The 116236-nt window shown below is 40.7% G+C and overlaps 2 protein-coding genes across 2 annotated transcripts; one reads left to right on the plus strand and one right to left on the minus strand.

Moving 5' to 3' along the window:
* The first annotated feature begins 3274 nt into the window (after positions 1-3274).
* Positions 3275-5182, plus strand: GPHB5 (glycoprotein hormone subunit beta 5). Its single transcript, XM_077122235.1, has 2 exons — positions 3275-3478; positions 4994-5182. The coding sequence occupies exons 1-2, from the start codon at positions 3275-3277 to the stop codon at positions 5180-5182; spliced, it is 393 nt and encodes a 130-aa protein (XP_076978350.1).
* A 19486-nt stretch (positions 5183-24668) lies between these two features.
* RHOJ (ras homolog family member J) lies at positions 24669-115058 on the minus strand. The gene is made up of 5 exons (XM_077122435.1): positions 114626-115058; positions 46745-46803; positions 35534-35698; positions 33395-33490; positions 24669-25914 (listed from the first exon to the last, which is right to left on the minus strand). Exons 1-5 carry the CDS (start codon positions 114801-114803, stop codon positions 25768-25770), a joined length of 645 nt encoding a protein of 214 aa, XP_076978550.1. The 5' UTR covers positions 114804-115058; the 3' UTR covers positions 24669-25767.
* Between the last annotated feature and the right edge of the window lie 1178 nt (positions 115059-116236).

Genomic DNA, 116236 nt, shown 5'->3' on the forward strand with positions numbered 1-116236 from the left:
CCTTTTCTACCCCATGAAAAGCAGGTGGGTCCCTCACATCCGTACTGGAAATGGGTTCAGATACCTTTTTAAATTTTTTCCCACACTTTTTCTTTATTAGAGAAGTTGTGGATTTACAGGACAATCATGCATAAAATACGGAATTTCCATATGCCCACCCTATTATTAACAACTTGCAATGGTGTGGAATATCTGTTGTGATTGATGGTAGCACATCAATTACTTTTTAGTACTATTAACTTTAGTCCATGGCTTAACTTAGGGTTCACTGTGTACTGTAGTTCCATGATTTTTTTAAAAACATTTTTCTGTTACTCAGATGCTCTCTTAACCTAGTGTTCCAGGCAGCCACTTCCAATTGACTGGAGTTGAAAACATGGATGAAGCAAACCTATTAGTCATCTCCAGTATTGTCGATGGCTTTGGAGGTAGGCAGTTTACAAAATAACTCTAGATCCCATTGCTACCGATTAAAAAGGAGAAAAAAATAACCGATTTACAGAATTATTGTTAAGTTTAGAAGTGACATGTAAGGAAACAGCAGACTCCATGGTTCCTGGTGCACAGGAGATACTTATGGCTACGAATTGCCAAGATTATAAGGTTAGAATTGGTGAGGGTCAGACATGATGCCACAGGCTCGCAAGACGAGGGAGGTGGAGATGGCCAAAGAAAGGTGCTTTTGGCTCCCTTTGTTGTCTCTCTTTATCTTGTAATATTTTGGACATAAGTAGGTATGGGCACAAGTGCATATGTTTCAGGTCTAAAAGGGTTGAGCAACCCTGTGTTTCGCAGACACAGTTTGGGATGGCAGCTCATCGGACATGGGCCAGCTCTCGGCCCAGGAGGAAGTTAAGCCAGGTAAGCTGTCCGTCCTCAGAGTATTCCAGCACTGGGTATGTTGCCCAGGGTGATGGTCTGGAGAAAGTCCTCTAACTATTCCAAGCCGAGCTCAGTTGTCTGTAAAATACATACGATGACCCAACTCTAGAGCCAGGTGTGGTGTATTGATGGACTTGCTGAGAGTTGCTAAATGCTTTGAAAAATCAAGCCTTTAACAACTTTATTTCTTTGTTTAAAGAACTATTTTCTTGGCAGAAAATGGAAATCCTTTAGGTTTCTTTATTTTCACTGTTTATTTAATGTACATCTTGAATATCTCTGGCTATGCCATTATATGCTATTATATGTAAACTTCTAGGGCCAAGGATCATGTTTGTTTCATTTATTTTTTAGAGCATCCAGAAAAATGCCATGAACAAACTAGGTTTTTAATCCATTTATGTGCTATTGTTGCAGATTGGAATATAGACAATCTGCCATATTCCTAAATATAAAGAATACTATTTTGTTCTTATTTTGAACTTTTAAGAACCAGAAATCTAATGAAAACACACATTTCCATTAAAGCAACAGTGAAGGTCCTTACGTGCATCACCAATGCATGCTTCAATGGCTTATTTTGATTTAAAAATTTTTAATATTAATTCAATTCCTATTATAAAAGCCTGCCCAACCTAAAAAATGTGAAAAATGCTGAAAACTATATCGCAGAGTGAAAAATAAAAATCACCTGTACTTCTCATGCTGGAAGAGAATCGCTTTGAACATCTTGGTGTTTTTTTCCTATATGATTTCTTTTAAGGTGTTAATGATAAAACTTAACCAATTTTAAGATTTCCAAAATATTCCTTCTCACTGTGCTTTCCATCCCTTCAGTTCATGATCCCGTGTTCTTTCCAGTAAGAATTATTGTTTTGTTCTTTTTTCAGTGTATTGAAACATGTTATGAGTTAAAGGAAAGAGTTTGCCATGAACTGCTAGTGACTGACTCTTGTTTCAATGGAACTTTGTTACCACGAAGGAAAATTTAATCCATCTTGCCCCAGTGCATTCGTTCTTCTGAGAGCCAGGTGAACTACCTCTGACTTCAGTTTCCCTAGGATTATGTCACCCACCCAGGTAACTTTCTGTTTCAGTAGGTGATGTTAAGAAACAAACCAACACCCTTGAAGGTGATCAGTTTTGGAAAATAGAGGCTGGCTTTATATTCCAGAGCTTTGATGTGTTTAGTGCTTCCTGTAAGGCTCTGCCTCTCTTTTGTTTTGATCGACAAGACCTTTCCTATATATTTGAGCAATCAAGCAGCCCAGTCACGGAGGGTAGAGACACTTACCCAGAGCAAACTTCTACTATTCATTTTGACTTTCTGAAACCTTGGGTGCAAATTTCAGCTTAAAAGAGGAGTTAACTCCAAGACGATTAGGTAAGTGTTTCTCCGTATTTACAATTTCATTCCTCCTGAAGGGAAGCCCATGGAGCCCAGCTCAAAGCGACAGGCAGAAGCAGGATGGAAATGAATAACTTTGCAACCCATTTTAAGTGACAATGAATTGGAGTCTTTCCATAAAGGCAATGCCTACCCTCACTTCACCATACAGGTATGTTCTGTCTGGTGGGTCAAGCCTGAAGAGGGGATTCCGGCTCTTGGAAGAACATAGGAAATGACAAGAGCCGGAGAGGATGGACTTGACAGCTGGTAGGGATTTGCAGTTTAAACGTCTCTGATGCATGGCATCCTTCGATTTAAATTGATTCACAACTAGGTGTTCCTCATAGCTAGAACTCACAGGAGAGGCAATCTGAATGTGCTGGACATACTTTTACGAATGGCATTCTAAGTCAGGTGACCAGGCTTTGTAATACCTGCTCCAGGTCCACAGTTTGTGGTGGTTTGGGTTAGCAACAATACATACAGTGCATGCAGTTATTCATAGCTATCTTGTGTTCCCATCCATCCCCCCACATGACATCTGAAAAGATAATTTTGAGCAAACCACGTAACATGGCACCTGATTATCCCAGTGCTGAATAAAATGATTTATGTGTATTTGTGGGATATGTTAGGCTGTGCATTACTTTTGGTATTGTTCATATTTTACATTCGCTTTGGGGAGGCCATTGGAACAAGCTTCATTAACACACAAATCAAGTCCAGCAGGTGGGTCACAACAAGGAAAAGCCTGAGAATGCCCTTGGAAGGACGGGTGTCGAGAGGGCAGAGCTGGTCAATGGAATCCAGGTTGGAGCCAGTTAAAAGAAAACCTTGGGTTCCCACGTTGAAGTTAGTGGGTCTTTACAGTTGATTGGCTCATTTTTTTCTGAAATGCTAAGAGCCAAGTCCTTTGACAGCGACCCACGGCGCATTGCTGGTACCCACGGAGGGCAGCTGGGTCTGCTAATGCTCCTTTCTCTTCCTCTCTGGAAGAACAGCATGAAGACTGCATGCCTCTTCCTTGGCCCCACGGCCCTGCTCCTTCTGGCCAGCTGTGGCTGTGTCCTCAGCACCTCCAGTGAGGACCTGAGCACCTTTGTGGGCTGTGCTGTGAGGGAGTTCACTTTCCTGGCCAAGAAACCGGGCTGTAGGGCCCTTCGGATCACCACAGATGCCTGCTGGGGCCGCTGTGAGACATGGGAGGTGAGTGGACAAGGCAGGCCCCGGGGGATGCCTGCAGCGCCAGCCTGATTCGTAAGTGTTTGCTTTTCCAATGAAATGAGGTTCTGCTGGGGTGTCTGCCCCTTCCTGTGTATATATAGGTTTTAATAATAATTATTTGGCAATTTCCAATGGATATATATATATATATTAATAATAATTATTTGGCAATTTCCAAAAGTGATCTGAAAAAAAAACCACAATCCTTCCCCTTTAATGAAGCATTGACAAAATTAATAATATGATATACATGTTTGTGCATCTAGGTATCATTTCTGGGAGGGCAAGATGTACTGTTATTCTACCATTTAACATATGAGATAGAGGAATTTAAGATGTGAGTAGTTACAAAGTCATGTAGACAGCCAGTAGAAAGTTGGGAATAAATTCTTTATTCAAGTCTGTTATCAAAAATCCTTCTCTGTAGATCCCCAGCATTTGATAAAGTCAGCCAGTTACTGAGAGATGTCTTAAGCTGAGTGGCTGAGCCTCGGCCATCCTTCAGTGTATCTCCCACAGCTCTGGACCCCTTAATTCCCCAAGGATTATCACTGATGGATGCATTAAGTCCCTTCCTAATCAAATATACCCAGCTTTTTTAGAGGCACTTGCATTTTAAATGGGATTAGAAATATCAAACAAAGTTAGAATCCTATTGTGCTGACATAAGGGGTTGTCTGAGGGGCAGGCAGGGAGAGGGCTATTCAGCACTAGCTCTGACGTTGTCACACCTCAAAAACCTGAAAGATGGTTTATTACTTCGAAATCAAGAAGGAGAGGGCATAGGAAGTTCCAGGGCATGGAGGTGGGCTGTTGCAATTCAAATTGATGGTTGGGTAAGGCTTCCCTGAGAGGGTGATATTTGAATACAAACCTGCAGTTGGTGACGGACAGAACCGTATGGGAGAAGAGCATTCCAGATAGAGGGTATAGCGAGTGCATAGACGGTGGAATGCAATGATCCCTGGGGGGTGTGAGGAGCAGTCAGGCCATGTTGACCGAGTCAGCGAGGCAGGGGCGGATGGAGACGTAGCAGAAGGTAAAGGTCAAGGAAGATGACAGAGAGTCGTGAGGGTCATCATAAGGTCTTTGACTTTTACTCTGAGCGAGATGAGAAGTTACCGGAGGTTTGAGCAGAGAAGCAACATCATCTGTTTTAGTAGGACCCCTTGGTGCTTCCGTGCTGCCCATAGACAGTGGGGGCCGAGATGGAAAAGGGGAGAACAGTTAGCAGCCTTTGCAATGATCAAGATTATTCATTTGCTGAATATTGATTGAGTCTTGCTGTACACGATGGGTTCTTCTGAGAGCTCAGGGTATGGTAGTGAATAAAATCAGTTTCCTGCTTTCAGGCAGTTTGCTTTCTGCTGGGAGCAGACAGATCAACCAGTGAGAAAATGAATAAAAAGTAATTTCTGGTAGTAACAAATGGTACCAAGAAAATGAAGCAGGGTGGCATGTTCTAACGGGTTCTTTGTTTTCCATCTGTGGGGACAGAAGCCTATTCTGGAACCCCCTTACATTGACGCCTATCATCGAGTCTGTACCTACAACGAGACCAGACAGGTGACTGTCAAGCTGCCCAACTGTGCCCCGGGAGCGGACCCCTTCTACACCTACCCCGTGGCCGTCCGCTGTGATTGTGGCGCCTGCTCCACCGCCACCACGGAGTGTGAGACCATGTGAAGCCGGCGTGGCTGCAGGATACCGCTGGCAGCCTTGAGCTTCACAGACCCACCTGTGCGGCAGCACAAGCAGCTACGACCCCTGAATTCAAGAACTGTTTAATTTTGACTTTGCCTCTGGAGAAGATCACCTGTGTCCCTGAGGTTCAGCTCAGGCACGCGGCCCAGATCCCGCACGTTTATGCTAAAATGTCAAACAATGTTTTTGCCTTTACCGGAATAATATCTCTGGTTCATAATCTGCAAATTAATTCTTCTTTGCCTTGAGTCTCAGAACATCATCTAAGTATCACAATCCTCCCCCAACTTAGACTTCAGTGATTTAAATTCTTTCGGTGTAATTGGTAAATGAAGCTAGGAAGTCTTCAAATTCTCATGTCCTAGCTGACTACTGGTCTCCAGTGGATACTAAAGCAAGAGAACCAATGCTTCAGTCCTCCTGCCCCTAAGAAAACCCAACTGCAAACTTCCCTAGAGAAAATATCCCTTTCCCGTTTTAACTGAGCACAATTTATCTGCAGAAGACCTCTCAAATTAAAACGTACCTACATTTGGGTGATTCTTCTCCCCCCAAAAATGTTCTAAGTTCCTTTAAAATCCTTAATAAAGAGGCCCCTTTGTAATAAAAAAAAAAACTCAAAAAGAAAATATTATTGAGCTATTAGTTAGGATTAAATGGTGTGAAACTAAACCTGTGTTTTTAGAGTCTGAGACGCTTCCAAAGCTATTTCTAAAATGGTCTAACACAGGTATTATTCTCCATTTAGAATATTTTAAATTAAAATTGTAATTTATTCAACTCAGAAACTTTACATGTTTGTAAGGGTAAAGCTGCACTGCTGGCTCAGAGGAAAAAGTCTGTGATTTATCTAGCTCATGCCCTCTCTAAAAACTTACAGAGATTTTGTGGCTTTTTTTTTTTTTTTAACTCCATGCAAGTGTCTTTAATTCTGGAATTTGGGGGGCTGAATTTAACCTTTTCTTCCTGTTTTAATATGCCAGGAAAATCTACACTAATGCCAATAAAGCATGTTCTCTGCCTTTTGACTTCATGAAAACTTTCAAAAAAGTCTTCTTGGTCATTAATGCACTTGAAATAAGCAAGAAACACCATTTAAAATAAGGTTTTTAATTTCAGCCTGAATTTAGGATTTAATGTTTAGTAAAGCTTACGGACAGATGACTCTGGGGAGTCAGAGACAGATAACCAGATGACTGTGGTGCCAAAGGCGGGTTGGTCTGCACACACACATACCCTTGCATATCCCAGCAGGGAGTTGGGAATCCTCCTTGAATGAGAAACCAATGGAATTCCATGCACAGCAGTAAAGCAACTGTTGGCATTGATGGTCGAACTCTGGGATGCTGGGGTAAAAGTCTGGGAGCAAAGGGCATGAGAAAGGCCACGCTCAACCTTTAGCGCAGCCCTATGGGTGCGCAAGGAATTCACTCCAACACAAAGAGTGTCTCTGCTGGGGCAGTGCTCTCCAGCCCATCCCTAAGAACTTGCCTCAAGGTTTTTTGAAAGGACTGCTTCCTAAGGGGACTTAAGAAAAAGAAACAAAAGTATGGGCTTGCCAGAGTCTGAGAAAAGACCACAGCGTCAGTAAGGGTCTTGGTGTGAAATAAATGGTACATTCCAGTGGAATTTTGAGGAAAGTTCAATGAACAGCCTATTTATAAACGCGTGGGCAGGGTTAAGGAAACCAACAAGGAGTGGTGAAATGCCTCCCTAGGCTGGAGAGATAGGAGGAGGAAGTGGCTATGAGACTCCAGAGAGAATTGAAAGAGAGAGAGGCTTGACAGCAGCTGTGTCCTTTGGTGGGATGATGCGACCAGGACCAACCTGAGGCCTGAGAGGGAGGGAGGTAGAGGCGCAAATACACAAGCTCACTCTCGTCCAACTCCCTCATCTTCTGTGGTGCCGCCATTGGCTAAATCAAGTAGGAAGGCACAGAGTGAAGAAGTCCATTGAGTCAACCCATAGAGGTTGGCCTCCTGGGCACATAATAGGTTACAGAAGGATGGAGAGTGGATGTAAGAGGGCTAAATGGATAAACTCCAGCAAGTTTTCTTTTGGGAAGCTTCACCAGAATGTAGCAGGCAGTAATGCTGTCTGTGAGAAGGGCATGCTGTGGCATCCGAAGTACCCAAGGCTCCCCTATCACGACTTGGAATGAGTACAGCATGGAAGACTGTACATTGGCTAGTGCAATATTTATAACATGGTACAGAAAGATGTGGGAGTAATTATAAGTACTGTGAAGCTAGTTGGTGCAATCAAAGCACTCGGGGTGGGGTGTGGCATGAAAACCAAAAGGCAGCCAGAGGGCAGACTGTGCTGAAAATCAGGCCTAAGAAGTAATTGTGAGACTAGCTAAATTATTTAGAAAGGCTGAATTCCCAACCTTGGCAGGTCTCCTCCACTCAAGCCAAGACTCTGATAGGGAGGGGGTGGGACACAAATACCGGAGTGGGGACACCTAGATGGATGTGCCTGAGGTCCCTCACAGAAGCGTCTGCTCCTCGCGAGAGGAGAGCAGAGACCCCCAGCCTCGCTTGGAGGCCATGCAGAGGTCCTATCTAGGGAGCTTGGTTGGCGCGATGATATTTGCCTTCCTCAAATAATTCCTCCATATCTTCTTGCTGGTTCTAGGTTCATAATTAGAGTTGAGTCTTAGGATGACTCTATTGGGGAAGCATTCTTCCAGATATGGGAGGAAGGAGATTCCTCACCAAAGGAGGCTCAGAACTTGACTAATACAAAACAGCAGGAAAGAATACGCTTGGGAATGGATCTTGAGGATTTGGACTGCGATGAGAGGGAGAGGGTAGCAGAATGTAAGACTGGCTAAGAAGGGTTTATTGGTATGGTGGCATTCTCCCCTGACTCAGAATTTAACATCCTAGTGTGAACACCCAGATCTAGTCCTCATGGGCTTCTGGGATGATTTCTTAAAGCTTGGGGAAAATAATGGCCTATGTTAATGAGGGGGAGATGCCAGAACTGCCCTGGTAGAGTGTTAAGGGACAAAAGGCTCAGCGAGGTAGGTCTGCTAGAACCGATTTATTACGTGAGACCAGAGAGCTCACCAAGTGGCTGTGCTCATCAGAATGGCCCTGTGCTGGTTTGAAAGTGTTATGTACCCCAGAAAAGCCCTATTTTAATCTTGATCCAATCTTGTGGAAGCAGCCATTTCTTTTGATCCTGACTCAATACTGTAGGATGGAGACTTCTGATTAGATTATCCTCACAGAGATGTGGCATGCCCAATTGTGGGTGTGAGCTTTTTTTTTTTAAAGTACTTTTAAAAAACTTTTAAAATTTTATAGTATAACATATATACAAAGCAAAGAAATAAAAAAGTAACAGTTTTCAAAGCCCTCTTTAAAAAGTGATTACAGGACAGATCCCAGAGTTTGTCATGGGCTACCATATGATCCTCTCAGATTTTTCCTTCTAGCTACTCCAGAATATAGGAGTATATTCTATATTTTTTATATCATCAAAAGTGATGATACTTTTTTATCATCACAATTGACATTTTTTCCTTTTTTTTGTGAATAACATATATACAAAAAAGCTATAATTTCTCAAGCACAGAACCACAATTAGTTGTATAACACATTTTAGACTTTGACATGGGTTACAATTTCACAATTTTAGGTTTTTACTTCTAGCTGCTCTAACGTACTGGAGACTAAGAGAGATATCAATTTAATGATTCAGTATTCATATTCATTTGTTAAATCCTATCTTCTCTGTATAACTCCACCATCACCTTTGATCTTTCCATCCCTCTCTTTAAGGATGTTTGGACTATGGAAATTCTAAATTTTTCATATTGGAAGGGTCTGTCACTAATAGGGGGTAGGGAGATGGAACCATCTGATGTTCTGGAGAGGCTGGGCTAGGTTTCAGGACTTATCTGGACCAGGGACCCATCTGGAGGTTGTAGGTTTCTGGAAAGTTACTCTAGTGCCTGGAACCTTGTGGGATCTTATATATTGTCCTAGGTGTTCTTTAGGATTAGCTGGAATGGTCCTGGTTGGGGGTTGGTAGGTTATGATAGGTAGCAAGGTCTACCTGACGCTTGCATAAGAGCAACCTCCAGAGTAGCCTCCCGACTCTATTTGAAAACTCTCCACCAATGATACTTTATTAATTTTACTTCTTTCCCCTCATTTGGTCAGGATGGAATTGTTGATCCCATGGTGCCAGATCTGGACTCATCCCTGGGATGGAGACTTTCACCCCTGGATGTCATGTCCCATGTAGGGGGAGGACAATGATTTCACTTGCAGAGTTGGGCTTAGAGAGACTGAGGCCACATCTGAGCAACAACAGAGGTCCTCCAGAAGTAACTCTCAGGCATGACTATAGGGAGTCTAAGCGTCTATGCTACCTACATAAGCATAACAAGAGTAAGCCTCGTGATTGAGAGCATGGACTATTGATTTGGGTGCCACCAAAGTTTGATAAAGTATCAGGGGATTCCCTGATGAAGGTTTAATAGTACCATAGACTTTCTCCCCTTCCTCAGGGGATGGGTATGAACTTTTTTGTTTTAATAATTTTTTATTAATTAAAAAAAATTACAAGAAAGAAATGCAAACATCCTTAATATATGCTCATTCGGTTCTATATATATAATCAGTAATTCACAATATCATTACATAGTTGCATATCATCATCATAATCATTTCTTAGAACATTTGCATCAATTCAGAAAAAGAAATAAAAAGACAACAGAAAAATAAAACAAAAACAGAAAAAGAAAAAAGAATTTACATACCAAACCCCTTACCCCTCCCTTTCATTGATCACTAGCATTTCAAACTAAATTTATTCTAACATTTGTTCCCCCTATTATTTATTTTTATTCCATATGTCCTACTCATCTTTTTTGACAAGGTAGATAAAAGGAGCATCAGAGAAAAGGTTTTCATGATCACACAGTCACATTGTGAAAGCTGTCTCATTATACAATCATCATCAAGAAACATGGCTACTGGAACACAACTCTACATTTTCAGGCAGTTCCCTCCAGCCTCTCCGCTACATCTTGAACAACAAGGTGATATCTACTTAATGTGTAAGAATAACTTCCAGGATAACCTCTCGACTCTGTTCGGAATCTCACAGCCATTGACACTTTATCTCATTTCACTCTTCCCCCTTTTGGTCAAGAAGTTTTTCTAAATCCCTTGATGCTGAGTCTCAGCTCATTCCAGGATCTCTGTCCCATGTTGTCAGGAAGATCCACACCCCTGGGAGTCATGTCCCACGTAGAGAGGGGGAGAGTGGTGAGTTTGCTTGTTGTATTGGCTGTAGACAGAGGCCACATCTGAGCAACAAAAGAGGTTCTCTTGAGGGTGACTCTTAGGCCTAATTTTGAGTAGACTGGACCTATCCTTTGTGGGGTTAAGTTTCATGTGAACAAACCCCAAGACTAGGGGCTCAGCCTATAGCTTTGGTTGTCCACACTGCTTGTGAGAATATCAAGAATTCAACTTGAGAAGGTTGAATTTCTCCCTGTTCTCACCATTCCCCGAAGGGGGCTTTGCAAATACTTTTCCACTCACTGATCGAATCACTCTGGGATTCATCGGGGCATCACTCTGGACAAACCAACAAAATCTCACGTCCTACCCAAGGTTCCAAGTACTTATGTTGTTCAACCAACTATCTACATAAGTTATATTAGGAGATGCATTAGTCAAAATATAAATTTTGTACCAAATAAACATTTTTTTGCTTTAGTCTCACACATAAATTGAAATTTAAAAATATTAATTACCATCTATATTCAGCACCCTGCAGTAATGACATTCCTTTGTTCTTCCTCAGGCAAAAACATTTTTAAATTTGTACATTTAGTCACTATTATTATATACTCTAGGCATTCCTAGATTGTACCATCTCAATCTTTATCATCTATCTTTCTTTGTGATTTCATTTATGCCCCTAGCCCTCCTCCCTCTATCATTCTCACATTCAGCTTCATTCAGTGTTTTAACATAACTGGATTACAGTTAGGTAGTGTTGTGCTGTCCATTTCTGAGTTTTTATATTCAGTCCTGTTGCACAATCTGTATCCCTTCAGCTCCAATTACCCAATATCTTACCCTATTTCTATCTTCTGGTGGTCTCTGTTACCAACGAAATATTTCAAGTTTATTCACTAATGTCAGTTCATATCAGTGAGACCATACAGTATTAGTCCTTTTGTTTCTGGGTAATCTCACTCAGCATAATGTCCTCAAGGTCCATCCATGTTGTTACATACTTCATAACTTTATTTTATCTTACAGCTGCATAATATTCCATTGTATGTATGTACCACAGTTTTAGTCACTCGTCTGTTGATGGACATTTTGGCTGTTTCCATCTCTTTGCAAGTGTAAATAATTCTGCTATAAACATTGGTGTGCAAATGTCCGTTTGTGTCCTTGCCCTCATGTCCTCTGCGTAGATACTTAGCAATGGTATTGCCGGGTCATATGGCAATTCTATATTCAGCTTTTTGAGGAACCACCAAACTGCCTTCCACAGCGGTTGCACCATTTGACATTCCCACCAACAGTGGATAAGTGTGCCTCTTTCTCCACATCCTCTCCAGCACTTGTCATTTTCTGTTTTGTTGATAATGGCCATTCTGGTGGGTGTGAGATGATATCTCATTGTGGTTTTGATTTGCATTTCTCTAATGGTCAGGGAATTTGAGCATCTCTTTATGTGCCTTTTGGCCATTTGTATTTCCTCTTCTGAGAGGTGTCTGTTCAAGTCTTTTTCCAATTTTGTACTTGGGTTGGCTGTCTTTTTGTTGTTGATTTGAACAATCTCTTTATAAATTCTATATACTAGACCTTTATCTGATATGTCATTTCCAAATATTGTCCCCCATTGTGTAGGCTGTCTTTTACTTTCTTGATGAAATTCTTTGATGTGTAAAATTGTTTAATTTTGAGGAGTTCCCATTTCTTTCTTTCTTTCTTCAGTGCTCTTGCTTTGGGTATAAGGTCTATAAAACCACCTCCAAGTATAAGATTTATAAGATATTTCCCTACATTTTCTTCTAACTGCTTTATGGTCTTAGACCTAATGTTTAGGTCTTTGATTCATTTTGAGTTAACTTTTGTATAGGGTGTGAGATATGGGTCCTATTTCATTCTTTTGCATATGGATATCCAGTTCTCTAGGCACCATTTATTGAAGAGACTGTTCTGTCCCAAATGAGTTGGCTTGACTGCCTTATCAAAGATCAAATATCCATAGATGAGAGGGTCTATATCTGAACACTCTATTCGATTCCATTGGTCAATATATCTATCTTTATGCCAGTACCATGCTGTTTTGACCACTGTAGCTTCATAATATGCCTTAAAGTCAGGCAGCATGAGACCTCTGACTTCATTTTTTTTTCCTCAGGATACTTTTACCTATTTGGGGCACCCTACCCTTCCAGAGAAATTTGCTTATTGGTTTTTCTATTTTGAAAAGTAAGTTGTTGGGATTTTGATTGGTATTGCATTGAATCTGTAAATTAATTTAGGTAGAATTGACATCTTAACTATATTTAGTCTTCCAATCCATGAACATGGTATGTCCTTCCATCTATTTAGGTCTTCTGTGATTTCTTTTCACAGTTTCTTGTAGTTTTCTTTGTATGGGTCTTTTGTCTCTTTAGTTAAATTTATTCCTAAATATTTTATTCTTTTGGTTGCAATTGTAAATGGAATTCATTTCTTGATGTCCCCCTCAGATTGTTAATTACTAGTGTATAGAGACACTACAGATTTTTGAGTGTTGATCTTGTACCCTGCCAATTTGCTGTACTCGTTTATTAGCTCTAGTAGTTTTGCTGTGGATTTTTCAGGGTTTTCAACATATAGTATCATATCATCTGCAAACAGTGAGAGTTCTACTTCTTCCTTTCCAATTTTGATGTCTTGTATTTCTTTTTCTTGTGTAATTGCTCTGGCTAGAACTTCCAACACAATGTTGAATAACAGTGGTGACAGTGAACATCCTTGTCTTGTTCCTGATCTTAGGGGAAAGTTTTCAGTTTTTCCCCATTAAGAATGATATTAGCTGTGGGTTTTTCATATATTCCCTTTATCATTTTAAGGAAGTTCCCTTCTATTCCTATCCTTTGAAGTGTTTTCAACAGGAAAGGATGTTGAATTTTGTCAAATGCCTTTTCTGCATCAATCGAGATGATCATGTGGTTTTTCTGCTTTGATTTGTTGATATGGTATATTACATTAATTGATTTTCTTATGTTGAACCATCCTTGCATACCTGGGATGAATCCTACTTGATCATGATGTATAATTATTTTAATGTGTTGCTGGCTTTGATTTACTAGAAGTTTGTTGAGGATTTTTGCATCTATATTCATTAGCGAGATTGGTCTGTAGTTTTCTTTTTTTGTAATATCTTTGTCTGTCTTTGGTATGAGGGTCATGTTGCCTTTGTAGAATGAATTAGGTAGCTTTCCCTCCTCTTCAATTTTTTTTGAAGAGTTTGAGCAGGATTGATACTAATTCTTTCTGGAATGTTTGGTAGAATTCACATTGGAAGCCATCTGGTCCTGGACTTTTCTTTTTGGGGAGCTTCTTAATGACTGATTCAATTTCTTTACTTGTGATTGGTTTGTTGAGGTCATCTATTTCTTCTTGAGTCAAAGTTGGTTGTTCATGCCTTTCTAGGAAGTAGTCCATTTCATCTACTTTGTTGTATTTATTAGCATAAAGTTGTTCATAGTATCCTGTCATTATTTCTTTTATTTCTGTGGGGTCAGTGGTTATGTCTCCTCTTCCATTTCTGATCTTATTTATTTGTGCTCTCTTTCTTCTTCTTTTTGTCAGTCTTGCTAAGGATCCATCAATCTTATCGATTTTCTCATAGAACCAACTTCTGGTTTTATTGATTTTCTCAACCGTTTTCATGTTCTCAATTTCATTTATTTCTGCTCTAATCTTTGTTATTTCTTTCCTTTTGCTTCCTTTGGGGTTAGTTTGTTGTTCTTTCTCTAGTTCTTCCAAGTGGACAGTTAATTCCTCAATTTTTGCCCTTTCTTCTTTTCTGATATAGGCATTTAGGGCAATAAATTTCCCTCTTAGCACTGCCTTTGCTGCGTCCCATAAGTTTTGATATGTTGTGTTTTCATTTTCATTTGCCTTGAGATATTTACTGATTTCTCTTGTAATTTCTTCCTCGATCCACTTGTTGACCCAAGAGTGTGTTGTTGAGCCTCCACATATTTGTGAATTTTCTGGCACTCTGCCTATTATTGATTTCCAACTTCATTCCTTTATGATCTGAGAAAGTGTTTTGTATGATTTCAATCTTTTTAAATTTATTGAGACTTGCTTTGTGACCCAGCATATGGTCTATCCTTGAGAATGATCCATGAGCACTTGAGAAAAAGGTGTATCCTGCTGTTGTGGGATTTAATGTCCTATAAATATCTGTTAAGTCTAGCTCGTTTATTGTAATATTCAAATTCTCTATTTCTTTATTGATCCTCTGTCTAGATGTCCTGTCCATTGATAGAGTGGGGAACTGAAGTCTCCAACTATTATGGTAGATGTGTCTATTTCTCTTTTCAGTGTTTTCCATGTTTGCCACATGTATTTTGGAGCACTCTGGCTTGGTGCATAAATATTTATGATTGTTATGTTTTCGTGCTGAATTGTTCCTTTTATTAATACATAGTGCCCTTCTTTGTCTCTTTTAACTGTTTTACATTTGAAGTCTAATTTGTTGGATATTAGTACAGCCACTCCTGCTCTTTTCTGATTTTTATTTGCATGAAATATCTTTTCCCAACCTTTCACTTTCAACCTACGTTTATCCTTGGGTCTAAGATGTGTTTCCTGTAGACAGCATATAGATGGGTCCTGTTTTTAAATCCATTCTGCCAGTCTATGTCTTTTGATTGGGGAGTTTAATCCAATAACATTTAGTGTTAATACTGTATGGGTAGTACTTTCTTCTGCCATTTTGCCTTTTGGATTTTATATGTCATACCTAATTTTCCTTCTTTTACCTTTACTCATAGTCTTCCTTTCTACACTCTTCTCCACACCTCTCTCTTCTGTCTTTTCGTATCTGTCTCTAGTGCTCCCTTTAGTATTTCTTGCAGAGCTGGTTTCTTGGTCACAAATTCTCTCAGTCATTTTTTGCCTGAGAATGTTTTAATTTCTCCCTCATTTTTGAAGGACAATTTTGCTGGATATAGAATTCTTGGTTGACAGTTTTTCTCTTTTAATAATTTAAATATATCATCCTACTGTCTTCTTGCCTCCATGGTTTCTGCTGAGAAATCTACGCAGAGTCTTATTGGGTTTCCCTTGTATGTGATGGATTGCTTTTCTCTTGCTGCTTTCAAGATTCTCTCTTTCTCTTTGACCTCTGACATTCTGATTAGTAAGTCTTGGAGTATATCTATTTTGATCTATTCTCTTTGGGGTATGCTGTACTTCTTGGATCTGTAATTTTAAGTCTTTCATAAGAGTTTGGAAATTTTCAGTGATAATTTCCTCCATTAGTTTTTCTCCTCCTTTTCCCTTCTCTTCTCTTTCTGGGACACCCACAACATGCATATTTGTGTGCTTCATATTGTCATACAATTCCCTGAGTCCCTGCTCATATTTTTCCATTTTTTTCTATAACTTCTGTTTCTTGTCAAATTTTAGATGTTCCATCCTCCAGTTCACTAATCTTATCTTCTGCCTCTCGAAATCTACCATTGTAGATTTCCATTGTTTTTTTCATCTCTTCTACCGTGCCTTTCATTCCCATAAGTTCTGTGATTTGTTTTTTCAGACTTTCAGTTTCTTCTTTTTGTTCATTCCTTGCCTTCTTTATATCCTTCCTCAATTCACTGATTTGGTTTTTGATGAGGTTCTCCATGTCTGTTCATATATTCTGAATTAATTGTTTCAGCTCCTGTATCTCATTTGAATTGTTGGTTTGTTCCTTTGATTGGGCCATATCTTCAATTTTCCTGGTGTGATTTGTTATTTTTTGCTGGCATCTAGACATTTAATTACCTTAACTAGTTTATTCTGGAGATTGCTTTCACTTCCTTTATCAAGGGTTTTCTTGCTGGATGAATTTGTTGTCTGTCTGTCCTTTGACATTCAGTTCAGCTTTATCTGGACCTCTAGCTTAGGTTTTGTTTAACAGAGGAGAATTTTTCAGTTCTTGCTTTCTTGTTTCTTGCCCTGCTTGTGTGGTGCCTTTCCCTCTCCCTTAGGAGGGTCTGCTTAGATATTATAGACCCCAGCAGATTTCCCCAGACCAAACTGGCCTCCTATCAGGAGGAAAGAGTCACCTGTGTCAGTTTTCCCTGAGGGTGAGACCCAGCAGGTTAAAAGACTTTCCTGTTAAGTCTCTGGGCTGTTTTTCTTATCCTGCCCAGTATGTGGTTCTTGTTTGCCTGCAGGTCCCACCAGCATAAGATGATGCAGTACCTTTAACTTTGGCAGACTCTCCCTGCTGGGGGTGTGGTGGAGACAGAGGAGAGGTTGTAGGCTGGTTTTAATGGCTTCAAATTACCAAGCCCTGGGGTCTGAATTCCTTGATGGAGGGATTCCACCTGAGTTGGGCTTCACCCCTCCCCTGGGGAAGGCACAGGTTCCAGACAAGCCCTCAAATGAGCTTCTTTCTGCCTATGCCTGGGGCAGTTGCAGCCTGAGAAGTCCTGACACTGAATCCAAAGGCAGTCAAGCCTTTGTAGAAACACAGCCACTAAAACCTCTGTTTCTTTTTCTTTTTTTTTCTTTTTCTGTGAGCTCTGCCCCCTTGGTGCCAGGGCAAAAATGAGCTACCTCTGCTTTGACCAGGTTCACCTGAGCTGGGGGCTTGTTTTTAGCAATCAAAATTTGTTAATTAATGCCACAATTGGTGTTTAGTTGCACTCAGCGCCTGCTGCTGTTGAACTCTCTTTCCTTTCCCCTCTGGGAAGCAGCCTGTGGGGAAGGGGTGCCAGCCACTGTGGCTTGGGGAACTCACAGTTTTGGGGAGGCTCGCAGCCAGTCCAGCTGGTCCAGACTGGGGTACGCTGTGTGTCCGGTCACTGACGTGGCCCCAGGAGCTGTTCTTTATTGTTTCTGGTTATTTAGTAGTTGTTCTGGAGGACGAACTAAAATGCGTGCATTGCTAAGCTGCCATCTTGGCCCGGAACCTCTTTGCATCAGCCTTTCTTGAGTGAAGGTAACCTCTTGTTGGTGCCTTAGCTTGGACATTCTCTCAGCACTGTAAACTTGTAACTTACTAAATTTCCTTTCCAATAGCCATTCTGTTTTTGGCATATTGCATTCCAGTTGTATTAACAAACTAATGCACAATGTCTGAATGAAATTGGTCACAAATTACAAGTATTAACAAAATCCGAGCCAACTTCAGGACAAAGCCAAAAGGAATCAATGTACCATATATTCACTCATGCCAATCTCTACGTGGTAAGCTGCAGACAAGTTGAGGGGAGAAGTGAGTAGGCTCTGATAAGGGGATTTCTTTTATTCAGCATTTAATTATTTCAATGTGCTTATTTCAGTAGAAAAGTTTTATTCAAATGAAGAGAGGTTTTGAGACATCTTAGACTGGGATGCTTTTCTTTTACGGTGATGGAGAAAGAGACTGGGAATTAAACATTTTAAAATTAGAAAAATAATGGTTCTTGAAGGGAAATTGATTGTCAACACTAGTTTCTTATGGAGAGTATAAAATAGACTGCATTTTGTGACCTGGGGAAGGAAGCAAATGGGTGGGTGTGATGGCAGATTGTGGAATCTTGACAACAGAGTAAGAAGCACTTTTTGGAAGTTTGCTACAGGGGTCACAAAAAATATCAGGGATACATTTGCAATCATTAAAATAGTCTCTGGTAAGATTTCATTTGCAGATTTACTCAAACTCTTCCAAAAATGTCAGCCACTTTTGTAGCCAAGCAGCTCCCAGAAGTAAAAGTCATCCCGCTTTACGAGCTTTTCAGTTTAGGGTCCTTTTGGACACAGGTGGGTTCCTGCAGCCGAGCGTGGGAAAGAGGACACCGAGTCTCTCGTCTAGAGCACCTAAGCCTGCTCAGTCAGAGCTGGGCCGTTAGTGTAAAGGGAGGTTTGCTGCAGGAAGCAGATGAGCCTTCAAAGAGGAGGTGCCCCCTTACTGACCACACCCGCACAATGATAGGAGGTTCTTATTCTAGGACGGAGGCCAGAGAACCAAGTAGGCCCTTTGCAGGTACAAAGGAAGGGACAATCCTTGTCGCCTTGATTGATTTGTTTGAAGGTAGGTGCAGTTTGCCTTTAGAACTTCTTTGGTAACAGTAGGATTTCAATGAGGAAATAATAGGCTTTTTCCCTCTCTTTCTCTCTCCTCCCTTTCTCTCTGTGTGTTTGTGTGCAGTTCTTTTTTTTCAAATGGCTCTTTTTCACAAGGTGTGGAGTGAGCATAGGGAACAAAGCGTGTTCCCCAGTGATGTTTAGTAAAAATACACTGAATAAGTGAACAAGTTGAATAAGTACATAAAACTTTGATCTGTGCTTAAGACACTAGAGATATGAGTCCATGGAACGTCCTGTTTAGAAGACAGGGTTTTGTCGCCAATTCTTATTCTGTCATCTAAACTATGTCTTAAGCAATGAAGACAGAAACCTCACCAAAAAAGTTATGCCTCAGAATTTTTTTTTTTTTTGTGATATGAATTTATTTTGTTTCTTCATGGAAACTAATTTTGGGAGGGCTTTTTTTCTCAAACTTTCAGGACATAAGTACTTTAGATTTAGCAGCTCTTCGAAACCAGCTACTATTTTTTTGCTTTTGATTCCAAAATATGCTTATTCCTTTACTGCAGCTGGACTGCACATGATAAGAAAAAGGAAGTTCTACTGACAGCCCTGTTACTTACCTGATAAATGTGAGCTGAAATCTTAGTCTAAGGAACACCTGAAAGTAGCATCACAGAGACAGGTTAAGTTGACGGTTTCTTCCTCACCTGTTTGTGTCAGGCAGCTGTACATTTCAGATGCAAAGAATGATGATCAGCGTGTTTGTCCCATAGGTCAATACTTTCCAAATTTTAGTGTATGCAGGAGTCACACGGAGCCCTTGTTGAGATGGAGATTCTGACTCAGGACATCTGGGAGGAGGCTGAGATTCTGTAGTTTTCACCAGCTCCCACGTCCTGCCAAAGCTCCTGAGCTATGGACCACGCTGTGGGTTGCAGGAATTTCTCACTCTGACAGAGGCCTGTGGAAGGAGGTTTCCTTGAATGGCAGATGGAGATACCTCACATGACCCAGAGATTAGAGTAGGACACAGATTACTTAATGACTTAAAAATCAGAACACGGTGCAGGGTAAATTGCAAGGGTAGAGAGTACTTGAAATAATATGCCATTAATTATAACAATTGTACGCAGAATAGCCGTTTCATAAGGTACAGATTGTGAGAAAGCTAACCTGAGAGCAGCCCCATGTCCCTTGTCTCTCATTTCCTCTGTAGAGATTATATTGGAAGGAATAGGAACTGTTTCGGTTGGGATAAAATTCTGCTAAAATGTACTTAAATCCTAATTACTATTTATTCAGAGCAAAAAGCAATTTAAACCAGGTGATGAGAGGAATACAGAATTCATTAACTTCTCTGCTCATGGCTCCTCTAGGAGGAAAAAAATCTGATGAAAAAAATTGATTTAAAAAATGGCAGGTGGCGATAATTTCAGGTGTGTTTTACAAAGCTGCCCATACATAGTGTCCTACTTTGGAAATGTTTCGTTTTTTCCTTCAATGAAGTAAGTCAAGTAAGTGAAGTGAAGTTTACTAACGTAAACTCCAAAGACTGACTTGTACGAGCTCATCAGGAAGCCGTGTGCCGAGGTTTCTCATAGCTGAGACTCACATCTGGGTCTTGGGAACCTTTCCCTCTGAGGCCCCAGACAGTACGTCCTCTCAACACGGATCAAATCCTGTTCAGCAAAGGTAACTGTAGGTACTGGCTCGGAGGTTTGGAAGACTCGGCCAGAAACCCAACAAGATCATTCCAGTTACAGTATCATAACACATCGAAGTCACTGCAGAATTCACAGGAGAGAATTAAATTGCCAGGGTAGAATGCGTTTAAAACACACACACACAACAAAACAATTTTAAAGAAAGTTATCTTTTAAGAGAGAATGAAAAATAGACTGTCACCAAGATTAATCACATGGCTTTTACTCTAATTTCCTGCAGCGGAACTTAAAAGCCAATCACTGTTGTTGAACTTGTACCTCGCTAATTCACAGATGAGCCAAAGTCTCCGTGCCTTTTTCCCCAGATTTCCACAGTACGTCTCAAGCCTCTGGTGCCTGGAGTGCCTCGGAGTAGAGCCCGTCACTTTCATTTCCTTTCTTGTCTTTGCTGATCATTAAAGCACCAGGAACTGGCGCTTTATTTCATGATTTTTCATTCTGTTATTGCTGTGTACATTTAAAATACAATCTGACTAGGGTTATTCCACGGAAGAAGAGTAAATATCATTTGTACAAATAACTGTCTTTCTAAAGTCATTGTTTTCAGGTTTTATATCATTCTTGTGTGCAATTAAACCTTCAAAATCATTTATTCCCTTATATTTCTCAATAGGCTTCCCTTGACTGCTTGTTCCATGTAAGCAGAGAAGGTGAAAGGTGGAGAGCACAGGCTATTAAAGATAAAGGGTCCTGATGACGCCAAAGAACATTGTCCAAGATTTAAATCTTCTTCTGTTTCTATGAGGGTAGGGTTTGGGATTTCTTTCATTTTTAACCAGTTGTGAGGGGGAGTTGTCTAGGGTTCTCATATGATTAATAACCAACAAGGTTTGCTGACCCTGTACTGTTCTGCTCAGATATCCTGAAACCCAGCCATAATTCAGGATGACAACAATCCCTCTTTTCTCCCCACACCTCTAGAGACTCAAGAGAAATGAGCAACTTTGTTGGAGAATTATCAGGTATGTTTTTTTTGCCTTGGATTTAGTTTTAGCTTCCTCTCCATTCTCTAAATGCTTCCTTTAAAAAAGTAACTAACTTCCTTTCTAAGAAAATTGGCTTCCCTGATGTTTTCTCTTCCTTTCTGTTTCTAATGGTCCTTGAAATGAAAATATTGTGTTGAGTGTCCTTGTTTGCATTTGGGCAGCCTACTAAATGACTCTTAGGAGAACATGGTGACTGGAACTCTCTCTGCTGAGAGAGATGCACGTTTTACATATTGGCATCCAAACATGGGGATGGGCTTAGAAAGCAAGAGGTAACTGGTTAGATAACAACCTCCAGTACGGTGTCAAACATTCTTTTAAAGCAAAACCTCCATTTCTACCCTGCCATGACTTTGGTTTCACAAATAAGTTTGACTTTATGAAAGTAATTCTGCTACTTTGAAGGCTTACCAGAAGTCACATATTTCTTACTGAGGTCTCTGGTTTACTGACCACCCGCGTGTCATGGTCGAACGTATTGTCATATGATATGACATCAGCCCCCGTCCTGTCATAGGTGTATGACTTAGGTTTTATTTCCCAGTTTAGGGCTTCTTGGCTTAGGGATGTTGTCTCCAGTAATTGTTCTCTGAGTATAAATTTTCTTGGTGGAAATCAGTCCTGATTTCCTACTGTGGATGTTGTTTTGACCTGTATCATTTTTTTTTTATATGTTGTATGGTGGGAGTCACATTTCATTATTTTTCCATGTGAATATCCCACTATTGCAGCACCATTTGGTGATTTTTTTTTTTTTTCTGTAGGTGCATGGGCTGGGAATTGAACCTGGGTCTCCTGCATGGCAGGTGAGAATTCTACCACTGAACTGCCCATGCACCCCTATTCACCTGTATCTTAGTCATTTTGTGCTTCCAGATTAGCCAGACAACCAACTATCTGAGTGAAAAATCTTAATTGAGTCATGAGATTGGGATTATATCTCTGTATACTGTGGATTTCAGGCATATTAGGACACAGATCAAATTCTTGCCTCTGGGTTATCACTAGTTTGATGATTTCCTTATTTATAGTGGCCCAACTGCATGGAGTCATGTGTTTGAAATGTGGCTGGAATCAACAAAATGAACATATGCCACTCCAATAATATCTCTGCAAGCTTCCAACTTAATATGTGTGATGATGAATAGATTATAGTATGGAATTGAAGGGCAGTGGATGGGAAGCCAGAAAAATTGAGATCTGCCAGAACACACCTCTCTTAACCCATCTGGACTCGAGTTGCCCACCTGTAAAATGAGAAGGCTGGACTATCGTGTTTGAGGTCTTTTCCAGCTTGGAAAAGCTGAAGATTTTGCCCTCAAATAGAGCACAGGTGCCCCTTCTTGACTTTGGAAGATGCTGCGGTCCATTTCAAAGGACCTTCTTCTGGTTTCCATGTCTATTCTTATCTTTGGTTTCAGAAAATAGCCTTATTCAATCGCGTGGCAGAAAACACATTTGAGTGAAATGTACCAGATCTTGCCATGAAATGGGGAATAAGTGATTAATTTGGTGGAATAACATTAACTCATTTGGGTTTTTTTGTTCTTCATTGTTTTATTCAGTAATGAGCTCCTAAGATCTCTAGGAGCTTCGCTCAGATACCAACAGAGTCTGTGCAGGCTCTGGTTCCAGGGAGGAGAGTGGTTTTCCCTCTGTGAGCAAGTTCGTGTTTGCAGCCCACAGAGAGGGGATGACCTGGGGATTCATTTGTCTGTCGAGTGCACACATCTGGAAAGTTCTTTCTGGTGGAACAACATTCTGTACTCAATTTTTCATCTACATCAATGTAGAGTGAGGAGTGGCCATTTAGCAAGACATAACTGTGCAATAATGTAATAAAGCTGGTCAGCAGCCCTTGTTTATTATGGGACTATACGCTCATTACTCTTTGTGAAGGGTAAATTCTGTTGAGTTCATACGCAGTTGATTTCTATTTACGGAGGCAGAAAGTTCTTGTTTTCTCTCAATGCCAAACTTAGACTTACAAAACTTCCATTTGCTTTTAGGTTGTGGTGTGTGTGTGTGTATAGAAGAGAATGGCTGGAAATTAGATGGGAGGGAAGAGAAATAAAACTGGAAATGGGGCAGAAGGAAAAACACATTTCAGAAATTCTAAACAAACAAAAATAAAAATGGGGGAGTGTCATAGGTCTTGATAGAAAAAACAACAATACCATTAGCTTCTTTGCTTTATGTACCTTATCCAGGAGAGAAAGGGCCAGAAAGACTGGCTTTTTCTAACAGAAGGAGTTTGAATCAGGAAGGTCTTAAACTAAAATTGCTGTAATTTCTCCTGTAAAACAGTGCTTTTCTTATACAACTGAAGTAAAAAATTAAGTATCTACCTGGGTATTACCAGGACAGTTATAAGCAAATAACACTAATTAAAATCACCCACAGCCTCTAATGAAAAGCAAGGAGGTAACTCTATGATACATTCATTCCTGGCTCTTTGGAAGATTTGGATGGAAATGGCACATGATTCCTTACTGGAAGCTTTTTGCTTCTCCAAGGCCAAAGTTCCTCTTCTACGTATCACATTTTTCTGGAAGGCGGGGGGATAAATGGGCCCAGAGGTTGGTACCCACAGATCCAGCCCCTAAAAAGACAATCAGGACAAACAGTATAGGAAATTGGAGAGGCAATATTTTAGTGCTAACTGTACCTGAAAAGTGTCATTTAAATGGAATGGAAGCTCATGCATTGTAACCGAGAAGTTAGGATTAGGGGATGACTATGATTATTGGATCGTTATACCGATGTTCCTTGTTTACTTTCTGGTACATTAGGGTGGACAGAGGATAGTACCTGATACGTCTGAACTGTAATCCAGCTGTGTTGGTCTCTGATAATGATGGCACCGCCTTTATCTTGTGCCCTTGTGACTGTAAAAACCTTGTGACTAGCCCTCATTTGTACCCATTTTCTCTGATTTTTCAACTTTAGAATCTTGTGATCACTAATGTTTATTACTGAAGGGCCTTGAGTCAGCCAAGAACTAACACACCCCAATTCCAAAGTTCTCTTGATAAAGGAAGCTCAATCTAACCGAAATGGGTCTGTCTGACATGCACAGTAGCTTAGACTTTAAGTGACCCATATCTCGTTATTATACTAAAAATCAGGACCATCATCATTCGAAGGCTGCCGTTTTCTTACATAGATTCTGTGACTAGGCATGTAATCAATCTGCATATGCTTAATAATTAGATCACCTCTAATTACATCATCTAGAGCCATTATGCTCATTATCCTAAAACCTGCCTAGCTTTTGATATTATAAAACAATCAGAATTACTGCAGTTTGGAGAGACAGATTTTTAGGCCCATAGCCCATCTGATCTCCTGCTTCACACCTAGGAATAAACTCTGTCTTTGAAACTTTGGTGTCTCAGGAATGAATCATTTGTGCACATTGAGCAGAGAACCCACTACTTTTTGTTCCGTATCAACTTGACAACTTGAGAAACACTTTCAATTGAAGCAAGTGAAAAAAATTGAGACACTTTATTTGATCTTTGGAGATTTTTAAGCATTTGCTTCTCCATGTCCATCGGTCAGATCCTTCTTTTAGATCTGGTTGTGACTGAGGAAAGCCATGGGATCCAGGCATGGACAAAAGGTGAACTGAAAAAAGGAGAAGGGCATGCAAGGGGGAAGGTAGGGGTCAGGGAAGTTTACAGTGCCAAATGAATAATTTAAACGATGGCCGCACTCTTCCCCCCAATCAGTTTGAATGAAAGGCTGAAATACTGCTTTCTTAAAGACAGTTCATTTCTAATTTACCATGGCAAGATAATATAGCAAAAATCAGGCAACCCAACTTAAGCATTTCTAGGGTGGTCTTTTGCAGAAATGTGAACCTGCAAAGATTCAGCTGGCGCTTTCTTTCATTCAGGTTCAGACATCCTGGGTATTTCCGCAAGGTTGAAAGCGTCCTGGTCTCTTCTTGTAGTCAGGTATTCAGAGGTAAATGTTGGTTCTAACAGCTTTGGTACAAACACTGAATATAGAAATGAATATAAAAATCTTGTCTTTAGGCTAATTTGGTATGGATTTTAAGGCCTGAGAAAACTGGAAATTAGAAAATTTCTTGAAATAATACAAATGAGCGTAAGACCTAGGTAAAATAGCAGATTCAGAAAAAAAGCTTACGTATCATATTCCCATGTTTTTAAGAGGCATCAAATAAGGCCACCAATATGGAAACCGAGTTTCCTCTTTTGGTTTTCCTGCGATTGATTTCCAACCAGCTTCATGTTCAAGGAGGAGGAGATGTAAAATGCAAGACGGCCTTTGACTTTGATTCCAACAGGGTCAGCAGCCCTGTCTGAAACCCAGGCTCAGCATTCTCATAAAGTGTGCAATGCGATGCTTTTGGCTGGGATGGAGGACATGGCAGTTGGCTGAGCAGGAGGCTGTGCTTGGGAAGACTCACGGTGTGGAGGAGCAAGCCTCTGCGTGCAGTGAGTTCCTTTCTGCTCAGGCCCCCCTTTATGGCTTGAGCTTGGACGCAGAGACGGGCTGCCATTCTCACCCCTCCATGGGGTAGAGTTGGGTCTCCAGCAACCTCAGATAACTGAACAGCAGCTGTGGCACTCAGAGCAGCGTTTCTTCTTTTTCTTAGGGTGGAAAATGGTGAGGATCGCTTCATCAAAAACCGCTTTGAGACCTTTCTGAGTCAGTGCCGAGCATTCCAAGTAGCATTGTGCTCCAATCTTAAACACAGAAAAGAAAGGCATGAGATTCTACTGCAGTGTATGGAGAGAAAGGTACACTGCCGTCCGCCCTCTGCCCAGCCACATATGAGTCCAGGGGACTTACGGTTCGGGTCTTGTTTTATCTTTTGCATTGCAATTTAAACCTGTTCTCCTAATTTTTCATATATTTTATATTTTTTATTAGCAATAAATGAGTGTAAGCAACAGATTCCAAAAATGATCCATAATCATTTATTCCTAATATAAGAATATAAAATATGCAAAAATATAAAAAATTAAAAGCGGATTCAAAACCAATGACATGATATTTTGTGAACAATGGGGCTACATGAAGCTGTTTTTGATATTCTCTCATTTGCACGCAGAATGTGCAAATCAAGTGCAAGAGAAGTGTATTTCCTCCTGTGCCTGGAAAGGTAAGGTATCACCTTGGTTGACAAGGCATCGAGAAGGAGCAGATGATGTGGTTTTCTAGGTTCTACTTGATTAAAATGTGTTTCTGATAAGGTATTTATCAGCAAAGTAATATCTGGTTGTTACTATTACTGATTTGCAACATAGTTTAAAAGGCATATTTTAAAACACTTTTAAAAAAACAAAATGATAAAAATAAAAATAATAAAAAGCTTTCCCGACAGAGGTATGTTATTTGTCAGTATATAGTCTAAGTGTATTTAAATGATAAAATACCACATAGTTGCTTAGGGTCTTATTTTGAAGCCTTTAATGATTTCACACCACGATGTATTTGAAACTACAAAATTCTGTGAGCAATATGGTAATTTAGGCCAGAACTATAGAGTCTCATTTAAAAATCATAGGCCAGAACACACTATACTTGGCAGTTTCATGTGAAAGAGACCTGGGGATTTTAATTGCTCACAAGCCCAGTATGAGCCAATGATTTAATGCATGCCTTCGAACATTCAGAACATCTGGAGAAATGCTTCTATTTTATGCTTCACATTATAAGAATAATTTTGAAAAGTTGAAGTAGATCCAGAAGAGGGTGGCTGGATGGTAAATTCCTGGAAATTGGGACAGTGAAATGGTTCTAGTCTGGCAGCACACCCGTAAGCCTACCGGGGCCAGTAGCTCAAGGCACGAGTGAAGCAGGGCTGGTGTAAGACAACAGAGAGGGGTGGGGATTGTGGCAGACTGTGAAGTCCATATTCCCTCCAGAGTGAATATTTTTGCTCTGCTTTAGGCAATTATTGCCATGTGGAAATGTTGGTTCATTGTTGTCCATCTTTTTATTTTTTCAGGAGGAACAGGAAATGTGGATTCTTATTCAGTATTTACCAAGTTCTAAAACACTTTGTGGGCCAAACAAGATACTCCTGTGAGATTACTTGGCAATAACCAGCCAGTTTGTGATGTCCAGACTAAAATGACTTGTGGGTTTATTCAGAATAGAGTGGAAACAGATGCAGAAGGTAAGGCGAATTGTTTACAGGCACCCAGCTAGAGAAGGGAAGAACTGGACCCAGATGTGTTTGTGTCCTTTACCTTGTTCCATGACAGTAGCTATGACCCTTATCACAACACTCCAGGAAGCTGCTCAAGCTGTCAGTTAGTGACGTTGCCCATTCATTTGGAAACCAGCAGAAATGGAAACAAAACATAAAGCTCTGTTCCTTGTTGTATCCAGAAAATATTTCCTAACTTTTCCAATGGACATTATTATTATTACTGTTAATGTTTGCTGTTGAGAATATAGTTACCATATGAACCAAAGAAACTACCGAAAAAAAAGACGTTTGATGGTGGAAGCATGTTTAATGGCTTTACTTCAACCACGGTTCAGCATCCAGATTAGGAAAAAATTTTTTTTTTAATAATTAAAAAATAGTTGGGGGCGGGCCACGGTGGCTCAGCAGGCAGAGTTCTCACCTGCCATGCTGGAGACCCGGGTTCATTTCCCGGTGCCTACCCGTGCAAACAAACAAAAAAACCTCAAAAAACGTTTGGATGCATGAGAACCATAAGAGGCAGAGACAGTTTTCCTAATAATGCCATGAAAAGTCACATGTCACTTTTTGCATTTTGGGTTGGTGTCCAACCCGAAATGATAAGAACACATGAGAAAAGCACAGTAATCTAATACATTGTCAGCAGAACGACTGCTTAAAATGTCAGTGACTCTTGCAGTCATCCTGAAAAAGATATCCAGAAAGTGCTACGAGGCTGTACTACGGGGAATACCTCCCCACGAGGGATCGCAGGCCTCAGACTGTTTGATTCTGGAAATTCTAGGAGAGCAGGGCTGAGCTTGGCTTCCGTGGGGTTCTGTGCCATCTGGACCTGCATGGGGGCAGGCGCGCCCTCCTTCTCTGCCCAGTGTGTCAGAGTTTGCCTTTAGATGGTTCAGGAGGGGCCCGAACTTGCCTTTCTCAAGTCAGACATTTCTGAAGATAATGAAGTGGTAGATAAAGGCATCATTGTAGTTGTGTTCGTATGGCATTATCACGTACTGATGAGCTCCAGGAAAAGCAGCAAATAGATCCTGGGTGTGATTTGGGAAAGACTTGTGAGAAACAGAACTCACTGAAGAGGTGGGTATACTGTTAACCCCTTTTTAGTGTTCTGAAAGTGAGAGAATAATTCAACTTGGATCAGGGAAAAGGCACAGCTATGCTATAGAGTTTGCTAATAAAGGATTTGTGCCTTCGAATACGGAAAATGGAAAACTTTCTCAAGAAAATACGGCAGCAACTTCATCTTCTTACAGCAGCAACTTCATCTGTCTCTTGAAGCAAATATTTAGAATCAATATATGCAAACCCAGTTTTGAGGATCCTTGTTAATACAGATTTTAGCAATCTTGAACATGGTTTACCAAATTACTTGTTTTCAAGAAAAAAAATAAAGATTGAGGAATGTAAACTGAGAGAACACTTTTTTGATAATTTTATAATAGCTAAAATTTTATTGTTCAAAAGCTGGGAGATTTATCAACAGCATATAAAAGACATCAGATTCCAAAAAGGAGAAATTAAAAAGAGTGAAAAACCACAGCCACACACGATGACTAATAAAGTGGAACCTCGTACTTCTCCGGGTTTCTCTTGTGGCAGTGAGACATAGTTTCAGAATAAGGTGAAGTCTGACTGGAAGGAATAAAGGCCAAGAGACTTTTCTAGCTGTACACGTGTCTGAGAGAGCATCTGGATTTCACAACCACATTTTATTAAGCTAGACCTTTTGCCATGTTAGCACATTTCATCTTTCCAAGAACCTTATGAGGTAAATCTGCAGTCACTCCCATTTTACAGCTCAGAAAACTGATGCCCAGAGAGGTTAAGTAATGCCTCTAAGACCACACTCCTGAGAAGATGGCAGAGACTTGAACTTGCTTATGTCTGAGCCAGGCTTTTATCCACTCTGCTGGGCTGTCTCTGGCAAATGGAAAGAAATTGTGGCTTAAGAGCAAAAATGAATAAGCAAATGGGAAAAGTTGTTATGGACACAGTGAAGGCAATGACCAAAGAAGGGACGGAAAAGTAAGACATTCCTTGTATCTGGAGAGAAGATATGGCATTGAAATAAATAGAGTAAGGTGATACCTAAGGAAACTGCAAGCACAGAGTAGGTCTTTATTTCTTATTTAAGAATTAGGAAAGGTACACAGAGGTGGCAACTAGAGAGCCAAGAAAAGGAAAAAAGAACTGAATGACTTGCGAGAAAAATCCCATCTTTGTAATTTGGCAGAATGATGAGATTGCTGAAAGAGGAAAAGCGTTTCCAGGCTGGATGGCTTTTAGTGATGTTTTGAACACTGTAAAGCAGACAGCACCAACTCAAGGGTAGATAATGCAAGGACACTTATTGGACGGAGTGGTGCGGATTGTGGCAAACTCTGGGTGGCATGTGCTGTCTGAAAGAGAGTTTAGAACTTGCAGTTGATGAAGAAATACTGGCCCCATGTTGCCAGATCTCTGATTTTTATTTTCTTAGAAGCTAGAAATGTGGCTATTTATATAATTTCCAAATTGTGAAATACTGGCCACGAATCAAAACATTTGTGGGTGAAATTTGGCCCACCACTTGCCAATATGCTCCCTATGCTTTAAAGGATACCTTCGCATGTACTGGGTTCCTTACCTGGAACTTTCGTCTCCAGTCCCCAACCGTGCCCACCCGCCAAACTTGCCCTTATCCTTTAAAATCTGGCTCCAATGTCATTTACTCCAAGAATTTCCTCTGTCAATTCAGGGAAGAATTTCCTCCCTCCTTCCCTGAATGGGTATGTCACTCCCTCCTTTCTGCTACCTTAGTACTTTGCGCTCATGCATTTATTCCGCTGGCATGTTTTTGTTTTCTTGTCTCCCTCTTCTCCAGGTCTGTGGACCTATTGTGGACAACCTTTCTCTCCCTCACTCTGTAACCCAGAACCCAGCAGCGACAGGAGCGATTTTTGGTGGTCGTTGGGGAAAGGGAAAATGGCCAGCACTCCAAACAAAGAGGCTACCCATGACTTTTACCCTCAGGAGTTGGGTATTGAAGATTCCAGTGGGTTACTGTCACTGAACACTGATTAGCAGGATTTTTGCAGCAATTTTGTTGTTTTAAATCCCACCTGAGCACATTAAAAACGCATGCTAAGCCAAAGGGTGACAACAACAGAGGGCCAAACCGGACAAATGCCCCATGTGAAGAAGATGGCAGAGGAGGGCAAAAAGAGGTCAAAGACCCCCAAAAAGGATGGTGAGGTGCCATAGCAAGAAATACCTTAAGAAGTCTGAATTTAGAAATCCAAATAGCTTATCAAATAGAATTGAGAAAGAGAATGCACAAAGACTTCTAATCTGAAAAATAAAATGTGACATGGCACTTGACACATGTTAGGTGTTTAGGCATTCGATTATTATCCAATACCTCCAGAAGCAATATGGACATATTCAAATGTGTAAAAAAATGGGAAAAATAGATGGGAGATTAAAAAAACACCAGTGAAAAGAAAAGAGAGGCAAAGAACAAGGGACAAAATGAATATTTGTGATAAACTGATACAAAATACTTGTGTATATGTGGTTGACTTTGGAGAGTCAATAACTAAATTATGAAATAAAAATGTTGCTTGCAAATAAAATAATGCCCTTGGAGAACGAAAGGAGCTGAGAGATGAAAACTGCTCTGGAAATTGAAGGGTACTGAGCAAAAGGAATCAGATATGGAACCTTTGAACTTGGAAGACATTTAAGTTGTGAGGAGAATATGCACATTAAAACAGGGATCTTCAGTGTATAAAAAGAGATACCCTAAACATCAAGGCTCCTTTTCAGATTCTATAAAGGAGGCAGGGGGTTGTGGTGGTGAAAGCACCGTTTCATATCTAGCTCTGCCGCTTTCCAACTGTGTGACCTTAACCTCTCTGAGCCTCAGTTTCCTGTCGGAAAGTGGTGATAATAATATACACACCTCATGGGGTTGCTGGAAGGACTAATTAAGACAAGGCATGTAAATAGCTTGGCGCCATGCCCAGCATGTTGTAAACACTCCATAATAAACTACTTAACGGAAAAGTCAAAGAGAAGAGAAACTTAAAGCATCTCTATAATTACATGAATTGTGATGAAACAAGTTAAAATGTTACTTGGTTTTCTTTTAAATTGGATTTTGTGAGCTAAACACGATTCTCGCTGTATCTGAGAGCAGTTGCTAGGAGAAACTGGCAAAAGGCAATAAAGTAGTGAACTCAGCCATTGTTCCTAAAATAAGTATGAAACCAGACGGGAGGCTTTGGAACACTTCTTTTCAGAGGGTGAAAAACGCTTCCCAGATGCAGAAATGGCGCTGTGGAAGCCGCCAGGACGACTGCAGGGGGTAGGTCCTGAAGCAATGGACCCAGAAACCAAGCTCCTGCTGACAGCCGGTGGTGACCTAACGGGACCTCCTGGCTGTGAGAAATGTGCAGAGGGGAATCACATAAAAACATTTACGGAGGTATGTATTTAGGTACCTTCATGAGAAGATGTGTGAGGCTGAATGCTCAAGTCGAAGGTGGAAAAACCTACAGACACGTGCTCATTTTACGGGAGGAAAAATATGTAGTCGGGGAGGAGACAGTTTGCCACCATCATCAGACGCACAGGCTCTGAAGTCCGTAGACCTGATTTTGATTTTGTTATTTTCAGCTGTGTGGATCAGACACATTAATCTCCTTAAGACACTGCTCCTCACCCATAAAATGAGACACATGCTCTCTGCTTAGAAGGGTAAACATGAGGATCAGATGAGATAGAATTTGTCAAGTGCTTAGTATCCTAAGAACTCACCGAATGTCTGGTGCTAGTATTATTGACCTCACTACTAATGCCAATAATGTAAATATTTATGCCAGCAATATATGTAGGAGTAAGTAGGAAAAGTTCAGTTCTCAAGAATTTGTGAATTCTTTGCACGTGTCATGCCCATCCAAACAACTGTATTTAATTCGTGTTTATTTGGAGTGCATCATACTTGAGCTTTGATGCCTATAAGCAAGCTTTAATAAGCTAAATGCATACATTTTTGCTAGTGAAGAATTTGTAGTTAATCTTATTCTTGACCAGCTTAAAGAAGGCGACTCCCAGCTGGAACTCTGCCTGGGGTGTGCATCTTGCAGGGCTAGTTACTTAGAAGGTAAAACAGAAATTTCTAAGACCCCTCATGCTGGGTGGATGGATTTGTGATGAAATCAATGAGGGAGTGGATCTAAGTCAAGGGACTGCGATTTCCAAGTCTCCTCTTGCTTAGAGCGCTTACATCCCATCTGCCCATCTGAGTGCTGCATTGTACACATCTTGGTGCTAATGGAGAGACAAATACTGGGTGCCCGGCAAACACTTTATGGAGTGCTTCCCTGGCAGAATCACTCTTCACGTGAAGCTCTCAAGGAGAAAGAAAGGACGTGTGAAAATAATTCCAGCTCTGGGCAAGTTGCTATTATCTGCCTGAGAGCCACTCGGATCCACCAGCTAGTTAATTCTGGTCTGTTTGGGACCCAGCCCTGCCTTTCTAAGTGGCTATTCATTATCTGGTGAGAAATATTGAACAAATAGAGCCCTGCCAGATGCTAATCTAAGTTTCTCCCAAGAAAATCACAAAATGCCTCTTATGGGGTCATTTAAATGAGTTATGCTGATAATAAGCAGTGAGATTTACAAACATACATCTAAATGACTCCCTTTATTCATACTAAATATGCAAGTGGATGTCCTAGAGGTTGCTAAATCAAATAAGTGCTTCAGCTGTTTAAATTCACCAGGTTTCTTTCGTAATGAAAAACAATGCTGGCGTACAAAAATGCTCACCAAATGGCCCCTTCTAGCCTGACTGCAGGAGAGGGCAGAATATAAAACAGAGAGAGGTTTCAAAACATGCTGCACTTTAAAGCAAACTCCTACATAGCTCACCCATCCCGAACCATTTGCCTGTCACATTATACCGAACTCTTTGGGCATGCATTTAAAATTAAATACAAAGTTAACCGTACCGCTTTTGCAAGCTTCACACCATGCTCGTAAGTGAGAGGTTTCTCTTTCATATAGAGCAAACGGGCCAAGGTTTTGGGGTCATCGCGAAGATCAATCTGGTAAAAAAAAAAACAAAACCACCACATACACGTGATAAGCGGATTTAGTTTTTCAGGCCTTACCGAATATTTTAAACTGCGACATAATAGACTTTTCCCCTTTCACATGAAACTTATTTAAGGAAGCACACCTACATGCATGAATTATGTTTTAAAAAGTAAAGTGGCTTCTTTTTAAATCAAATACACCAAGATTTCCTTAGACTTTCCCCTTCAAAGCAGTTACTTGGGGAGGCTGAGAACACAAGATTCTGTTGTTGTCTCAGATATTTTTGAAATTTCCTATTTATTTCTCATTACCTTATAGCGATTCCTCATTGATCCCAAATCACATTACCAAACTGGACATTGTTTAATAGTTTATTTCCTGGCTCTGAATGCATCTTTTTTTTTTTTCTTTTCTTTTCCAAACCAAATCACTTCTCTCGAAAGGATAAAGATTTGCCACCCTTGAAGAACAAATTTCAAATGTGTGGCAGGCTCTGAAGGCAAGTCCTCAGGAGGAGTTCCGAAGGGCTTGCTCGAGGAATAAATGTTAATCTTCTTAAAGAGAGACTTAATCTGAAGATAACACATATGTTTGGATTAGTTGATAGTTTAATTACATATTTTGATTGCTTTAAAATCTCACTGTGGATGTGAACCCATGCATTCATGAATGGGTGTGAAGGTGGGCACAGAAGGGCAAGTATATAAAGAAAAACTAATATATTTGTATATTAAGGTCCAATTTATAAGCACATGATAGATGTGTGTGTGTTTGTGTTTATGTATATATATAAATAGCCCAACTCTAATTTTTTTATAGACTTAATTGTTCAATTTAGAGCCCATCTATTATTAAAAATAAAAGGCTAAAATCACACAGAGATGTTCGAATGTCCCATCACACATTTCAGCAACTAGATCTAGTCCATCAATATGATCAAACATTGTATCTGAAATTTAAGGTAAAAGATTTCATTTAAATCCACAAACAATTATCATTTAGAACAGAAAACTTAATGGAACTGATTAATAGATGTACAAATTCTACCTTGTCTCTATTTAAGTAAACACATGTACTGTGTGTCAGAACATATTTTTTTATTTTCACATGGGCAGGCACTGGGAATCGAACCCGGGTCCTCGGGCATGGCAGGCGAGCATTCTGCCTGCTGAGCCACTGTGGCCCGCCCTGAACATATTTTTTATTTCCTTTATGTTTATTCGAAATTTCTCTGTGTCAAGCGGAAGTAAAAGCTGAGAAATGCTGGAAGAAGGATCAGATGAAAAAGACAACAAGATAACAACGAGGCCCTGTGGTCTTATTCCATTCTATGCCTTTGGAATAGCCATTTGGATTTTAAAGAAGAAAAGGACAAAATCTGCTAAACCTTGAAATGGTTGGAGTGATATTTAATATTTGTGCCACTGGCTCAGTGTTGGACATGAAAACTATCGAACTTCATTAGCTTTCAAAACACTTTTACGACTTTCACAATCTCAGGTTTGTTACCTACTATGCCTGTTTTAACTTCTTTTCTAAGATCTGGAAGACAGAGGGGCTTAGAGGGCACAGAGAGCACTGGATTTCTGTCTTCCTTGTCCAGGAGTGTTTTGAAGGAGCTCGCGTCTTGGTGCCGATTCTGATCACTGGAGTCATTTTGACATTCGCACCTATTTTGCAACTTTAGAACAACGGTGGATCTCAGATATAAAATACACTGGGCAAGGGGTGCAATCGATACCCTCACCCCGTTCCCGGGGCTGAGAGCTGGGGTGGAGCTCAGGGCTGGACAAGGGTGTCCGCTTGAAAAACTGCTCTGTTATTCAAACAACAACCGAGAGCTTCATTTCTAAAGCCTGCCCCAAAGCTTCCTGCCTCACGTGAAATGGCTCTGCTTCTCTTCCACGGTGGGCGCAGGAACCACGCAGGAACCACGCCAGACCCTCAGCGCTGCGGCCCGCGGATGCGCCCGCGACCTTCCCGGTTGGGCAGCGCGCGGAGCCCCCGTGGCGCGCCCCGTGCCCGGCCTCCCCGCCCGCCCGCGTCCGCACCTGGGTGCCCACGAGCACGTAGGGCACGTGGGGCCTGCAGTCGCGCAGCTCCGGCACCCACTCCTCCCGCACGTTGTGGAAGGAGGCGGGATTGACGACGGAGAAGCAGATGAGAAACACGTCCGTGTTCGGGTAGGACAGCGGCCTCAGCTGGTTGTAGTCCTCCTGCGGGAAGAGCAGACACGAGGTTGCTCTTGGGGGGTTGGGGGGGGTCCCTTGGGGTCCCGGGAGTAACACGGGTGAGACCCCACCCCATGCACCATGGCCCATGGCCCATGGCCCAGTTCCTGCCCACCCCCATCACGTGGCTTCCCGGACGGCTGCAAACCCAGGAGCCACCGGTCAGGAGAAGGTCTCTTGTTGTGAGTAGAGATTGTTGTTAATTGCCACCTTTTTACATGAACCTATTTAAAAAAATATTTTAAGAGCTTTATTAAGCTATCATTTACATACCATACAGTTTGCCCATTTCGAGTAAATAGTTCAACCGGGGTTATTGCAATTCTCTTGTTACTTTGGACTTGGGTTTTATTCGATATGGATTTAAATGAGTGGGTCACTGGCTGAGGCACAGGCATCCTCTCCTTATACAATTTTTAAAAATTGTGTTTGAATTTAATTTCAAATAGGCTGACTAAAATGCAGAATGAAGAGTGGTTGCCAAATGAGACTCCACACTATTTGAAGAAATGTGTTGGGTGAGGGTTTAGAGACAAGACTTTGGAATTTGTTCTAACTTTACTCCAGATAAGTAAAAAAACCACATTAATGACTTTTGCCCCAAAGACTTTTCAGACCAGATGTGGTCTTACTGAAGAGTGCCTGATTATACAAGGTGTTGATGGATCTGCTGTTTCAGTGGGAGATGGTAGAGACAAAGTTGAACATTGTCTATATCATCTCAACATTGGGAAAAATGTCAGCAAGTATCTTTTATTGCACATAGGCTAATCCAGGGTAAAATCTACTATTTCAATAGATAGCTTTATATATTTTCCTAGAATTTGGTACACATAAGCAGAAGAAATTTCAAGCATGCATGTGAGCATGTATTTCTATATATAATGTTGAGAATTGAATTGTGTTCACCAAAAAGAAATTGTTCAAGCCCAAATTCCCAGTTCTGTAAATGTGACCTTGTTTGGAAATGGGGTCTTTGAAGCTGTAATTAGTTCATCAGCTTATGACTGATGTCCTTATGAAAAGAAGGGAGTTTGGGCCCAGAGACGTATCCACAGAGGAGAAGGCCACGTGAAGGTGAGGTAGAGATTGGAGGGATGAATCTATAAGCCAAAGAATGCCAAGGGTTTCCAGAGAACCCCACGGCTAGAAGAGGCAAGATCTCTAGGTTCTCTACTACAGGTTTCAGAGGGTGCATCCTCCTGCTGACACCTCGGTGGTATGAAGCCACCAGACTTGTGGGGCTTTGTTACACAACCCTAGGAGATGAATACCCACACTCATAAACAATGTATACGTGTGTACAACAGGCTCTCATCACTACATATACGCATACATGCACTCACATGTGCCACACAGCACACACGCATACATACCACACGTGTGTACATGCTATACATGCACGGGAACAACCAAACTGGTGTGTTCACACTTATTGCATACACGCGTGCGTGGAAAGACGACATACCAACTCGTTTCTTAGAGCCCTGACTATTCTTCCTAACATCTGAAACAATTATAAAACTCATATTTGTTCACTGGAAATTCAAACCGAAGTACATAGAAGTGAAAGTCTGTTTTCAGCCCCTGGATGAACTCTCATAGTTTCTCCTCTCTTCCCAGAGGGAACTCCTGCTTAACATCGGAATCACTCCAAACATTTTATATTTATTTTCATATATAATGCACACATTCTTAGCTTAACAAATATGAAGTTATTTTATAGCTCATATTGTCATGTCATTTGCTTTATCTTTTTTTTTTTATGCTGTATGGGGGGTCACATTTCATTATTTTTCCATGTGAGTATCCTGTGATTGCAGCACCATGCGTTGAACTTTTGTTTGTTTGTTTTTGGGGAAGTGTGTGGACCGGGAATTGAACCCGGGTCTCCCGCATGGCCGGTGAGAATTCTATCACTGAACTGTCCTTGCATTCCCTGTCATTTGCCTTTCAAAATGTAGTATATCGTGGGCATCTTTCCACATCCACCTCGGTATCCTTCTGTTACTGACTCTGATGACTGCTGTGTGTAAAGAGAACCCACATGTCTACACATCTGCGTCCGCACATGACCAGACGAGCCTTAGAAGGCGTGGGCTTCTCCCGGGCTGGTGGGCATGTACTGAGCGATCACTTAGCTACTCCGAGGACCAGCTCTTAGGGGCTCGGTCGGCAGGGCTGCTGCTCATACTGCAGCTGCTACTGTGACAGCCTAAGCCAAGTTTTAGCTACTTAAGAAAAACTGCAATGCAAGATGCCATGGGTGCTGAAAAGTAGGAACCCAGAAGATAAATTTACAAAATTAAAATGATTATCCGTTATTGTAGCTCACTTACCACCTTTCTATGAGAGCAAACAATTGGGAGTTGGGTGGGCTGCTGAATAAACACTGGCCGGACTGGGCAGCTGGGGCAGACCTACCGGTTGTGTCGCAGCCCTGCCCACGTGTGGTCGTGGAAAGTGGGGGCGCCTTGCTGGTCCTGAAAACCATCCGAGAGAGGATGGCCTCTCTGCTCTCTCCTTTCTCTCTGGGGCTTTCCTTCAAAGAGCAGCCATGAGTCCCACAAGGAAGAACTCTCCTTCCCAGCCCACAATCGGCCACTGGCCATGACAGCACCATTCTTTGCCACTTCATTATTTCACCTGACGTGTCGTCTATGGAGCAGGGACCAGGCTGGTTTTTTACTCATTCCCCATTCGTGCTGTGACACAGCATGTATTCCACAAATGGTTTCGAATGACTGGAATAAACAGGGGTCTGTAGTGGCCTGTAAGTGAATGCATGGCTTTTCTGGGGTATGGACCATTTGCTGCAGTGGCTTTCATTTGAATTAGCTGGGAGCTTTCAAAATAGCCCCACTAACCTCCCCCACCCCCACCCAAGGCCAAGTCAATCAAAATCTCTGGACTGGGAGCCTGGGCATCTGGGGATTCTGATTTAATTGGGGGATCAGGTGTAGCAGGCCTGGAATTGAGAGCAGCTGGTTTACATCCTCATCTCGTCTTCACACCTGGAATTGAGAGCAGCTGGTTTACATCCTCATCTCGTCTTCACATCGCCATCACCTTCACCCCTCACTGGGGGATGTAACCTCACTAGTGAGGCCAGGCTTTGCTCCAAGCGCTTTCATGCTTTAGCTCATTAAATCCCCACCACAGCACTGGAAAGAGGGTGCCCCAACAGGACCATTTTATGGATGAGAAAGTTAAGGTTTAAAAAGGTTAGTAATTGGGGTGCATGGGTGGTTCAGTGGTAGAATGCTCACCTTTCATGCGGAAGACCCGGGTTCAATTCCCGGACCATGCACCCCCCCCCCCCCAAAAAAGGTTAATAACTGGCTAATGTCACAGAGCTAATAAATATGAAGGTGGGTGTTTAGCCTGACTGCAATCTTTCCTCCTCATTGTGACTACACTACCTGATGCAGCTGAGAATTAAGCATTTTCTTGAAAATCCAGTTATCTGAATCTTAAAATATAGAATCAAAATCTTAATATGCAGCGTTTTATGCTTTAGCCAGGGTTCTAAGAGAAGAAATGCTAGACCAAAGGTCTGTTACTTCCTGGCCTGCAGCTGCTCGCATCTACCACCAGATGGCAGCAGACACTACCTATTTTAGACATCAAAGGAAAAACAAAAAACGAGAGACTGGAGAAATGTCACAGTTGACAAGGTAGGAGCAAATAGCTGGTCGTCTAAAAGACTTGCGTTTATTTGACTCTTTACCCAGCAGCTATCAAAGGAATTCTTGATGCAAGCTCTGCTTGCATTAGGAAAGTTAGAAAGGCTTTGGGTTGAGCTGGGTTGACTGTAGGTGAGAAGGTGAGAGAAGTTTGCTTTTCTGATTTTTTGCTCTCTCCTGCCCCAGGTGTGTGAATTGCAGCGAGTGCCATCTCATTGCATCGGTCATTGGGTCTTACCCCACCTCTGTATTCTGGACCTATTTTCTGTGAAAACCTTGGTCCTGCTGTGTGATTCCATTTAAGAACATTTAACAATTGCCTGCTGAATGTCTCACACTGTTAAGGATGCTATATGAAATATATACGGCAAATAAAAGTCGGCACTGCCCTGGGAAAAGAAAACAAAAATCCATGGAACAGTTTGATTTACATGGACGTGAGATAGGTGAGGTTTCTATTGCTCTTTGAAGCTAATCTGAAAACGGAATACCATAGACTTCGTATCTGACTGCGTTGGAAAAATACACCTTCAAGGCTGGAAGAGGCCTTAGAGATCAATCAGTGCAGCGGTTTCCAAAGTGAGGTCCCCAGATCCGCAGCATCCACGCCACCTGGGGGCTTGGTGGAAGTACACACCTGGGGGGCCCCACCCCAACCTCCTGGGTGAGAGACTCCGGGGAGGGGCTGCGCCACAGCCCAACCAGTCTTCCAGGCGATTCTGATGAAGCTCAAGTTTGAGAACCACTAGTGTTCTTTTCTCTTTCCCTGAGCCAATTTTATAGTTTAAGAGACCAAAGTTTAGACAGGTCACGTGATTTAATTGGGATCACTGAGAAAATATACCTTTAAAGGCCCACACCTGGGCTGATGTAGGCTTCTTTTAGGCCCTCTTTGATATTGGTTGCACTTACGGAACATGGCAGGGGACTGAGATTAATAAAAGGAAGTATCTTCTTGGGGCCGTGGGTGGTGGGAGGTTGGGGGATTTGAATTTGTACCCTGGGTAACAGTTTTTGCGGTGGAGTGCCCTTTTAGCCTGGGTCTGATGTCTGCATGCTGAGATGCACGCTAAAAGGCCTCTGAGGGTAGATCAGTGGCCTGGGTGATATTTGAGCCTCCAGTTCTGAGATTGGGAATGGGAGACGGTGCTTGTGTGCTTTTTTTTCCCTTTGGCGTGGGCTGGCTCTGGGAATCGAACCCGGGTCTTTGGCACAGCAGGGGGGAACTCTGCCACTGAGCCACCATGGCCCAGCTGATTGTCTGCTTTTTTTTCTTTTTCGTATGGGCAGGCACTGGGAAACGAACCCGGATGTGTGCTTTTTGAAGAGACCTTTTTTTGTTTGTTTTTAATCTAAAAAAGTGACCTGAGCGGGCCTTTACAGAGCTAAAGTGGATGCAGAAGCTGGGAGGGGTTTGGGACAAGGTTAGCGTTTCAGTGCTTTTTGCCCAACCTCAGCTCTGAAAGCAGAAAAGTATTTGGTTTGAGGGTACATCTGGCCCTTGGAGGTAACGGTAGTGATTCATAAAACAGGCAAGTTCGGGGAAAGCATTAGCATTAGAGGGACCAAGATTTTCAGTCCCAAATCTGTTCTGGAGCAGCTGTCTTCTGAGGGTGCAGGGAGAGGAAGTGCGACTACTAGACCAGAGCTTCTCGGACACGATGTGCGCTTGAAAGGCCTTGAGTTCTGGAAATGGAGATTCAAATCCAATGGCAGGCCTGTGATAAGGCCTGAGAATTTGCATTTTTAAAAAATTTCTGTTTAATGCTGATGCTGCTGGTTCAGGGACTTCATTTTGAGTAGCGAGGGGAACTGTATTTGGCTACTTTCTCTCTCTTGCCCCATGCTTACACTGCACTGGAAACGGAATCTGCTTCCAGGTCCTTTTGGACTTAGTGACATTCATCCCAAATTTCCTAGTACAAATCTCATTTTCTTATTCTCCCCTAAGTATGCTCCCATGTTCAGGCTTGGTTTGGAAAATGCAGACACCACGTGCAGGGTGTGAAGGTGGCATATGCTTATGAGCATGTGCCCTGGTGACAGATCCTCTGGGTTTGCATCCCAGCTATGCTGGTGACTACTGTGGGTTCTTGAACAGCTTCTCTCCACTTTAGTTTACTTTTCTATAAAATGAAGTTATTAATAATACTGATGAGAACATTAATGTGTTAATATCTGTGGGTCTCTTAGAGGAGCGTCTTGAGTGTGGTCAGTGCTTTCGTGGGTCCCCATTCCCAGTTGACAACAGCTCCAGGGGCCGGCGCTGTTTCCCTACCCCCATTGGAATCCAGGGGCCGCATCTGAAATTATGTTTTTCTAAACCGAGCAGTAATGAGACTTAAGTGTTTGCAAATTTTGATTATCTCTCTGAATCAATGATCAATGTCCTTATAGCTCCCGCTTCATTATCTGGGAAGAAGTGAGGTTGTCTTAAGTTTACTTTTACCAACAACCCCTCCTGTATACAAACTTCTCCCTAATCCTCCAAATTGCATACTTCTAAAACTACATCAAGTCTCACGTGAACAAGAAAGTTTTGAGTTGCTCATAGAAGAAAAACATTTGTTTTGAGCCTTTAAGCAAAACTTTCCACAGAGTTGATGCCAGATCTCGTGCTCCAGATGGCTCCATCAGTTCAGCCAACAGCAAAGGGGAAGGCTTGTGTCCTTCCAAGTTGACCTTGAGTTGCTGTAATGAACCCCAGCTGTGCTTGCCTCCCAGCCTGTTTGCATGCCTCTTTAGTGGTTGGAGGAAAAGAGGGCTTTGAGAGTCAGAGCAGAGGGAAGATATGTGGGTGCAGTCACGAGCGTGAGGACGCTGAGTGGTGAATGCAACTGATACGTTTGCTGCTCGGTGTGTGACACCTGAGCCCCACTCACAGAGACAGACACCCCACATGCTGAGAGCCCCTCATCTTGTGGGGCTTGTGTGTAGAGAACTTCTAACCTGCTGAGAAAGCCTGCTCCTGGCTGGTCGACCAGCAGTCTGCACCTGGCTCCTGCTAGCAGGACTGTTAAATGCCCCTTGTGCAAATGTTGCCTTTGAGGTCTGTTCATCCTGGGGTTTGGTCCAGGAGGCCACAATCTGAGCAGGGCTTTGTCCACATCAGAGTCTGGGCCAGCGTCCTCTGAGAGAAGGAGGCAGGGAAGCTTAGGCCTGAGGCTGGCTCCAATCTAAGTGGTCGCTGTGAGGTGGGAGGATGCCTGGTTCTGAGCCGTGACCTGGGAAAGACTTTTCTCCCAGTTTAGCCTTGCTCAGCCAGCGAATGCTCAGGGTTTGCTGCCTCGTCTCCACCCCAGCATCCTGCTCTCCAAGTGTCTCTCATGATGCACTCAGCAAACAGGCCTGCAAGTACGTCATGGAAAAGTCTACTCTGAGACTCTTTCTAGAGCGGAGCCACAGATCTGAGCTCTAGAAATCCCTTTCAGAGAGACTTTGAGTAACACACTGCCATGGACATGCCGTGCAGGGTGAGTTGGCATGACCTGAACAGATTTGGCTCACAAGCCTTTCCTTATTGTCTCCCCCCAGTTGCAGTCACTCCAAGAAAATTCCCTCACTTCGTTGCCTAACCTAATGTTTGATATTCTATTTAACAGACGAACCAGAGTTCTGAAGATTCTTTATCGTCAAAGGACTCCACTCAAAGGCCAGATATTAGTTTGTTTCAGGGGTTTGGGGAGGGAGCTAGCATTAACAGTAGTTGCCATGTGCTGGCAGTTTATGGATGTGACTTCATGGTAAACTGTCGAAGGCAAATGCGTGCCTGGATTGTGAAGAGGTGGAAATACTTCTCAGGCTAGGCCCAGCAGGGTTGCAGCCAGTGGAGTAGATGTACCAAAAAGTGGAAGGGAACCAGATCGAATGGTTTTGTCTAGGGCTGACTTTAAGGGTAGAGAGAATGAATTCCCAGCACTTTACTTTTCAGAACGCATTTGCTTCTTGAGGTTGTTTTGGTCAACTCCCCCCCACAGTTAGCTCAACGTAAAGATGTTTTGTGCTCATGTAAGAAAATCTAATATTCAAGGAAAGACAGTTGTTGGTAGCTGAGTTCAGACACTTGTTATTTTCTTTTAGTGGTTCAGGGATTCATCAATTGGGTTTTATATCATCTCTCTCATTAGTAACTCTGGCCCAAAGTGGATGTTTTTGAATTAGTTATGGATGTTCCTTAGCTGTATGATGTAAGCCACATTTGCTATGGTATTACATGAGAGGGGTTGATTATCTTACCTATCGGTGCAAAAGACATTTTGGGGACAATGCTTCTAAATTAGACTGGTTACAATGCCTTTTTTGGTAGAATTCTAGTAGCATGGGAATTAACTGCATTAGTGGTTATTACTATTACTATTAATAGTAATAGTAATAGTAATAGTTATTACTATTACTATTGCATTCTCCTGACTTTAGGAGCAATTCTTTCACCAGCAAAGACTTCTAGCATAGTACATCTTAAGTGTAAATGTGCAAACACATCACCTGGGGGTCTTGCTGAATGAATTTTCAGATTCAGTAGGTCTGGGATGGGACCTGAGAGTCTGCATCCCTAACCAGCTCCCTGGAGGTGCCGCTGCTGCTCGGTGACTACGCCTTGAGCAGCAAGTTTCTAGAACAGTGGTTCTCAAAGTAGGACTTTTAAAGTCTGGTTTCCAGATGAGCCACAACTGCAGCAGCAGCACCAAGGAAATTGTTACAAATGCGAAGTTTTGGACCCTATTCCAGATATCCAGAATCAAAACTCTGGGGAGGCCCCGTGACTAGGTTTTAACAAGTTTTCCAAGTTAATTATGATGCATGCTCAAGTTTGAGAACTGCCATTCCAGAACATGAGTTTCGTGTCATCCTTTAGTGAAATACATTCCAGTATTTACCAGTCCTTTGCTGAAAGGTTTCCCTTGGGTCTAGCCTTGAATCCTTTTTTGCTTAATCACTCCTACAGCCTTTCTTTTCTTTCCTTTTTCTAAAATAGTTTTATTCACATACCGTATGACCCATCCAATGCATACAATCAATGGTTCCAGATATCCTCACAGAGTTGCCTGCAGTGTTTGTTTTTTTGGTCCTAATAATAGCATTTTAGGGCTAACAGGGATCTTAAAATGGGTTCTGATTCCCTTTAACCAAGCTTTATGCTCTCCTTGTCCACCTCTGAGCTTTGAAAATAGCTGTTGGAAAGCATTAAAGTGGAAGTTAAGTTGCAGAAATACCTATAACTCATTTGTTGTTATACTTTATCAATGGTCATTACTTTCTCCTGTGTCAGAGGTTTGGGCCATTCTGCTCTCTTTGATTTTGAGTTTGAAGATATTTTTATAACGCCTTATAGCTTTAGCTCCTGTACTAGCATCATCTAAAATAAAAAGGCAGAGCAGGAAAAAGAATAAATAAACTCTAAGAGCTTTTAAATAGGTTTATTGCATTTAAAATCACATAGAGGCCTAGGGAGCAAGTAAAGGCTTGGGAACAAGTGAGTTACAGCAGCCAACAATTGTGGATTGCTACAGAGGAGGGGAGAGCTGGGGTCAGGGGCAGGAGGGTCGAGAGAGCTTTAAGAAGCAGATGGAACACAGAAAGGATACGGAGTCAGAGCGTTGCTATATTAAACTTTTAAAACTGAATCACATTCATAAAACTTGGTTATGGGTGAGAAGGGTATAAACTCCTCTCTTCTCCACAGTGTGAGTCCCAACAGTTGTGTGGTTGTGTTAGGGTAGGCGAACTCCAGCCCAGAGCAGTGCACTCCTATTGCTGCAACACTTTCTGCTGGAGGGGCAGCCAAGTGTGAGTTGTGAGAGGACCTTGTACCTCATCTTAGGGAAAACCAAACCTTTTCTCCTATTTGGGCCCCTGGGGACACCATTTCCCAGCCGTGTGACCTGCTATTAAAGTGAAGGGGTCTCTTCCATTCCCCACTTCCTGAGAGTAGAAAATAATCATTTGGGTGGGTCATGGTGGCTCGGTGGCAGAGTTCTCGCCTGCCATGCTGGAGACCCGGGTTCAATTCCTGGTGCCTGCCTATGCGAAAAAAAAAAGCAACCCAGAAAACAAAACAAAAATAAACAAAACCCAAAGCAGCCATTTGCCAATGAGGGGAAAGAGAAGGCTCTTAGCAGTCTTGAGTCAGGCTCTTGAGTTTCCAGGTTCCCCCTGGAAACTTAGCCTAATCACCACCAGCTTTTGATATCCCATATATGTTTATACACTGGTCTTTGTAAATGCATACAGAAATCCCAAAAGTGAATTCCATTTGTTTTTCTTCTAGTAAGAGCTTTCAAGTTGAGCAAAAAAGGCATCTTTCCAGATAATTGTGAAAAAAAAAAACCAAATTGAGACAAATGCACAACTACAAATAACAATTACCTGGAAATTCACGGTGGGAAATAGCATGGTCAAATGTTCACTCCAAAGGACTTAAGATGTATGAATTTGGACAGACTGAATAGCCTGCTGATTTTGACCTAAAAAATGACCCAAGACATATGGTAACCAAAGCTCTATCCAAGAAATTGGGCCACAGCCATCAGCTGCTTAACCACCTCCCTTCCTCCAACCCATGAACTTGCAACATCAAAGACTTTTCATGATGGAGTGTGGAGTGCTAGGAAAGAGAGATACAGGGACATTTCACCCTAGTGGAACATGTGCCAATGATTAAGTGTTGAGGGGTCTAGTCCAGAGCCTCATAATATCGGTTGGCCAGGCTCTCCAACTTGAAGAAACATTTCTGGCAAAGCAAGAATATTTCAAGGATCTTATATAATTTAGAGTCGACACCCAGTGATATGGGGTTGACCTTCCCTTTTGGAAGATGTCCAGAATCCCGGCTTTTCTTCCTTCCAGCACTTAATCCGTCTTCTTCCTACCGCCTCTCCTCTCCCCCCCACCCCCAATCTCTTTTTTGGACCTTTTCACAGTTCATTAGGCAATTCATATGAAGGGTAGGGGAAGGAAAAGGACATGAAAAAATAGTGGGTAAAACAAGAATATTGTGAAATTGCCTCCCTAATCCTAGATCTAGAATAGGTTTGGGTAGGAGGAAATAGAAACTTTTGGTTAAATAGGTTATTTGGGGCCATCGGTGGTTATCAGCCCATCATTGAAAATTTACCTGTCATGCCTTTGAGTAATGCAATGATTTAGTCTTTATAAATATTTAAAAAAATATTTAGATTGTGCTTTTGGTTGTCATTTGGGTAGACACAAATTAACCTCAAATGACCATGGCTGGTAATATCTGTCCTGTGTGTTAGTTTCTTAGAAAGGTTTCCCTGGAATTAGCCAAATGCATCAGTTTCCCCCTCCCTCCAAGTTTTAATGAAGCAAGATAATGAAAATGTACCTGTCCAGCGGTGTCATACAGTCCGAGCAAGTGCTGCTTGCCTCCCACCGTCACGGTAACTGTAGAAGAAGTGAAAAGGAGAGTCCGTAAAATGCAAGCTTCAGCTGAGAGCCTTCACATTTCCCCATGGCAGTATCTCTCTGGGCAGTGAGAATAAGCATATGCCTCACCCATGTATATTCTAAACCAAGTTGGCAGCACAATTTCCAAATGAAAGGCAACCCTGGGCTGCAGTGAGAGCAGATGGGTTGAGCCGGGTCCAAATTTCTCAACTAAGATGAATATGGTTGGTGCCACAAAGGCACCCTGCAGACTGCTCATTGATCCTTATTAGGCCATTGGAGATCAAGCTGTTGACGGGAAAGAATGCTGTACCCCTTTCCAGCCTGTTCATTTTCTTCTTCTGTTTGGTCTGAGCAGCCTTTCTGGATACAGAATTGTATAAGCAACTCCTCTGTTAGAATCCTCACTGCTTTTATCTATCTTTGAAATGTTAATAAAACCCCAAGAAGGAAGAATATTATTAGCCCACCTGCATATTTTATATACTATAAAGCAAAGGAAATAATTAAATGAGAAGGGCTTAACATTTATATTAAAATTTTAATTAAATATTCCTATGCTTCAGCTCAGCTGATTTATTATGATTTTGAACCTTAGTTGCAGAGAGAGAAATGTTGTGTGCGTTCAATTTCACATACCTAAAGGGTATAGATAAAATTAAATGTAGATAGCTTGATTTACCCAGCAGGCTTTCTGCCTTGCCAAGCAATTGTGTCTGAAAGTGAGAACAAATGCAGGATTATCAACCTCTCCACATATGTCTGGAGATGCAATAAAGTCTCAACTTTAAATGGAGACTCAATAGATCAAATGCGGGAACAACATGATTCTCTTTATGAATGAAAAGACCGACTTCAAATTTCCAAAGAAATCTTTTCTCTTTTTCGAAAAAGGGAGTAAAATATTAAGGACAATGTTATTTTTCCTAGGCGAGTTTAAAAAAAAAAGAGGTACTAATACAAAGATGATTATTGAAATGAAAGATTAATTGAATAGCAATCTTTTAGAAGTACATCTCCAACATGCCAGCCAAATTTTCTAGTATGTGGCTCAAGGTTGCTGATTTGGTGCTGATTTTGTTTGATTTCAGGTTCATGGGCTGTATGTATGTGAAATACTTATTAATAGCTCTTTCTTTGGAAAGCACTTGTTTAAAAGTCCTGCCTCCCCAGATACTGGGGGCTGCATTTCTAATCCACCCTGATCCACGTGGCTGCAGCCATTCAGATGAGCTTTTAAACATGTATTTGTAAATGGCAAACCCAAGCTATGCCGCTGACAGAAGCACACTTGAAAATTTTTACTTCTTTTCATAAATCAGCCTAGCGACGCAGATGAAGGTGAGACCAAGTGGCCTAGAGCCATTGCCTTAGTGTTTTCTTCCCATGTACTGGCAGAAGAGAACACAGTCAGATGTTCCTGAAATCCACCTAAATGGTTTCTTTAAGGACCAATTCACTGCTTAGTCACGAGTCAGGAATGAAGGGAAGAAATCCAGCCATTACAACATGGAATTTCCTGCTTGAAGTGCGCCCAGTACGTGGAGGCCAGGGCAGCTGTTCCTGAGACCTCAGAACCGCCCCATGCCATGTGGGCCAGGGGATGAGCACTCTAAGTCGAGTGGCTCTCACTGCGGGGCTGGGCACAGCGAATATGCCTCTGACCTTCGTCACTGGAGCCCTGAAGTACATGCTCTATTTCCCCTGTTTTCTCAGTGGGCAGTCATTCCTTCTCTCCTGTGCTTCCCGGGGAATCACCCTTTCCTCCCCTTGGCAGCTTTGGCTCCAGGGAATTTCACCCTGCCTGAGGCATGCTGAGCGCAGGAAGATGGGAAAGTGGGCTGAGAGTCTGAGCACAGCCTTGTCTTCCCTCTGTCCTCTTCCTCCAATGTTTACTGAATTCCTGGACCGTCTCCAACGTTGGAAATAGAAAGACTAGATATACTTCCTTCTGTATGGAGCATGGAGAGTGTGATTTATTGGCAAAGCAGCGACACGATGCAGGGTAGTGTGCATTACCCCAGAGGCAGCGTGCAAGGGTGCTGGTGCACATGGTGGGGCACCAACGGTGTGTGCACGCATGCATGTGCTGGTGGGGTGCAGTCACGGAAGGCTTTCTGGAGGGGATGGTGCCTCGGCTGGGACCCGAAGGTACCCAGAATGCACTGGGGGAGGGACGAGGGGTGAGCTTGGGAGATGGGGCTCAAGAGGCGTGCCTGCATGGTCGGGCTTCCCTGGCTCGCTGACTTAGACTTTATTCTCAAGGCTTTTTTCTGATTTCTTCTTTTATTCAAAGAAAGTTCGAGAGTAGAAATGATCATGTTCCCTCCCATGAGTTAAAGTGGAATGGGGGGAATTAGTTATTCAAAAGCTCCCTAAAAAGAAAAGTCCAGGACCAGACGGCTTCACATGTGAATTCTATCAAACATTCCAGAAAGAATTAGTACCTACTCTCCTCAAACTCTTCAACATAATCGAAGTGGAGGGAAAACTACCTAATTCATTCTATGAAGCCAACATCACCCTCATACCAAAACCAGGCAAAGATATTACAAAAAAAGAAAACTACAGACCAATCTCTCTAATGAATACAGATGCAAAAATCCTCAATAAAATTCTAGCAAATCGTATCCAACAGCACATTAAAAGAATTATACATCATGACCAAGTAGGATTCATCCCAGGTATGCAAGGATGGTTCAACATAAGAAAATCAATTAATGTAATACACCATATCAACAAATCAAAGCAGAAAAATCACATGATCATCTCAATTGATGCAGAGAAGGCATTTGACAAGATTCAACATCCTTTCCTGCTGAAAACACTTCAAAAGATAGGAATACAAGGGAACTTCCTTAAAATGTTAGAGGGAATATATGAAAAACCCACAGCTAATATCATCCTCAATGGGGAAAAATTGAAAACTTTCCCCCTAAGATCAGGAACAAGACAAGGATGTCCACTATCACCACTATTATTCAACATTGTGTTGGAAGTTCTAGCCAGAGCAATTAGGCAAGAAAAAGAAATACAAGGCATCAAAATTGGAAAGGAAGAAGTAAAACTATCACTGTTTGCAGACGATATGATACTATATGTAGAAAACCCAGAAAAATCCACAACAAAATTACTAGAGCTAATAAATGAGTACAGCAAAGTAGCAGGCTACAAGATCAACATTCAAAAATCTGTAGCTTTTCTATACACTAGTAATGAACAAGCTGAGGCAGAAATCAAGAAACGAATCCCATTTACAATCGCAACTAAAAGAATAAAATACCTAGGAATAAATTTAACCAAAGAGACAAAAAACCTATATAAAGAAAACTACAAAAAACTGTTAAAAGAAATCACAGAAGACCTAAATAGATGGAAGGGCATACCGTGTTCATGGATTGGAAGACTAAATATAGTTAAGATGTCAATCCTACCTAAATTGATTTACAGATTCAATGCAATACCAATCAAAATCCCAACAACTTATTTTTCAGAAATAGAAAAACCAATAAGCAAATTTATCTGGAAGGGCAGGGTACCCCAAATTGTTAAAAACATCTTGAGGAAAAAAAACGAAGCTGGAGGTCTCGCGCTGCCTGACTTTAAGGCATATTATGAAGCCACAGTGGTCAAAACAGCATGGTATTGGCATAAAGATAGATATATCGACCAATGGAATCGAATAGAGTGCTCAGATATAGACCCTCTCATCTATGGATATTTGATCTTTGATAAGGCAGTCAAGCCAACTCATCTGGGACAGAGCAGTCTCTTCAATAAATGGTGCCTAGAGAACTGGATATTCATATGCAAAAGAATGAAAGAAGACCCATCTCTCACACCCTATACAAAAGTTAACTCAAAATGGATCAAAGATCTAAACATTAGGTCTAAGACCATAAAACAGTTAGAGGAAAATGTTGGGAGATATCTTATGGATCTTACAACTGGAGGTGGTTTTATGGACCTTAAACCTAAAGCAAGAACACTGAAGAAGGAAATAAATAAATGGGAGCTCCTCAAAATTAAACACTTTTGTGCATCAGAGAACTTCATCAAGAAAGTAGAAAGACAGCCAACATAATGGGAGACAATATTTGGAAATGACATATCAGATAAAGGTCTAGTATCCAGAATTTATAAAGAGATTATTCAACTCAACAACAAAAAGACAGCCAACCCAATTACAAAATGGGAAAAAGACTTAAACAGACACCTACCAGAAGAAGAAATACGGATGGCCAAGAGGCACATGAAGAGATGCTCAATGTCCCTGGCCATTAGAGAAATGCAAATCAAAACCACAATGAGATATCATCTCACACCCACCAGAATGGCCATTATCAACAAAACAGAAAATGACAAGTGCTGGAGAGGATGCGGAGAAAGAGGCACACTTATTCACTGTTGGTGGGAATGTCAAAGGGTGCAACCACTGTGGAAGGCAGTTTGGCGGTTCCTCAAAAAGCTGAATATAGAATTGCCATACGACCCAGCAATACCATTGCTAGGTATCTACTCAAAGGACTTAAGGGCAAAGACACAAACGGACATTTGCACACCAATGTTTATAGCAGCGTTATTTACAATTGCAAAGAGATGGAAACAGCCAAAATCTCCATCAACAGAAGAGTGGCTAAACAAACTGTGGTATATACATACGATGGAATATTATGCAGATTTAAGACAAGATAAACTTATGAACCATGTAATAACATGGATGGACCTAGACAATATTATGCTGAGTGAATCCAGCCAAAAACTAAAGGACAAATACTGTATGGTCCCACTGTTGTGAACGGACATTCGAGAATAAACTTGAAATATGTCATTGGTAACAGAGTTCAGCAGGAGTTAGAAACAGGGTAAGACAATGGGTAATTGAAGCTGAAGGGATACAGACTGTGCAACAGGACTAGATACAAAAACTCAAAAATGGACAGCACAATAATACCTAATTGTAAAGTAATCATGTTAAAATACTGAATGAAGCTGCATCTGAGCTATAGGGTTTTTTTTGTTTTTGTTTGCTTGTTGGTTTGTTTGTTGTTGTTGTTTTTTACTATTACTACTACTTTTATTTCTTTTCTTTATATTAACATTTTATATCTTTTTCTGTTGTGTTGCTAGTTCCTCTAAACCGATGCAAATGTACTAAGAAACAATGTCATGCATCTATGTGATGATGTTAAGAATTACTGAGTGCATATGTAGAATGGTATGATTTCTAAATGTTGTGTTAATTTCTTTTTTTTTTTTTTCTTTCCGTTAATAAAAAAATAAAAAAAAATAAAAAAAAAAGTGGAATGGGGGGGTGGGGGTGGTTGGGTGACATTTTTTGGTGTAGGAGGCATATTGGCGTCTGCATCTCACTGTGGGGTGGCTTGTCTGCTCCATCTTTATGTGGGGTCACCCTGGCTGGAGAAATCCTAAAAGAAAGGCATGGAGCTTGTGTCCCTAACTCTGGAAGTCCTTTCATTTCCTCTTCTCTGCACTTTCATCCTTTCTGCCAAAGGTTGTCAAGGGACAGCCAGAGACAAGCCCAAGCATCGACTACATGCTGTGGGTTGTTCGGTCATGCCTTTATGAGCCCTTATCTCGGACTAGAATGGATGCCTCATTCCTTGCCCGCTTGTGTCTCCAATCTGGAAATGAACCCGTGACAATGTAATAGAGAATTCAAGATTTAAGGGATGATCTTGATTACTGAATCATTATGTGCATGATCTTTTGTGCTTTCTGGTATATTAGACAGAGGGGAATACCTGAAATCTCTAAGTTGTAGCCCAGCTGCTTTGGTCTCTGTAATGATTGTATAGCCCTCCTCTTCTGCCCGTGTGTTTGTAAAAACCTTGGGACTAACCTTCATCTGTACCCAGTTATCCAGATTTTCAACTTTAGAGTCTTGTAATCACTGAAGACAGCCCCTCATGTTTATTAATGAAGGGTCTTGGGTCAGCCTCGAGCTAACCCACCCCAAGTCCAAAGTTGTCTTGATAACAAAGACTGGATCCAATACGGGCCCACCTGACATGCACAGTAGCTTAGACTTTAAAGCTACAAGTCACTTAAACCTCATTCCGCCATTTTCTTACACACGTTCTGTGACTAAGCGTGTAATCCATCTGTACACGCTCAATAACTAGATCACTTCTAATTATATTATCTGGGGACACTGTGCTCATTAAATGAAACCCTGTCCATCTTCTCTCTAATAAAACTATCAGAATTACTGCAGTTCAGGGAAACAGATTTTGGGCCACTGGGCCATCTGCTCTCCTACTATGTGCCTAGTAATAAACTCTTTCTCTTTGAAATCCTGGTGTCCCAGGAATTGGTTATTGAGCACGTCAGGCAAAAGAATCCATGGTCTTTGGTAATAACAGCACAGAGAAGAAGGCACTGCAGGATTTTTCAAGTGAGACAACTTTGCGTTTGAATCCATCTTCGCTGGTTACCATCTGAGTGACCTTGGGAAAATCATCTCACATCTCTGAGACCCTCTCTCTTCTTCTGTTAAGAATAGGGATAATATCACCTACCAAAGAGAGTACTTGTAAAGAGAAAATGAAATGAGAATGTGCCTGGCACATATTTGGGTCCATAGTAGATGTTGATCAATTGTCACTTCCCTCCTTCAACAGATGCTTATTAAACCTCTTCTAAGTTCATGGATCTGTCTGTCTTGTGCTCTGCTTGCATACCTGCTTTTTTAAAACCTGCTAGAATTCAATATACCAGAAATGGGTTGGCTTTCACAACAGGAATTTATTAATTCACAAATTTACAGTTCTAAGGCCATGAAAATGTCCCAATTAAGGCATCAATAGAACGATACCTTCTCTGAAGAAATGCCACTGGCATCTGGGTTTCCTCTGTCACTTGGGAAGGTGCACGGCTGGTGTCTGTGGGTGCTTCTCTCCAGGGTTTCACTGTCTTCAGGTTCTGGCTATTTAGCATCTGTGGGTCCTTGCTTGCCTTTCCCATGGCTTAGCTCTGCAAACTCTCTTCAAACTTCTCTGGATGTTTCTCTTTGGTTGTTCCTCTCCTGAGGTCTCTTTGGGTGTTTCTCTCATCCTCATAAAGGACTCCAGTAAGGGATGAAGACCCGTTGTAGTAGTTGCATTCAGTTGTCAACTTGGCCAGGTGAAGGCACCTAGTTCTGTTCCTGTGGACATGAGCCAATGGTACGTGAGCCTCATCTGTTGCTGATTTACATCTGCAGTCAGCTAGGGGGCATGCCCGCTGCAATGAATGATGTTTGACTTAATTGGCTGGTGCTTAAATGAGAAAGCACAACGTAGCACAGCCCAAGCAGCTCAGCATACCTCATCTCAGCACTCACAGCTCAGTCCAGGCCTTTGGAAATGCAGAAAGAATTCACCCTGGGGAAAGTTGTTGGAACCCAGAGGCCTGGAGAGAAGGCCAGCAGAGATCACCCTGTGCCTTCCCACGTAAGAAAGAACCTCAGCTGAAAGTTAGCTGCCTTTCCTCTGAAGAACTAACGAAATAAATCCCCTTTTATTAAAAGCCAATCCATCTCTGGTGTGTTGCATTCGGCAGCTAGCAAAGTAGAACACCCATTTTGAATTGGGTGGGTCACATCTCAGTTTAAACAACCTAATCAAAATGTCCCACCCACAGTAGGTCTGCACCCACAGGAATGGATTAAAAGAACGTGGTCTTTTCTGGGGTACATAACACCTTCTAAACAGCCCAATACCCAATGTACTTCAGTTGGCACTTTGTGAGATCTTTATAGTTGTAATTTACTAGTTACCTTCTATCCTGTATAATAGCTATTTGGGTGTGTGTTTATGTACCCCACTGGACAGGAAGAGAATAGGAAGGAAGAATCGCTACATCCCATAATGCTCCACAATATGCAGCGCGAGTCCTGGTATATGGATTAGGTGCTGAATCCAGAGTGAACAGAAATGGAGCACCGGGGACAGCTCAGGCAGAGACAGCCCTTCAGAATGAGCAAGGCTGCAGCTTGAAGACCCCTTGGCAACACAGAAACTGTCAGGAAGTGCCTGCACCAGCAGATCTGTCTGGGAGACAGTGGTCAGGCTAAAATCCCAGACCACCTTCTCGCATTTGCAGAGCTATTAGAATTGTTTTCTGGGTTTGGAGAGGTTTTAAAGAGAGTGGTTCACATGATCTGCTAATGGCTCAGATGGTTCTCCATAAAGTGTGAAACGTTGTCAGTGACCTGTTAAGTCTGTAAAATAAAGAAAGGCCTTTCTTCCCAAACCCATTAAACTCTTTGCTTCCTTGTGTTTCTCCTTTGGACCTGTGTGCTTCCATTTTGAGAGGTTTGGAGTGGTTAGTTTTGTGAGACTATGTGAGGTGCTAATGATGTCTAAGGCATAGATTTGCTCTCTTGAGGGTCAGGTTCGTCTAGAGAGAAAATATTGTAGGATCTGAATTTACTCTTCTCAGCCTTTCAGACATCTCACAAAACTGTGTCCTTTGAAGAGGCAGATGATAAAGTGTGTGGGTTATCCTCAGTTAGCCATCTCAGACCACCAATCCAGCCTGTCAGCAGTGCTAGGAACTCGGCTCGAAGCAGTGGGTTGGCCATTGCGGTTGCCAGGAGTAGTCTTTTTGAAGTTAACCTACACGATGAATCCCAAGACTCATACTGGTGCAAATGCCAGGCCAGGTAGAGGGAAACCTCAAAGCACCCTTCAGTTTCTAGCACATAGGCCACCGGCTGCTTCTCTTGTGTGGAGCATATACTATTTGGCAGGTAGCGTGAGGCAGGCTACATGTGTTTATTTTATCATAAAAGTGTTATCTTGAAGGAGGAAACACTAGATTATAGATAAGGCAAGAAATATAATTTTCAAAAAGTTAAAAATGTGTCTCATGCAAATAGAACATGATCACATATCCAAAGTTTGTTTACTCATTGTAACTGAGAATTGAGAGTTAACAAGTGATTACAGTTATTGAAGCATTATATATGCATTTACTTTTTAGTGTATTAGGACGGCTGAAAGTAAATACCTAAAACGACTGGAACTCACTGAACTGTGACCCAGATGGCTTGAACTTTGATAAGAATGCCTTATTGTGTGGAACTTGACACAGGCTCTCAAGACGAGCCATGGTCAGCCGGCAGCTGTTAACTCCAGCTGGCCGACGTTAACTCTAAGCTGGACGGTCAAGTACAGGAGCCGGATGGTCCCTCATGCATGTGCAGATGAGGGTCAATGAGTCAGTAAAAACATGTTTCTGTCTGGCCCAGTTATGGTTATAACTCCTAATTTGCCTGATGATTGGTCCACGATGCCTTACCCAAAGTTTTCCGCATCCTGCTATGTATGAAACTGTAGTTGCTTGTACCTCCTTTGTCCCAGCTCTCCTTGGCACCTGCAAAACTATGTGTCCTGCTGTGCAGCTAAATACAACGATTAAAGCCTGACCTCTGGTGCTGCATCTTGTTTTGCAAGCCGCTCGGCTGAAGGCGGAGCGCCAGGGCCGGGGTGCAACAATTATATAATTATATGATATCTACCTTGTAAACTGTAAAGCCTCGTGAAATCTCCTGACTGGTCCCTGTTGTACTCCCTTATCTTGTTTTACAACTGTGAAGTCTGGTAATCTCGTAGAAAACCCCTTAATGTTTATTAATGAAAGAATTTGAGTCACCCCAGAAATGAACGCACCCCAGCTCCTAAACTATCTTACTAGATAAAGCTAGTTCTAACCAAAATTGGCTCCCTTGACACATGCAGTAGCCGAAACCTTAACTGATAAGTGACCTGTGCCTCATTATAACACGAAAAGTCATGCCCATCGTCACAGTAAGTCTCCCATTTTCTCACATCTGTGACGAGGCATAGGATCACTCTGTGCATGCTCAATAATTAGTTCACCACTAACTTTTTCGTCTTGAGCCACTGTACTCATTACCCTAAACTTGACTGTCTTTGAGTACAATCAAAACTTTCAGAATTACTGCAGAACAGGGAGACAGATTTAAGGCTCATAGGCCTCCGGTTCTCCTTTCTCTGCACTTTTCAGTGAAACTTTCTCCTTTTGAAACCCTGGAGTCATAGGTTGACTGCTGTGTTCACCAGGCAAAGAACCGCTGCACTGATCAGCATTATCATTGATGAGTAAGATGTCATATGGGAAACTTGTTCAAAGGGCATTTGGGGGAACTGGGTGTTTATAGGTATTTAAGTAGTCGTGTTAGAGGGGTACAAGCACAGTTCAGTGGTAGAGTTCTCACCTGCCATGTGGGAGACCCGAATTTGGTTCCTGGCCCATGCACTTCCCCCCAAAACAAACAAAAAACAAATAACAAACAAAAATCCAACAAATGATACCGCAGTAATGAGATCCTCACATGGAGAAAGAATGAAATGTGACCCCTGCCATACAGCATGCAAAAGAAAAAAAAAAAAGGAAAAGAGAGAGTGTTAGAATAAGATGGCTAGGCTTGGTAGAAAATAGGTTATTGGCTTATAGAAAGGAAAACCTTTGGTGTTATCTTTGCGAATAGAAAGAGATTTACATCTCTACCCATGAAGATTTACAAGTTACTGTGCAACTTCACGATGTCTACGGCATTAATTAATAGCAGAATCATTCCCTTAGACAAGTAATTAACTCTTGTGGGATTAATGCCTGGGATTGTTAAATGATGCTTCAGGATGACTTTGAAAGGACATGCCAAACGCTCTTGGCCTGGTATCCAAGTTTTAGATACTTTTTTTCTTACTGTCTGAATTCAGGTTCTCACTTTGCTCTCATTTGGTGCAACTGGGGCTGAGTCATCAGCCTTCTGTCTCAAAGATGTACAAATTGTACATTTTACCTGAAGGGGCATAAAATGGGGCATAAATGTTCCTTACAAATGTCAGCGGAGAAGGGAATCATCAGAACAATATATCTAAGTCTAGAGGGCTGCAGGAAATGGAGATCTTAAATGAAAATTCACAATTCTGCCTCTCATCATGCCGACTGAATACCTTCAACAGCGTTCACCAAACTTTTCCCTTCTGAACGGACCCTCATCCCCCCTTCCTGCATTTGGGAAGATCCTGTCTGGGGCAGAGTCGCCGCCCCCACGGGCCACTCTTAGAAGCTGCTTATGCGGGATCGTGTTCTTACATGTTTTCAGCCACACAGATTTGCAGGTCCCTTTTATAAGGGAACATCTCAGAGGCATGGGGATGACATTCCTCCCAAATCAAAATACATTAGAAAAAATTAATATGAAAATAGAAGCAAGCAATACATTTTCATAGACATGAGTGTCGGTGAATTTCCTCTTGGTGGGTTTCATCCTTCCAATGTATGTTTCCTTTGAATGCTGCTGGAGGTCCTTCGGGTCCGTTTACCCCAGCTGGCCTCAGCCAACTCATTTTCCTTCTGCCAAGAACGTCCATAGAACGAAGACTGAGGAGAAAACTGAGAAGAAAACCAAACTGCTTTCCTTAGATTCCGTTAGGGTTTTGAGCTCAGTGCTTTCTTTTATAGGTCTGTGTATTCATCCCACAATAGTGAGAGTCCCATTTAAACGGTGTAACGTATATTAATTAGGCATCCCCCAATCTTTGCCACGTTTCTTTTCTCCTTCAAGTATTGCTATTGTGACAGGTTATTTGGTTTGGAAATGTACCAGTTTGTAAGTTCCCTGGATTTTAAGACAGAAGAACTAGTTTGAGCCCTGGACTTGTGAATTAACTCTGGACCTTGAGCAAGTTACAACTTCCTGAAACCTCAGTTTTCTTCTGGGCAAAGTGAGATTATTTGAGGATCAAAGGAGATTGTGAATATGGAAATTTTGTATGTGAAAGCTTCCACAGATGTGAGGCAGATCCAGTGAGCCGATGGGCTCTCCCTGAGCAATGCTTCTGCAAACAAAGCTCACAGGAGCAAGATTTCTCCGATTCTGGGTGTGGAGTAGTGGGCGGGTGTCAGGAAAGGTCTGTTCTCGTAGTGCCTGCTTGTTGATGGAGGACGAAACGAGGGGAGGCGCTTGCTTGGTTTGAGAACTCCTGGAACCAACCAGGGTGGAGCCCAAACCAAAGACAGAGTCAACTCCAAGACATCCACATCCTGGAATTCCAGAGTCTGGCTTGGCCTCACCCTTCCTTCCTCAACATTCATTCGGTCTCCACATCCTGCCAATTCCACCTGTTAAGTACCCCTGCATTCTGATTCCTTTACCCCACGCAGCCCCCGCCCTCCCCTGTCAATTGCTAAAGGCTCTGAGTCGACATCCCATTCTCTGGCTCTGTCTTCTATGGTTCCTTTTCCTCACTGACACCAGAGTTAACTCTGCACCGACTCCTGACCTCTCCCTTGGCTTCTGATCGTCTTCCAGGTAAAATCTAAAATACTTTCTGTTTTAGTTTGCTAATGCTTCTGGAATGCCATATACCAGAAATGGGTTGGCTTTTATAAAGAGGATTTATTAAGTTACAAGTTTACAGTTTGAAGGCCATAAGAATGTCAAAAGTAAAGCATCCAGAGAAAGATACCTTGACTCGAGAAGGGCCGATGGTGTCTGAACGCCTCGGTCAGCTGGGAAGGCACATGGCTGGTGTGTGTTAGTCCTTTGGTTTCTGGTTTCAAGCGACTTCCCCAGGGGTATTTTCTTTCTGCATCTCCAAGTGTCTCTGTCTGTGTCAGCTCTGAGTTTTTCCAAAATGGTTCCCTCTTAAAAGACTCCAGCAAGTGGATTAAGGACCACCTTGAATGAATGGGAGACACATGCCCATGGAAACCCCTAATCAAAAGGTCCTGCCCTAAACAATACGTCTGTCTCCACAAGATTGGATTAGGAAAAAGAGCATGTTTTTCCTGGGGTGCACCACAGCCTCAAACCAGCACTTCTAAAAGTATGCAGTGTCCTCGTAACCTCGCCCCTGGTTTACCTTTCCAGTCCTCTTTTATTTTTTACCCTTCTATAGCCCAAACTTTTTGTGGTTCATTATACTCCTGATGCCTTTGCTTAATTAGTTCCCTCTGGAATTATGGAAAAAAATTCCGGAATGCTATCCCCACCCTGGAAAACTCACTTCCTCAACTCTTTTTGATGCGTCATCCAATGCCCTGTGTCATTTTTTCTCATGTTCCAGCAGCTGGTATAGGCCTGGCATGCAGCTCCATGAATATTAGTTGAGTTACTAAAAAGTGCATTAACCCCAATCAAAGTGAAAATCTCGATGACATCTATTTGCTTGAGAAGATCTGTTGGCATTTGCCAAGGGTGACCAATGAGCTTTTCTGGACACTAAATGGCAGGATGGGCTCACTGACAATGATGGGCTTATTTGTGAAAGGAAGTGCAGCAATCTTGGGTGAGATCTGTGCCCGTGACACTCTACTTTGTCCAGTCTACTGTCATCAGCTGCAGGGCCACTGCCAAGATGACCCAAGGTTCACTGTGGTTGCGCAGGCCACAGTAATTGGGCAAACCGGACCTTAGCCTCTGAGTGCAGGGCATTTCTTTTTCAGTGAAGACATTAGGATGAAGCCACCAGGTTACAAGTGAAGCCCGCACATACGTGGAAGCTGTGGCCACACACTAGAGAGTAGTTTTTGCAGAATCCACTTTTAAAAACATGCTGGCTCCTTCGATCACATTCATATTACCAGAAACAATGATGATGCTCTGATGGAGGTAGGGTGGAATAGGTACCTCCTTCAGAGGCAGAAACGGAATTTTAGCCTAGACTTTGACTCTAAATCTTTCATAGCAATCCCTGGGGTGAATTAGTTAAAAATACAGACCCCCTCCCCACCCTCAAACTCTCCCTCCCCAACACGAAAATTCTGAAGAAACAGGTCTGAGGTAGGGCCTCGAAGTCTGCATTTTTTTAATCAAGCATTTTTTTTTTTATCTCGGTGACTGATTCAAATGGTCAAAGACACATTTTCCAGGGCTTTAAAATGAGGACGACAATAATGTCCCTATTCCCCAAGAGTACCCGACCACTTTAGAGAGGTTTTGTGAATATCATAGGAGTTAATGCACGGAGAAAAAGTTAAAAATAATAAAATGCCACACAAATATTAATTACTGTGATCATACCTGGCACACAGTACAGGAACAAGGCAGAGCCGCCTAACAACATTCTCCCCACCTTCTCTAGAAATCCTCACTGTGGAAATTCAGACGTCTAGGTAACGATTGAAAGTGGAATAGTGCGTTTCTGTCAAGGGTTTTCAAAGAATTATTAGGTTTGTAAAAATTCTATCAGGTACCAGGTGTAAGTAGTTAGAAAATATGATGGGAAAATATCCTTTTTACAATGACAACAAAAACTATAAAATGTCTCATCACGTGCCAGAACTTTTCGGCAATACCTAACAAAAAGACAAATGGGGAAATAGATCATGTTCTTGGAGGGGAAGGTCTACACTGAAAAGATGCCAGAATTCCCCCAGCTTAATAAGTTTAAAGTACTTTCGATAGGAGTTGTGAATTGGGAAAATGACAGTGATTATAGCAATTATATGAAAATTTAAAATACTGAGCATAGCTACTAATTTTTTTTTTACAGAATGACAAGATAATCATTAATATATGTTAAAATATGTCATATGGTTGTAATAAAATAAAGCAATACAGCCCCAGTGTGAGGGTTAATAGAGCAATGAAAGAAAAGGCATCTCAGACACAGAACCCATGCTACATATGTAAGATTTTAGTATACGGTAAGTGGCATTTAAAATCAGTAGGATGGGATGAAGTATTCAGTATATTGTACTTAGAAAATCTGCAAACTATTTAGAAACGAAAAGGACCCAAATGATAAAAGCAAGTGAAGAAAGTCATAAGGAAAATGATGATCGATACATTTGATCTAAAAAGAAGAAAATTAAATGTCCTGGGAAAGATGGTTACAATATATGAGGGTCAAATGAGGTTAATTATCCTTGATATATATGAAGGGTAACTTGTAGTCAATAAAACTACTAATTAACCCAAAAAGAAAATAAATAAGGAATATCAGCCGACAATTTACAAAGAATTAAATATGAAGGGCCAGTGAATACTGGAGTCAACAAAATTCAAATTAAATAAGATAAAAGCTTTGACCTATCAAGTTGGCAGAGATGAAGACAATGCCCAGTTATGGTGAGAGTGTGAAGATACAGGCACTTTTGCACTGCTGGGGGAAGTGCAAATTGGTTCAAGTTTTCTGGAAAGGCATTTGGCAACATAGATCAAAACCCTAAACATGGGTCGGTTCTTGAGTCAACAATTTTGTTCTGGGAAAGTAACTCAAAAAAATATTCTATCAAGTGTACAAGGTGTGCTATAAGCATATTCATCACCAAAGTGTTTCTGACACCTAAATAGTTGACAATCAGGGATCGGTCATCACCAGTTGTAGAGCTCCCTAACCAAGGAAACTTTTAAAGACTAATTAGGGATGTGGGAAAATATTGAGGGTATAATGTGTACAAAGTAGGATATAACTTATATAGCGTAGGTAAAAATACGCGTAGAAAAAACTTTCTATTTTTTCCATACTTTGCTACCATGGATATATAAAAACAATCAGAAGCAGTGATATTTGGATGTTCAACACTTGTGTTTATTGTGTTGTTAGTATTTCTATTACAAACAGATCGGATTAAATGCAATCTAAGTTACCGTCCAGTACTTAAAGTCTACCATCTCTTCTGAGTTCAGTCTCTGATTTTGTCTTGGGTTTATCTAGATTTATTTTAGGCTGTAGGATCGACTAAGCTTATATTTTTACGAGTAAGAACATGTGATGAATAGGTCTGCTGCAGGGGAGGTTTATAAACTGTGTGTTGCGCAGTAACTCATCCTTCTCAGAGAATTATGATGAACCACTAAGACTCTACCTATATTTACTTTTTGAAGGTGCCAAGAAAATATTGTGCATTTGAGAATGCCGGAATCTGCTAAAATATATTCATTGCAAACCAAAAGAAGTATTTGAGCTGTAAACACAACAGCAATAAATTGGTTCTAAGTATAACCCTTTATTGGCAATATCTAAGAAGAGTGAAATAAGCTATTTAAGTGAATACTCAATAGCTTCTTTCCCAAAGTACTACAAGATAATTTGGATATTATTAAGTGATTGCTTTCTCTCTGTTTTCTGCTTTTGTGCATCATGGTTGTCCGAGGATCATATTTACTGATCTCTCTGCCTCTTTGTTATTCAGGGTCCTAGAACATTTTGTGTTTTTCTTTTATTTATTTCACTTATTGTAGCTTAATACCCTCAATCAGACTAGGGATTCTTTTCAGGCAACAACCTTATTTTGTATTTCTCAATAAGTGTCAAGAGATATTATTTGCCGACTGATTAAATATGCTCAGAGGAGGTTGTATATATGACAATTTGAGATATAACAGTTCTTGGGTCCTTTTTGCAATATGTATGAATGAGACCATCTTTCACTTGTAATTTTGTTATGACGTATTTCATCAGGGTTCATATCAGGTAACAACTGCTACTCTTATGCCCCTGTTCACATACTTTTCCCCAACTGTTTTTCTTTAAACCATCTGAAAATGAAAGTATAATTTTTGGGATGCCTGTTGGCAACATAAAGTGCCTGGGTGACCAGTCTTAGTTAGGGGGCCACCGACTGCTGGCGCTGTCACTCAAAGCTACAGAGAGGCGTCATGGCATCTTGGGTCATCTGAATCAATGGACTTGCAATCTGAAGCTTTGAGTTCTTATTCTCAATTTTGCTGATGCTTTTGCTATCAGAGTTATGTAATGCACCATGATCTAGGTGAGTTCCCATGCATTTTAAGGGATTTAAAAAAGGTGTCAAATACAAGTGGGAAACCACGTAGTACACATTGTTTCTGGGATTTCGCATTCAAGGAAACACAGCACCAACAACCATTTTCACCTTTGCTGAAGTTTCTAAGGGAAACCAGAGAGGGATTTAAATCATACACCCTAACTCTGCTTCCTCAAATTGTCTTCTCCTCGTCAACATTTTTCATAGCCTGCCAGAACCTTGAAGCTTTGCCTCTACCCTCCAGTGCACCTGCTCTAAATGTTTTTGTCTCCTTTCTACTCTTTTTGTTATCTCCCTCTTCTGGTCACCTCTGACCTGGGAGTGCTTGGCTGGCACTCTCAGACTTTCCCATGGGCTCTGGGGGAAAGGGAAGCTGTTTGGCCAAGGGAGGGTTCTTCCTCAGCAGTAAGAGGTGAAGTAAAGGAGGGGAAAGATTATAAACATGTATAATTTCGTGCCCTTTCTTTTATTCCTGACACATTTGTAATGCTAACTTTTGGTTCATAAGTCAAAGCGTCATTTGCCAAACTCTCTTATGATACTGGCATCATATTTTCCTCTTAGGACTTACCGACACTCAGTGTTAAACTTAGCATTGTTAAGGGCACCTTGGGTGGCTGGAATTGCAATCTCTACTAACCAAGAAGGTTAAGGACTCAAGGAGTAGAAAAGGGAATTCATGATAAAATTCTGGAGTGTCACTAACCCGTCAGAGACAGAATGGAGTTGTGCCAGCGGAAGCCACGTGGACATGGGGGCAGGGATTTTGCATGGGTGGAGGGGCATGAAGTGGGCTTCCCTAGACCAGCGGTGTCCTCATGAAGTACAGGCATTCATGACCAGGGATGGCAGGGAAGCTGGGGAAGAGTGGTGTTCCATGGCTTTGCCCGTAACTCCAGAGAAATTACAACCTTATGGAAAAATCAAGAAGAGAAAAAGTCAAGTTGGCTGGGGACCAGGATTGAGGGAAGGAAGGGCTGGAAAGAAAATGGAGAGGAAGGAAAGGGGACTTAGAGAAGGGATGGGTTACTCCAATCTGAATTATCTTTTAAAGCCCGGTGTGGGGCACCAAACCAGGGCAGGTTCAAGGAGCTGGTTCTGGCTAGCTCTTCTGAGCCTAGCTCATGCTTTCCGTCATATTTTCAGTGTTGCCCTAAACTGACCCGGTCACTTGGTGACTCTCTGACTTGTGTTCTCTCTACTCCTCTCAGCCTTGGTCTGTGACCCTCCAGCTGGGCAGACACAGACTCCAGATTGGAGCTGGCGATGGCAGGAAATGCATCTGAGACTGGGCATGGAGTTGGCTTTTGTGAGTGGATAGCTGCCAGGCGGACCTAGCACTGAATGGAGGGAGGGCTGATAAAGAGACACTGTCATTTCTGTCTGGCTTGTTTTTTTCTAGATGGACTCATATAACACTGAGCCCTGTCCTTTATGAGGGCACCGGTAAAGGGACAAGATTTAGATGGAAGGATATTACAGAAAAGCAAAGTGTTGACATGGTCAGGAAAGCTGCATAGACACATCTCTAGCAACTTTATTGCAGCTCTGGCACCCTTACCTGGTGAACTTTGTGCCTCTCCCTCTTACCAGACAGATTTCTAATGAGGCCTGGATGGTAGGACTGTCTACAGGCTCTTACCTAGAAGACAGGTGTCTAGCATAGTGTTTGTCCCACTGTAGATGCTCAACAAATGGATAAAAAATGAAAGGATTTTTTTTTTTAGCCAGAATGCTTGCTTTGTGAGAACTGAGGCCAGCCCTAATGGACATGTAGTGCAAGGGGTAAGGGGCCCAGGGCATGAGCTGTAAAAGCATGGGGTTGACGAATAAAGGTGGTAAGATGATTTGCAAGTGCCTTGGTCACCAGTGACCCGGAGCGTCCTGCTATTAGTGGTGGAGGAGGCATCTTTGGTGAAGTCAAGGGCAGGAGCCCCTTTGTCAGGCCCCAAGGGGTGTGGTTCCGAAATGGAGACTGATGAGTTGCAATTAGAGTGGTGGTGCTTCAGTTGGGTGTGAGATAGGGGAGAGAATGGGGCTGGAGCTGATTTCTTCCCCTGCCATCCTCAAAAGTTGCATTTGAATCACGGAGAGAAGGCCCTCTTACCAGGCAGGCTCTGATTCAGCAGGTCTGGGTAAGGCCCAAGGGTCTACATTTCCATAAGCTTCTAGGCAGTGCAATTGCGACTGCTCCACTGAGCACAGCTGGAGTGCCAAGGCTCTACACCTGCCCTGAAGGGCGGCTTCACTGAACCCTTCTGGGGGTTGGGAGATCTATATGGAAGGGAGAAATATCCACCACAAAGGAAATGTAGATAGGAAATGGGTTTGGACAGATGCTGGAGGACTGAGCGTGACCTACCTCTTCATTGGCCTTCACAAAATAAGAGGAGGGGGCTCGTATTAGGAGACATGCCAAGTGTCATAGGGGTCTGCAATGAGGAAAAACCTCCTGGGAGGGCTACCAGCTTCCTCAGAGGCGATTGGAGGCTTGGAAGAATGTAGCCAAAAAAGAGAGGACTGCAAAAAAATGAAATCATAAGCAAGTAATTTTGAGGCTTGGAAAATTTTGCGTCACTCCCCTGGCTCATCATTGAGGGGAAATTGACCTCAAAGTTTGAGAGCACGCGCGAAGAGAGAGTGGCAAGTGACCTGGGCAAATGAGAAGAGCTATTTTTCTCAGTCATTTATATCAATATTTCAGTAGATTGTACCCAGTAGCTTGGATCGCAGTAAAAACCAATGTGTTTTCTTCTGTACGGGAATTTCTGTATTTTTTTTGATATTCTCCTACTTAATTTTTAAAAATGTGCTTTTGGACCTGCAAATGTGCCTACAATTTCTATCTGCCTGTTTGTCCACCAGGAGGGCTTGTATGGATTTGGTTGTAAGGGTAGCTGGTGAGCCAGAGAGTTAATCTTAACAGCACCCAGTCTGCATCCCTTGTCCTGTGTCCCACTCTCTGGTCCCAGTAATTTGTATCCTCCTTTCCTTTTCTCCCTCATCAATGTCTATGCTCAAATCTGTTTTTCCTTCCATTCACACTGAGGTACTACATGTGACTTATAACTGGTTGGACTGTGAACCACTTATCGGTGAGGGCAAACCAGTCTTTGGTCAGTGACCAGCATCGTGGCTTGTAAGTAATAGGTAGTCAATAAATAGGTGTTTGCTGAATTAGTAAATAGCTTAAAATCATTTTACCCCCAGCAGGACACATATTTTAAAAGGATCACATCAAATCGATAAAGCTCTGATAGTGATATCATGCAGTAGCTGATAGGCTGGAGGGGGTGTTGTGGAGACCTGTGGCTTTCCCAGTACTCAGAAGATGACAGTGGATAGTTCTGGTGATAACTTCTGGTGTGCACGCCAGGACAGATGGTGGTTAATCTGAAACTGATCAATTCTGGAAAACAGGGCCCTGGAGCCCATAGCTTGGGCATAGTCCAAGGTAGACATCCGTGGAGTTGTTGGCTAGTTACCAGCACTGATAGTTGAGACAACCCCAATCTGGTCTTATCTGACGTAAGGCAGCCATGAGGTTTCCATTTCAGGAACCAGGCAGGCAGTGGGCGGAGGGGAGCAGCCTGAGCTCTTGAGCCCAACCTCTGCAAGGGGCTGCTTCGCCACCACTCCAATCACCCTGCTGCCTGGGGGCCCTGTCGGAGACCACCTCAGAGCTGCAGACTCTGCAGCCAAATCCCACTCCCCAGCCAAGAAGCAGAGAGAAAAATGGCAAAACATATCCATTGATTATGTTCTACATTTTGGTTTTTGAAAATAAATAGAATTAATGAGGATAGATGTATATTAACCCTTCCTCCTTGGCAAATGTGAAGATTTTCTTTTCTTTTCTGAACCATCACATTGGGAGAACCTGCAAAAGTCACCAAAAAGTTTTCTTTTTCCAACCAGGTTCTCCATGAGGCATGACATTTGTAACTAGTTGCTTTGGTGACATGGTCTCAGAAACAGTAAGAAGGGAATAACTTTATCTACCAATAAGTGCTGATCTGCCTAAAAACAGAAATGGCTGGAGCAAAGAGAGATAAGTAAGAAGTGGGATGAAGCCTAAACCAGTAAGGGAAATATTAAAAAAAAAGGTTCAAAATGTTATTTAAAGTCTGCATGTTTTGGAATTATTCAGGGAAATATACTTTTAACAGATGAGGGCAAATGAAACCATGAAAAGAGCTATTTTTCTCAGTCATTTATATCAATATTTCAGTAGATTGTACCCAGCAGCTTGGATCACAGTAAAAACTAATGTGTTTCCTTCTATATGGGAGTTTCTGTGTCTTTTTGACATTAGGAATTGGCACATGCAGGCACCTGACAGCCAGATGCCCAGATTAATACTAAACACGCGTCTCTTGTATGGATGGCCCTTTGCATGGCACCACCCTGGATTCTGAAAGGCTGCTGCCTCAAGAATTATAAAGGCCTTGACTTTCTGGAGTTTATGAGAATAGGAAGGAAAAGCGAGAGAAATAAGCAATTAAGATAAAAAAAAATCTGGAGCTAGTAGGAGGGCTAAAAACATTGCCTAGAAATCCAGAGTTAGTCTTCCTAAACAGTTGTGGGGGAATTTCCTAATTTCTCTATTAAGTATTATATTGTCTTATTCTTAAGAATGTCTCCACAAGACATGCATCTGATTCCATCTTCACACCCCTGTTCTGATTCTTACACATTGCTGGGAGAGGGAGCGGAGGGGGTGGGGAGGGCTTGGGGAACAGCATGGGGGGTGGTGAATTTCTGGTAGTACAACTAACAAAATAGCTTCTTTCGTGAGAGAGGAGTATTGATTAGGAAGCAGTGATGTTTCCTTAGGGTTAAAATCAGCTTTGGAAATATCCCTGGGCTACTTCTCCAGAGTGAAAAAGTATTCTATACAATGATAAAACTGTGGTGGTGGTTGAGCTAATAAAATAAACTTGAATAGATGGTCCCAGATATGGGAGACAGTTTTTGGTATGGCTTTAATGGCATCCCAGATTCATCTCCTGGCATCTCTATGGACACCTAATTATTTCATGTAACTATGCTGGGCAGCATAACCCCAAAGCCATCCATGTCCTAATTCCCAGAACCTGTGAATATGTTATCTTAGATGACAAAGGGGTGCTCGGGTATGATTAGATGAAGGATCTTGAGATGAGAGTATCCTGGATTACCCAGGTATGCCAGATACAATATTACGGTTCCTTATAAGAGACAGAGGGAGACAGGAGAGTCAGAATCTGAGAAGGGGATGACAGGATGGAAGCAGAGGTTGGAGTGATGTGATGGGACCAGGATCCAAGGAATGTAGGTGGCCCCTAGAAGCTGGAAAAGCAAGGAACAGATTATCTCCTAACACTTCCAGAACGAATGCAACTCTGCTGATTTTGGCCTAGTCACATGCATTAGGGCTTCTCACCTCCAGAACTGTGAGATTACAAATTCATGTTGTTTTAAGCCACTACTTTTTTTTTGGTAATTTGTTACAGCAGTGTTCTGTTTGGCCAGGGCTGCTATGACAAATGCCACACAGTGGGCTGGCCTGAACAACGGGAATTTATTGGTTCACAGTACTGGAGGGCAGAGGTCCAAAACCAAGATCTCAATAGACCATGCTTTCCCCCGGAGTCTGGAGAGTTCTGATGGTATAAATATGTATTTTTTTTTATTTTTAACTTTTTTATTGTACAGTATAACATGTATACAAAGCAAAGAAATAAAAAAGCAGTAGTTTTCAAAGCACTCTTCAACAAGTAGTTATAGGACAGATCCCAGAGTGTGTCATGGGCTCCCATACGATCCTCTCAGATTTTTCCTTCTAGCTGCTCCAGAATGTGGGAGGCTAGAGGGCTTAAATATTTTTTTTTTATCATCACAGTTGACTTTTTTTCCTTCTTTGTTTTTGCCAAAAATAACATGCATATGAAAAACCATAAATTTCAAAGCACAGCACCACAGTTACTTATAGAACATATTTCAGACTTTGACATGGGTTACAATATCACAATTTTAGGTTTTTACTTCTAGCTGCTCTAAAATACTGGAGACTGAAAGAGATATCAATTTAATGATTCAGCATTCATATTCATTTGTTAAATCCTATCTTCTCTGTGTAACTCCACCATCACCTTTGATCTTTTCCCCCTCTTTTTAGGGGTGTTTGGGCTATGACCATTTTAACTTTTTCACGTTGGAAGGGTCTGTCACTAATGGAACTATTTGATGTTCTGGAGAGGCTGGGCTAGGTTTCAGGACTTATGTGGCCCAGGGACCCATCTGGAGGTTGTAGGTTTCTGGAAAGTTGCTCTAGTGCATGGAACCCTTGTGGAATCTTATATACTGCCCTAGGTGTTCTTTAGGATGGGCTGGAATGGTCCTGGTTGGGGGTTGGCAGGTTATGATAGGTAGCAAGGTCTACCTGAAGCTTGTGTAAGAGCAACCTCCAGATGGAGCCTCTTGACTCTATTTGAACTCTCTCTGCCACTGATACTTTATTACTTACACTTCTTTTCTCCCTTTTGATCAGGATGGAATTGTTGAGCTCACGGTGCCAGGTCTGGATTCATCCCTGGAGGTCCTCTCCCATGTCACCAGGGAGACTTTCACCCCTGGATGTCATGTCCCATGTAGCGGGAAGGGCAATGATTTCACTTGCAGAGTTGGGCTTAGACAGAATCAGGTCACATCTGATGGTACCTTAACAGCAATCAGTGGGGTTCCTTGGGTGTCATCTCTGCTCCGTCACATGGCAACCTGCCTCGTTGTCCAGCTTCTTCTGGTTTCTGGTTTCTACTTCTGTGTTCAATTTCCTTTGCTTATTAGGAGTTTAGCCATATTGGATTAAGGACCACCCTTGTTCAGTTTGGTCATACTGTAACCAATAATATCATCTTAGAGGTACTATTTACAAATGGTTCACATCCATAGGACCAGGGTTTGGGTGTATCTTTTGGGGGGACATGATTTAGTCTCCAACAAGCAGCAATAGGGATCTAATACAGTAACTTTATGTTCTGAGACACCTGCTAGCTAAGATAAATGTTATGAAGTCAGTGATGTTTAGGGAGAGGGGTATATCCTTTCCTTTGGCTCAATGCTTTCATGTTGTGGTGGTTTGAAGCTTGATGTACTCCAGACAAACATGTTCTTAAATTTAATCCATTCCTGTGGATGTGAGCCCATTGTATGTAGGACCTTTAATGAGATTATTTCAGTAATCTAATTCAGTAAGGCATGGCCCAGGATGGGTCTTAATGCTATTACTGGGGTCTTTTAGAGAGAATGAAATTCAGACCAAGAGAAAGAAAGCCAAGGAAGCAAGAAACTGAAATCAACAAAACCCAGAATAGAAGGGAGAGACCAGCAGAGGTTTCTATGCGCCTTGCCATGTGACAGAGGAGCCAAGGATCGCTGGCAGTCTTTGGGAAGAAAGCATTGCCTTGATAAGGCCTTAATTTGGGCATTTTCCTGGCATCAAAACATGAGTCAATAATTCCCATTTCATGGTTTTTACTCTGAGCAGCCTAGGAAACTAAAACACATGTGAAGGGACATTATTATTTTTAAGAGTAGTAACACTCTTTTGACCTCTCTGCTCCCAGGGGTGTGGAGAGAATTACGTGATAGGAAAATCTGGGATCAGTAACTGGGCATGTACTGCTTAGCTTGACCCCCTTTCTCTTTCGTATTTGTCCGCAGAATGTTTGCTGAAGCTTAGAGGTAAAAGCTCTGCTTTCTCTCTTGCGCTCTCATTCTTGCTTTTCTCAGCTTTCCCTGTATAAATACCTCTTTGTTTTCCAGTGGTGTTTGTGGTGGATTAGGAAGCCCACTGCTGACTCTGTGCCTAAACCCATTCTGGTCTTTTGTCATGTGGCTCTTCTTTCTCTCAAGCAGAGTAAAGGATGTAATCTACTGAGTCCTCTCAAACATCACTCATTACATAATATTCTTTCCTCTTTTCCTTGACTAAATTGTTTCTCATTATTTCATTCATTTCTTGTGTCTTACTTCATTCTAGAGAGTATGTAAATTGCCTTATAAACATATTTAAAAATAATTTTCCCCTGTGAAGAGCAGAGGGAAAATGGAGGTGGGATGGATGAAATGAAACTGCGATGAGGTTAGAACACAGAATGTGTATCATGAAAGCCTATTCTAGTGTTGGTAGGGGTGAGGTGGGGAGACCAGAAATTTGGCTCTGAGCTTCTTACCAGAGTAAAGAGTAAAACCCAATCTGTTAAATGATTTATAGAATATGACAGAAAAATACCAACTGATTACCCAAGAAAAACATAACTACTACTAGAGCCGAGACTGCAAAGAACTCTCCCAAAGGTCTTTGTAAAGAGAACACATATAATGTAGTGAACAAAGTTCTAAATCTTAAGTAAATCTGGCTATACACTTGATAAGCTATTTCTTCCAATGTCCCTCAGTGTAAGTAAATGTTACCACAAACACAATTGCTTTATTTACATTGAGTAATTATTTATTGAGCATTTGTTATGAGCCAGGACAAGATTAGAGCATACATGTGTGAGCAAAACAGAATAGTCTTTGTCTTCAAGGATTTTTAGTCTGTGGTTTGGGAGATACAGATTTTTGGAAGACTAGCCCAAAATAGGTCATTAAGAGCATAAAACAAGGACCTCAATTGGGGGTCAGAGAGAACCTCTTTGAGGAAGTGACATTTAAGCTGAGACTTGAACAATAAGTAGAGTGAGCAAGGCAGAGTATTTGTATATATGTGTGTAATGAGAAGAGGGAAAGCATGTAGAATATTCTTGGCAGAGGGAACAGCACATATGGAAACCTTGGAATGCTGGAAAGATGTCGAGGGAAAGAAAGATGGACATGACAGAAGTGAAGTGAAGGATGGATATCTAGAAGAACTTTTGTATTTTATAGCATGTGCAATGGGAAGCCTTTAGATTCCTGAGGAAATTTTCTGGTCTAATTTACATTTAAGCTGCTCATTCTGGTTGCTGTATGGAGAATCATTTAGCAGCAGACAAGAGAAAAATTGGAAGTCTGTTGCAGCAGACCAGGGAGAAGATGATGCTGGATTAGACAAGTTGGTGTCAGTGGAGATGTGGGAGACATGTCTATGGAGGTAGGGACAAAAGCAGCACAGAAAAGTGGCTTGCTGTTGATCTAGGGAATATTTCTCCCTATTTCTGAGTGTAATTTAATCTAAATTAGAGTCACCAAATTTTTTTTTGTGATTTTAATGCTAGGAACTTTGCTCCTAAGTGATTGGTCCTGACATTTATTTTGGCTCTGTGCATAAATTGAGCATCTATACTAAGAGACACATCTGCATCTCTAACAAAGTTCTGCTTAGAACAGTGGTTATCAACCTTGACCATTCCCAGACCCATTTCAACAGAGTTTCTGGGACTAAGACCTGGACACCAATGTTTTCTAAAGTTCTCCAACTGATTCCATTGGCTAGGTGAACATGCCTAGTTCTGCTGCTGTGGACATGAGCCAAGGGTACAGGAACCTCATCTGTTGCTCATTACATCTGCAGTTGGCTAAGAGGCGTGCCTGCTGCAATGAATGATGTTTGAGTTAATTAGCTGGTGCTTAAATAAGAGAGAGCAACATAGCACAGCCCAAGCAGCTCGGCATTTCTCATCTCTGCACTCGCAGCTCAGCCCAGGCCTTTGGAGATGCAGAAAAGGAATCACCCTTGGGAAAATTGCTGGAACCCAGAGGCCCAGAGAGAAGGCCAGCAGAGACCATCCTGTGCCTTCCCATGTAAGAAAGAACCTCAGATGAAAGTTAGCTGCCTTTCCTCTGAAGAACTAACAAAATAAATCCCCTTTTATTAAAAGCCAATCCATCTCTGGTGTGTTGCATTCCGGCAGCTAGCAAACTAGAACACGAGGTATAATATGTGTGAATAGAATTAAATTAAACATTCAAAGTGGAAAACAAATAAAAAAGGAATATTTCTACTAACATGAAGTTTGAATGGAGCAGACTATTTGCAATTTTCTCTAACCACATCTACATGGGGAAAATTAAATCATGACTAACCAAGGGAATGGACACTCTTGCAAACACTTTCATTTCAGAAGTCCTTGTCAAATTCACCCAAAACCCTGAACTTTATAAATACAGGTGGATTCCTAGGCACTGCATGAGCCAGAGTGTAGGCTGATTGGATGTGAACGCTCTCATCGCTAAATCACTGCCACAGACCAGCAATTTTGAGCATGTGGTGGCTGTTCAGTGGTGGTTTTTTATCAGAATGGTTGGACTACGTCTTACTGCCATGGGAAGGTTCCCAGGCTCCTCGTTTGTTAGCCCTCATCTATGACGCACGCATGCACTGAGTTGAAGAGTTCCCATCTTCCTGCCAACTCTTGGAAGACTAGAAGCTCTGTAAGGACAGGGTTGGTAGTGAACATTTCTTGTTTCCCCCTAGCATCAATTCCAAGCCTTCTCCTTCTTAAAAATGCCCTGAGCTTCTCGGCCGTATGCCTTGGGCTCTGAATGGCTGTGGGGTGACTCGGCTTGGCTCAAGCCTATCCTGTATCCCATATTGCTGGTTATGTTGATTGGTGAGGGGTTGGCACGTGACCCAGGTCAGACCAATTAGGATCAACAAAGCTCAGTTCCAGGTCCCCTGTTTCAGCTGTAGATGGAGTAGACCCTCTTTCCAGCTGGGCAGGAATGACCAAGGAGATAACTCCAGGAGCTTCTGACAGCCATCTTGAAATTGTGATGAGAAATCTTTCTGCGAATGAAGCCAATCCTGAGAAAGGAGGGCGATAAATGTTGTGTGAGTCATGTATAAAGCTTCATTGGAAGCTAGAAATACTCCTGCAAGTTGCAGTGATGTAGTGACTGTGATTCTTTAGTTGATTCTCTGGCTCTAGCATGCCACTCAATGTTTATGGAACGAATGAAGCAGGAACAGAGGGAAAAGAGCAGTGCGGTAGGAAATAGAAATCGGTATTGAGTATATGTAATTGCAGAAGAAAATGCCATTATCTAAAGGGCCAAACTCCCATCATTTTTCGGACTCTGAAATCTACTTGGAATAGAAACTCATGGAATTCCCTTCTGATTACCTTACAGTGACAAAGTCACAGGCGTGGGAGCTAGAATGGAAAAGAGCAGTAATAAATAACAAATCTGGCCATGGGATGGGTGGGAGGGAACAAATGCTTTTTCCATAACACTAATATCAAGGGAAGTCTGACTCAGATTTAAGGCATGTAAGTCAATGAGTTCCCAAACCAAAGTATTTTATTATTTCCTTAGTTCTACAAATGTTCCACTTCATTTAGTCACATTTACCTTGACATAAATTACCAAAATTGTGCCCATATTTAAACTTTCAGAATCACTATATTGTGAAAGAAAATATACACAAGTGTTTCAATACACTAATCAAAGGCAAACGTACCTAGTCAAAGACACACGTAATAATTTATTCATATAATACTTTATTGGAGGCTATATGGATACTTTATATAAGGAATCTATCTCATCTCACCTATAACACATAGGTGAGAAAGCAAACAAAGAAATCCTTATCAGTGATTTCTATTATGAGTTTGTACAATGACATTCAAATATGAGAAGGAGGCAATTCACTGACTTTCGTAAATGGGAATAAGATGAGTAATTTGTATTTGCCAGTGGAAATTTATATAGTCTTTTCCTTGGATTTATGCAATGAATAATTTCATTATTTCTTCCCTTAAGAGTACAGTTTTTTGGTCTTTTTTTTTTTTAACCTACTCACTAGAAGATAGTAAATTCTAGGTCTATAGGAAAGAAAGAAGTAAAAACAAGCGTAGTAAACAAGCAGAAAGAGAAGAATGGTAAAAACACGGTTGCAGGAGAGGGGAGAAGTTTTAATTTCAGATTTCATGCATTGAAAACTCTGATACAAATGGTGAGCAAGTATCCACTGTGGAAGATGCTGTTCTAGAACTGTGTCCCAGCTCTAGGGTGGGCCTTTCCAAGTTCAAGGCCGCTGCTTAAGATACTTGTGGAAGGGTACAATGATGCAACACAGTACTGTCAACGCTGAGCAAACCTTGGTATATTTCACACAATTGGACGTACTTCTGCCTAGTCTTTGATCTGGCTAGTCTATTTTTCACTCTATCCAAGATAAAGGCTGTGGTAGTTAGATTCAGGTATCACCTTGGCCAGGTGAAGGCACCTAGTTCTATTGCTGCGGACATGAGCCAATGGTACGTGAACCTCATCTGTTGCTAATTACATCTGCAGTCGGCTAGGAGGTGTGTCTGCTGCAGTGAATGACATTTGACTTAATTGTCTGGTGCTTAAATGAGAGCACAACGTAGCACAGCCCAAGCAGCTCAGCATACCTCATCTCAGCACTTGCAGCTCAGCCCAGGCCTTTGGAGATGCAGAAAGAAATCACCCCAGGGAAAGTTGTTGGAACCCAGAGGCCTGGAGAGAAGGCCAGCAGAGACCATCCTGTGCCTTCCCACATAAGAAAGAACCTCAGTGGAAAGTTAGCTGCCTTTCCTCTGAAGAACTAATGAAATAAATCCCCTTTTATTAAAAGCCAATCCGTCTCTGGTGTGTTGCATTCCAGCAGCTAGCAAACTAGAACAAAGGCCAAGATTCATATATATGTATATGAATATCTATATCCTAGAAGCCTCTCCTGATTACTCCAATTTTTTTTTCTGATTCCAGCCTTGCTCTGCATAGTCTTCCTGTTCTGTCTCCAAACATGTGAAATGGAGCCGGGCGGGAACTCAGGGAATGGTGAAAATGAATTGCTGGGTCTTCTCCTGCAAGGGGCTGTGTGTGAAGGTATTCTCTTGCAAATTTGTAATCAATTTGTTAAGCTGATTAAAAAAAAATTTCTAAAGTTTGTTAAGCTGAATTTGGAACTTGGAATATATTTATTTTTGTCCCTCGACCCCACTAATTGTTTACATTACTAGGCTGGCCCACAAAAGCACATAATGAAGCTTTCTTTTCATCCGTGTTTACAAAAAACAGTAGAACGTTTTCTTATTCTAACATACTGAGATGGTAAAATAATTGTTAAAAATTTATCTTGGATCCTGATGATGAAAGAAAAGCTAGGCATGAGAAATAGGAAGAAGGTAGTAGAATTAATAACATTTACTGCATACTTGTCATATAAGCACTGTGCTAAGTGCTTTTTATGAATTATTTCATCTATTTTTTCACTTTAACAGTTAAGAAAAAGGAGTCTCAGGATATACAAGTTTTCTAAGAACACACTGCTAGTGTGAGTCAGGGCTTGGGAGAACAGTGCAGGTTTGTGTGATTCCAAAGACTGGACTTCAACTACTGGTTTTTGTAGAGACGCTAAAGAAAATTTCTGGACCCTTCCAAGGTTGTTGGTATTACTGGCTCATTATTCACTCCAGATTTCCCAGAAGAACCTCGATACTTTAATTTTTTGTTGCTTTTGGCTTACCATGAAATAGAAGAAGGGAGAAATTGCCTGAGACCTAGAGAGAAATATTTAGAAGACCAAGGTAAAGGTGGAGGATTAGCGATGAGTGGTGAAGAGTGAGACTAGCAGGAGAAAGGAGGGAGAAGGTGAGTACTTTAGAAGGTGATGGGAAACAGACTTGGGGTTGTGCCCCTCCCTGGAGCCAGGCCCAGGTCCCCTGTTACTGTTGAGAGAGAGCTAGAGGTGGGGAAGGGAAGCCTGACCCACTCCGATGCTGGATGTTTGAAGCAGGGAATCCTGGCACCGTGGATTCTCTTTTGGGTTTATGAAAGTGTGGTAAGTCATCTAGTAACGTTAGGTACATGGTTAATAGTTGACAAAACCAGAATTAGCATTCAGGTCTGTTTGAATTCAAAGCCTGAGTTCTAACGACTTCCCTATTTTGATATCTCTGATGGTATTAATTTCTCTGATTCGACGTCCTCGATGGGGTCCCTACCGTGGGTAGTTATGGATTGTAGAAACTATATAAGCACTTGTTTATCATAAAAAAGATCATAGCTCCAGGTTTGTTCACTGGACTCCGCACAGATCCGATTTATATAGTCTTAAAAATACATATTTTTCTAAATAATATACCCGTGCGTTGACAAACCCAGTTGAGCATTCGACCTTTCTTTTCAGTGATATAAGGCAATCTTGAACTTATTTTCCATTTCTGAGTTTACACTTGAAACTTAAATGCACAGGCAGAGTAATGCTCAGAAACAAAAGCACCGCAAGAATTTAAGTTGCTTCAGGACCTCGATGCATACAGAGACCTTTAAAATGAGGTGGAATCATGTTGGTTTTAATATTTCCATAGATGTGATTGAGGCAGTGAGGAGCTGTTTGGTGTTTAGAGATTCAGTGATTTGATATTGCATTGTGCTAGAGCAAGGCTTAGATACATGTAATTGTAAATTCTCTTGAGGTTGCCTTGGTGAAAAAAATACTATTGGACTTATTAAATGTCCATTTTCCAGGTAAATACTCAGGATTTACGCACAGGATAAAAAGAGAAAAATCTAAAAGTTTATGTCCGAACTCAACTGGACAGATTACTCTCCACCCCTTCCCCAGTGTCTTTGAATTGAGACTTGCTTCCCTCACGCCCTGTGGTAAGGTTGTGCAGGTGGAAATCCAGGTCACACATATTAAAGGTGATAGAGTTTGGGCCCTGTCCGAACAAGAGGGTGGAGTGAGAAGCTTCGGGACTCCATTCCCCCACATAAGCTTTGAAGGCCAGCAAGGACTGGGAGAAATAGATTTCTCAAAGCCCTAGAAAACAGTCGAAGGATTGCAGTAATGAGGTGAGGGTTGAATCCAGAAAAAGGCCACTTACAAGCGGAATGTGGCCTGAGGGGCTCACTGTCCCAGAACTTGTCCTGTGCAGAGAAGGCAGCTCACAGTGTTCTCCTCCAGAATGCTGTGGGACAGCCTCATCAGGTCATGAGGCTGGGGCAAGGGCTGGCTGGCTGTAGACCAAGCAGTGCAGTACCTGGACCACGAGTAAACTGTTTCCTTGGGAAGAGGGGACGACTGTACCCATGTAAGTAGGGGAATGCCTAAGGCCAAACATGCATGCCAAAGACAAGCCGCAGGTGCAGAGAGGATGGGGGAGGGGGGCCCTGTGCTGTGGTCTGGAGCTATTCTCTAAACTCCTTGTGTAGATAAGCCCTGAGGGAGAACACTTGCAAAGGTCAGTCAGTACAGACAGGTAACGATATTTTCTTTTTCCTCTCTCCATTTTTTTTCCTCCCTCTTTTTGTTAGCTCTTGGCATTCAATGAAAGCTCTGTTGTAAAACTAGCTGAATAGAAGCTTAAGGAACAGATGCATCAGAGTCTAAATTCCAGTGATAACACATTAAAATATCAAAATGTCTATGTTTCAACAAAATATTACAAAAAATACAAAGAAATAAGTGATGAGCTAGACAAAAGAGAACATGAAAGCATTAGAAACCATCGACAAGGAAGATCAGACTTGGGGCCTTCCAGCAAAGATTTTTTTTTATAACAAATGATCCTAAATATGCTTAAAGACCTGAAGGAAAATAAAGACAAAGAACTAAAAGAAGACAGGAAAATGGTAGGTGAATACAAAAAGAATATCAACGTAGAGATGGAAATTATAAAAAGTAGCCAAAGAGAGCTGATGACCACAGGAACAGAAGTTGACAATTTCCTGGAGGGGTTCAAGAGCAGGTTGGAGCTGGCAGAAGAAATAATTAATGGGCTTGAAGATGAGACAAGTGAAATCATCCTGTCTGAGCAGCAGAGAGAAGGAAGACTGAAAAAAGTGAGCAGCGCCTGAGGAACTTGCGGGAAATTATCAAGCAAACCAATCAATACACATGTTGTGGAAATCCCAGAAAGAGAAGGAAGAGAGCAAGAAGCAGAGAGAATATTCAAAGAAATAACGGCTGAAAACTTTTGAAATTTATTAAAAGACATGACACTACCAAACAGCTGAAGCCCAAATAGTCTCACACTTTGCCAGGTTATAATCAGCCTGTTGAATGCCAAAGATAAAGAATTCTGAAAGCCATAAGAGAGAAGCAATGCGTCCCATACAGGGGAACCTCAATAAGATTAAGGGTTGATTTCTTGTTGGAAAATATGGAGACAAGAAGGTAGTGGAAAGACTTATTGAGGACCAAAAATTGCCAACCAAGAATTCTATAACTGGTGAAACTGTCTTTCAAAGATGAGGATGAAATGAAGACATTCCCAGATAACTTCATCACCACTGGACCAGCCGTGTAAGAAATGCTAAACGGAATTCTGCAGATCAAAAGGAAAGGACACCAAAAACAATTAAAAAGATTTAAAAAAATGCACAAAAATGAAAAGGAAAGGACACTAGAAAATTAACTGGAGCCACGTGGAGAAATAAATATCTCCATTAAAGATGACATAGGTAAATATAAATGCCAGAACTTTGGTAGTTTTTACTTGTAACTCCACTTATCACTTCCTACAGTATCTAAAAGGCAAATGCATAAAATGCAATGATAAACCAATGGTTTCGGACTCAAAATATATAAATATGTAATTTGTGATGAAACTACATAAGGGTGGGGGGGTGGAGAGGTATAGGAATCTAGTGTATGTATGGTATTGAAGTCAAGTTGGTGTCAGAGAAAACAAGCTCGCTGGAGATTTAGGGTGCTAAATTCAAGCCCCGTGGTAACTACAAAGATGGTGTCAGAGAGTATTCAAACTCATAAAGGCAGAATACAGGATACCAGAGGTTGGGGAAGGGGCAATGGGGAGTTAATACAAAATGAGTGAGGGTTTCTGTTTGGGGTGAAGGGATAGTTCTAGTAATGGGAATTGGTGAGGGTTCTGCGGCAGTGGCAATATGATTAATCTCACTCAATGGTATGCTTGGGATGGGTTGAAAGAGAAAGATTTGTGGTGTATATGTTTCCACAATTAGGAAAAAGAACAGAAGAGAAGCTAACGAGATGATGACAATTCCTTGCAGTACATGGTACTGGACAGGAACTAAGAATGGAGAAAAGGCTCAAAAAGACTTTATTGGAGCATAAGAAAAAATTGGAATATAGACTGTAAGCTTTATATCAATGTTAAATTTCATGAACTTGATAACTGCAGTTAAGATGATTATTACATAAGTGAATATTCTTGATCACAGGAAATGCACATGGAAGTATAAGGTGTTCAAGGAGTATGATGTATGCAACTTGCTCTTAAATGTTCAAAAAATAGACAGATAGACAGACAGACAGATAGACAGATAGATAGACAGACAGACAGACAGACAGACAGACAGACAGATAGATACATAGATAGGTTTATATGGGCAAAGGAGGCAAAATGTTAAAGTTGGTGGATCTGTTATTAGGATGGGAAAAGAGTTATGTGCAAGTTCGCTGTATGGGGTTCTGTATGATTATGCAATGGTCCTATAAGTTTGTTTTCAAAATGAAAGTTAAAAATATTAAAAAGTGATAGAATTTGTACAATTTATCTAGACTAGTTACAAAATGGCTATGAAGTGTCTAAATTGTTAGTCTTTTAAAGCATTTAAGGCTGTCTCTGTTTTTTTTTTTTTTTTCCTTTGCTAGGAAAGGCATACTCCCTGCTTTTGTATGTTTTAACTCTTACCTGATTCCTTCTTCTGAAAGCTTCTGCAGCTTTCCCATAGAGCATGTTGTATGGCCATAATCACTCATGGCAGGGCAGGGTAAGATTTAAGATTTTATTTTTCTGCTTCTTACTAGTAAGTTCTCTGCCATGGCTACTACTGTTTCCCCTTCCCTTGGCCATTTCCTGAGGAGTTTGATGGTAAGTCCCTACTTCTGTCCTTTCAGGTTATAATCTTAATAATGTTACTTGTTTCTGAATTTTGTTTGCCACTATGCTAAAGCTTACAGAGGTTTAAATAAGTGCCCAAATAGAATGGAATGACATCTTGGCATTTGTCTTCGATTTGCTGCAAGCCACCTTTTAGTAACTGGGTTAGGCTGTGAAGAAGACAACAGGGATGAAAACACCTCTTCTTTCATGGATATCTCCTCTAATTATTCATTTTTTCCCTTATGCATTTATTAATATTTAAATATCATGTAAATATTATCATAATATCTCTTTGCCAGAAAGACATTATAGGAGGCTGTCAAATCAAATGCAAAAAAATATTTAAGTGAAGAAATAGAGATGAAAAGAAAGTTAAGGAAGGAAAAATTAGGTGAATTAGGTGAAGGCAAATAAGATGCTATTACACGGAATGTCGAGAATAAAGTCCTGTACCTGACTGGAGAGGTGGAATACACGTTTGGCTCTGAGCTTTCTAGCAGCCAATGCAAAGAAGGTCATAGGAAGACTCACAGTGTTTATGAGATAGATACAACCAAAGCTAATAAACCCTGGTGACTGAATTTGGATTTACAGACTTTGAATTCATGTTCTCCTGGAATTTGAATTAATGTCTTTCTGTCTCCAAAGCTCAGTCTTTTTCTAATAAGCCATGCTGCTTTTAGAGTGTGTGAGCACTCATGCATATATACAAAAACCCATGCATGGATGGATGCAGAGACAGGGATAATGACATCATGATTATCTGAAAATTCCTTTCTTTATTTGTTGAAAATGAATTTTTAAGTAATTCCATAACCCTGGGAAAATTAATTATGTAATTGAGTCTCAGTTTCCTTGTGTTTGAAATTGGGATCCTAATATTTTTGGGATATTGCAAGGATTAGAGATAATGTGTCTACATATCACTAATATGATGCTTGAAATTTGATAGGTGTTCAAAAATGGTATTCATTATTGATTTCCTTCAAATAGCTTCATTTTCTACCATGTATTGCTGTACTTTGGTAAGGTACCTAATAGTTTTGTAAATAGCAACAATAGTAACAAATAATAGTTAAAATGTATTGAGCTCTTGCAATGTACCAATGTCAAACCCTGTTTCTGAGCACTTTGTATCTTACATGTTCTTCCCCAAAGCCTATGAAGCCAGAGCTCTATTATCCCCACCTTGGAGAAGAGACTGAAGCTGAGAAGTTACTGGAACAACCTGCTTCAGAACTGATATTGTACGTGTTCTGAGTGGGAGCATGTGCTGTCAATCAGTTGCCATTGGTCAGTCAGGAGTTCCTCTGTAAAATATGTTTTCCATGATGTTATCCTTTCAGCATCGTGTAGGGGAGAGTGCCCTTTGCACGGCTTTGTAAACGACTGACATTTGCTTGGAAAAGAGTTTATAGCTTTCACATCCTGATTCAAAAGAAGACCAGCCTTCCAGAGTAGTTACTGTCACTGCCACGTTTTCCACACCAAATTTAAAGGAGTCAGCGTCAAGCCTCCCTCACCTGCTGGGGAGTTGTCTCATAGCAATTCTTTTGCTATGAAACATCCTAGCAAACATAGGTGAAATATGATGTGGGTCCTCGAGTCAAATCCTTTGCTGGTACATCAGAAATATCAAATTTTTTTTGTCAGCATTGCACTCCAAAGAGTAAGGGAGCGAACTAGACTTGGAGGGAGCGGGAAGGGCTCGACTGGGTGCTCAGAAGTCATTCATTCCCGCTGATGCCAACTGGGTTACTAAGTACCGTGCGGGGAGAACTGTCTTTCATTGCCTGGCTTGGCTTTTATAGGGTTTGTTAGATTGGAGGTGGGGCGAGCCTGGATGGTGTAGTTTATCACTTTTTTTCTCTTTGGTGTTTTTCTTCAATACATTTTTAATTTAATTAAAAATTTTTTTTTGAGAACGAAGAAGGATTGTAGGCCTCCAAATGGCCTCTTTCTCATTTTCAATATTTCTGTGTCCATAATATGCATTCCCACATACCCTAGCATTTAGTGGGGTCCTTTTCTTTGGTGATGTCAATGACACAACATATGCCCGCTATTGATTTGGACAGCAAAACTCAATAGAAAATGGAACTTTTATTTTGAAATTACTTGTCAGTGTTCCACTTATATAAAAATTCTGCATATAGCAAATAATTGTGGCTATATCATGTTACATCTTTGAGTTATTTTCCTTAAGATAATTGCTTGTATAGATCTCTTGGCGGTTGTCGTGGACTTGGACAAGATTTTCTCATAAAATGAGAATGGGGAATGGCTTTTTAGAAGAGAAGTATGGCAAAAAACCCCAACAACAACAAAAAAAACAAAAAAACAACTTACAATGATTGCTAATATATGCCTTTATACCAGAACCAGGCTTCTCAAACTGGTGTGAGGAACTCCGAGTCTGTATGGTCTGCCTGGGGTGTATGGGGCAAGAGAGAAGGTGTGGCTCTTCCCAAAGCATCTGTTCCCAACAAAACAACCAAATAACAACCCATTATTTTCATAAGAAAACAAGCAAGGGTATATATTACAGAATAGATTGCCAAAGTCATAGGATAGTAAAGATAAAACATGAAACTTCAAAGAAATTTTATACTTACTATTGCTGGTTGCACTCCCATACATTGTCCTCTCCTCCTTACCACTTCCAAGTGACCCATCCATTGGGTTTACCACCAAAGGATTAGCTTTGTCATCCTTTGCCACTAAAGAACTATGTTGGGGGATGTTTTTCAGATGTACTGTTGATTTTACTCATGATCCTTTAAAGACTCATGCTCTTTAAAAATAATACCCTTATGTCATTTGTTCACTTAGCTTTGCACCATGGAATCTCCTGGCCTGAATATAAATTAGTTGGTATTTAGCTGCTAGATCAACTGGTACCACCATGGGCTTTTTCCCGGCAGCTACTTGGACCCTGAAGGACTCAGGTTGACTTTCCAGTGGGCCCTGGGTACCAGCCTCTACTTCCTTCCTGAGGTTCTTTTGTTTTAGGTACATGGTCTGGGAATCGAACCTGGGTCTCCTGCATGAAAGGTGAGCATCCTACCACTGAACCACCCGTGCACCCTCCTGTTAGGTTCTTAACAACATAACTAACGGCTTTGCAAAGTTAACAGTATATTGATGTCCCTGCCATCTACAAAGCTGCAGAAAGCACATAAAGGAAGGTAATGTGGGTGTCTTTTGCTTGTACTTGTTTTCCTTTATGTCAATAAATCCTAAACCCTCCGTTAAAGCTACCCAAACTACAGAAGAGTCATTCTTCTGAATGGGTGCTAAGAAACAGGGGTACAGATATTTGTTTATAATATAAAAATAGAGCTGCCAAGTCATTGATGGGGTTAGAAATCTCTTCCTTTCTCTCTCTGTCCCAGGGCTTCTCTAGTATTAATGTCTGTAAGACAGGGGAGGATGCAAACAAGTTTTGGTCCTTGCTTTTCCAGAAAGCTTAGGGGAAGATGATTGGAACTATTACTATTATGGTGTCACATTTTTGACTCACTTTTAAAATCCACAGTGTTTTATTTTATTTATTTATTTAGCGTAGACTTCTACTGACCACAAAAAAAGAAGACACGTATGGCGTGGCCTCCTGCCATACACAACTTTTCCCTAAGAAGCATTTTGTGAGCCATTGTAGAACTGATAATAACTTCAAAAGAGCTTTGCTGGGCATTTGTATTATGTTAGTCCTTGTTTCTCAGAAGTGCTCTGGGAAGAAAGAAGCAAAATATTGGAAAAGGACGTGTGTGGGTTGAATTTGAAATCAAAAGCTCAGTCTACTATTGAACACATTCTGAGCAAACTGTAATTGCCAGTTCATGGAACCATGATCAGAAATGGGAATATAAATACGGTAGGAAATCCTGTTATAAGTGTCTCAGTTACCAGAAAAGGGTTGAATAATTTTCCTTAAAAAACCCAATTCCACAGGAAATGTCCTGACATAGCTTGATTTCATTATGTTTTTACTTGTTCTGTAAAGCCAGTAGGATTGGTGAAGCATTCACTATGACACTTAGGAGTGAGATTATGAAATGGTCCTATAGTCTGTGGGTTTGAGTGATTTCCTTGACGGCTTCTGTTGAGCACTGATTCTCTTCTCCCCTTCCTTATTGCTTCTGCCATATATTGTGTAAATATTCCAGAACCTCTCTGTTTACTCACTATTCCTTTCTGCTACCCAAATCCCTCCACATCTTCAATATCCCTTCACATCTTCAATATCCCTCCACATCTATATCAAGGAGTATATGTTATTCTCCTTGATATAATCGACCAGCAAATATTTGTTATGTTGTACTATAGCAGGCTTCACAAGAATGAGGCTATAATTTCTCAAGAAACAGGGAAGAGTTATGTCTGAATTGCTTTGCATAGCAACTAATTTAGTGTCTCATGCCAAAAAAGATAACTAATAGTTCTGATGACAATAACAAATACATGGAATATATATACATTATTATGTAATAGAAAACCATGGAGTCTTTACCTTCTTTTTTTTCAACACAACCACACTTAGACTATTCCAGAAAAAAACTGTATTCCCATTCTCTTTTTAAAACTTTTTATGTTTTTGTTCGGCCATGAGTCACTTCTCAGCCTTGGCCTTCTTCATATTAAACTCAGCTCCTTTAGGGTTTCCTCAAAAGCCCTATTTTCAACATTATAAATTATTCATTTTGTCATTCTACCATATTTATGGGGTATTTACCATATGGAATATGATATAAAATTCTGTGACACATTATAAAGGAAAGGCAAATCAGGTCCATTGCCTCCAAGGATGGGAAATTGTGACATTCCAATATTCACAGAGGTTTCTATTTCAGACTTGCAGAAATTCAGCTCTGTTCTTTTCAGCATAGCACCAGCTTGCTTGACAACCTCCCTTTCCTCTGCCCTTAATTCCGGAAAGCATCAAAGATGGACTCTTAACGAACAGTCTTACCTTTCCTCTACTCATCTCAAGAGCAGTTGGCTTTCCTGCATCTCTGTTGCAAGTAAACAGCAGAGGCCATCACAAAAATTACTGCCAAGTGTTGTTCTGATGTGACTCCCATAACCAATGAAATATAGAAAAAGCCATTGACAGATACCATAGGTTAGACAAGTTTGGTTCTAACAACTAAATTCGTGCTTCCAGTCAAAGCAACTCTTAGAAAACATGTGAAGCCACTTTAATTTCCCAGAGAAGTCAGTAAAAACATGTGGACTTTTGACTTCTCTTACTCTTGGAATGATGTTGGAACCACAGAAATTCGAGGTTGTGCCCCCAAAGTTTCTCTGGTAAGTGGGTCAGATTTGTCAGCTGAACTTTCATTTCTATTTCCTCTTAAAAGTGATTTGTTATTCATTCAAATAAGCTGTATTTAGCCACACTTAGACTATTCCAGAAAAATGATGTTGTAAGACCATGAGCTGAGTTTGGACCTCCGCTCCCCAGCCTGGGGTGGCTGAGCTGTGTGGCATTGTGGCTAGGACTATGTACTCTGCTGCTTATCTGTGTATACTGGGGCCCTGAGCGCGTTTCTTAATTGTGTTTCATTGTCTTCATTTCCAGAAATGGGAAAAATTACAGTCACCTCCCAGGATCATCATAAAAATACGCCGATGCTCTGAAGTCCTCATTGCAGTTCTTACTGCGTGGTAAGTGCCCCATAAACTTCAATGTGTTATTATTATCCTTAAGTAGTACTAAATGTACACGGCTCGAGACTTCCTCCCCCACCCTAATTTTTGAAAGCTAGTTTTATACCCTGTCAGTGATGACCGTAGCATCAACAATTTATAGCTTCCTAAAAGTGCTCTCTTCTGAACTGTATTTTTCTCTTATGCTCTAAGGAAACAAAGAGACAAACACACGAAGTACAGGAGTTACTTTTAATGGTACTTCTAAAATGGATTTGACTTTCACTTTCTAAAAACATACCTTAGCCTTACGATTGCTTTTTCATCTTTCACTTATGAGTTATGGAGAACATTTTTTTTCCCCATGTGAAAGATTTGCCGTGTCAAACCAGGAACTACTGCTGGTGGAAACTGAGGTCAAGAGGTGACCCTCACTGGAGTGAATCTAAAGTTTGATGAGTATCATTTGAAGTGAAGGTTGGAGATGCTGGGCAGCTGCAGGACCAGCAGGGAGGTCCAACAGTCAGGCTGAAGTGGCACGAAAACTTCCTTTCACACCCAAGTTGTACTTGCTAAAGAATGAGAAGCCTGTGAAAAATCCTTTTATCTCACTGTGCTGTGATAACAAGGCCAGGTGTGATGGAGATAGCCCTAAATTCTTAATCAAATCTGACTTATAAAATGGGATAGTTAAATTTCCACCAGCATTTCTCAGTGATATCTTTTGTTTCTCCCATATTTGGATACTGTCTGGAGAAACTGAATAAGAAATTACCCTCTGGAGGCTAAACTGTTAAGTTAAATGGAAACTTAGCAAGTGTGTAATTGGAGTTTCTGACTGCTGGCTAACAGAATGCCATGGAACCCGTGTCTCCTTCTATTTGGTCTAAGAAGGAAACCAGGAGGATTGAAGAACTAATGATGCTTAAGAGCAGACACCTTTTAGTGCTTAAAATGTAAATTTTTCCAGTGACTAGTATTGATTTGATATTCTCTCTGTTTTAAGTGATACGTGGAATAGTTTAGGACCTAAAGAAAATTATTCTTTTTAAATTCTAAAAGTTTTTCTCGCAAGATAAACTGAGCTGGTTAATGCTTTGTCAGATTGCATTTTCTAGCTTATGTCATCTTGAACGCTACCAGAGCCAAGCTCTTTCTTAAAAAATAGGTAAATGCTGATATTTTTCTTCTCTCTTGCTCATAATTTTTCTGTTTCTACTGGCAAGTTGTATCTTATGAAACATTTTCTTTTATCTGCCTCTGGCCCTTTGAAATTAAGTTCATGACTATGTGTGTGTATGTTTTGTAAACTTCTTCCATAAAGAGAAAATTCTGCAACTTCCATTGCTGTTGGCCCCCAGAAAACAGTCCATGAAACATAGGGACTTTGGAAAGAACCTTCCCCCCAAATGCTGCATTCAGATGGATAGTCTCCCATCACAGCGGGCTCACACAGAAGGCCTTGTTCAAAGCAAAGGTCTTATACCCAATGGGTCATGGAACTCGCAGCCTCCCTTAGAACCTGAAACCTCTTTAGGAATTTGCTGCCACGTAAGCAACTCTGGGGTCCAGGCAGGAGGAGGACATATAGAGGGGGGATTTGATATATGTGGGAAAGCGCAGAGGCTATTTAAACTCTTTGTGAGTGCTATATTTAGGTTTTAGAACATTAAAACCATGAAGAAATATATGCATGAAAGAGAATTTCTCCCACGTGTCCCATATGCACATTTTTCCCCCCTGGGGAAATACTTACTCAAAAAAAAAAATCAGCAAAAGTGTGCAATTTGAAATTTCCTCTCTAGGAAAAAAAATCATTTCAATCTCAAGCCTTTGATAGGTTCTAGAGTAAGATTGGAGGATCTCATCTTCGGACTCAAACTCATTTCCAGAGCTAATGATCAGAAATGAACTCTGGCAAAGTGGTAGTCTCAGTGACCAGCATTTACTTATCAGCAATGACTTACCGCTAGCACCCAAGGAGCATCTCAAATTAGAAAACCATGTGTTGGAAGAAGGCACAGTTATTATTTTTAAAACTTTTCCTTTAAGGATGATGCTACCCCAATCTTTTGTGGTGAAAATTTTGAAACATAATGAAAAGTTGAAAGAATGGCATGAACACCTATAGTCCCCCACCCTACATTGAGCAATATTTGCTGTATTTGTTTTCGCACTCTCTCTCTTTCTCTCTATCTATATATATGCATGCAGGTTTTCTCCTTGCAGATGTGTGCAGCATTTTACTCGTAAGTACTTCAGCAGCATCTCGTAAAAATAAGGGCATTCTCTTCTGTAATAACAGTATAATCTTTTTTTCACACCTAAGAAAATTGACATTCATTTCCTAATATAATCTCATCTGGACCATATTAAAATGTCCCTAAATGTCTGAAAAATGAATTTCATAGCTTTATTCTTTTTTAATTGGGATCTAATCAAGTTAGAACAAAGCATTCAATTTAGAGCGATCACTTCACTTTTTTTTTTGTTTGTATCTGAGATATCCGGGTCAGTTTTCTTGTGGTCTGTACAACATTCTTGAACTAGTAATCATTTTAGTGTACCTTTTGATGAGTTAGAGTTACAAAATAAGTACCCTATGCATTTGGTTTAGTACATCACTGCAGAAATTGTCACCAAACTGGTGAATGCTTTCATATTAACATAGGAAATGCCAGGAGATTTAGATTAAACAGGATGGATTAGACAGAGTGAATTAGACAGAGTGAATTTGGCAGGAAACCTAACAGTATTTTGGGAACACAATGTTTCTGAGTTTATTGGTTTTAGGTATTTTAAAATGAAAGAAAGGAAAGCAATTTCTTTAACAGGACATCATTCCTCAGTGCATGTGTGTAGTAAACAATTGGGAACGTATGGGGCGTTCAGGAGAGGTTGTGGTTGAATAGAACTGGATGGGTCTTTGGAGGCAGGGCGCTTCACCTTTCTTTCCATGTCCATGGTCATACTGTTTTGTTTTTTTTTAAGAAAAGGCTATATGTGAAAAGTCAGAAGTGAAAAAAATCATTATCTTAGGTTAATGTTTATTTCATCTGCATTAAATTCTTTCATGCTCAAATATCAAAGTATATATAAGTATATGTATATTTGTGTGTGTGTGTATCTACACATATGTCCAAGTTTGGGCTGTTATCACAACTTTAGATCTGAGCAACCACAAGATGTTCATTACCTCTAATACTAGGAAAGCTTCTTTTGTTGTTTTTTGCATGGGCAGGCACCGGGAATCGAACCTGGGTCCCTAACACGGCAGGCAAGAGCTTTTGCCACTGAGCCGTGGTCACACTCTAAAGTGTTTGCCCTAAAGCTTCTCTTTTATATCAAGAATTTAACATTGTGATGAAGGGACAGTTTATAATTAATGTTGACAATATGCAAATCTCATTCTTTTCCTTTCCCCCCCATTTTTCCAAGGAATGTCGTTAAGTATCTGCAGTGTGTCAGTGTGCTAGTGGCAAGGATGCAGAAGTGAATAATAGAACATGATCTGTCTCCCGGAGGAATCATAGCCTAGGGAGACGAGGCAGAAATGTCAAAAGTTCTAGCCATGTGAGACCTGCTATAATAGCGTTACGTACGAGGGGCCATGCGCTTGGTCCCCACAGCAGCTGCTCGCTAAAATATTTGTTGGTCAAATGGATGAATGAAGGAGTCATAAGGTAGGAATCCTCTAGTAGAATACCTGAAGAAATGAAAGATTGTGAGGAGGTGAAATTTGAGCCATGTCTTATGGGATGCACTGGAGTTTTCCTAGTGAACCAGGATGGCTAGACATAGCCAAGCATGGAAGCAAGAGAACGGGGACTACAAACAACAGTTCAATTTGGTTGAATCCTGGGGTTCACATCAGATGGTGGCAAGAGATACAGTTGGAGAGGGGAGTCAGAATAAGAAATGAAGGACATTTTAAGCCTTTCTAGAGATTTTTAGCTCTATTCTGGAGATAATTGGAAGCTACTGAATGATATTGAACAGAGGATTGACATGCTTGGATTTGTTTAGAAAACCCTTCTGGTGGTGGCATGGAAATAAAGTGAAGGAGAGAAGATGGTCTGGTTAAAAGGTGAGGGGAGAGCCCAGAGGAGAGAGGAATAAGTTTGTGACCATAGGAATGGAGAATGGGAATGGATTTAAGTAATTTGCCAGGTTGTTACTCCATCTATCAAGCAATGCTCTGCACATGTGTTTGGAAACTCAGAACTTTGATGAATTGATATAAGGATTAGAAATAAAATTTTCCCTCACATGATTTCAGTTATAAGCTATTTCCAGTTTTAGTTTAACATTTATAAGCTTAGGGATCACATAACTACCTTCCTTTTTCCCCCCTTTTCAATTTTTAAAGCCTTATTGCTATGATTAATATACTATACAATGCATCTGGCTTTTAATATATTCACAGAATTACACAACCATCACTAATTGATTTTAGGCCATTTTCATAACCTCCGAAGAAACCTTGTAGCCATTAGTAGTCACTCCTCATTCCTCTCTCCCCCCCGTTCCTACTAACCATGAATGTACTTTCTGTCTTTATGAATTTGCCTGTTCTGGACATTTCATAAAAATGCAATCATACAATATGTCTTTTATAACTGGTTACTGCCTTGACTTTTGAGCACAGTTAGAGCCAGGGAATTGGGAATGGACTGAGAGACAAAGTTATCCTGAGATCTTCTTTCCACCAGTGTGTAGACTTCCAGAGAAGGTACGACTGCTAAGAGCTGAAGAAGTGCTTGGGTAGAGATAAACAATTTTTCTTTTAGTAACTATGCTACTTCCAAATCATCATTAAAATATACAATAAAATTTCTATGCCTAGAACCTATTGGGTGCATTTATTCCTGACATCAGGATGGTGAGCCAGGTATTTGACTCTTTTACAGATGATGCAGGAAGTTACTTATTTCATGTCTTGTTTTTTTTTTTTTAGCCCAAAGTTTATGCTCTTGACCACAGTCTGAGAAAACAAAGCTTCCTACCTTTAGCGTTTTACTCCTTGGTAGCCTTACCATTTCTCTCTCTTTTTTTTACATACCACTTTTCACGATTCTCACATTTTCCTCAATTTAGGATAGGAAGCAAATCAAACACCTATACCTTGGGTACCAGCCTCACCTTCTGAAGAATTAAGAAAAATCATGAAAATGTCTTAAGAGATGATAGGTCGAAGAATTCATTATTTCCATGTGTTTCGGATATGGTTGGGGGTAAGTTCCATTCTGAAGCAACTCAGAATGATTTCTGTTTTACTACCCAATCAAGTGGTACACAATAAAACTTATACTTGAAAAGAATGTCTATTTGAGTGATTGTTTTACTTACAGAAATTTTCTCTTTATTACTACCTTTTGATGTTTTTATTCTGGAAACATGATAATCAGACCTAATTTTAAGCCAACCCATGGTTTATTGAGCTTGGATATATATGTACAGTGAAGAGCTGTTTGCAAAGGGGCCAACTTTGCATCATCTGTGAGCTCTAAATTCTGGAAAACTTTCTTAAACAGTCAGGCAGTGAAGTGGCTCTAAGAAATAGATTGGGTTTGTTTTCCTTGCTGCCCACTTCCCAGGCACCCTAAAGTGCCTTTCTCCCTTCTGCTCTCATCTGAATCCTCCTTGTGATTATTTTGGATTGACATAATGTAGTTTTAGTGAAAAAATAGCTTTTTCTATTTTGAATTTATATTTAATAAGCACTTGTGAAAAACAATCCTTTCAAGTGTTAGAAAGGAAGAAAGCATGGCTGACTTCCCAAGAATCTAAAAATTTGCTTGAGCATAATGGCAGTGATTCTCTAGTTGAAAATGACTTGAATGAAACCCACACAGTGGGGAGGTTTCACCAAGAAAAATAAAACATATGACGGGAAGTTACCCCATCACATCAATTTACGTAGTCTGCTACCTCAGATTGTCATTGACCTGACCACCTGTTAGGGATTGAATTGTGTACTCTAGGAAAACATGCTCTTCCTCTTAATCCATTCCTGTGAGTGTGAACCATGGTAAATGAAACCTTTTAAAGACGCTAATTTTAGTTGAGGTGTAGCCAACTGAATCAATTTCGGCTTTATTTCGGATTACTGGAATCCTTTATAAGCAGAATGGAATTCAGACATGGGGGGAAAAGCCCTAGGAGCAGTCAGAAACCGAAAGTCACCGTAAACCAGAAGAGACAGATGTTGCCATGTGCATGTGATGGAAAAGTCAAGGACCAAGGGTCACTGGCAGCCACACTCTTCAAGGAGAAAGCATCTTCTTGCTGATGCCTTGATTGTGGACTTCTCCTAGCCATAAAACTACAAGTCAATGAATTCCCATTGTTTAAACCAGCCCATTATATGGTATTTATTTTAGCAACCAGGAAACTAAGTTTTTGGTACCAGAAGTGGGGACGTAGAAAGAAATGATGAATATGTTATTGGAAACAGGAGGAAAGGCAGTCCCTGTTATAAAATGACATAGAACTTTGCACAGTTGTGTTCTGATATCAGATGGATGGCAAAATTTGAAAAAAGATGAGCTTGGATATTTAGCTGAGGAGATTTCAAAGCTAAGTGCAGAAGATGAAGGCTGGATTCTCCTTACAGCTTATAGTAAAATGCTAAAGGAAAAGGATAAGCTAAGAATTAAACTCTTAAAACAAAGGAACTAGAAATTGATGATTTTGAAACGTCTTAGCCTACAGATAGTGTGCTCTGAGACCACTATCAGAAGCAGCTCTGACAGGGACTTAGCTGGGTTTTAGGGAAGAGAGTTTCCAGAAAACAGGACTACATGCAAGGGCTTCACCGAACAACCCTTTGCTAAAAAGGATGTGGCTGAACATGGATCCAGCCAGCCATTTCTGTGGAAGTCAGGACTGGAAATAGAGTTATCCAGGAAGTACCTATGGGAAATTCTTTGGTCTGGTGTTTGGAGCCCCATGAACTGCATGCAAAGGTGATAATGTTCTTGAAAAATCTGTGTGAGTAGAACCACTGCTGGCCTGCATTAAAATGGGACAGAGAGAGGATAAATTGAAGGAAGAATGTTCCTGTCTACCTTTTAGGTTTTGCGTTTTGACTATTGATGTTATATTATATCTTGCATAAATAGATATACTTGATAGTCTCATTTGTCTTGAACGCTTTAGTATTATGAAGTGTCCTTCTCTGTTTTGGTACTCTACTTCAGCATTTGTTTTTTTGTTTTTTTTGGCATGGGCAGGTTCCAAGAATTGAACCTGGGTCTCTGACAAGACAGAGAATTCTGCCACTGAGCCACTGTTGCACCACCCTGTTTTGGTACTTCCTTGATATAAATTTCACTATATTTGATAGTATAATCAAGACCCTGATTTCTTCTCATTTGCATTTATCTTGTGAATTTTGCTTGTCATTAAAAAAACTTTTCTGAAGATGTTTATTTGGTGCGAAGTTTGTATTTTGACTAGTGCATTTCCTACTATAACTTATGTGGACAGCTTAATTGAACACTGTAAGTACATGGAACCTTGGGTAGAACATGGGATTTTGTTAGTTTGTCCGAAGTGATGCCCTGATAAATCCCAGAGTGATTTGAACAATGAATAAAAAAGTATTTGCAGGGTTCCCTTTGGGGAGTGGGAAAGGGGGAAAATTCAACTTCCCCAAGTTGAATTCTTGATATTCTCACAAGCAGTGTGGACAGCCAAAGTTATAGGCTGAGCCCCCAATCTTGGGGTTTGTTCATATGACACTTAACCCCACAAAGGATAGGTCAAGCCTACTTAAAATTAGGCCTAAGAGTCACCCCCAAGAGAACCTCTTTTGTTGTTCAGATGTGGCCTCTCTCTCCAGCCAACACAACAAGCAAATTCACCACCCTCCCCCTTTCTACATGGGACATGACTCCCAGGGGTGTGGATTTTCCTGGCAATGTGGGACAGAAATCCTGGAATGAGCTAAGACTCAGCACCAAGGGATTGAGAAAACTTCTAGAATGAGCGGAGATTCAGCATCAGGGGATTGAGAAAAACTTCTTGACCAAATAGGGGAAGAGTGAAATGAGACAAAATAAAGTGTCAATGGCTGAGAGATTCCAAACAGAATCAAGAGGTTATCCTGGAGGTTATTCTTATGCATTAAACAGTTATCTCCTTGTTAGTCAAGATGTAGTGGGGAGACTGGAGGGAACTGCCTGAAAATGTGGAGCTGTGTTCCAGTAGCCATGTTTCTTGAAGTTGATTATATAATGATATAGCTTTCACAATGTGACTGTGTGATTGTGAAAACCTTGTGTCTGATGCTCCTTTTATCTACCTTATCAACAGATGAGTAAAACATATGGAATAAAGATGAATAATAGGGGGAACAAATGTTAAAATAAATTTAGATGGAAATGCTGGTGATCGATGAAAGGGAGGGGTAAGGAGTATGTGTATATGAATTTTTTTCTTTTTATTTCTTTTTCTGAATAGATGCAAATGTTCCAAGAAATGATCATGATGATGAATCACACAGCAACTATGTGATGATATTGTGAGTCATTGATTATATATGTAGAACGGAATAATCAAAAGTTAAGAATGTTTGCATTTGTTTGGTGTTTTTTGGTATTTAAAAAAATTTTTTAAATTAATAAAAAATAGTAAAAAAAACTTTTCTGAATTACTTTAATTTTGATATGTTTCTGTATATAGCTTAGAATTGGGCTTTGCTTTATGATTCAATCGGACTTTTTTTTTTTTAAAGACAGGTTAATTTAGATCATTTACTTTTTTTGATATGAGAGCTTTGGTTGGTTATACTTCTGTCCTATTATTTCATATTATGTATTTAGAATAAAATATTCCAGAATTTTATCTATTTGCTTTGCTTTGTTATTGGTGTAGAATCCAGGTATTTAGGTATATTCATATTTTTATTCTAGAGATTACCATCACTGTTAATTTCATATAATGGCATCTTTTCTTCTATTTTTTAGAAAGTATCTATTATCTCCTCATGATGATAAAATAAGATAAACAAATGTTACTTCTTCTTTCTTCCCTCTTCATCCACTCTCTCCATCATCAAACTTCAGTAAAGAGTATTAATTTTTTAAGAAATTCATCATTCTTATATCTATATTAATTATTATTATTTTTATACCATAAGTGTTCTTTTGACTTCCAGTTTTTACAGATAAGGCAATTAGCATATGTACTCTTTTCTGCCTTATTTCTTGTCTGCTCCCAATCATTGCTAACTGTATCTTTTCTACATTGGTAAGATTTATTACAATTAAGCTCTGTTCTGTAAGTCTAAGCCCTACATTTGTTTTGTCATAGTTCTACTGGTAAATATATTCAATGCAACTACTGTTGCTGTTGTTATCAGTTCTTCAGTCTTTGCTGACTGAAGTTTGTCCTCTGGTAATTTATTTCTTTAAGAAAGGTTCATAGAACCAATGTCCCTGGAGGCCTTACATGCTCAAAACAACTTGCTTATAGCTTTTACTTGAAGTACTGTTTGGCTGAAAATAAAAATCCTTGGTTCATAGTTCCTTTATTGAATATTTTAGATGTATCTGCTAACTTTGCAGAGAAACCTTAGATTCTTCATTTTCCCCTCTTATTAAGTGACTAAAGATTTTTTCCTGACTGCCAAAAGCTATCATTGTTTAACTTTACTAATTTATCAGTGTGACTGTTCCAGGTCAATTATCTGGCACATGATGGGTTCTTCCAAAATGTAGATTCGTGTCTTTAATTCCAGGAAAATTTTCTTAAATAATATTGTTCCATATTTGTTCTATGATATTATTTTTGTTTTCTTCTTTGGGAAGTCAAATTATACTTATGTTGGATCTCCTTTGCCTGTTTGTCTATGTATTATTTTCTCTCTGATCCTTTTTAACTATTGATGTTGTATTTTGTTTACTTTTCATGTCTGATACTCATTCTCCTTCTGTATTTTCTACAGAGACTTTTTGTTTCTATGGTTCTTCCGATTTATTTTCATTTCTCTTATGGTTTTCCTTTTTCTTCTAGTTCTTTCTTGGGTTCTTCTAGCAACATTCCATTTTGTACAGCTGTTTTGACATTTTTACTCTGATTTCTTGCATTTTACTTTGTGTTCTTTCTTCATAAATGTGACTTCTTCATTAATTTTTTCTAACTCATAGCAAAATGTTTGTCCATAATATCTACACACCATGGGGAAACACTTTTTTCCTGTGAAATGAGATTCATCTATTAATAAATTTCTCCTTTATTTTTCTGATAGCTGATTACATGTGGTGCAAGGTTATTAAAAATTGACCATTATGTAAATAGATGTCTGTTTCTGTACCAGCTATTTGAAAGAGGGTCCTTGAGAGAGGGCCAAAATGCTACTCCAGGCTGGACAGTTTTTACAGTGTAAAGGCTCATTCTTTCAACTATTACATGGACTTGCAGCTTCCTGAAAATATAATGTTATCTGTGTGATTCCTCACAAGGCACTTATCTTCTGTAATCAGAGCTAAGTCCATGGGCGTTATTGACATCCCCAGCTCGCTCTCTTTTTCTGAACCCCTTTTATAGACATAGATATGGTTCTTTACGCCTCCAGATGTGTCTTTTACCTTCAAAAATTGTGTTTTTGTCTGCAGTTTCTGAGACCTGTCACAACTGGGCTCTGTCTCCTCAGCTTCTTTTCCCCACCTCCCTTGGTCTTTTCTCTGAATTCTGTTGTTTTTGGTATCCTTTTCAAAATATTTTTGGGTATATGCCTCAGTTTTGCTGAAAATATGGTTTGTGTTTTTGTTTTCAATTTTTCTTTTCGATGGTTTTCAGAAAGAGAAGAAAACTAGATTTATGCAAAATGAATGTCTCAGATGTCTCAAAGAGATATTATTATTTTTAAAGAATAAACTATATCAGATTGATTTTTCACAAACTTTCAATAGACATTTCAGAGTAGAAATTACTTGAGAAATGAAAGATCTCAGTGTTTATAGGAATGGAGATGAAGTTGTTATTATTATTGTATTTTTTACATGGGCAGGCACTGGGAACCAAACCTGGGTCTCTGTGTGGCAGGTGAGAATTCTGCCTTTGAGTCACCATTGCACCCCCCTGAAATTATTATTTTTAATAGCAGATATAACCCTCTCCTGGAGAATGAGAGGCAATTTGATTGATGTAAGGGAGAATTTTTCTCCCCAGTAAACTTCCAGCTATAGCTTGGAAATGTATAAATGATGGTTGTATAAGTGATAAGTGTTTAAGTGCTAGTTGGGTGCATTTGGGAAAATATCTTTTCTTGAAGACTGACCTCAGTCACTTCTGAAATTGTGATGAAGTTGAGAGAATGGTGAAAGTGGCTAGGGGTTATCCAGAAGCCTTCAGAGTGCGAGTGGGGATTAAGGGGGAGCATTAACTTTAGATGTTGGAGAATGCTAGGAGGAATCAGGAAAGAAACACACAAAAAACTACCCAACTATCAACCTCTGGATCTCTCCTGGCAGGGCCTAATTGCATATATTACATACTCTATGAATTTGGCATAAAGTAAGCCTGGATTTTTCACCATGCAATAAATGATTTGAGGTATATTATTAACAGAAAACAGTACAGTAGCAATTATATATTTAGAATAGAGTGTTTTAATATCTAAATATTCCTATTGTGAGTCTTTTTAAGGTCGTAAAAGTCGATTTACATGCTTGATTGGGAATGATTCTTCTGGTACTGCCACTGGATAATCTGTGCTATGGAGAAGACCATGTGCATGAGTCACGGTGTGTGAAGCAGAGCCCTCCATTTCTGAGCCCTATTTCTGACACTCACGAACCCACGTTGCTTATGCATGTGTGAAGGAAAAATGAAATTTGACTGCATTATTAGAGATAGAGTGTTGGGGTAACAGCATGGCTAGATTTGATGCTTTTGTTCTGCCTAACTACATCCTGTGTCATTCTACCCTTGTGACACATTTAATAAATAAAGTGATTTATTACTAATAAGCAATACCTCATAGTACTTTCCAGCACATAAAGTGCTTTCATGTACATTATCTAATTTGCGATACCTTGGAAGTGTTTGGTTAATAAAGATTAGTTGCCTAGGGATCCCTACAACATCATGTTATCAAGAAGGCAGGTTACTTCCTAGAAACCTATTTTAAATTTCAAAATTACATATTAGAGTTATAGTGGCAATAAATTTGCTCAGTAAGATATTTTTAGAAGATGTCAGGCTACACTGAAATTGGAGAATGAAATGAGACTATAGCAACTTTTAAAGAACTTTGATGGATAATACCATATTTTATTTTAAAAATGAAAGGATGAGGTTGCAATCCTAATCTGGAAAAACGGAGTTGTGTAAGGGCACTTGAGGACACTATCTGAAGAATATATTAATATCTCCTTCCTGCAAGAGAGTTGGGGTGAGTCCCCTTCCCTCGCTCCCTCCCTCTCCCTCTCTCTGACACATACAAACACACACAGAGAGTCAGGAACAATAAGTTGGATGGTGCTGATTTCAGTCTTCCAGAGTTGTCCATGCCATTCAAAGTCATAATACATTTGGAAAACATCTTCCCCAGAACTGAGCTTATGAGATAGGTATGGAAGTCAGCCTCTCTGAATATTTCATAAATTTCCTTGAACCTCTGCAGAAATTAACATCCCTGTGAGAGAAACACTGATTCAGGTGTGATAGAGTAAAGTTTTGAGGCAATACGCAGTGGTGAGCCCCTCTTCTGTGTGACTCTGTCAATCAGCTAAGACGATTGATGGCAAAGTAGGGCAATTGCTGATTATGTCACATGGAAAAGCAGAACTTGGATGGATGAGAGATAAGTGATCTGTAACACTAAGGAAGAGCTGTCTGTCAAGTTTGGGGGTTGAGAGTGAGAAGATGAGTGGGGTCTAGAGACAGAGCAGATGATAGGACCTCTTCCCTAGCCCAAAGTTCTCCAGAACCAAAAGCTGGCTGTCATTTCCTAACTTCTCAACTCTATTCAACAGCAGGAATGAAACTTGGAGGAAGTGCCTCCAGGATGGAACACTTTCACAGAAGGTTCGAACCTCTAAATTCAGAGAGAAGCAAACAAGGTCCACTCATCTTCCCATGAGCTCCAAACTCTGCTCTCACTCGTTCTCGTCATTCAACAGTGATAAGTGTGTTAATAGCAGGAGCTATTTTGTGTCCTTCCTTTCCTCCTCCCTACCTACTTTTGTGTTCTCCAGATATACAGAAGTGGTGAAATAATAAAACACCTTTTAAAGAAGGTGTATTCTTCTGCCTCTGTTCTCTTGACCTTCAGACCCAACACGACCTGAGGCTGTTCCCATTAGGAAGTGGGTTGCTTACATCCAAGTCATCTCAGACCCTCTGAAGGGGAAGATGCCAAAACCACTTTGTGACCTGTATAGCAATGTCATATTTAAATCTCATCTCATCTAAATCCTTGTTTTAGAGGATTTGGAGTTTTAGAATGAAAATTCTAAACTCATTTTGTAGTTTATGATGATCTCTTTGGGCATGTCCATGGAAGATGGATATTGCAATTCTTATCACTAGGGCATCCGTGGTGTTCCTGACACTGGAAAAGGTGCTGTATCCTTTATTACCGTTCTTGGGTTTTAGGTATATCCTCAGCGTTTATTACCAAGTGTCTACTATGCGCCCACGTGTGACAGGGGACATTGCTTCTTAGGCGGAACAGCCTGGTAGAGGCGATAAAAGCACCTATTTAAGGTGGGCATTCACGCAGCTGAGAGATAACAGAGATGGTATATTAGGAAAGCTTGGGGGATCTTACTGTCTCCCAAGACTAAGCACAACAATATGGGTATTTAGACATAGAGGGCATAGCTTCAGATTCTTCAGAATATAATTCCAGCTCTCCTCTTTGAATTTCTGCATCTTCAGTCATTAAGGGGTTAGTGTGCATGAAAAATAAAGGAGTTTGGGGAGTCAGGCTAAAACTGTAGTCTTGTCATTGCAGGGAAAACTTAGACCTGTTCTAAGAATATCCAGCTTTGTCTCCCACGTTAGGCACCTACCCTGATTTAATGGAACTGGACTCCAGGCAGACCTGCTTTCAACCAGCATCTCTTCTGGGAAATGAGATGGAGACACACAACCAAGAATTCCAGGGACTGGGTGTTTCCTATGCCTGTCTTCATCCCTAGGAGTACAGGGGATCTCCTTGTTTCTGAGACTAGATATTAAAAGCAGAACAGAAGTTTGGGGAGTGATAAAGGAGAATCTCCGTCTGCACCAAAGAAAGGATTCTAAGGAATGCACATGGAAAGAATACCTAGGGTTTAGGACCAAAAAAAAACCTTGTCCTTGAAGAATTGCAGAGAAAACTTTTACTTAAATTTCTCTCTTCATATATTTGATAGTTATTGCAGGGGTAGACTGGCATTATTCCTTCTGAATTCACCAAGGGAGAAATATGAAGTCTTTCTTCATTCCCCTTGCATCAAGTGTAATTTCCATAACTGCATTTTCTATGATTCTCACATATACTATTAAAATATGTCTTAAGAATTTTTTCCTTAATAAAGGATAACATTTAGATAACATTAGCATGAAGTTTGGCTTTTCAAATACTGCTCAAGTTACTATACCACTGCTTGCTGTTAGATATGCATTGCCCTTTGTATAGAATTCGCCAGATAGAAATGATTTGGAGAGTGGGGGTGGAGGCTGTTAACACATGTGCCAAAGGAAGTTTAGGAACCTTAATGAAAGAAGTGGGAGAATGCAAAATGACTGGACAGAAAAAATGCTACCAAATGTTAGTGGATAGAAGGGTCTTCTATGGGCTGATTCTCCTCACCATCAGCATGTTTTACTTTGTGCTTCCTTTCCCTGAGTTCAGAGTTTTAATTGCAGAGTTTGTGAGAATAACCAGACTTGGGCTATAAAAGTGGTGCTAAGTGTCTCTGTCAATCTCTCCCTCATTTCACAGGGACAGGCTTCTGAAGACACAGTCTTCCTCGTGAGTAGTGAAAGACAAGAAAGGTGAGGAAGAAAGGATATCAGAAAGGAAGACTATGCTGTGATTTACTAACTCCTTATGACCTTAAAGGCAAATGAAATGTGCTTTTTCAAATGTTATATGGATGCTTTGAAAGGTGTACATTTATTTCTCTATGTCTACAAATCCCCACCCCCATACGCTTTAATATTTGAACGTTGGTTGAAGTTTTGGAAATCACTAGAGGGTTCACATGTAGAAATGGTCCAATGTAAAGTAATTTCTTCCACTGTATAAATTACTATATTTTAAGTTAGTTGATTTTTGTAGGAAGGCCCAAAATAACTCACGGTCTCTCTTAGGGCTTGTTTATAGCATGGGGCCCAAGATTTCTTCCTATGTTCAGAAAAATCCATCGAGTTCTAAGTTACCCTGGCACAGATGTATTTGGAAAACTGGAATTCAGTCTGCAGTAATCGGTGAGGTTGCTAAATAGACAGTTTGGCTTGTCTGCACTGCCCATAGAAGCTTTTAAGATGTTAACTGGTGGGATGTGAATAAAGCATTAAGAGTAACACAGGATGGTTTGTAATCTACTCAATCCTAGGAAGATTAAACGTTAAAATGATAGAGTGGTCAGTACTATAGACACAGTGATCTATGGCAACCACTGGGATCAAAATGTATCCTATAAATCTGATGTAATGGGCCGTCTTGAGGATCCAAGTTTGAGTATGGTTTTTCAGTGCCGTGGGACGTCATACGAGGAGCTCTTTATTGCAGTAACTGTGGGGTTCAAGGAAACTCTGCATTTTGAAAGTCTTAATGTGATATTATAATGCAGACCAAGCTGGACATAATGTAATTGACAAGAGACCAATATTTTTTTAATAGAGAATTTATTAGAACGTTGGGAGAGAAATGGAGTACTCATTTTGGTGACTTCAGTTCTGTACATTTCAGTAGGGTTGACCTACGTTAATTTGAATAACAGGGAAAAGAAGTAAAAGATAGAGGCGATGTAAAGAGTTTATGCAGTCTAGACTGTTGCATCCTGTTAGGATTGCACCTACCCATGTTGATGAGATATCCATTCCTGTGAAAAAATTACAAAAGTAACTTTGCACTGGCTATGGATTTGCACTGCAAGTTGTTTGTGGTTGACTTGAAGTGAATTCATATAAGTCTGTGCACAAAAACTGGGGAAAGAATAATTCAACTATCTATGAAGGATCTGGATGAATAGTCTGAGGATAACAAACACGAAACTTTCCTTGGTCTTCGAGTACATTAAGAGCCATTATCCTGAGGATGGAAATGAGGTTTTCTCCATCTTTGTTGAGCTTGAGGGAGAGGAAATGGCTTTGATCTGCAGCATGATAGAGTCAGTTTATTTAAAAGGGAGAACTTTGTGTGGAGAGTTAATAAGAGGGAAAATGAATGAAATGAATAGAGCAGAACCTCTGCAGTAAGGTTTGTGCCTAATATTGACACGTAAGATTTAATACTCACTCTCTGTCTTTTTTGAAAAGTTTGGTTAAAAACACATTTACTATTGGAAACTCTTAAGGCTCTCATTTGGCAGCTTGAACTACTGTAAATGTCATATGAAATTCATTTTAGTTGAGTAAAGAAGCATTTAGGACTGATAGTGCAAACTAATCCAATATAAGCAGAGAGAAGGAGGCTTATGGAGAGAAAGCATAGCCTTTTTCCTCCTAATAGTTCTTACTTAATAGTTCTCACTTTGACAGGTATAAATTTCCCCATTATTAATATATATGAACATGTTGCATCTTGCAGTTGCATCTCTTGCAAGCATACCAACTAAAAATTGGTATATTTCTGAGAAGTGAATAGTTGCATTTTATACATCATTCATAATTCTTGGGAGGTTTACACTTGGTATATTTTAAGGAGATTGAGTACTTATTATTTTTCCTCTTAATTATCTCATTATTCGACATAAAAGTTAAGTTATACAGCACATAATTCTTTAAGGAATTAAATTTTTCTATTTGCCTCTAGGCTATATAATCCAAAAAATGGCATATAAAACAGAAATCTTTAGCATAATTAACAACTTTTTACTAGTTAGAGCATTCAAAATTCACAAGTTTGAAATATGACTGGAAGCAAAACCTTCTGGAGTTTTTTCCTTAGAAAAATAATTTTTTTACAAGTTTTAAGTAAGGGCAATACAATATTACTGAATTTATGTTTATGATGCTTAGAACATATCTTTTTAGGATAATTTCAACATAGAAAATTTTCCTGTTTTCATAGGGTGCTAATTTCAATGTAGTTCAGTGGTTCAGAGTGTGAGCCTCTGGGTGTCATCGTTTCAATTCAATTCATTCATTCATTCATTCATTCAATCTTTCAATCATTTAGTAAACATATCTGAGTAACTCAAGAGTTGTGGGCTCTCCCGCAAGTAATAGGTATATAAAAGTAAGCAAGATAGAAAGAACATTCTAGGGGAAGACAAGCAATAAATGATAAAATAAATAAGAAATAACAATAGAGAAAATAAACAGTTTATAAAAGGGAAACTTTGGTAGTCAAGGTGGTCTGGCCACCCCGAGAAGGTGACATTTGAGCTGATAGATTTGTATAACAATTCTGCCACTTCCATGGGACAAAGTACTTCTCTGAGCTTTAGTTTTTCATCTGTAAAATGGGCATACCTGCTACTTAGGGACATTGTAAGGTCAAATCAAGGTAGCAGAGGTAACACAGTTTTACATATAGTAGATACTCTGTAAATTAATATTAGGTAACTACTTTTTAATTAATAAACGACAAATATCACTAAAAAATATTCGGTATCATTTTTGACAATTGTGATACATTCATTCTTCGGCTTCCGCCATGCTGAGCATTTTTTCCAGTTTTGATCACAAGTACTATTATGATCTGAGCCTGGATGTACCAATTTTTATTAAAACAGCCAGAGTGATTCCAAACAGAACCTTGGTCCTCATTAGCAGGAATTCCTGCGCATTGGTTGCACAGACAAAAGTCCCATTAACAGAATTCCCATCTTTTCCTGAATTTACACCCTTTTTGTTTTCCAGAAATCAGAAACTAGCCCAAGGAGAAGCTCTCTCTGGACCCCCTGAAATTGTACTCTAGGATGTTTTCTGTTTTTGGTTTTCTCTCTGTTTCTCTAAACGTGCGGTCAAAACATGAAGAAAAAGAGACGGATTTATAGAGGCAGGAAACAGATATTTACTGCTCCTTCTGAATCGCAGAGCTGGATGATTATAAAAGAACCGTAATGGTGTCCAAGGCAGAAATATTCCGAGGAGCTCAGACTGTTTCCTGTATTTTAAGACTCCCGTCCTTCTCAGGAGAGAAGGCGTTCTCTAGTTTTCCTCAGAGACCCTCCCAATGTCTTCTGGCTGCGCTGACTGTTCATTTTATAGGCAGCAGACTCAGTGAACAGAGATTCACACCTAAGATGCTTTGCCAGTCGTACCTTTGAGGTTTTTCTCCTAGCGGCTGCTGCTCGGCAAACCTGAGTTTGCCTGGTTAATCTTTCTGCCATGCTTTCCGGTTCCATTTGGTCTCTGTTCTGAGTATCTAAGACTTCTCTGCCCATCCTGGAGATGCCCTGCTCCAGAATGTTCTAATTCTCAGCCATGCATATTCTCTTTTTTCTAGGATCTCTCTAGGTTCCAGCCTAGAATAGATACGGATCTCAGTGATAGTTCCCTGGTACCTTGTTTAGGAATTTACCAGCTATTTCTGAAATGCATTAAAGAACTCTTATGACAATTTCTCCCATTAGAAGCTATCAAGCCAATATGTGTACTCTTAAGTCAATATGTATATGTGTTCATATAAATATGTGTATATATTTGTATGTATATCTATTTTTAAATTGCATTTTACTGATTGGTGATTGATTATGGAATTGTTCCTTTTAGTTTGATTTATAGGCACTTTAGAAGCTTTATAGCATAAAGAAGGGCTTTCCAAACCTGACCAATTACATTAAATTGAAGTATATGAATTTGCAGTATTCAACTGGTTTTGACCCTCAAAATAGCAGTTTCATAGATTCCAGCTAATAAATGCCAAGGATGCATGTTGAAGATTTTTATTTATAGCTGCTTTTCTTAGAGGGTCTGGTTTAGTAGCCTTGGCAAAGAACTAAGAATCTGCATTTTTAACTAATAGGTTTTTCTAACGATAAGGCAAGTGTGGGAAATAGAGGTAAGTCATTTATAGTTGAATAAATAGCTAATTAAATATGGTGCTTAGAGCAGTGTATGATGTTCGTCTGGATCTGTTTTGTTTGAAGTAAGTGTTTTGAACGGGAACTATGGCCATTGAAATCCATCCACCCCTTCTGTGAGCACACGGTTGACCTACCTTGCCCTTATCTGTGGTCTTAGGTCTAAATTCTCTCCAATAAAACATGAGTTTAGGTTATGCATGGTCCACACCACCAAACTTGGCCCTCACACCTTCAGATTATTCCACTGTACAATATTTAGCTGCAGAACACTAGAGTCCAAGGAGATGGTGGAGACTTGTGGAAAACGTAGATCCCCGAGTGACCACATGGAACTGAGTGTTCTCACCAACCTGAGCCCCTGCCTGAGTCTGTGATATAAGCAAGAAATTGATATCTGACAGTTGGAACCATTATGTATTGGGGCATATTTATTACAGCATCTTAGCCTGCTGTGTCGTCACAAAACCGAAGAAACCCGAGCATTGAACAGTTAGGCAGTAGGTGGCGAGAAAACAGCAAGCTGAGAAGTTAAAGATCTCTGCTTTACTGATAAATAAAACACTTTGTAAAACTGCTGGTTATGGAACCTGGAGGATAAACCAAATTCCTATTGTCTATCATACTGGATGAAAGGTTGGAAAAAGTCAGAATGCTAGTATATGTTGGTTGTTCTGGTGTTTAGTAAGATGGTACAAGAAGGAGCTTAGCTGGTTGTTTTTTGTTTTTTTTTTTAAGTACTGATTGATAAAGGCTCACAGATATTAAGGGCCTCAGAGAGTTGGATCCCACAAATAGAAGATACAATTAAAAAAGGTTTAGGGCAAAAGGTCTTTTAAGACTATTCTGTTAAAACAGGAAAGTCAGCTCAGTGCCAAAGATAAGATCCAGGGTGTTGTCTTCCAACCTAAGCCACCGTTCAAATGGCCTCCAGTAGCTATCGCTAGTTTGAGACGGAAAGGTATTGCCTAGAGGAAGCAGACAAAGAAAACATATTTAAGAAGTACGTACAGAAGAGACATACTTTGGTCTTAGATGTGTGTACTGGCACATGGAACTTACTAGAAGCCTGTTAAAGTTTCTGTGGGAGCAGTATTTTCAAAGAAACTCCAAGCCTGGATTAAAAATTCATGTGACCATGAAACAACATTGGAAACCCCCAAATTGCGCAAGCAAGAAATAGTCTGTGAAAGCTATGTAGATCTCACGAAAACCGTATTCTCCAAGGCCCAATTCAGACACGGGCAATGGAAGATAGTATATGAGGAAGAATAAACTCCCAGAGGGTTGAGTCAGGGAGAATGAGAATGATGGACAAAGGAATTTCTCCCAGAGAACAGAGCAGACTCAGAGTGAATTCAAAAGCCTCCCCCCCCGCCCCCCGCCACCGCAGTGACTGGGTGGGCCTCTGAGGGGCCCATGGGAAAAGAGGGAGTTTAATGTGCGGTTAAAGTGTGAAAGGACATTTGGGGACTACTGGGTCTGAACCAGGCAGTGATTTCTGGTTTCCATCAAATGCATTTCTCCCTCTTTTGGGCACACGGATAGACTCTATTTCCCAGTTACTCTTGGCATGTGACTAAGTCACTGCCTGTGGAGTATGACTGGAAATGATGCTTGTCACTTCCAGGCTGAGCCCATAAAACTTTCCATTCAAACTCCTCCATGCCCTTCCTCTTCCTTCTTGTTGAATGCAGATAACTACAGGATCCTAGGAAATTGTAGGCTCAACAGATGCAAGGAGACCAGGCCACAGGGAAGAAAGCAGCACCACTGACTTAAATATCTGTCCAGGACAACAATATGAGCAGGGAGTATCTGCTGTAGTAATAATCCCTCACGTGTTTGGGGGCATTTGTTATATGAGCTTGGCATAACCTAACTGATTCAGTAGAAATTTGATGAATATAATCAGCTATAAACCCATGAACTGTTTATGTTGTATTTTTCTTTTTGTTTGTTTATTGTTGTCTTTTACTGCCCCATGACCTCTCTTTACTCGATTCCAAGCTATCTGACCTTTGGGCAAATTAACTAATATCTTTGTGCCTTGGTTTCCTTGTCAGTAAAACTGTGAAAATAAAGCACCTATCTCACAGGATCAGTGTAAGGAGATAGTGAGTTGAATATGAAAAATACTTCAAGTGAGCCTGAAATACAGCAAGGACTATTTAAGTGTATAGCAATTGTTATGGTTATTGTTACTGACACAAATTCTAGTGGCATTCCAGTTTCATAATGAAGGCCACTATGCTGCTCGTAAGAAAACATGTGGCTAGAATGAAATTCATAAAGGAGGTAGGGAATGAAGAACACTATAGAGAAAGCTATATTATGACCCATATTCCAATACATACGAATCAGGACTTTTTGTTTGGTGAAAATGGGCACATTCATAGAGTATTCGGGAATAATGCCAGGCCGCTCTGTGACTCAGAGTTGGCCCCCACTGAATTCAAGATGTGATTTATCCTGACTGCATTTTACACAAAAAATCAACCTTTTGGATTCTGCTAATGAGCTAAAGGGTGCTGTGGATTTTGTTTGTGGGAAAGCAGATTTTTTAGTCCAATCTGAATCTGTATCTTACACAAAGGGTAGGGCCTCCATAGATATTTGTGGGTCTTGTGTTTAGGATTGCTGAGCAAGACAACTCCTGACAGGTTTTCTTATCTGTCCTTTCCTGAGACGCCACTTTCTTATTGCCTTTTAGAACAGGGCAAGCATACCCTGAAACATAGATGTCCAATTTACTGAGCCATCTCTAGAGCCAAATATTCTATTGCCCCGGAAGGAAATGGAGAGATGGCAGATTTTGAAAAAGTTATCCCAGAAATGAATTACTGTTTACATGAAGCCCAAATTCAATACAGAGGAAGGTAGTAAAATTTAGGAAGCATTTCCTAGCCTGGACAGTGAAGGGAGCCAGGTTCTGTGAAGCTAAGAGGCTTGCTCACAGGAAGCTGTTCACCAAGGTCTGAGTTGGCCACAGTCTTTGCTTTGGTGCCACGTAAAGCTGGAATGCAGGAGGGTTGTGGGCTGCACATACAGATTCCAAACTTGGGAACTTGGCTTTTCTTGTGCCACTCAGTTCGCAGATACTTAATTTTCTTTTTTCCTTTTCTAGTCTTCTTTCTTTCTTACTCCTAAGAGGCTGCTGCTCACTATTTGCCATCTCTATAGCATGACGTGCTTTCTGAGAGTGATCACTGCCCTTTAAGCCTCTGAACGTTTTGTTTTGTTTTTTCCTTCCTGGTTTTGGCAATTAAGATTGTGACTGAGCCTACCTTGGACTGTTCTTCATTTATTTTGGTGAAAAATGTTTGAAGCAACTTTTAATTCTCTGTAAAAGCAATTTCCTTTTACAACTCATAACGTGTTAGGGTAACTAGATTTCCCCCATTTCCATGAATTATATTAAATTTCCTATATAGGCAGACTGGGTTTGCAAATATTGACTTAAAGTAAGTTTCCAAACTAGGAGGCTTTTGACAAAGGAACTCTTGGATAGATGGATGAAGGAAGAAAGATCTGCAGACAAAATTAATTCTAACACAGAGGATGATGAAGACCAGTTCTGCTATACATGGGTTTCAGCCATATGGGCTTATTTTACACATCCCTGCACACAAATATATAAACCACATGCCATATAACTAAACTCAGATGGAAGTCTTTTCCTGAGGTCACATATTATGTGTGAAACATTTATCGATAAAGATATTTTACCAGTGAAGTATCTGCTACCAAATCTAGCGTAGAGATGGGACAAAGATAGGATGTCAGAAGAGATGTTATTCCAAAGCTATGTTGTGAAGACTCTAAAAGCTGTTAGACATCTTGAGTCACCCCTGGAAGGGAGTAGAAAAGCTGGTCTCAGAAATGAGTTCCAAGGCATCCTTGTCAAAACCATGAGTGGCATTTTCCACCTTTATCTTCCTGACCTTGGTCCTTAGTCTTGGACCTCTGACGCACGCTATGTACATGAGAACTGCAAGCGTTTGAGTGGGCCACTCAGAATTGAGGTCTGCTTTTGAATGTAATACAAGTGGAGGAATTTATATTACAAATACGTGCCCCCCTCCTTTCCATATGACACGTGTGTGCACACAGGCACACACACACACACACACACACAATCACTATTTAACCTGCTATGGTAAAAAGTATGTTACCTTCCCCTTTCCAAATGACACACAGACATAGTAGAGTTAAATTATTCGATAGACGGGACACTGTCCACTTAAGTCTGGAAAATTCGATGGTCTATTATAATCAGCCATAAAATGATATTTTAAGATGTGAACAAAACAGTTTAAACATATAATGAATTTTATAGATATTTTAAATGTTAATTCCTAAAGAAATAATTATTGATTAAGCAATTGGTTTGTTCATTTATCCATCAAATGTTTAATGGATCAGAAACTAAGTGGCTGGAGTTAAGATGATTAAGGCATTCTTTCTTTAATTCATTTATTCCATGAATATCTATTGAGGGGCTACTATATGCCAGGATCTGTTTGAGAATCTGAGGACAGAGCAGTGAACAAGACAAAGTCTTTGCCCTCACATTCCAGTTGGGATAAAAATATAAAGAAATATATAATTGCAGGTAGGTTTAAATGTAGGGAGAAAAACGTAGCAGGTTAAAGAGTGATTGTGTGTGTGCCTGTGTGCACACATGTTAAAATGATGTGGTCAACTGAAGACTTTTCTGGGGGAGGACCTGGGGGAATAAATTTCCTCTTTAAAGAAGGAGGAGTTTGGTGTGTCTGCTGAATAGAGAATGTCTGGTGTGGCTAGAACAGAAATACTAAAGAGGGGACTGTTGGGAGATGAGGTTGGAGAGATAACAGAGCCTAGTCATAGGATGCTTTTTAGACTCTGATAAAGGATGGCATCTGAGTATGAAGGGAAGCGACTGGAGGGTTAGGGCTGTGTGTAGTCCTCTACCAGCTTTGTGGAGAATTGACTATGGGAGGCAAGAGTAGAAGCAGGGAAATGGGAGGCAATTATAGGGGTTTGGATGAGAGATGACGATGACTTGAACAAGAGTGAAGGTAATGGAGGTGGTGAGAAGTGACTGGATTTGAGATGTGTTTTGAGTGTAGAGTTGATTGGTAGTAGCAAGGGATAATAATGAATGGTTTGAATGATGGAAAAGGGAGATGTTGTCAAAGGAAGCAAGGCATCAAGGATGATACTAACATTTTAGTTCCTAGGAACTGGGTAGATAATGATCATGTACTTATAGAGGGGAGGACTAGGGGAAGAGCACGTTGGGCATATAAGAAGCTGTGTTGTGGACAGGTTAAGATTGAGACGTCTCAATAGGCAGTTAAATGATCCTGGGCCTCAGGAAGGTGTTGGTGGAGATACACATTTGGGAGTCATCAGTATAAATGAGAGTAAAAGTTATGAGACTAGGTGCAATCAACCAAGGCATGAGCATAAAAAGGGACGAGAAGAGGATGAAAAGGCTGCACCTAAGCTGATGCTGACATTTAGTGATAGGGAAGCGATGGAGGAAGCACAGCAGAGACATAGAGAGATCTGCCAATGAGGAAGATACGTATATACACTTCACACACCATATTCCATCTGGAGGATCCTACCGGAATTATATTTTCTTTGATGTAGTCCTTATCTTTTAACTAAGTTTCTTTTTTGTGTGTGTGTGGGCAGGTACCGGGAATCGAACCCGGGTCTCAGGCATGGCAGGCGAGAACTCTGCCTGCTGAGCCACTGTGGCCCTCCTCTAATTAAGTTTTAATACCTTTTCAGAGTTGTGTGCAAGTTTAAGACCCTATTATTGTTAATAATAATAGTTATTTTACATGGATTAATTTATTTTGTTCTCAGAAGCAATCCATGAGACAGAAGCCTTTATTGTGCATGTTTCCAATGTGATAATTGAGGCACAGAGAAGTTAGGCCACTTGTTCATTATTACACAGTTAATTAGTGTTATAATTGGACTATCTGTCTTCAGAACTCACCATATATATTTTTTTTAAACATGGGCAAGCACCGGGAATTGAACCCGGGTCCTCTGGCATGGCAGGCAAGCGTTCTTGCCGCTGAGCCACCGTGGCCCGCCCCAGAACTCACCATATTAAACAGTATGCCACACTTCCATCCTTGCTATTAAATCTATTATATCTCTGCTTTCTTGGGGTGGTGAGCTATTAGTGAAAACTCTTTTTCAATCTGAACTGCCATCTTCTAAAAACTGGTAACCCAATTTAAGGTTATCATTTTGGAATGTGCCGGTAGGACCCAGGAACTGGATATCGGTTGTGAATGCATTAGAGGTCAATCATTTTTTTACATTGAGTGTGGATTTCCATGTGACTGTCTACGGATTCACACTCGGTCAGATTCTATATGGGAGACTGGTGGTAAAAGGAGCTAGAGTCTTATGACAGAGAAAATCCCTCTGCTAATAGAAATGGTCTATTCATTATGATCATGTTATTCCCCTTTAAGCCCAGCTGAAAACATGTGAGATGACTGTGGACTTGAAGAGGTTCAAAGTATAAATCAAGCGACATTGCTCAAAGGTGCCTACTGTGTGCAAAATATTGCTTTGTGTGCAGTGGCTATGATTCCTTGGGAGCTGAAATGACAGAATCTTCAAGATGCTTTGACACTCAAACAACAGCAGGTAGAACATAATAGAAATATAAAGTAATTTGATCCTAGTGGAACCTAGCTGTTCAGCCTTTGTTTGATCTCAAATTTGTTTTTTAATAAATTCACTTTACCTTTAAAGATGGTTTTATCCTTTTCTCCCTGACAAACACCATAACTGGGATTTGCCCAGTACATGAGGATTTGCACAGATAACTTTCATAAACATTTGAAAATCTCTATTTTGGGTCCCACCTTTGATCTAAAAGTTTATGACATATGGTTTCCCTTTCCTGGTGGAAAGAAAGTCTAGGGTAAATAATCTTTGCTAAGATATTTTCAAGTTAAGAATCTGAGTAAGTTTAAGTCACAGAACCATTAAATTTGTAATTAGTTTTTTCCTCATGGTGAAAGCTACCTGTTCTTTTTTTATTCTGTTCCCCTGAAATGTTCTTCTCTGGGCATTGTCATACTTTCAGAAAGCTTAAGTCCATATTGGAATTTGCTAACTTCTGCACATATAGAAAAACCTGCTGGGAAATGGCTATTGTTTTCATTGTGGTTTTGTCTCTATCTGCTATATAATTATTGTTATAAATCATGTAAATGTAGGTGGAGGAGGGGCATTAGGCGATTGTTTAGCTCTGGAAAAGAAGCTACTTCCTATGGAAAGAGGATTTCAAAAGGCCACAGTACAAACCAAACACTCACACAGGTTTCCTGTGGGCCATTTCCTGTGACTGGACCTGACCCGAAGCAGTATAAGAGGAAGACAAATTTTCCTCTTACAAAATCTCAAATCTCTGATAATTTGCCGCATTGATCACTATGTTCAAAAAAAAGCTATAAAATATAGGCTAATGTGGGTTTGAAGAATTTCATGAATTTGCTTTTGAGGAACTTGAGATTTGTTTTGGAAATAAAAAAAGAAAAGTGAGAGTAGAAAAGGAAAAACCTAGACCATACCATTACACTGACAAGTACACTACAAACTTCAGAACAGTCAAAAAATATGTCTGCTGAAAGAGTTAAGTTGTGATTACACTGTCTTAAAATATTTTTATTCTCAATTTTGTCTTTTCTGGACATACTTAAAATAATTCAGGTTTTTAATTATTTAAGCATGTAAATTAAAAATATTACTTTTAATATTTCTGTTAAATATTTTGCAGTTCACTCAATAGATATCTAAAACCTTTTAATACTTGCCCTCCCCTCCTGCTACAACCCCAGGAAAATGAAAGGACAGTATTATGGCCTCAATGAATATTGAAAATGAGTGTTTCTTATAGTTTTGAATCTTGGCATTTTCATTTATGAATGGCATGAGTTGAAAAGCGGCAAGAAAACTTCTTTCACCTATTGTGTCTAGTGTTTTTCTCCTGGAAAAAGAATTATGATGCAATTGCACTATATTTTTAAATGTTCACAGTAAAAGTTCGATGACTCTTCAAGCAAATGTTGAGTAAATCTCTGGTCCCAAACCTAGCAGACAGTTGGGAATATGTTCCTAGGGTTGTTGTTCCTTTGCGTGAAGGAAGAAAGCAAAGGTATTACCATGCGCACTGATGTACAAACTGTTTCCCTGACAGTCCCAGCAGACTCCTTGCTCTCATCTTGTTCCTGCCACCTGGTTACGGCCGGGCCCTCCCCCAGGAGTGGCCCTGGAGAGAAGCCAGCCCCCTCTGAGCTCCAGGCGCGGCCCCCCGCATGGGTCAGCCCGCAGCCGGGGCAGGTGCCCCGCGCTTACCTGCGTAGTGGTCGAACACGGTGGGCACGTACTCCTCCGGGAACGCGTCGTTGGCGTAGCTCATCAGCAGGCAGGTCTTCCCCACGGCGCCGTCGCCCACCACCACGCACTTGAGCATCTTCTTCTCGTCGGGGCCGCCGCAGCCGCAGCTGCTGTCCTTTCCCTCCTGGCAGTTCATGCCTGCCGCGCCAGCTGCGGGGCCCCTGCGGCTGCTGTGGCTTCTCCTGCGCCTTCCCCAGCGCAGGAACCGGCGGGACGCTGAGCGCAGAGGCGAGCTCGGCTTAACGCTGGGCACCCCGGGTCCTGCAGGCTCGTCCGAGGGAGCGGGCACCTGCCTTGCTCGCCATCCTGGCACGGAAAGGTGGCACCCACTTCGGGGGGGTATTTGAAGTGGGTCTGTCCCTTTTCCCTGTCCGTTTGAGTTAAGAAACCCTCATTTTCACAGATTTCTGGGGGCTTCCTAGAAGTCTAGAGATTTCAGCAGCCTGGGGGTTCCCTCTGCTCCCTTCTTCCAGCCTGGCTGAAGGCGAGGCAGGGTTTTGCTAAACCGTCCCCATTTTCCACTTCACTTCTAACATGGAGGAGAGCTGGGCTGTTTAATGGAGTTTTTCCTTTGCTTCCTCCAGCTTGCCGAGTGTCAGGAAATCATGGGTTTCCTGCTGCATTCCATATTAGGATCAGTGGGCTGAGGAAGGCTGCAACAATAGGCGCTCTGTGTGTGTGTTTGCACTTCTGCCAGGACACGGAGTGGGAAAACACTAGGGGTTTCGCTACAGACTCGAGCTGTCAGGCTTCCTGTTTCTTCCACTGCTTGTGGGGCTGTTTGCCCGGGGCTGGCTGGGAAGCTGACGAAAGGGTGAAAACCCGGGAGCACCGTTTGCCACAGCAACAGAGGGAATGGTTTAAGCGAGCAAGAAGGAACCATACTAGCAATTGTAGGATAACATATGACATCATCCCTCACTGAGTCACCAGTTGAAAGCCCTGCAAATTAAAAGCGGGCAGTTACTCACATACTTAAGAAACCTTAAGCAATTCTTCCCTGCAATAAAGAAGAAAGCTCTCCAGAGTTATCCTGTTTGAAAAGGAAATATTTTTGCAGGTCATAGGTATTATTTGTGTGATCAGGTTTATAAGTTGCCACATTTGTTACAATGCTCAAACATATGCCCCAGACACAAACATTTTTATAATCGTAGCATGTAAGAAATCGATCAGATGTTGGACGTTTGCATTTTCTGGTTAGTAAAGAACATTCGTGTGCGTGACTCACGTTTAAAACACTCTTGCAAATGAGAGTGTGTAGGATTGGCTTTCTTTGGTTTGTTTCAGATCTCAGATGTTGCTTTTTCTCTGTCTGGTTTAGCTTTCTCCCCTTGGGTCAGCCTGGCCCTTTTCAATTACAAAGGAGCCATTGGCAGCTAATTATTTGTCCATTGGGTTACTCAAAATGAAACCCTTTTGAAGCTCTGCTTTTGATTAATGTATTTGGTCTTAGAAAAGAAGCAGAACTTTGCAAGTGATTTTCACAAATGGGTCAAGTACTTTGTTGATGGGGAATTCTGTTATTCTTTGAGAGTTCTGAACACTGATTTTTAAGGATTTGCATGA

This window comes from Tamandua tetradactyla, chromosome 12, assembly GCF_023851605.1.
Source record: "Tamandua tetradactyla isolate mTamTet1 chromosome 12, mTamTet1.pri, whole genome shotgun sequence".
Taxonomy (NCBI): Eukaryota; Metazoa; Chordata; class Mammalia; order Pilosa; family Myrmecophagidae; genus Tamandua; species Tamandua tetradactyla.

What these genes read in the sequence shown, in the direction of transcription:
- GPHB5 (XM_077122235.1), top strand. Translation starts at nt 3,275, where the DNA reads ATGAAGACTGCATGCCTCTTCCTTGGCCCCACGGCCCTGCTCCTTCTG. An exon ending in GCCGCTGTGAGACATGGGAG is followed by an intron (nt 3,479 to 4,993) that starts GTGAGTGGACAA and finishes CTGTGGGGACAG; the next exon opens with AAGCCTATTCTGGAACCCCC.
- RHOJ (XM_077122435.1), bottom strand. Translation starts at nt 114,803, where the DNA reads ATGAACTGCCAGGAGGGAAAGGACAGCAGCTGCGGCTGCGGCGGCCCC. An exon ending in TGTATGACACCGCTGGACAG is followed by an intron (nt 35,699 to 46,744) that starts GTACATTTTCAT and finishes CTCTTCCCGCAG; the next exon opens with GAGGACTACAACCAGCTGAG. An exon ending in GTGTGAAGCTTGCAAAAGCG is followed by an intron (nt 25,915 to 33,394) that starts GTACGGTTAACT and finishes TCTGTGTTTAAG; the next exon opens with ATTGGAGCACAATGCTACTT.